This window comes from Magnolia sinica, chromosome 2 (genome assembly GCF_029962835.1).
Source record: "Magnolia sinica isolate HGM2019 chromosome 2, MsV1, whole genome shotgun sequence".
Taxonomy (NCBI): domain Eukaryota; kingdom Viridiplantae; phylum Streptophyta; class Magnoliopsida; order Magnoliales; family Magnoliaceae; genus Magnolia; species Magnolia sinica.
The window spans coordinates 135,300,007-135,444,185 of NC_080574.1; the positions used below are offsets into that span (position 1 = coordinate 135,300,007).

The following is a 144,179-nucleotide window of genomic DNA, read 5'->3' on the forward strand; positions in this document are numbered from 1 at the left end:
CCGTCAATGTATTTTATTAGAACCTTTTGGGGCATCAACCAAAAAATGAGGTAAATCCAACGCTCAAATGGCCCACACGAAAGGAAACAGTCACCTTAATTCATCCACCGTTGAAAGTTATTTCCTTCACTAGCCCCACATTGAGGTTTTTTCCATCATCTAACCCATTCATAGGGTCACACGGACATGGTTAAGGGGAAAACACAAATATCAGCTTGATCCAAAACTTTCAAGGGCCCTAAGAAGTTTTTAATGGTAGGTGTTCGATTCCTGCTGTTTCCTATGGTGTGGTCCACTTGAGCTTTGGATCTGCTTCATTTTTTATCTCATGCCCTAAATTCAGTTGACCTAACAAATGAGCTGTGTGGATAAGTCACATACATCAAGATGGGCCCCACATAGTATTAAAAAAGTAAGTTGTCACATCTGCATTGGGAAAGATGTGGTAATTACCTAAGTAAATAATTATTGCCCATTTACACGGTAATTACAGTTGAGCCAGAAAACCAAACGGGCCCTAAGCGTAGTGAATAAATTGTGGGGCCCACTGTGATGTATGTATTTTATCCACTGTCCACTCATTTTAACAGATAATTTTAAAGCTTGATACCAAAAATGGAGCATATTCAAAGCTCAAGTAGACCACACCATATGAAATAGTATGAAATGAATGTCTATCATTGAAAATTTCTTAGGGCTACAAAAGTTTTAAATCAAGCTAATATTTGGTTTTTCACTTCATCCATGTCTTTGTTATCTTATGAACATGTTGAATGACAAATAAACATAACTATGGGCCTTAGGAAGGTTTTAAGGATGATATCATTATCCCATTACGACAAAAGGCAGGCTGCCATATCACCCTCCTCCCTCCATGCTAAGGGGGCCTGTTTGGGAGCATGGATTTGGAACCCCCTGGACTGGGAACCCCCAGGATTTGAAACCCCTTGAATTTGCAATCCTCCCGGTGTGTTTGGCACCCTAGAGTGTAAATCAACTTTAATCCACAAGTACATATGCATGGTATATTTATAGACGTTTGAATTTAATTACTAAATCAACTTTAATATCTCTAATTAGTTAGATATGTAATTTTTGACACAATGGTTGTGATAAGCCCACTGAAATATATGCTTTGCCCGAAAATGATGAAATTCCAAGTCTCGGATGGGCCACAAGCACAAGATCACATCTGAGTGACTAACCAACAATTTTTAATCGTTGATTTACATGGACAATGTTTGGACGGTGCTGGACAATGTTTGGACAGTGCTGATTTACATGGACAATGTTTAGACGTTACTGATCATCATTAGTGGGCCATGTGCCCAATAGAGTGATAGTGTATAGTGACACATATGTTACACCTGCAACTATTGAAATGATTTTAGGTGTAATCCAAGCTCTTCATATGAATTTGAAACCCCAAGTTACTTTATGCTGCCAAACAATGGGGAGATTTGAAACTCCCTCCAATCCACGGTGCCAAACGACCTCTAAAGCATTGCGAGACCGATGCTCCCTTATGTGAAGCTTTAGAATGGATTAGCAAAAAACCATGTTCAAGCCTTCAGGGATTGGTGGCCATAGGGCTTACTGTGGTGTGTATGGCATCCAACCTGTCAACAAGGTCACGCTGCGATGAAAGTTGGATGCAACAAAAGTCAGGCCTTTCCAACCATCATATTAGCTATTACAAGAATTTGAAGGTTTTTGGATGATTGCTCATCATTTCTATGGTGTTGTCCACATAATTATTATATATGCCTTATTTTTTAGCATCTCATTATCTTGTTAGGCTCGCTTAATGACCGTTTGGATGGCATACACACAACAAGTAAGCCCCAAACAGAAAACGATGTATCAGCAAATGAATAAGTTTTGGACATAGGTGAATGACTTGAATAATAAGCTTAGTAGAGAACCTACACAAGAACAGGCCTCCTTTGATTATAGCAATTACAAGGACATTTTTGACATGCACGCCTTAGTGAGTCCACCAATCTGGGTTTTGGCCTGTTGTCATCCTGACGTCTAGTCTCCGATCACAGGCTAATAGAACTGCCACGGCCTAGAACAGCTACGAAGCTGATAAAGGGCACCGCAATATGTCTTTAAATGCGCTATTGAGTCTCTTGTGCCATCATATTTTGAAAGATCTGGCATCTTTTATTTATCTGGCAACCGAGCATCAGGAAAAGGACAAAGGTCCTCGAACCTAATAGGGAATACTTTAACACCATGTATCTTCTTTAACTAATCCTCTAATTGGTTGATTTTTTTGTTTCAAGGGTCCGACACCCAAATCTAGCACGTATGGATGATCTCCATGTCCTTGACGCAGCAGAAAACAAAGTACTGTAATTTCTTCAGATCGGTATCCATGTCATATGATATGTACATCACTCCGGCTGTTCATCCAGTGAAGGACCAAACCCAAATGTCAAGGCTCACGGGTGGAAATGGGTAGGACTGGGTCTAGTTGGGTCAACCTTTACTATATGGACCAAAAATTATAATTGTAATCCCAACCCAACTGAACTCAGATTCAGACCTTGGGTTGGGTTAGGTTAGATTGGGCTTGGGTTGGGCTCAAGTTCAAACCTCGTATAACCTAACCTAACCCAACCCAAACCAAACCCAACTCTCTATTACATTTAGATATGGACTGGGTAAGTGGCAAGTGGAAAAGGAAGGGGGAGATTTAAGAAAAGAAATTAAAGAGAGGATGCTAGATGTAGACGGGAGCTTGCCATCCACACAAAAAAAAAGCAGTTGAGAAGTGGGTAAAATTCAAGTCATTTATTTTGGGTGGATTAATAATCCAATCTGTCCTTCTATGAGCATGCATGTTTTAAAATTCCATAAATACGTTCATGTATCTTGAAAATCTTCTTCTTCTCCTTCTTTCTTTTTTTTTTTTTTTGGTGTGTTAGCTAGTTAGTACACCCCACTATCAGTTCACACTTCACTGTTAGCCACCCCTGCTACAGAATCGATACCAAGAACTAAGTGTTGAAACGAGGTATCCTCACTCCATCCGCCACTTGAGCTGGGTGTTCTTGAAAATCTTACTCGATGATACATGAGATCTTAAAAGACACCGTTCTTTAAAAACTAATTGCATGGGCAAATTTGTCAATTTGCTTATGTGTAAATGTATAGCAAGGATATGGCAAAGATACTTAAATCAATACTCGTAATTAATAGAATGCATGAGCACTCTTAATAGGTTAGGGTTAAGGACAAGGAACATCAGGTTGAGAAGCTGGGTCCCGGCGAGCTACCATATGACTTAGCGTAAGGTCAGATTGACCCACTTGTCTTTTATGAATTGTTTGAGACTTGGTGAGGTTGGGTCAAATCTTCGAACCTGCTCATTTGACAATTTTACAAGATGGGTCAAGCTAAGTTTAACTAGAGCTCAACTCATTTACTTAAATAAGCTAAATTATTTTAGCCTGATTTACATATTGTGTATTTAGTTGGTCTAAGGATGCAAGTCAAGCTTTGATTAGCTAATGATGCATGTGTATTTGCTGATGTAGAGCAGGTCGCGAATAGTGTCAAGGCCAAGATGGATTAGAAAAGGCTTGATCGAAAGCAGAAGTGATCCAGACCGTCAGAACTTAAAATGGACATATCTCGCAAATTTGAGCTATTGGACATACCATATATGATTTTGGGGTAGGACGAGCTACTTTAACCACCCAACCCTACTAGGCTAAGTTGCTTATGTTGAATTTGCGAAATACCATTAGATCAACGGTTGAAATCCCGTTTATTTTTGTTTTTACTATTTATAATAAGTTTTAATTCGAGTATAACTCTTCATCCGTTAGGCTTTAAGAGTTGTGCCCATCATGAAAAGTGCTTAGAATGATTAGGAGAACATCATGGTTGGGCAAAATAAGTCACTTACTATTTTTCACTGAAAACCATGTGGATTAATAGACATCATGACCGTCTATAAATAATAAGTTTACTATTTATAGGAAGTCCCAATTTTTAGGAGTTTTAGTTGTAGTCTGATTCCAAAACTTCTCCCATGGCTTAATATCCCTATTTAAAGGGTTATTGCATCTATCAACTGTGGATTCAAGAAATCTCTATGGGGAGCCCATAGAAGCACCGTGTATTCAGTACTTATCCTTGAGAAACATGGTAATCGATCTCATCACGTTCATCCCTGCGTCATATCAGTGAGTGACCCACGGGATGAGGCCTGTTAAATACAAAATGGCCACGGAATGGGTGCTAATGGTGCTCATGTGGGACATGTGGGATGCGGGATAGCATACGGGGAGATCTTGTTCAGCTTTAACGGGCGGGACATTAATAAAAAAATATTTCCATGCTTCCCTGTCAATTCAAGAGTTTTTTAAACATTGACTGGCGGTACCCTTGCATCAGCCAACTAATCCCAACCCCTTGCTTCCCTGCATTCAATGAATGGTCCCGATATCCTCCAATTTCTAGTCGACGGTAGTCCAGCCCTTCAATCACTCTCCTTTTACCAAAAGATATTCCAATCACAGTACACGAACGTATACATTCGATGCGTGTAAAACATGTAATTCACATGTCAATCTACGTCGCATTTTCTCACTTCCCATCAATCCAAAATCCCTTAAAAATGTCTAATATAAAAACACTGCACATACAACCATTTGATTTGAAAATAAGGTCCGGAGGCTCTATATATAGACGTGACGTTTGTTGACTGTTTACATTTCCCTTATGTGACCAACTACTTACACCCACATATTTTGATAGACACAACCTTCCTTTCTACTTTTGGTAATGCAATAGTACAAGATGTAGTATTATCTCACCATGAGTAGAAAAGAAGGGGTTTAATATCTTACTATCATAATACCAAATGGTGTATCCATCAAACTGGGTGGGCGTTAGTATCGATCGCTGTGCTTCTCTTGTGATGCTAGCACGCGGCCGAAGGTTGCCGTTGCCGAGCATGCATGGCCGTTGATTTGGTGAGGGCCTTGTTGGGGACCCTGTGGAGGGCGCTGCTGGTCACACGCTCGCAGCGAGGGCACATGGTCAGAGTGGACGCTGGGAGTGCCTCACACGTGTGAGGGGAGAAGACGGTGGGTGGGGCCACCTTCATGGCCCTTAGCTCTTCCACTTCTCTTTGGAGCCTCCTATTCTCTTCGGTGAGTGAGCCAAAGCACCTCTTCAGATACTCGCACTCCATCTCCGTTTGTTTCAGCTTCGTCCTGTTTTTGAAAAAAAATCATTTTTCGTTATAAAAAAAAAAAAAAAAAGAAAAAAAAAAAGAGAAGAAAAGAAAGTGATTGGAGTGTGTGCATGCACGTGGGGCCCATGTTTTGGTGAATGGAGCCGTTGATCAGATGATCCCCATCGTTATTGAGATGTCTTCATGACTAACAGTTTCTCAGACCATAAACCTTTAATCAGTGGCCTAAAAATGGATTTGGCTGAAAATGCGGCAATAGACGGACGGTCCTAGAGGGCCAAAGATTGGATGGCTAAGATCTTTAGGGGCATCTTCCATCCTATCTGCGTATCAGGTGGGACCCACAACTTTAAGACATTTTCAAGCTTTTTATAGGCCACCCAATGTTTTCGCGACGAGCATGTCCTACCTTCTTGCTAAAGGGTCTGAATCATTGGCCAGAACATCTAAACGGCTGGTACCAAGTGATACACGGTTCTAATGTTTTGTGTAGCCAAGATGATTCTTGACGGGCCTGAGTTTTTGACGGATGGTCTAAACCTCAGGTCCCAGCAGACAAACGGTTCTGATTTCACGTGTAGGGGAGGTAGCAAGCTTCTCAGGTACATTGTCGACAGTGACTTTGGGGAGCTTTTTTCCTCTTTCTCTGAGACGGGTTCCTATACAATCATTGCAGAACTTTATTCTGCAGTGTTGTGTGTGGGCCCCACCGGAGTTTGTGCATGACATCCCCTATGTCCATCACGTGACCCCCTCATGTTAAATCCAGGCCATCCAAAACTCAGGTGGGCCGCACCATGTAAAATCATGCCTAAAACCACGCCGTGTGGTCTACCTGAGTGGGGCAATGGCCTGATCTTTTGGCGTATCCATTCACCGTTGGGTTGCATCTTATGAATGGATTGGATGGCATATACAAAACAAGGTGGGCCCCACACAGAGTCCGGAATGGTTTAATCGTGGGGATCTCCAACCCAACTGTTCCCTTTGGTGTGACCCACCAGTGTTTTGTATCGGCCTCATCTTGAAGGGGCGCACCTAATGGATGGAGTGGATGTGACCACACATCACGGTGGGGCCCACAAACAAAGTTGAATTAGTCAGCCAGAACAAAAGTTTGGAAGAGGATGTCAGGGGTTGTACACAGATTTATCCTCCGTACACGTGGGGTTTTTTAACCGTACATATTGTCATACCACGATCGGTCCGATCCGGTCCAACCAGTGTCCCTCCACGTTGGAGTGTCCACGGCCCAGGACTAGCACCAACGGACGGCCCTGACCATTCCATCAATTTCATTGGAAAGGTCTGAGCAATTTCTGTTTTTCCGTACTCGGGAGATGATACAGTAGAGCCCCGAGAACAGCCGCAGATTGCCGAGTGACCCGACTGTGGGCCCCACCGTGGTGCATGTGTTTTATCCACGCCGTCCATTCATTTTGCAGCCAGGAGATGATACAGTAGAGCCCCAAGAACAGCAGCAGATTGCCTAGTGACCCGACTGTGGGCCCCACCGTGGTGTATGTGTTTTATCCATGCCGTCCATCCAATTTTAGGGCGCAGATCCACAACTCAAGTGGACATCACAACAAGAAACGGGAGGATATGACGCCCACCGTTGAAACCTTTGTATGGCCCACTATGATATTTATTTGCCATCCAACCTGTTGATGGGAACGGATTGGCTACTCCCCCTGCCACCAGCCCCGTGGCTGATGGTCGGTGCTCTGTGGGCCCCACCATGGTGTATGTGCTTCATGCATCCCGTTCATCCATTTTTAAAGATCATTTTATGGCTTGGTACCAAAAATTATTAGAATATAAATCTCAGGTATACCACACCACATGAAAACAATAGTGATTGGATATCCACCATTAAAATCCTCCTAAGGCCCACTGTACTGTTTATTTGACATCCAATCTGTTGATTAGGTCATACAGACCCAGATCAAGAAAAAAAACAAAGATTAACTTCATCCAAAACTTTTATGGTCCCCAAAATGTTTTTAATGGTCGAAGTTCATTCAACACTGTTTTCTGTAATGTGGTCAACTTGAGATTGGAATATCTCAGTTTTGGTCTCATAACATAAAATGATCTATAAAAATAGATGGACGGCATGGATGAAACATATACATCATGGTGGGGCCCACAGAGCACCGACCATCCGCCATTGGCTGGTGGCAGTGGGAGTAGCCAACCCGTTTCCCCTGTTATAAGGTCACACATACCTTGATGAAGGGAGAACACAAATATCAGCTTGGTTCCCCGGCCTCCCCTCCCCCCAATGGTAGGCATTCCATCCCCACTATTTCCACACACACCCCACAGGGAAGAAGTTTTCAATGGTAGGCATTCCATCCCCACCATTTCCACTGGCGTGGTCCACTTGAGCTTTGGATTTGCTTTAGGGCTCATGCCCTACAATGATATGTCAAAATGGATGGACGGCATGGATAAAACACATGCATCAAGGTGGGCCCCACGGACTCGGGTCACTAAGCTATCCGCGTTCCCCCAAACCGTAATACGGTTTGGCAATCTTTCCACAGGACACACGGCAGGCTCATGTACGATCTGGTCCACACTATCGTGGACCCAGACGGGTTGCTTACGTTCTAAAAATAAAACCCACGAGTCGATCCTCTCCATCGTTTTTTCCATGGTTTATGGCACTGCTACTTTGACCGTTGACTATTTTTGTTTCCACCGTCACTTTAATGGCCATAGATCAGATGGATGAGATCGACTAATAGCTATGATTTTTGAGTCATAAACCATCCACACTAGGGCCCTGCATATGAACGGACCGACTTGCACATCATTCTCTGATGGCTCTACCATATCCCATTTCTTCCAGCTCCACCACAGCATTTCCCTTTCTACTCATGCTCTAACGTAGAGCCTTCGAGAGTAATGCGGTGTTCATAGATTAGTGATCCAGACCATTGATCTAATGGGCTCGTCCGTGGATGGACCAAAATCCAAAAAAAAAATCTCCAACGTTGTGAGGCCCTGACCATTCCCAGACGATACAAAGAAAAAAAAATAAAAAAAATCAAAGGTCAAAAGGGCAAAAGATTGAATGACCAAAATCTTCCCGTGTGGGAGATTTTTGGGCCGTCCAAATTCAAAGCCAACTTAGTAAGACTGGAAGGCGACTTATAGACCCACAAAATAAACGGCCACAATTCACAGGCCATGTGAACACGCGTGTAAGAAAACGGTTAGACTAATTCAGGAAAAAAATACTAATAATAATAATAGATGGAAAATAGAAAGAAAAAAAAAACGAAAGTAAAAAAGAAAAAAAAAAAAAAGGGGCATACCTTGCTCTACGGTTTTGGAACCAAACTTCAACTTGCCGTGGCTTCAGCTTCAACTCAAATGCCAAAGCTTCTTTTTCCTTCTGCGAAAAAATCCAAATAATTTTTTTTTAAAATGAAGATTAAATTTTATTTTTTTTTAAAAAAAGATAAGGAAAAAAAGTATTTACTGGGTTCAAGGTCTGATTTTCTCTGAAAGTTTCTTCCAGCAATCGCGACTGCTCCTTTGTAAGTCGAAGCTTCTTCCTCGGCGGGCCGTTCTCTTCGTCGTCGTCGATGACTCCAATAGGCCATGCTTCTGATCCTGATGGGAGCTGGTTTATATCCAAATCCCTCATGCAACAACCACCATCTTCAACAAAAAAAATAAAAAATAAAAAAATAATAAAATCAGAAAAACCCATAAAAGAACATCTGGAAAATAGAGATTTCCAGATATAAAAGAAAAATGGGCAAGCAAAAACCAGTACTTAAAATGGTAAAATAATCCACATGCAGAAAACCCATCAAAGAAAAATGACAAAAAAGGATCAAAATAAAGAAAACCCATCAAAGAAAAATAAAAATCTACATACAAAACTCACAAGTAGAAAATACCGATATATTAAAAGAGAGATTAAAAAAAATAAAATCTCTAACTTACCAGATGAAGGAGGAGCCATGGTAAGTTCCAAGGAAGAAGAGCTCGAGGGCAAAATCGCCATTAAGAAAAAAGAGCAGAGAAAGCGAGGGAGGGAGGGAGGGAGGGAGGGTGAAAGGGTAAGAAAAATACAGAAAGGGTGGAGGAGATGACGGGGTAATGCAGTGCTGCGTCTCCCTAGGGTTTCGACTGTCAAAAAAGTCTCCAACCGTTGGATATCTGACACGTGTCGTGGGGCATGGATTGCTGTAGGAGAAATGCCGGCAGGTTTCCCGTTTAGAGGATGCTGAGTCGGCTTGTCGGGTTGCAGTTCCGCTGGCAAAATGATTGGGAACAGAAGAATAGAGGCTTAAAAGGGTAGAACCAGTAATTCTATATTGACATTATTGCCCCTGCCCCTCACACATGCGAGAGATTTGGACCGTCTGCAAGCGGGTGGGCCTCCCATCAGGTGGTCTGCATTTGAGTGTTGTATACAGGCCGTTGGTTCTTTTCTTTCTGACAGTGCGTTTTCCTGCCCTCCCAACAGCGTGGCCCACATGATGAATGGTCTGGGACATGGAATTTTCATGGTCGGCTTCTTCTAATGATTGGATCACATCTCGCACATGCGTGGCATATTAATAAACGTGCCGATGCACCTCTTCAACATGTGCTAGCACGAGTCATAGAAGTTGTATGTATAAGTCCCTCTTCATGGCATGTGTGGCCCAACTATGCTGTGATTGTGACCGTTGATCTAGTGGACCGCTGTAATGTGGAAGATTTTTGGTGCGTTGCATATCAATGGCGTGGGCCATCATATCACATTACTCTAATTCCATGTCAAGCTTCACATGTATAAAATCCTAAAAGCTTGTTTGGTACGAACTAAAAATGCTTTGATCTCATTTATTTATTATAAATTTATAATAAAGTCATAATTGTTGGTTGCTAATGTTACCATTAACCTTTACTTTGAAAGAAATATAATATTTAATATATGATTCGCACTTAGATTATAGACAATTTTACCCATGCAATTAGCTTTTTAAAAAAAAAAAAAAAAAAAAAAAACTAAAGCTTTAAAAAAAATAAATAGAAAGAGAGTGGATATTTATGAAAAAATAGAAAGATATAGTCTAATCATTTGGCTTTGTATTTTGGTAGGGTAAGATTGTTGATTCACAAGGTTTGAAGCTAATTTAGTAAAATTAAACAATAAAAGTTATGGGGCTCGGTAAACAATCATATCTATCAAAGTATGCTCTACTCATTCTGCTGGTAACAATACAATTGGTTGTCTAGGTGAAAAATTATTAAACATTTCATCTTCTGAAACCAACACTTTAAATGTTACTTGACAAAGTATCAGAATATTAATCTCATAGGTATCATATCAAATCCTAGCAATCCAATCGCTTCACTTCCTCAGGTACTTCCAATAAAACAATAAAGATTGATGTTCATTTACTTAGCCTACACCTTTAACCCCTCGTCATTTATATTCTATGTATAATCTAAAATACATTGATTTGAATTTCTAATTAGTTGATTAATGAAAATATAATGGATGGTTGAATAAAATTATTTAATAATTAAAATTTCATAAATAAATAATTATTCATTTTCGTAGGGGTCATTTAAAATTACACATTTGCAAGAATTTGAGGGGATTCCAAATCCATTGTTTGTTTGACAAGGTAAATTAGAGGGTATTCCAAATTTAGAAGATTTCAAATCCTCACTTTTGATGAGTTTTGTAATCCTTTTCTTTTACTTGAATTTTCAATTATATTATTATTTTATTCATTTTTTAAAGGTGAGAAAGTCGCATGTATAACATGTGTTACTAAGCTACTAATTGATTGTACATGTGGCCCACTAATTATATCTCAAAACAATTAGATTATTAATTGCATCACTAAAATTACTTTAATAGAATGATTTAAGTAGTCTAAACTTGTTTGTACTGTAAACCGACGGTTAAAAATTATTGGTTAGTCACTCGGTTCTAATCCTATGCTTGTGGCTCATCTGATGGCTGAAATTTTATCATTTTCGAACAAAGTATATATCTCAATGAGATTATTATAATCATTTTGTCAAACATCTTATACATACATTAGTTAGGAATATTAAAGTTGATTTAGCAATTAAATTCAAACTCCCGTAAATATACTAAATAATTTAGGTGAATGACTATTTTTTGTTTATAGGGAATTCCAACCTTAAGGTGTCAAATAGAGCTGGAGAATCTGGATTCTAGGGTATTCCAACTTCAAAGATTTTCCATTCAAGTTTCTTGAATTCATGTTGCCAAGCAGGGCCTCAATCATTTTAAATATTGAAAAGAAAACTATTTAATGTGATTGGCACAACTTGAACAATTTTATTGAAATAATGCACACCATGTGTATAATTTTAAAGTAAATGAGTATTATCAATCATGATAGGCCAAGTATCGAATGACTCCCTCTAATTCTCTCTCCACGTGCATTTCATATCCACTGGTTATGATTGACTAAAATGAGATTATCTTATTTTTAGGCATTTACCAAATACGCCTTAAGCCGCATTTACCAAATTATATGCCTAAAGCCTCAACACAGGACTTTAAATGGGTATCTAGACCCCCGACACCGGATGGATCCAACCAATTTTTAGTAGGTCCAAGTCCTGTTTATTGGATCTATTAAGAAATTAGGTTAGGTTTGGGTCTTACCTTTTAGACCTAGTTAAAAATTGAGTTTAGTTAGGTTCTAGTTGACTCTTTGTGACGGACCTAGTTAAAGTCGGTTTCAATCGTGTCCAGCCAGGTCCAACTCATGTTTAATGAATTTTTATATATCTAATACATATTGATTATTCTTGTAAAACAAACGAGTATTCATCGGCTATGCAAATATAAAAGAACCCGTTTCCACACTATGCACATGTTATGCGATCTAATCCATCAATTGGATGGGCCCAGCCATGTAAATGTTCTTAATTGTTCTAGACCCAATGGGTATCCAAGCCCTATCAATCCTGTCTTGAAGAACTTAACCATATTTGAAAGGACTTAGACCTGGCAATACCCGGTTAGGTCGGTCCTCGGAACAATAGGACCCGATCCATTGACTTCTCTACCTTAATTAGATTCTTCCACATGATTTCACAATTAAATTAATCAATTGGCTTTAATTTCACAAAACATATTTTAAAAAATAATTTTTAATGATGATATTTAACATATAAATGACAATTTATGATTGAAATTTCCCCAAAAAAATAAAATAATAATGCCACTAAAGATCATGCAAGGAGAATTCTTACCATGCGACTTTTTTTGTTCCTATTTAGTCCGAAATGCGGACAAAGAAAACAAAATAGAATCCGTCTGAAATCCGAAACAGTTGATCACATAATCAAAATCCTTGTTTGACATTCATTACATTTTTCCACGAATTCATGTTGAAATGCCAAAAAATTCTATGGCCAAACAGCATCCCACCTCCTTCAATACCTCGGAAAATCAATTTAATGCCCTTTTCAAACTGATACTATTATCTTCTTCTTCTTCTTTTCAAATGAAGGAATACCATCCAGCCATTCATTTACAATGGAATATCAGAAATTTTGACCATTGGGGAACATCATGGATTGCTTATGGATGGTTGTAAAAACAGGCCAACCTATGGGTGGACCAGATCATGTAATTAATGGGTCATTTCTCATTTAATAAAACAAATTATAAATAGATTGAGGACATTGAAATTGGTCTTCATGAACTAAGATTAAATGTATGAACTTAAAAAAAATACTAACTATAGCAACAATATCACAGCTCTTTATTTTGGTAAGATCTACTACCAGCTAGTCAATTTATGGTTATATGCATGTATGAGAGGTTTGTTCAAATACAGACTAATGTATATATAACAATAGGTATCATTAGGACTATAGCCTATAAATCTGGAGTCATATTGGTTGATCCGAACAGTTTATAAGATGGGCCTCACATTAGATGTAGGATTCCTAATAATGAGATTTCCTATTGGAAGGCTTAAGCACCATGGCTACTTGACTTCTTCTTCTTCCTTTTTTTTTTTTCCTGTTGAATATGGATTGTTGCCTTGACCGTTGCTTTCTGGGCCACTTATTTTAAAGTCAAGGATTTTTCAATTATGAAGATTTTGAGGCAGCTATCTTCATCATTTTAGTTCATTGAATGGGACCACCGAACATGACCCAAGATCCAGCTATAGTCCCAGCACATACTCTAGGTGTAGGTGGGGATATATTGTAGCAAACCTCACACCATACATGTGGGCTTGCTTGGATTCATTAAAATATAAATTGAGTTATTTTAATGAAAATGATATTTTTATTATTTATTTTTATATATTTTTAAAAATTATTATTTGTATTTTCCTTTAATTTCTTGAAAATTTGTCAAGAAATTATTTATTTTTTTTAAAAAGAAAATGGTAGGTGTACCACCTAACCATCCATCTTCAAGCCTCCCACATCCTTAGGATGGTTATAATTGTCTAATTTTTTAGAATCATAAGAAATTAGTGACAGGCCTAACAACTTGATGGATCAAATTGTTGATTGGACCCATCTTTTCTAAATCATCTTGACCGTCCATATTAAAGACCATTGATTGGATGGTTGGCATTTGTCAGATTGGTATGATGCCATACACTGTCGCGCTACATGAAATAAGCAATGTGCCTAATGAACAGTCTAAATCAATGGACTGGAATAAGTGTCTCAATGCAACTAGGATTATTATAAATTAGAGTGCTCTGAGACCACTCGACCATCTCTCTTTGATAATTATCATCAAATCTATTTTATATTAGAGAAAAGACTTTGATAATTTGATAATCTGGCAAACTCTGATAATCCATAGTCATGCACATAGCAGTTGTACACGTGCCATGTACAAATATTTAAAAAATCAAACCATTCAAAACAGTGGGTCCCACCAAAAAATCTCAGTTGACATTTAATGAACGGTGAAGAATATCCAACGTTCCAAATTCAACAACAAAAAAAAAGGTCCATCAGTTGGAGTTCAGGATAGTTTAATCAATGTGATTTTAAAGCTTATGAGCTATCTCACGAAGGCCCCGCTACTTGGACGGTTTGGATTTAGTTAGCACCGTAGATTTTGCTTGTTGGTCTAATACTATGTGGACCGCACAAGATATGTTCCTAATGTTTTCATGCACCGTACGCACCACCCGTAAATGCTCCACCGTTGGTTCAAGTCAGCTCTTTCTAGCCCTACATTTGTTCCGAAAATGTGGTCCACCTGATTAGTGGCCCGATCTGATTATTGGCTTATGGCATCTCTATAGATGGCGCCGATGGATGGATCGGATCTGATCTCTACGTGCCATGGTAGAACATAAGGTACACGTGATACAAACGTTCAATTATCCAGGTAGTCCACATGGTGGGCCCGTAGTGCATGGGCCATGCTACAAAAAACCATATTAATGAGACGATCTCAGCCATCTGATGCCCTGCGAATGAACGGTCAAAAACTTTCATTTTATTGACTTCATCGAAAGTTTTAGGATTACCAAATCAATCCAAAACACGCAAGCAACTGTCCACACTAGGGCCCACCAGCTAGACAATCCAGTTCATTAGTGGTTTTTTAATAGTGGAATCCAGCCATCCAATTTGCTGCACTCAAATGAACGGTTAAAAGCACGATGATTATGGGTCCAAATTCAATCTGCGGTGAGATCTAATGATCCGATGGTCAAGATCATTAGATCATGCGAATTTCGGGCCATCAAAGATGGGTGGGTCCCATCATTTCTTGGACGATCTAGATTTCAGTGCATGTATGCCACGTGTATGGTAATCTACACGCCCCACTATCTTTACTATTAATATCACGTGCCTCATCTGTACGTACGGAGGAAAAGCCCATGAAACGGGATACGGAGGGGCGATTTCGATGATTAGGTGGGGAACAAGGTGGGGCCCATATGTTTATAGCAATCCCAGTAATAGCGACAAGGTAATCCCAGCTCCGATGACGTGGCACAATCGTGTTCCATTGGTGGGGGACACGTGGCCCCACATGCTTGCGCGTGGCTACCCTGCCTTGAAAAAGACGAGAAACGGCTGACCTGAATGTCTTCTTCGTGGCCGAAGCACACGTGTCATGCACGCTTCTGGACAAACATAAGTGGTGGGTTGACATGCCTATGACAAACGGATCACTTGCTTTCGGGTGTATAGTAATTACCATACGATCGAGCTGTGTTTGGCCCACCTGTAATGTATATGTGAAATCTAAACCGTTCATCTGGTGAGAAATTTATATCCACTTTGCAAACAATAATTTTCTTGATAGAAAATTTAGATTGGTTACAACACTGGATAAATGTATAATTACCCCTAATACGTATATATTCACTTTTTATGGCCCACCTGAATTTTCGAACGGTTTGATTTTCATCTTTCCTTTATCCTTGTTGGGTTCACCAGATGAATGGATAAGATTACATATAAACAACACTTCGGACCGCATATTCCATCTTGAAGTTTCTATGGTGGCCGTCCACCTATGCAATGTCCCCCATTGTTCCCTTTGGTGTGGTCCACCTGAGATATGGATTAGGTTTCTATTTGGGATCTACCACTAAAATTGAGGGACGTATCTAACAGATATGTTGGATGGCACTCACACATCACAGTGGGACCCACACAGCTCGAAAGTAAACGCAAGTGATCATTCCCCGACAAACCGGAGATGATAGGGTAGAGCGAGTCGAACGGGAAAACTGAGGAGCCACTCAGCAAAGTACACGTGACAGGTGGGTATTCATTTTGAACCGTCCATCAAGTAAAGCTAAGTGTCTTGAAGTAAACAGAGATCTGATGATCTTAGCCATCTGATCTAGTGCCTTTAAAGCGATGGTAGAAAGCAAAGGTGGTGATCGATTCAGATTTATTGTTAGGTGGGACCTCCTGATGGATACCATTTTTTTAGATAGCTGTCTCAAATGATAGGGCCACTGGATGGACGGTCCCGATTGAAAGTTAACTGGGCCACGTATACTATGGAGATATGGCTCTATCACATTTGGCGGTTCTGCCGCTCTTCCTCGTATCTATCCAAGCAAAGATGAAGGCTTTCCTTCTTGAGCTGGGCCCACCCACATGCAGACAAAATAGCTTATGGTAGGGTGTGATGGATGACACGCTGGCACTCGGCACTTGCACACGTGGCCTAATTGTAATAAACGGTCCAGATAGCGGATCCATTTCAGATTGTTTTGTAGGAAAAGAAATCGTACGGAAGTAAAGCCTTATCTGATCGATTAGTTTGTATTAATTGACGGTTAATATGAAAAACGATCGATGAACAGAATTCAAGAAATAGATTTTCAAAAATGGGGTATTACAATCCATCAATTAATATTATGAGCTGTCTACATTGTGTTTCCAAGATTTGAACGGTCTGATTTGAGTTATATGTGCCACGTGTACAAATAAAAGTGCAAGAGTACCATCCATCTTTCTCTGCCAGAGTATTAAATAACGGCTCAGCAGCTAATGGCTTGTGGCTGGTGGCCCCCAAAAGCCGAAGAATGTAAAAGCATCTGTTCTTGTCGGGCACTTTTCGGGTGGGCCTACCGTCAACATGTCGGGTCCATAATTGGGTAGGAATGAAAGGATCCTCGATCGAGCCGAGGCATTGGACGGTATGCTCGGGTTTCTTTTCTGACAAGTGGGCCATGGTTTAAAAATCCGGACCATTGATTTGTGGGGGACAATTCGGATAGGCTGAGAAGTAAAGCCACTTTGATGGAAAGTCAGTGGAGTGCTCACCTGAAGAGTCATGATTCATGATTGGATATTGACCGTTGATCGGTCCAGAACTGGATTTGGTTAGACGGGGAAGGACGTGGATTAGGTGGTGGAGACCTCACTACCTTCGGGGATGGTGTGGTGACGTGGTAAGATTTGGTTGGTGGGGCTGTATGCTGTGATGGGCATGGACAGCGGGGGAGAGTCTTGATTCTGGGCCATTCATCAGGTGCTCCGATTGCAAATGGATGGACCACCACCCCGACTGTCCCTAGCTAGGAACGAACAGGGGATCTGAGGAGCCATCGTGATGTATGAGTTATATCCACACCGTCCATCCATTTTACCATATCATTTAGGGTTAAAAGCCCGAAATTTGGGTACTTCCGAGGCTTAATTGGACCACACCACAGGAAGAAGCAGGGATAATGAAACACCGTTGAAACGTTCCTACGGCCCACCGTGATAATTAATTTCCATCCAACCTGTTCATAAGATCGAATAGACCTGGATGAAGGGAAAGCAAAAATATCAGCTTGATCCAAAACTTGTGGCCTCCAAAAAGTTTTCAATCGGCAGGTGTTTAATCATCATTATGTGGTCCACTTGAACCTTGGATCTGCTTCATTTTTATGCTTGTCTCCTAAAACTATGTGGTAAAATGGATGGAAGGTGTGGATGAAACCCATACATCATCGTGGCCCCACAGAGCTCCTGTCCGTTCCTAGCTAGGGACTCGCGAAGGTAGTACACCATCTGCGTCCCCAAAATCTCCCAAAGTTGGAAGATTATACCCTTAGGGCAGAAAATTAGGACACAGATTGAAAGGATAGAATCTTCTAATCTGGAAGATTTTAATGGTACCTGCATTACATGTTAGGGACCATGAGATCAACGGTCTAGATCATCTAACCATGCTAGTTGGGCACACATCAGATGCATTAGGACCGCGTAATCATGAAATCGTCTAAACTCAATAGTATTTAAATACAAGTCACTGCATCTTTAATGCTCTAGCAGTGCGTGATTGATGATACGCAGGCACTCAGAAATTGCATATGTAGCATGCAGGTCGAATTAAAATTTCGAAATTATGGGACGTTTGATTATCTATCGGATTGGTGGACATTTGTTTGGACGGTTGACAATAAAACAAATAATAATAATAATAATAATAATCCAATGGTTCTATTCAACAAGCAAGTGTCCACATTTCAGAGGTTAGGATTGTTCGATCAATCTACTTTTGGGGCTGTGACTTAACGACAGTTGGTCCATCTATTTATTCCACGTGTACAATATCTAATTGCCTGCGTATCAAGCGTCATACTGTGTAACAAATAAATTCCCATTACAAACGCACTGTAGGTCCATTTATCTGGTGGGCCAAATGCACAAGGAAATGGACGGGTGAAAAAACGATAACCAATGGTCTATTTTCAAGGTGCATTTGTCATTAACGGCTGAAATGATTTTTAGGATCGCGCCAATCCACCTAGGTGAGCATATGATGAATGTCCCAGATCCTATACATGCCACGTCATCACCTGCAGGTCGGTTCAACTTCTAATATAAAAAAAATCATGCGAATTAGAACTCACATGCTTTCACTCTTTCGCAGGTGTTGGGATAGAATGATATTGGGCCCACTTCCCATCGTTCCCAATCAAGATCCAACGGTTATAAAAGGCATAAATGATGTGGGACACATGGCAATTTGGATCAAGTACATGAAAGTCCAACCATTCAGATTTTAGTACGAGGTGTAGTTCGTCTAGGCTGCGAATACAAGAGAATAGAAGAGAGACTAACAACACACCTGCCATGATCTAAAATACCAGCAGCACCAATACATTCCAGTGACTCTTGTTCCTTTGGTGAGTCATTTGATACTCTGACAGTATGATGCTTGATACACTGGCCAAATGATCAAATAAGCATAATTTCTGGTTCATGATGTCTAAATTGAAATCCACAACTTGGAAAATTTTAATTCGAATTACTCAATGTGCACACAGGGTTAAAAGACACACGACTCAAATCTACTCAACTCGTTTAGCCCTGAGTCGGGCCAACTCACCCGAGTCGGGGGTGACTCATGGCATTGAACCACATCAGGAACACTACCAACTCTTGAGTTGACTCAAATGAGTTGTCATTTGACCCTGAATTGAGTCAGGAATCACCCAAATTGGCCCAACTCGCTTGAACCAGATCCGAGTTGACTCAAGCGAGTTATCATTCAGCCCTGATTGAGTCAGGAATCGTGTATCTCAGGGCTGAACTGGCCCATCTCGCCTGAGTCAGGGTAGGTATCAAACCAGATCAGATACACTAACAAATCCAAGTCGACTCAAAACGAGTTGCACCCGAGCTGTCCAAGTCTTAAAACCATGATGCCACAGTATCACAATCTAAGTAAAATTCTAAATGCCGGCATATCATCCATCACAATGCCCATGGCACAAGCTATTACATGTCCAAGGTATTTCAGATTTTAGAAAAAGGAAAAAGGATCTAAATACCTAAGGATTACATAACATCATACATAGGATAATGCTACAATCAGCCTGATTTTTGGAGATGGGTCATCCGTGATAGAGCCCATTGCAAAGGCTGTCCAAAAATCTTTTACATGTCTAATGTGTTTCACATTTCAGCTAAATAGGATCCAACTCTCCCAGCAGCATATAACATATACATTGTACATGTTACAACCAACAGCATTTACAAAGGAATTAGTTTGTGAAAGAGTAGTTTGATACTCTGGCAGAGTCATGGTTGAAAGCAGTCACTCAAAAGTTGCACACTAGCATAAACATAATTCAAATTAAACAGCCCAAATTGCAGGACCCACTGTAGATATCATCATCCAAAAGTCATATTGATCGAATGATCCTAACCTCTGATCAGTGCGCAGTTGTTCTTGAAGTCGGAGTTTTGACCTCCCATTGTCCATCAAAAGTTCACCAATCACGCAGAGTTAGGAAATTGAAGCAGTGAACTTTTAGTTTGAGAGCCGTCTGAATCGGGGCCCACAATTGGGATGCTTTAATTTAAGTAACCTGTATGGCATGTGTGCAATTTCTGAGCACCTACAAATCAAACATCACTCTTTGCCAGGCATCAAAGATCTTCCCTTTGTGAAATGTTCCATGAAAGTCCCAAAATACCTTTATCACTGCCGTCTTCCTCTTCTTTGAAATCAAAAATTTGAACTTCCAATCACAACCTTCAGCTCTGGCAAATATCTCAATCACCCAGTAGACAGAGTGGCTGACGCATGCTAAGCTCGGCTTTGAGCTTCGGGAAGCTCTCTAGATCATGGGAAGCACTCAAAATTTTCTGCATTTCAAGAAACCATTTCTTAAGTCCAGATCTTTATTAACACCAACCAATGCGATGGTGCTAACTCTTATGCATGCTTCAGGGCCATTTAGGCTCAAGTTCAAGTTATCTGGATAGCAAGTTGGACCCAAATCCGTTCTTCCAATATGCAGTTCCAGAGAGAGCGAAAGTGATCAGCTTAACGGATGCCGACTCATTTCACCATGGATATCCAATTCAATGGTGATTTGAGGTGTGCATCCAAAAGAGCCCTTGCAGATGAATCTCATTCGATTTACACCACTTGATTCTTAAAGAAAATATGGCACAAGAAGAATCTCCACTGAGAAAGAATGCCATTTTAATAAGAGATGCATGAATTCATAAGCATTAGAATCATGGTGTGCCGTAATGGCCATTATGGGACCGTAACGGCCGTTATGTAAAGGTAATGGTGGCAACCGTTACACATTATGGGGTCGTACAAGTCGTTATGGCCGTTGTGGAAAAAATGAACCGTAAAGGCTGTTACAGCCACATTAATGGCCCGTCATGCCACCCATAAAAGCCGTAATGGCCCCATAACAGTCCATGATAGGGCCGATACAGGTTTTTCAGGTTTTGTTTTTTAATAATAATTTTAAAAAAGAAAAAGAAAAAGAAAAAGAGGAGACTGTTACAGCTGTTACAGGGACCGTTAACTGCCGTTTCCGTTACGGAATACCTTGATTAGAATGCATTAAAATGAAATGGAAATAGATAAAGACTTATCAAAGAAGTTGTAGAAAAGAAACCCATTTGAAGCAAATAATAAGCAAAATGTGTTTCAGTTGTAATTTCATCATTGTTCATGAATCATCATGTTGTAATTGTCAACAAGCTGGATTTTGAAATTAAAATATGTCAGACAACAGTCTAATTGACAATTACGTCACATAATCAGAGTAACAGTTCCACAATAATACATAAATTTGATCGGGCAATGCTGAGGTTAGAGACAACTTGCCATGTCTGAAATTGAGTAGTTGACTCAGATGGCGAACATCGCAAATCCAATTCCATAACAACAACTTTCCCTATTAGCATTCTTACACCATTAACAGTAATGCAGTTGAACAAAGAAAATCTAAGGCGATTATGCTGCTGATACTTTCAGATTTTATAGGTTGATATAAACCAGAGGGTTTAACATAGTTTTGGACCCTATGGAAAATGAAGTCGGAACTGAAAGAGCTAGGACGCAGACAATGTAGGGCCAAAAGGAGAGGAAGGAACAGTTTGAGGAAATCCGGCAAACAGGGATTGGAGAATCAGGTATGTGGAGGTTATGTGATTGTGGTTATATTGACAAGGGGGAAAGAAAAAAATTAGGTACACAAGCAGACGCTGGAGGAGCATGCCCAAGGATTCAAGGATAAATCCTCACTCTATTAAAGGTGGTAGGAAGGATGAAGCAGGCCACCACTGTCTGAGCCCAGTCCCCGTAACCAACTTGCCTGCTGAAATCCATAGCCTGGAGAACTAGGAAGGGGCAAGAAGACACAGCTGGGCTATTCAGGTAGAAGCAGAGGAGTTTCCACTCAAGAATGGTGGCAGAAAGTCCAATCAGAACAACCGAAGAATGAAAAGGAGACGAAAGGCTAAATAGAAATTGGATCAGTGACACAATTGAGAAGCTGGTTGGGATTTACCCTTGGAGATTATGACGACATTCAGGAGCTCTTCAGATTCCTCCAAGAAAAAGAAAGTCAAAGCAAAAGCGAGGTGAATCAGTTTCTTTTAGTGTAAGCTAAGTAGCATGTAGCATAAGTTATGTAGCGTGTAGTGCATAGCGGAGGCTACATGCGACTTAAGCTATTTTCATGAGCTTCATTGGGTCAAGGCAAAGTTACACTACAAAGTGTAAGCTAAACACTACACAAAATAAACTATTTAAAACACTGATTGTGACTTCCCTTGGTATTTGGAAGTCCTTTGCTTATCTACATGGGTGATCATATTCATAAGGATGAGTTGGCAATCCTCACACATGGTAACTCGCGCAAGGTGGAGAACTACTACTAGTAGTATGTGATAGCTGATACCCCTTCACTTGAAAAGTATAACATCAAGCTTCCATCCTTTTCAATTGCTATCCTATCTTCCACATAATCTGATTGGTTTCATCCACACTGCTTAGCCTAACAATCAACACCATTCTTCGAATGTCCACTCTCAGACCAAGATAGTATCGTGAAATTTGCAGTTGAGCTATCTCAAACAACCTAAAGTGAACAGCAAGTCATAGAACTTTTGTGTACTCTTTGATGGTTAAATGCTCCTCGTGCAATTTGAGGTCTTGATTTTCTTTCGAAGGGTATTGATAAAATTTTATTAAAAGGCCTGCAGCCAAGGAAAAATGGGGAAAGAATACAACAGGGAAAAAACCTCAAATTACAGCCCAAAAAAAGATGGGAGATCAGAATCAGCTAGATAATTCAAATACAAGCCCATTCTATCACTAACAGCTTGACCTTACTAATCACCATCTCCATTGTCCTTGAAATGTGTTTTGAAAGTACCGATTATTTATCTCCCACCAGATGGCCCACCACACAGCCAGTGTAAGGATCCATGGAGCTTGATCATCGGAGGTGTACTGCTCATCCAACCATCACTTTCATGAGTCCAGGGGCGTAGCCCCCACCCCGGAGGGCAATTTCATAATTTCACATGAAATTTTATGTAGACCCTAGTTCATATGGGGTAATAGACATCTTGTCGTGAGAGAGAGAGAGAGAGAGAGAGAGAGAGAGAGAGAGAGAGAGAGTTGTCATTGTATTGAGAGCTGCTTCTTCATTTTTTGTCTTTTGAGGATAGTGGATTGGTGAAAATACACGGACGTACCAAAAGGGAACCATGTAAATCTCTGTGTTGTGGTTTGCCTTTTTTCTGCTTTCTTTTGATTCCGATATTGTTGTGTGTGGTCGAGAAGGGATTTTTCTCCCAACAGGCAAGAGGGCAAGGTGCCATATAATCCTGCCTTTCTTCCCTATACCACCATGCCAATCCTTTACAATGTAAGGCATAACCCACGGCAAATTGAAATGGCAAAGAAGTGCACCCAGACTTTGTTACAGAAAGGGCAGCAAATAAATAGGTGATCGGCGAACTCCGTTGCTGGCATGCACACATGGCCAACATTGGGAATGACATAGACCTCTTTTAAAGGTTGTCGATTGTCAGAACCTTGTTTCTTCCCACTAACCATGTGAGGGGCAACAACCTTGGGAGGGGCGTTGTAGAACCAAAAGTGAAAAGTGTGACCTCGATCAACTGGTGGCCCCACCATCCGAAGTAAGCTATAAAAAGACCTAATCAAAAACTGGCCTAAATTATGAGCACTCATTATCAAGTCATCCCTTGGATGAATGATTGGCATTCTATAACCGACCCAACAAGTTGATGATTCTTCCAATTTGTTTTCCGACAGATCCCTCCTGCAAGGAGGCAACCATACAAATGTGGCCCCACAAGAGGAAAAACACTCCACTACTTAGACGTTTCTAGAAGGCGCCAATAGAGCCAAACTCGGAAACACATGCTACGAAGGGGTATCACCACACCATATATCCTCCTAGAATCTAACTCTAGTGTTGTCTCCAATTGAGAAAGAAATGCCTTTTCTGAACTTCAACTTTAACGACACCATCGTCTTCTAGATGTGAGAAGCCTTATAAGGAGAAGACTCTTTGACGTCCCATCCTCCATCTTGTACATCATATTTGCTTATAATGATCTCCCTCCAAAAACTCCCTTCTTTTATTCCAAAATGCCATAGCCACTTGCTAAGAAGGGTAAGTTCATACTGCGCAACTCTCTTAATCCTGCACCACACTAACGAAGCGGCAAACCCACCTCATCCCATTTCATTAACATGGAATTTGTGACTACCTTCCAGCCCCTTCCAAAGAAAATCCCTCAACTTTTTCTACCGTCTCAAATACTAAATTCTGGCATTTGAATAAGAACATAAAATAGATCGGAATGTTGGAAAAAAACAGCTTTGATAAGTATTAGGCGGCCTCCCGAGGTAGCAACTTTTCCTATTTCATAACCTCATCCCATTTCATTAACATGGAATTTGTGACTACCTTCTAACCCCTCCCAAAGAATATCCCTCAATTTTATTTTATTTTCTAGCGTCTCCAATACTAAATTCCAGCATTTGAATAGGACATGAAATAGAATGGCAAGTTGGAAAAAGCAACTTTGATAAGAGTTAGGTAGCCTCCCAAGATAGCAACTTTTCCAATTTCACAATTTCCCCTATCCTCTCAATCACCTTGTCTCATCATAGGTGCTCGGCAGGCTTCCCTATGCACAAAGGAAGCCCTAAGTGTGTAGAGGGAAATGATCAAGCATTGCAGCAAAACACCAAAGCTAGCCTAGTAGTCTCCTCTTTGCTCAAGTGAATGCCCAATATTTCTCTATTCTTGAAGTTAACACTCAACCCAGATACCACCTCAAAGCAAATGATAATTTTACATAAATTGTTCACTTCCACCAAATATGCATCACAAAATATAATGGTGTTGTCTATAAACTAAAGGTGAGAGATCCGAGCTCTCAATCTTGCCACCTTGAACCTACTAATGAGATTAGCCTCTTGGCCTTTCAATATCGATGGCTAAAGGCCTCTACTATGATCAAGAAGAGGGATGGAGATAGAGGGACCCCCTACTGTAATCACGGTGAGCCATAAAGGCCGTTACGAGGTCGTAAAGGCTGTTACGTAAAGGTAACGGTGACAACTGTTACAGGTTACGGGGTCGTAACGGCCATAACAGCCATTATGGAAAAAAACAACTCGTAATTGCCGTTAACGACACATTACATCCCCCTATAAAGGCCATAATAGCCCCGTAATGGTCTATTATGGGACATATATAGGTTTTTCATACTTTTTAATCAACATTACGGGGCAGATACAGGTTTTTCGGGTATTTTTTCAATAAATAAAATATATATATAAAAAAGAGAGACCGTAACAGCCGTTATGCCCCGTATCGTACAGGTAACGGTGGTGGCCGTTACGGCCACCGTTTCCATTACGGAATTCCTTCACTGTAATCCCTTTGACGCCTTGAAGTAGCCATTTGGAGAACCGTTCACTAAGATTGAGAAAACCAGAGATTTAACACATGCCTAAATCCATTTCCCCCATTTGATCTCACAACTCATTATGTCCAAAAGATAATCAAGAAATCCCCATTCAATGTGGTCGTAGGCCTTTTCTATGTCAAGTTTGCATATAACTCTGGCCTTCTCTTCTCTAAATCTGGAATCTGTACGTTCATGGACAATGAGAGCACTATCCAGAATTTGTCTACAAATCACAAAGGTATCTTGATTTGTTGATATTATGCTTCTGATAATCGTCCAAAATTTCGAGGTGAGGATCTTGGCGATTATCTTATATAGGCTACCACTGAGGCTTATGGGCCAAAAATATTTTAAGCAAGCAGCCCCATCAACTTTGGGGATAATGGCAAGAAATGATGCCCCTAACTCTAGAGAAATACTACCCTTCCAAAAGAATATGTTGACAAAGTCTATCACATTTGACTTGAGCACATTCCAAAACACTAGAAAGAAGGCTGAAGGAAAACCGTCTGGCCCCGTTGCTTTGTCTTTTCCCAAGTTGGTGACAACCTCTTTGATTTATGATTCAGAGGTCGACTTTTCCAATAAGGCTGCATTTTTAGATGATAGTGAGTGAAAATGAAGGTTATCTAGCTGCAGCCGATTCCATTGCTCTTTTGAGAGTAACTATTTCCAGAATTGCACTATCGCCTCACAAACTTCCGACTTCCCCTCTACACTTGCACCATTCACAATTAGGGAATTGATTTTGTTGTTCATTGCTTTGGATGAAATTATACTATGGAAAAACCAAATGTTCTTGCCCTCTTCTTTTAACCAAAGTGCCCTTAATTGTTGTCTTCATTTAATTTCCTCCTTCAGACATTGTGAATGCTTGGTGGATTGCTTTAACCGCCTACCTTTTTCTTCTTCAAATAATTCGACCCCCTCTTTAGTATCAAGAGCGTGGATCTCATCAGGGATAGCAAATACCTCTGCCTCTCTAGCCCCATAAACCTCTCTCTTCCATACTTTTAACTTTTGTTTCAAGTATTTGAGTTTTTGGTGTAATCTAAAACTAGGCAAGCCTTCAACTTGACATAATTGCCACCATTCTTCCATGAGCCCCGTAGAACCTCCAGCCACGAGAGCTCGAATCTAAAAGGTTTAGGGCCCCAACTGCCATTGTCCACTTCTTGCACTATTAGATAGTGATCTAAGATTGGTTCTAGTAGACCATTTAGCTTGACAAAAGGGAATAGTTTCACCTAGTCTGAAGACACTAGAAATCGGCCCAACCAAGACATAATTGGATCGCTCTTAACCATTATATCGTGTGAACTTAGCCTGGACCAAAGGAATATCCATAAAAATCATACCTTTGGATCCAACAGGAAAATTCTTTCATGCTTGCAGTTAACCAAGATACATTTGACTTCTCACGGTTGAAGTGAATCACATTGAAGTCCCCACCTATACACCAAGGAAGCGAACACCTTTCTGAAATTGCATGCAATTCCTCTTAGAATGAAGCCCTCTGGCCAACCTTACAGGGCCCATAAACAATAGAAAACAGCCATATGAAACAAGAAGAGATGTCAAAAAAAAATCACATATACCAAGAATTGCCCACACCAACCATCTTCTTTCCTCCAAACTGCAGCGTCCCAAGCCACCCCAAGTGAACCATGTGTGTCCAGAGAAACCTAATCCTTGTTCCTCACACCCCAAACTAAATTCAGAGTGTTCCTAACAAAAGAATAAAGCTTCATTTCTTAAAATGAAATTATCAAAGCTTTTGACTTCCGACACATTCCTATAATTTGAAATCTTCTTATAACCCAAACCCCTAATATTCCAACTTAAGATAATCAATGGGAAACTGACATCGCCCTTCTAACCCTCTGAGAACCATTCAACTCATTGCCAACTGTATGATTAATAGTGCTCTCCAGCCGCAACAACTCTCTAACCCTTAGGAGTACACTTCAAAGATCTCCTAGGGCTTGTTTGATTTTCCAAGTTCCATTATAATTAAAAATAAATGAGCCATCATTTTCTTTTCAGGGTGTTTAGTTAAGAGATAATTACGGCACAACAAATTAAAGTCAAATGCACATTTAAAGTAAACAGGTAAAGAAAATTGTAATCATTACATTTTGGGTTTTTTTCCGAAGTAATTGTATGTCTGGTTGATGTACCTTTCCAGCCTCCCTTTTCAAATCTTTATTTCTTTGGCCCTATAACACTTTTTTTTTGCATTTTTCAGGGATGAAATTGCCCCTGGCATCAAGCCCGATGGGCAGTTGCGTGCCGGAGAAAACAAAGGGCCCCATACTAATATATGACATGAGCTCCTATAACCATGATTGAGCCCACACTATAGGAGATTTAATCCATTCATAATGACATACGGGCATGGATGAAGGGCAAACAATAATTTCAGCCTGATCCAAACCCTTTGTGCCTTGCAACAAGTGATAATGGTGGGCGTTCAGTCCCAACTATTTCATATGATGTAGTCTACCTTTGTTGTGGATATGCCTCATTCTTGGACCCAAGCCCTTAAATTAAAAAGCAAAACCACTAGACGACATGGCTTTGATAGATGGTACCCGAAAACCATTTACTAGGGCCCAACTTCGTGTAAAGGATCCCATTTGGAAATTTTCGATTTTTCAGAGAGGAAAACAAGAACCCTTCTTCCAAGCTTCCTTCATGGGACCTACCACCATTCTCCGGCTGACTCTTCTCCGATGTAGGCCCCTTCAACACTCTTCAGTCGGAAAAACTATCGTTTTTTACTCACCAACGATGGCCACGAGTAAGGAGATAGTTTTATGGTTTGTTTGTGTTTTTTTCGGAGTACCATCCGGTTTGCTTATGGTGAGAAAGGATCGTTGTAAGGAGACATATGTTTTTTTTTTTTTTTAATGGGGAGAAGTGATCATTGTTAGGGTTCGACGTTATAAAGGGCTAGGGTTATCATGTTGAACACAAGTAAGAAGATAGATGTTTTTTTTTTTTCTTTTCAATTGAACACTAGTTGAACAACCACAACCCATTCTACATGACAACCACAACCCGTTTTACATGCCAACCATGACTCGTTTCACATAACAACCACGACATGTTTCACATGACAACCACAATCAAGATCCACTTGACAATTGTGATCCATTCCACATTACAACTACAACTTGACCACATGATAACCAAGGTTTCCCATAACGGTAACGGTGGACGTAACGGCCATCACTGTTATCGTTATGATACGGGCCGTTATGGTCCTTTAAAAAAACTGTTACAGGACCGTTACGGGGCCATTACCTACCGTTAATGTTTTGACCCCATAACGTGTAACGGTTATGATAATTACTGGTACGTTTAGGACACGTTGAAGATAACCATGATCCCTACTATTTTAATTGCTTTTATTTTTTGGTGCTATTACTTTTTTTAATCTTAGATGTTAATGCCTTCTTTGTCATGCATTGAAGAATCAGAAACATAAAAAAAAAAAAAGACGAGTCCCTACTTGGATTACGAGAATGTGATAGTATCGGCAAAGTGCTCCATTCAATTTTTAAAGCACCTAAAAGACGATTTGGCAAGTGCAATATTTGGAGAGTTGTTCAGGAAATCATGCTTTGGGTTTTTGTTGGATTTCGATGAAGAGTAATGGTGATTTCACAATAAAGTGATCAATTGTCTTATACATAGGCACCTTGGTGACCTAAGATTTGAAATATAGGGCACCATAATGACGTTCACAAAGATGGACTTCAATTCGACTATGGGCCCGAGGTCTGGGCTCGCTGGAGGCTAATGAGGGTAGGAAAGAAAAGGGGATAAGTGAGAAATCTTTGTGCCAAGCTGCTGCTTTAAAGAAGGATTTGTTAGTAGCATTTCGATCACTTCGTGGGTCAAACAAACATTAGGATGTAGTTAAGCCAGTACTACTCATGTGTGTCGAAATGCTACTCGTAGGATCTCCTTGTAAGAATGGTTTATAGATCAACATATAAAGTTAGTAAAAAATAAAATAAAAAATTGAAGAGTTTAATAGGTACGCTTGGGGCTTTGTGGGGTACTGATATTTGAAAGCGGTTAATTTTACAATAAAGGATCAACATCCTGAAAATACAACACACGTAGATGCTCATTTGCCCTACAAGTATTTATTGTTGTCTTATTTCACATTCATTTTGTTTCCGTTATAATACTCTTTATTTGTGTTGACTAATGTCTAATACATCTTTCCTTTTGTGCAATAGATATAGGCATATGAGCAATTCTCTGAGCGATCTAGTAGTGGTGGTTGAGCCATGAGAAAGGTTTCCCCCAAATTCCAAGATTCCTCAATTGGACTCCATTCAAAGTTGCGCAGTATAAGATGCTACCGAAGGTCTTTAATGAAGTGTTAGCAAGTTGGAATCCATTTAATTGCTTGTTTGAGGTGCATTACAATGATAGTTCTACATGACATAACATACGTGCTTTTACAAATCAAGATGTCCAAGGAGCTCATTTCCACTAACGGGTTGTGGTTGTCATGTAGAACAGGTCACGGTTGTCATGTAGAATGGGGCGTGGTTGTCATGTAGAATGAGTCGTGGTTGTCATGTAGAACGGGTCGTGGTTGTTCAACGTGTGTTCGACAAAAGCAAATATCTATCTCCTTGTGTTCAAAATGACAACCACAACCCTTATAACATCAAGCCCTTACAACAATCCCTTCTCCCCATGACAAAAACAAAGATCTATCTCCTTACAACAATTCCTTCCCCCCATAAGCAAACTAGATGATACCCCGAAAAAACACAAAAAAAAAAAAAAAAAAAAAACCTCATAAAACTATCTCCTTACCTGTGGCTGCCATCTTTCCGAAGAGTAGTCCCCGAAGAGTAAAAAACAGCGGTTTTTTTTTTCCAACCGAATGTCGGAGGGCATTATTCCAGAGAAGAATTGGTCAGAGAGTGGTGGTGGGTTCCATGAATGAAGCTTGGAAAGAAGGGTTCCAGTCTTCCCCTCTGAAAAATAAAAAATTTCCAAATTGGGTCCTCTCCATGGAGTTGGGGCCTACTAAACGGCCTTCGGACACTGTTTATAGGGCCCATCGTCGAGTAGTTTTGGTTTTTAATTTAAGGGCAAGGGCAAGGGCCTAAGATTGAGGCATATCCACAGCAAAGGTGGACCACGCCACAAGAAATAGTTGGAATTGAAAGCCCACCATTATCACTAGTTGTCGGCCACAAAGGGCTTGGATCAAGTTAAAACTATTGTTTTCCCTTCGTCCATGCCTATATAACATTATGAGCGGATTGGATCTCCTATAGAGTGGGCTCAATCATAGTTATAGGGGCTTACATCATACATTAGTGTAGGATCCTTTGACTTCTCTCGCAAGCAACTGCCTATTGGGTGTAAGGCTCAATGCTAGGGGCATTTTCTTCCTCGAAAAATGCAAAAAGGTGTCGAAGGGCCAAACAAATAAAGATTTGAAAAGGGAGGCTTAAAAGGTGCACTGACCAAACCATTGGGCTATTTTGGTAAAAATCCCATACATTTTTACATACCAAAAGGCCCATTTCTACAATCATCCCCCTATAAAACAAACAATAGTATAATATAATATTGTAATCAAATGTAATTGATGTCACCACACAATTACAGGGTAACTAGCCATTACCCATTTCCAACCAATCACCGTTGTAATTGGAAAACCAAACAGGCCCTTAATCATCGACTCTTGCCATTGACTACCCCTTGTTGGTAAAAAATGTCTTAAATCTAGAAAAGTTCGACTAGCCCAAGAAAGTTCGGCTCGAAGTCCAGCAATAAGGTATATTGGAATTTCCATGATCCTCGACTCATCGAAGATCTGCTTCAACTCGTCGAAGCTTACACAGACAGCACACGGACTGTGTAAATTTAAGGCGGTTTCCGGACTATTTCAAGTCGGTGCGAAAGTGGAGTTTCCTAAACTATAAATACGAGTTCCTAAGGCCTTTCTAAATCATGCTAAGGCTTTCTAAAGATATTCTAAGGGTTTCCAGAAGGGGTTCTAGGGTTTCAAAAGGTGTAGCAAGGGTGAGATTCGAGGTTGTTCGAATCGAGTAAGTCCTTTCTCTTTGTAATTTATGCTTTCATAGTGGATTTCTGTCGCTTTGTGCCGTAGTTTTTTCTCGCAAGGGTTTTCCATGTTTTGTGTTCTCTTGTGTTTGCTTGGCACTCTTGGATTGCTATCCTAGATCCATCTGTGTGATTCCGCAGCCCAATCCCCAACAAGTGGTATTAGAGATATCGTTGGGGCACAGATCAGGATTTACAGGATTAACATTAATGGGAAGCACTATATATGATATTGAGAAGTACTCGAGGAAAAATAACTTTTGAGTTATGGAAGATAAAGAAGATCAGTTCCGTAACCAAGCAAGGTGAAGATGGTGCTCTTGATGAGCGAAAGTCTACTATGACTGATGATGATTGGAATACCTTTGATAAGAAGGCATTATCCTCGATCCTTTTGTCTCACGGATGAAGTTCTCTACAATGTTTTGAGGAAGAAACTTGCGGCTAGTTTATGGGAAAATCCTTTGAAAAGCGCCTACACTTGAAGCTACAGTAGTATAACTTCAAGATGGCAGAGGGTGGAGATCTGGAGGCCCACATCAGCAACTATAATAAATTGGTTTGCAAACTGCTGGATATGGAGGAAGTAATCAAAGATGAAGAACAAGCATATATGTTGTTGAATTCTCTTCCGGCATTGTATGAGTCATTCAAGGACACAATGTGCACTGCAAACAAAACCCTGAATGTCGACACCATTATCTTTGCCCTTCAAGGGAATGCCATGAGAAAGCTAAACGGCGACATGGGGATATCTTCCGATGCACTGATTACGAGGAGCAGGAATATTGATCGAGGTACAAGATCCTCAAGACTTAGATCCAAATCCAAGGGTAAGGGCAAAGGAAAATTGAAGTGCTAGAACTGTGGGATGACTGGACACAAAAAAGGATTGTACCAGTCCTAAAGCGAAGAAAGAAAATTCAAAAGCTTCTTCTAAGGAGGCCAATTTGTCACATCTGATGAAGAGACAAGTGGTGGTGATGTTCTGTCAGTGTCTATGGTCGGACACTTGCATGACAATCTTAGACATGAGTGGATCCTGGACACAGGAGCATCATATCACATGACTCCTCATCGGAGTTGGTTCGCCAGTTATAAGGAATGCGATGGTGGACAGGTTTTTATGGACAATGACAATGTCTGTAATGTTGTGGCTATTGGTATTGTGAGCATCAAGATGTTTGATGGGATGGAGCATGCCTTGATTGATGCCAGGCACATTCCTGATATGAAGAAAAGTCTGATTTCTCTCGGTGCACTCGAGGCTATAGGGTGCAAGTTCACTGATATTGATGGTGTCCTTAAAGTTACAAAAGGGGCACTCGTGGTTATGAGAGTGCAAAGGCACAGAACCTTTACAGGTTGATCGAGAGCACTTCAGCAGGTGGAGCGGTAGCAACTGTTGCAGATTCCACGTCTATACGCATGTAACATGCTCGTCTGGGCCACATGAGCGAGCAGGGCATGAAGGTACTATCTAATCGTTGTTTGATTCTAGCTTTTAAGAATTCTGATTTAGATATATGTGAGCATTGCATATATGGTAAACAATCCAGATTATCTTTTAAAACTGGAAAACATGTATGAGGGAGTGCTTGATTATGTGCACTCTGACGTATGGGGGCCATCACCAGAAGTTTCCATTGGGGGTCGTCATGGTTTGTTTCATTCATTGACGACTACTCCAAAAAAGTTTGGGTTTACTTCATGAAACGTAAATTCGAAGTTTTCACCATATTCAAACAATGGAAGGCAATGGTGGAAAATCAGTTAGGGCGAAAAATAAAGGTTCTAAAGACGGACAATGGTGGAGAATTTACTTCCATTGGGCTATTTTGGTAAAAATCCCATACATTTTTACATACCAAAAGGCCCATTTCTACAATCATCCCCCTATAAAACAAACAATAGTATAATATAATATTGTAATCAAATGTAATTGATGTCACCACACAATTACAGGGTAACTAGCCATTACCCATTTCCAACCAATCACCGTTGTAATTGGAAAACCAAACAGGCCCTTAATCATCGACTCTTGCCATTGACTACCCCTTGTTGGTAAAAAATGTCTTAAATCTAGAAAAGTTCGACTAGCCCAAGAAAGTTCGGCTCGAAGTCCAGCAATAAGGTATATTGGAATTTCCATGATCCTCGACTCATCGAAGATCTACTTCAACTCGTCGAAGCTTACACAGACAGCACACGGACTGTGTAAATTTAAGGCGGTTTCCGGACTATTTCAAGTCGGTGCAAAAGTGGAGTTTCCTAAACTATAAATATGAGTTCCTAAGGCCTTTCTAAATCATGTTAAGGCTTTCTAAAGGTATTCTAAGGGTTTCTAGAAGGGGTTATAGGGTTTCAAAGGGTGTAGCAAGGGTGAGATTTGAGGTTGTTTGAATCGGGTAAGTCCTTTCTCTCTGTAATTTATGCTTTCATAGTGAATTTCTATCGCTTTGTGCCGTGGTTTTTTCTCACAAGGGTTTTCCATGTTAAATCTCTGTGTTCTCTTGTGTTTGCTTGGCGCTCTTGGATTGTTATCCTAGATTTCCATCTCTGTGTGATTCCACAGCCTAATCCTCAACACCCCTCTGTTCAATAAAGTGGAATAACGCTACCACATCCTCATTTAGAGCTATAAAGGATAGTCCAAGCAATCTTCCTTCTCTATCTAGAACATCCTTTGTCTAGTCGAGGTCTTCTTCCGGGAACGACCTTTCGGACGCCTTCAAATCAGGAAACCTAGATGCAACTATTAATAGAGCATTGATTCTATCGGGGTTCCCATTTCTCACATTTGTTATTTGTAGCAGAGTGACGTCCAAGGTCTCCAAAAGATCTTCCTCTAAGAAGCCAGAGACCTTCGGTTGTTCTTCGCTACTAACATCCAACTGGGATTCAATATCTATTAGCATCATCACTCTGCCCTCTTCCTCAGCCTCAATGCAATCTTTGTCGCTTTCCTTATCTTGTCCATGCTCCTCCTGATCTGAGGTGACTCCATCTAGGTGAATGAGTTGGCCTATCAAAGCATCATCGAAAGGCGATGAGTCTTCACAATCTTCTATCACCACGGGCATTGACTATGACGGACCACATGGAGTTGGTAAGATATAGCTCATAGACCACCTCTAGTTTAGGAAATGAGAGATTTTTGCTTTAAGGATATAAAACCTAAACCCGCCTAGGTCCCACATGTCGAGGTTGACAAGAGTGTCTTATGAGAGGCTTCCATCTCACAAGCATCAACCTCAACCTTGTGAGAGAGGACATGTTCGTCATCAACTGACGTATTGCAATACATGTCATCCGTCGACGACTACCTAGCATGAGGGGGTTTCTTGATGACGCCACACGTAGGCATCTCAGTAAAGGGGGGCAGAGATCGTATCTTGGAAGCGCCACATAGCTCTGACGCCACCCTCGTCAGAGTACTGCATGGCTTAAGGAAGCTTCATGGCACCTTCTCGCATCCCAAAGAAGGTTTGGACTCCCTAACCTCTATCACAATCGCAGACGGAGCCTTCACATCCTCTCGAACTGCTTGTACCTCCCGAGCCTTCCATCGAGCCTTGACCACTGTACCGGGTTTTAATGGAGATAACTTCTTTTTTTTTTTAGAATAGTCCACAGGAAAGAATCTCCTCTTCATCTTGGATTTCATGTCTTCCCAATTCAATATCAAAGGAAGACCACATAGTTGCAACTCCATCTCAACTGAATTCCACAAAATTTGAGCAGATCCTCTCAACTTCAAAGCTATGAACTTTTTGACTGACTTGAGCCAGTCTAGGAAAATACCAAGGTCAAGGTTCCCATCATAGCCAGGGATCTCAACCTTCATGTGCTTTGAAGGATCATCAGGGGATGGCGGTTGTCCCAATTCTTTCTTTCTTTTTTTGAAAGGTGAGAACACACACTCTTATACCCCCACACACACATGGGTTCTCGAACCCATAACCTCAGAGTTGAAAGACATGGTGTCTACCACTGAGCCATGAGTAGAGACCCCAATTTTTTTATTTTTTTTTAATGGATATTCATGAAAGGGACCACAAGAGAACATGATCCTTCCCAAGGGTACAAGGGTTGATGATACCTAGAGTAACTATCATCCTCATATCCAAATGTATCATTACCACTGCTTGTCATAACTAATAGGACCTCAAGATGCATAGAAGTGGGCATTGCTTGCTTCCATGTATGCTTTCAGATCGGGCTTTTCAAAAACTTCATTGACATGTGCATCGGAGTTATCTCCCCCATGGCTTTGTGCGCTCAGCCCATATGATACTCATTTGTAATGGTTTGAAATTTCTACAAAATCCAATTTCAAGACATCATCTTGGTTGCTACTCGCCATCTTAGGACCATCTTGATTCCACCACCTTGGGTACCTTTTAATTGAGCTTCGTCACACATGAACAAATATATTACATGGTTGGTATTGCATCACAAATGTGTGTGTATCCCTTGCCATCAAGACATGGAGACAACTGATCATTTGTTGATGCATGGAAACTTTACGATGAACATTTGGTGGACGTTTTTTGAACAATTCAGGTTGTGATGGGTTGGGTGATGCCTAGGACGATTGAGACTTTCTTTAAGGTGTGGGACGAGGGTTTTCTTGTATGAGAATGAAGATCTTGTTGAGTCTACTAGTGGGGCTTTGGACAGTCCAGAAGGAGCACAAAAACATGACGTTTCACAACGAAGCAACGGAACCAGAAAGAGTCATCCGAAAAGCTCACGGAAAGTAGGCACTTGGGCTGTTTCCTTAAGGGCCTTTAGAAGGTGTTGTAAAGAACATTTGAGGAAAGTATTCTATTTAGAGACAGATAACCTCTCATCACCCATCTCATCAAGTTGTTATGGCATTTGCTCTCTGAGCCTTTAGGGTTGTTCCCTATTGTTTTTTGTTTTCAGCTAATGAAGTTTTGTTGTCAAAAAAAAAAAAACTGTTCACAGAGCATTATTTTTAGGAATTTCAAAGACATTATTTTTGTCCATTAAGATTATTACGATTTTCAAGCATTGTTTTGAAGCCCATTAAGTTGCTCCCTTACATATGCAAAACACTAATGAAGAAATTACATACAGGTATCAAGATAGGAAGCATAATAGCATCACAAGCCTCAGCAAAGGTATGGTATGTTGTGGTGCATGACTACATACATGAGGGATCCAAAAAACAATTTGAATGCTGAGGCTCAGAAACCTACAACTACTCTCTATATAGAAGTTACTTGTAGACTAGTGCATAAAATGCACTCATACTACATCCAAACTAAAGATCAGAATCAAAGTGATGATATTACCAATGCAGCAAGATGAGCTTCTTGTAAAATGTTTCCATCGATCTCCAATCTGGCTATCGGAAAGTCTGGAAGGTGTCCTGACTGCTTTTTACCAAGCAAGTTGCCAGGCCCACGAAGCATAAGGTCCATGTTCGCCAGGTAAAATCCATCGCATGACTTTTCAAGTACTTTCAATCGATTAAGAGCCCCAGAAGAAGATGCTAAGAAAACACATTTCGACTTTTTGGTTCCCCGTCCGACTCGTCCTCTCAGCTGGTGCAACTGGGCTATTCCAAACCTCTCAGCATTCATAACAACCATCATTGATGCATCGGGAACATCAACCCCGATCTCAATCACTTGAGTTGAAAGCAGTATGTGTGTTTCTCCAGATCTAAACCGCCGTAATGCTTCATCTTTCTCATCACTCTTCATGCGCCCATGTAATAACCCACATTGGTAATCCTCAAACTTGGCAGATATGGACTCAAGATCTGCAGCAGCAGCATGGAGCTGGGGCAGTTGCTCAGATTCTTCTATCACTGGATACACAAGATATACTTTTCCTTCTCGAAGTAACTCTTCCCGCATCATCTGTATACATACTTACAAGAAACCTTAAAAGTGGCACGCCTATATGAGGAAAAAGGATATCCTTGAAGACTGGTCAGTTCTGCCAGAGCCCATACCAGGGAATCAAAAGTCGGTTTCAGAATGTCACTCTCCTGGGGAGGCAGGGAACCAAAATTGCTATAACTCATTCCAACTGGTCCAAAAATATCCCTGTATCAGGAGGTTGACTCTGAATGGTGTGCTGAAACCAAGTTAAATCAGGTGCTTCAACTCATTTCCAGCTGAGTTTTGATTCCATGGACAATATAGATCTACTATCATGAAAAAATCTATTCATGATGTTGCTACCTTAATAGCAGTACTGCATAAAAAGACCAACCAATATTCTCTCTTTGGTAGCAATTTTCACTTTGATGATTTAGGAATATACTCAGAATTTCAGTTTGTACAACTGGGGCCCATGGTCTAGTGATACAAACAATTGGCCTGTTCTGACCCATAGATGGACCCTGCTCAAAAAGTCTCCTTTGGTATGGGAATCTTAAATTCTCATTTTGTGTCCTGTGTATAGACAGTTAAGATGAGAAGTAGAGCGGTGGTCCACATCTTATTGCAAATAGGCCTATGAGTGGTAGCTAGGACCTTATAATCTGGGAGATTTTTTGCATGTGATCCATCTATCGTGGGTCTCAACAGACCAAGGATCGAGGATCATATGATTGCTCTTATTCAATATTACATTATCATTCCCTATGTTCCAACGGAAAGCTTGAAAAGAGCTTAAAAAACTCACATATACTTAAAACATATTTACACATAACAAATTCTCCAAATATTTACAATGATTTATGGAGATAAATGGATTACTTGTTTTTTTTTCGTTTCTTTCTTTTTCTTTTTTCCAAGTTTGGGTAAGCTGAGATAGCCCGTTATACTCTTCAGAGCTTATCAGAACATAGTTGCTTAAGTAGAAAGAAACAAGCACTATTACCTGGTAAACATCTTCAAAGCCACTCTCATTTCCTTCAAGAACAAATGTCTCCACAGGTTTTCTTCCAGGAGGTAAATCTGTTATCTGTCAAATAAGAAAAATCCAGCAATGATGGTCAGAAGATCAAGACCAAACTGAGAGAGGAACCAAACTGCTATGGACCATAAGAAAATTTGATGCTAATGGCAGGAAAAAAATTATCACAATGAAGATTTTGCTACTTGTTGGGCGTTTAAACAAGCACAAATTATGGATGACTGAACCGCGAAGGAAAAGCAGTTGTAGTTAGAAGAACAATACAGATATACTTAGTTATAAGAAATGATTTACCTACCGTTTCTTAATACATACATCCTTTTTGGTATTAGAAAAATAGAAACATGTATTATGTTAATACCAGTAGAAAGAAAGGGTGCATGTACCAAAAAGAGGGTGTAGATATCACTTGATCCAGTTCCCTTTAACCATCAAATGTATATTTTCAAGGGCTGTCATTGCATATTGGAAAGGAGGACATCAGTTACTAGTAAACAGTAACGCTTACTGTGACCCACTGGGTTAAAAACAATGACAGCCAGTTTTGGTCAGAAATTTATAGGACAGTTGCCAGTTAACAACCATGTAAATCAAGAGCAGGAATCGCCAATAGGAGCACACGTGAAGAACAATGGAACCAAAAAAGTGCAAGATTTTTTATTTTATTTTTAATCCTTTGTAGTAACCTGTAAAATCCCAAGAATAGCAAGTGAAGTCGACATACCAAAACAAGGCACCCATCAAGCCTTGAATTGTTCCTGGCATATTAACATATACCCTTTTGTACTATCCTCACAAAAAACTTTCATTTTATTGTGATTACTGGAGGTAATTATTTGCATTTAATGACATGGTGGTGATTTACAGTCAATTTATTTTCTATCTTCTCCATTCAAAAATGGCCATTACGTAACAGTAATGGTGGGAACCATTAACGCGTTACAGGGTTGTAACAGCCATTACAGAAAAAATGGCCCGTGACGGAGTGTAACAGCCTGTAATGGCCATTATGGGGCTGATACATTTTTTTTTAATGCCTGTAACAGCCATTGTGGCCCATATTATAACAGTAACAGCGGTGGCCATTATGGCCATCACTACTGCTATTGAAAACCTTGTTTAGCATTATGTGCTCTATCGTATCACAATTTAAAGCAATTCAATTTAACCTATGCTGCCCCATTACAATCTAATAAAAATCTGGTCACCCAAGTAGTCTGAGGAAAGTCCATATCTTTTCATATTCTATCAATGGAGAGAAATAGCAGTACACTGATTTCAAAAATTACCACTTGTCACCCAATTACAATACTGGACATTTATCTACCATTCAAGTATTCATAGATAAGATTAATCAAATTTAGCTGTTTGCATAAATTTAGAAGCAAATAATTGTGTTCAACAAGATAAAAAAAACCTAAAGAAACAAAATAAATCAGTTCAGCAGGATTTTAAAAAAAAAAAAATGTCATCTCCAAATCCTATAGGAGCAAAAATTACTACTATAAGGAACTAAAGTTGAATCAAAGATGTTCACTAGAAGCTTAAATGCTTCACAATATCTTATAACCAAAGAAATCCAGTTTTCTTAAGGTTACCACTGGCTCATTTAGATGGACCATCAAATTAACTAGCAATAATTGTTTGGATAGAGTGTAAATAACTAAAATGAAGTTTCCTTAGGATTCATATTGAGGTGCAGAGCTCCAAATTGCAATTAGATTTGCCCTCAAGCCAGACTGGAAGAAATGCCCTGCATGTGAAGGGCCACTTCCTTGTTGTGAATAATATGGAACGCCATTTATATTCTTAATATCTCCTCTTGATTGAGCTGGATGTTCATGACTCAACACGTCCATCCAACACAGCCCAAAGAAAAGTAGTGCAGTCACTAACAAGTGATACTGAGCAACCATATTTCATTTTAAAGATTGAAGATATGAGATGGAAGCTCCACATACTTGGGTTAGAGACATATCTCCATATAAAGCCAGAGCAAGTGTCCTTGGAATAGGAGTGGCTGACATAGAAAGAATATGAGGCGCCATGTAAGCTTTCTCTGTTGATGACTCATTCCAACTCGTAGCACTTGTTCTGAAGTTTGACGAAACAGAGTATAACTGCACCATGAGAGTTCTATTCACCTCTAGAGAAATAAAATAATAAAAGTAAAAACTATAATGGCATCATGAGAGTTTCATTCAACTGCAGTGGTATGAAATAGTAGCAAGTTTATATATATATATATATATAACACTGTTGAAAACTGTAATGCTTATTTTCAGTAATGGAACTAGGGTAAAATTGAAATGGCCTGTTGCAGTAAGGAAACACAATTAAATATGGAGCAAGTGATCAACTTTTGAAATCTTCGATCGATGATTCATGAGTAGAAAGACTGGATGTTGCCCATAGAATTCGAGCTAGGTGGAAGAAATCGAGATGTGCCTCTGGAGTATTTTGTGATCATTGTATACCAATCAAACTAAGGGGAAATTTTATCAGATAACTATAAGATTAGTCGTGCTTTATAGGACAAAATGCTAGGTAGTTAAGTAAAAACATGTTCATAGGATGGACGTAGCTGAAATGATGACGTTAAGATGGATGACTAGTAAGATGAGGAAGGATAGAATGAGAAACGAATACATTCAAGGAAACTTTGGAGTAGCACAAATACATAATAAGATGGGGGAAAAGTACACTTAGATGGTTGGGTCATGTAAAATGGAGACCACGAACAACACCAGTTAGGAGTGCATTGGTGCAAGTTGAAGGCTCTTAAAGGGCAAGGGGAAGGCCTAAAATGACGTGGGTGGAGGTAATAAGAAAAGACTTGATGACGTATGGTCTACTTGAAGTTATGGCCCTTAATAGAGTGGAATGGTGGAATGGGATTCGTGTAGTTGACCCAAATTAGTCGGGGTATGGCTTGGATGATGACGACGTCTCCTTTCCACCATGCTATATACATTCATTTTATCTAAGTTGCTCAAATAGAAATAGTTGAATCGGCATTATAGTCCATCACTATTATCAATTTCCCTGACACCTTGACTTTTGGATATTGATGTTGAAGTTAGGTAGCTAGATGGTCAGAGAACTATTGCCAAACCGTCATTAGAATAGGTGATTCCAAAAAGCTAGGAGAAGGTTTTTTATGATGACAATGATAATGTGGTGCACCTTATTGGACCGCTTGGGTTCTCATGTCATTTGCTTTTTTGGGGGCTTAAACATGTGTTGGGTTAAGGTCATAGGCTAATGTAATACAATAACTTAAGGGTGAAAAGCATACTCGTATCCTCTCTCTCTGCAACATGGTATCAAAGCACCATTGATCTAGTACATTGTTTCATATTTCCTTTTCAAGTTTCCTTTTCTTTGATTCTGCTTCCATCTCCTAGAGGTGGAAACCTAAATTCATTTTTATCATTATCCCACCATTTGGTAAGTGGTGTTATCATATTTTGTGAAAGTGTATAATGCGGAAACCAGACCATTCAAAGTATATCGACGCAGGAGGCGTGCGTTACCCATGTCAATGTGGTTAGATGACGGGTACGGGTTGGGTCTCTAAAGGTTGAAGAACTTACACATGTATTCGTGACATGTGTAAGTTACTTGAAGGATATATTTGGACCATTGGATCATCGCGGCCCACTTTCATTGCGCTATCATTGAGGCAATTAGATTTTAGTTTATCTTATGAATATTTTATTTATTTGAGTTTTCAGACAACATGCGCACACATTTTTGTGCAAATTTCTCTTTTTTAAAAAACTTTTTTTACTGGGGTATTTTGGTCATTTAGTGTAATTACGAATTTATAAGGGTCTTTTACTCTAAACCTAAGGAGGCTATGTTATGTTTATGAAAAGAAAGAGAGCTTTTGCTTCTTCAAGACCAGATGATCACATCTTCGACTTCCAGTAATTGGAAGAGGGTGTGAGGCCCAGGGAAGTGATTTATCATCTTCTTCTTCTTTCTCCTTCTTTCTCTTCTCAAGGTACTTTCTTCTTTAAGCCTTTTTTCTTCATTTTCTTCTAAATTCTCTAGATTTAGAAGCCAATTCCTTTTCTTTTCAACTCAAATGTTTAGATCTTGGAAGATTTTCATCCCCACATTTACATATTTTGACCTTCTTCAAATCTCAAAACCCGAGGCCCTAGATTTGAAGAACCATCAATTTTATTTTTATTTTTTCTAAATTTTTCAAATTTTCCAATCCAGAAAATTCCTATTTCCTGGATTAGAAAATCCACTTGGATCGTTAGACGGACCTATTGTAAGACGAAAGTCCTATCTTTCGTCGGATCCGATTAAATTCAAAATTTAAACTTCAATACAACGTGTTTGTGATGGATGGCCATGATCATTGCTACATTCTCCTTATTTCCTTCTTATATTTATGATGTATAAAGCTGATTTTTATTATTTGTTGTTAAAAATTAAATCTGCCACTTTCAAATACCACATTCACTTATGGTTGGATTAGGTCGTCCTACATCAGTGTGTGAGGCCCGCTTTCATACACTACCACCATCAAGGGTCAAAGTAGACCATCATGCGTCGATGGTCAGATCTACAGTCAAATTTGAAGATAAAAGTTTGTGGAAGTTGTTTATGATCAAGATTGAAAAAAAATAATAATAATAATAAATAATTAATAATAAAAATAAAAATCTTCTTCAACAAAAAAATATAAATAAATAAATAAATACAAGCCCCAACCAAGGCAACACAAATATCAACAAGTCCTTCAGAAAAAATATTCAAAAAAGAATTGAAGAATAATAAGAAGAAAAGAAAAGATGAAGGGAAAAGAAAGAAAAAAAAAGGTGAGAAGAAGAAACCCTAGAAGAAGAAGAAGAAAAAGAAAAAAAGAAACCCTAAAATAACAAACCCTAGGAGCACTTAGGCTCTGATATCATATTAAATGGCCACATCTTAAGGGCCTATGAGAAGCTACAATGAGGAGGAGAACAAAGATGGAAGAGAGAAACAATGAGAGAGTGAGACAAACCCTAGCATAAGAATTTCCAGCAACAACTTCAATTGAACAACAAAAAAATCAATAAGGGCTTCAACTACATATCAAAGAGGCTTCAAATCCAACAACAAATGATGCAAAATCCTTTAAAAAATCAAACCGCAAGCCACCCTCTTCTCATGAATCACAACAAGTTATAGAGGAAAAAAAAAAAATGAAAAAGGAGAATGAAGGAGGAAGGGGAAAGGGTTAATAAGAAATTGTTGTTGTGTCGGGAAGGAAGGGAACTGCCACTTGCAAAAGAATGAGGGGCGAAGGGAAAAAGATTAATAAGAAGTTGTAGTGTAAGGAAAGAGCGAAAGAGGAAAGAATGAAGGAGTAAGGGAAAAGGGTTAACAAGAAGCTGCTGTTGTGTAACATCCCAAAATTTTCGTGACCCAAGTAAATTCTCGTGCCCAAGAATTCCGAGTGTTAATAATGTACAAATTGGATGCTTTAAAAATCACACCATTTTTATTTATTTTTAGATCACATCTAGTTACATTCATGAAGGATTATTCACGATAATAAAACCGACTGTATTTATTATTTCATTCAACAAAGTATCAAATGCCCTCTCAATGGGAGTTTATTACATTATCGAGTTTGCAACGGAAATATAAAACTAAATTATAAAACTATCTTCTTATTCATTAAGTAAAATCTTCCACAAGGAGATGGTCCTCTGGGTCTTCAATCTATACATCTCCTATATCATTTGTACGGTTGGAGAGAATCAATGCCCTACTCATAGTGATGGTCATCCTTTAAGATTATGGATAATTCAAGAGATTCATAAGAGTAATGTAAGGGTTCTGATACGTCTCGTACTCTACTACTACCAGAGGTATCGGTATGCGCAAACAACCCATATGAGATGCATGCCTAGCAAAGTATGTGTGGTGCATCACACTTAGCGATCATCACAATGTGAAAAATAATTTAGAGCTATCCGACTCACCCGGCATCCCATACTACAAAGATTTGTCGGTGTTTCCAACGTTAATGTGGATTTACGCGAACATCCCAAAGGGGCACAACACATGGATCAGATCAATTATGTGACACGATTTGTTCATGGAAAGACTATTTGCGACATCCAAATCCCGGAAGTAATGTTACACGCGTTGCGAATTACTTACATCGATTTGTGCACCACTACTCAAAATCAATGGAATTACTTGTCGATCAAAGGGGCCGCTACCCGAACCGCATTACGTCCACGATATTTATTTGATCGCAAGAAGTGGGATTTCTAACATAGTACTTGCACCAAAGAGGAAATAAATTAAATCATGGGAGTTTTGAAATTCCAAGACACATGCCCAACCTATAAAGGTAGATAGCACAAGGCTAACAAAATAAGGAAGAGAGTAGCAATGGCTAACTCAACAAAGAGGAGAGTAGCAAGGGCTAACTTAACAAAAGAGGGGAGCAGCAAGGGCTAACTCAACAAAATTGGTAAAGACAAGGGCGAGGCTTGTATCCATCGCCCCACATAAATTAATAAAGATCACGTATAATTAAAATCATACCTTATCCATAATTCCCAAAGGATAAATAATTGTTGGTGGTAAATCAAACAATTGCAGTGAGAATTATAGTAACATGAAAGCTAAGCATGTAAAAGGCAAGATAAATCGTATCAACTTAAATCAAGGTAAGCTTAAAGGAATCCTTCACCTTCGTCTTAGATCTAAACCTTAAGTAAATACCCATGTAGGAAAGCTTCTACATGAAAAGCTTCCACATGAATCATGGCATCGCTTGAGCAAGAGGGAGACATCATACATATGGAGAAGGAAGAGGGCGTCTAGGCTTCTCTCTCTCTCTCTCTCTCTCTCTCTCTCTCTCTCATACATATGGAGAAGGAAGAGGGCGTCTAGGCCTCTCTCTCTCTCTCTCTCTCTCTCTCTCTCTCTCCTTGGGAATGTGAGTGAGAGAGGAGAATGGGCATGTGAGAGGGGTGTGTTTTACATCCCACTTGGATTGGGTTTCTCCAATTTTCCTTTTTTGACGATCTTTCTTTAAATCTAATTCGTTCACTGTGTCAGGGTCGTCGAATAGAGCCAGGTATGTGATTTTCTTGGTGATCCGAAATTTAGATTGACCTACCTTGAAAATTCTCTTAACAGGTGCCAAAACGAACTTGATCTCAATTAACGGTCCACATTTAATGATCAGGGCCCAATTTTAGGAAAAATGTGTAGTCAGGATAGATAAACGGTTGGACAAATTTTGGTGGTTGATCGATGGTGGAAAAAACCTAAATCTAAAATTTCACATTTTGTACCAAAAGGAAGGAACTAGCTTCAACTTTCAACAGTGTACGATCATAAATCGAGGCCTAAATTTTATATAACCCCATAGTCATATGAGATCAAAGTGTGATCTAAATTTGAGTTACAACGGACAGAAGTGGTTAAATCAGAAGATCCAGATTTACAAGAAGTTGGTAGGCCTTGACAGGATAACTTCGCGTCTAAGGAAAAGCACACCAAAGTAGGGTCTTTATATTTCACACTTGGTCCATCTTATGGGCAATTCAAGTCGTTCATATGAAGTAAAATATCCTATTACGACTACGCACGAGGTTTCTTCACTCGATGGACACCAAAATCAACAGTTACAAGGCTAATTTGTCAATTGGGCCACTTTTACAATGATCTAAGGGCTAAAATTTGACATGTATAGTTAATTTATGATACATAGGCATGGTATAAAATTTCACATCAAACGGATGGTGGGAACCATGTGATCTAGAATTCAGGGGTCTAGGTTAATGGCATTTTCGTAATTATTACTGATATGAGAGTTTTGGAAAATCTAATGGTTCTACATGGTTATAGACACATTTCTAAGTAATTCTTACAAAAGAACTTATATCTAAATTATTATAAATAAGAAATTATTCACCAAACTAATTAAGGGAATGTACATATATCAATCGACATAATGGATGGTCAGATGACATGTTAAATATAGAAAAACTTGATGGTTATTACTCTGATCATGTATTTAAGTGCGTGTACAGTCAGTTTTGTAAACGGAAGATCAGAAGTGAATTTTTAGAGTGATCAAGAGGTAAAACATGTATACTATTAGATTCAAGTGACTTATTCACATGTGTAAGTTTCTCAGATTGTAGTTTTGATGGTGGGTTAAACATATTCATAGGTGGTGAATAAGATGAACAGATCATAATCTCAATTTGATATGTGCACAAGTGGATGCTAAGATCAAGTAGCTAGTTTATTATGATCAGGTGATCCAAACTTAGAATGAACGGTCAGATATCTTTACCTAGCGGTGAATAGTTGACTGAACAGTTGGTTATGATGGACAAGTGAGAATACTTGGGTATATGATGATCCTATCTCAAAATCAACGGTCAGATGGCTTGATATATGAATGGAGATTATTACCAACGGTCAGATTCGTGTTGGAGAATGGATGTAAGGTAAGGATAGCTAGACTGGTATCGTACACATGTACATAATAAGTTAAATTTCATGGTAACACTCGAGAACTTTCAATACTCGGGTATTGAAAAGTTCAGGGTGTTACATGTTGTGTCGAGAAGAAAGGGAACCGCCACTTGCTAAAGATTGAAGGGCGAAAGGAAAAAGATTAATAAGAAATTGTAGTGTAAGGAAGGAAAGAGGGAAAGAGGAAAGAAAAAAAGATTAAGGCAACGAGCCGTCAAAGATTAGGAAGGGAAGGAAGGGAAACACCACCTGTTGAGAAAGATCAGAAGAAGAAAACTCATGGAGTTAAGAGGAAGCAGAATGAAAGAAAGAAGGGGAAAAAAAAAAGGAAGAAAAAGAAGGGAACCACCGAGGATTTGGAAGGGAAACAAAAAAAAAACCCAAAAATATGGCCTAATAGAAAAAAATCAGCAAATCTTATCCAAAGAAACACAAAATCTGCTTTAATAATTATATATATATATATATATATATATATATATATATAAACCAGTGTTTTCAGTAGCGTGCGTAGCGTAGCGGTAGTGTACACTACGTAGCGTAGCGTAGCAAAATCGCTACGTAGCGTAACAGGTAGCGTATATCCCCTGTAGCGTGCGCTACAGGGGTTGTAGCGTACACTATGGCTTCATAGCGTGTAGCGCAGGTAGCGTGCGCTACCTGTAATCAGTGTTCATAATATCGATATTATCGGCCGATAATATCGGTATCGGCAGTCAGCGATACGAAACCCCCAAAAAATACTGAAAAATACTGAAAAAATGCCAAACTTCCATTTATCATGCGATATATCACAAAATATCATGAGATATCGCCGATATATCACACGATAAGGCCTGATATTGCAAATTTTTGCGTAGGACTGTAGCCGTGTGACATCTGGCGACATCTCATCCACATCCAATCCAGAAATTCCGAAAAAAAAAAAAACACTTACCTGTTCAATCCGCCTAAGAGAGTAGCTTTCAACTGGATTTGGGCGAAATCCACAGAAATCCTCTTTGAAATCCGGAGAAATCATTGCCGATATCTGAGAAATCATCAATTTGGGAGAGATTTTAGGGTTTCGGAATGTCGGAACCCTATCTGTGTCGAAAAAAAGGGCGTGCGAGCCTTTTTTAAAGGTATTTGCATTGGTTGGTGTACCGCACACCACGAGCTTACTGGCGCGTTGACGTCACCAAGTTTTGTGGGTCCCATCATAAGGTATGCATTATATCCAAACCGTTCATCCATTTGTTGGGCTCGTCGTAAGGCTTGACCCGAAAAATAAGACAGATACAAAGATCATGTGGACCACACTGCAAAGAGCGGTTAGAGATTGAACGTCTACCATTGAAACCATTTTAAGGTCACAAAATTTTTGGATCAATATGATATTTGTTTTTCCTCTTCATCCAGGTCTGTGTGACCTAATGAACAGATTGGATGGAAAATAAAAGTTATGGTGGGCCCTACGAATGTTTTAATGGTGAGAATCACTGTCCCACTGTTATCTGTGATGTGGTCCACTTGAGCTTTGGATATGACTCATTTTTGGGATCATCAACTAAAATGATCTCTCCAAATGGTTGAACGGTGTGGATATAATAAATACATTATTGTGGGGCCTATATAACTTTGAACCGTCAATGCAACTCGAGCTCGGGAGTGACAGTGCTCACCTTCGGACGTGAATTTCCTGCGAAACCGTTTTGCAGGCACTTCCTGCGCAAGGATGCTGGGTGGGGCCCAATGAGATGTTTATGAGAAATCCACCCCATTCATAAGTTTTTCCAGCTCATTTTAGAACATGTGACCAAAAATGAGGCTTATCCAACATTCAAGTGGGCCACACGAGTGGAAAAAGTGGGCATTTAGTGAGCACCGTTGAAGCATTCTTATGGCCAAAAAAGTTTTGTATCAGGCTATCTTTTGGGTGTTTTCACTTTATCACATTTGTAAAGACCATATGAACAGTTTGGATAGCATATAAATAGTAAAGACCGTATGAACGGTTTAGATAGCATACAAAATAACTTGGTCTTTTCAGTTTTTTCCCGATTTTTTCCCTTTTAAAATGCCGGTTACTGTCGGTTTTATGTTCTTTATACTTGTATTGTACTTAATGCTCTTAACTTAGGGATTTTTATTTTGAAGAATGTGACATTTATATATTTTACTTTTTTTCTTACTATTTAATATTTATCATATATATATATATATATATATATATATATATATATATATATATATATATATATATATATATATAAAATTAAAAAAATAGAAGTATTGTGTAGCTTACGCTACACGCTACGGAGGGTTGAACGCTACGCAACACGCTACCGCTATTGAAAACACTGATATAAACTAGCAAACCTTGGCCAAGGCAACACAAAAATCGATTTCAACAAAAAAAAAAAAAAAAAAAAATCCAGCAAAACCTGGCCAAGGCAACACAAAAATCTGCTTCAACAAAAAAATATATACATAACAAAACCTAGCCAAGGCAACACAAAAATCTGCTTCAACAAAAAAGAAAAAAAAAAAAAAAAAATTCTAACAAAACCTAGCTAAGGCAACACAAAAATCTGCTTCAACGGAAAAAATCTAGTAAACCTTGGCCAAGGCAACACAAAAATCTACTTCAACAACAACAACAACAAAAATCAGCAAACCCCAACCAAGGCAACACAAAAATCAGCAAGTCCTTCAGAAAAAATCTTCAAAAAAGAATTGAAGAATAATACGAAGAAAAAAAAAGTGAAGGGAAGGGAAAAGAAAAAATTAAAAAAAAAACCATAAAGTAACAATCCCTAGGAGCACTTAGGCTCTAATACCATATTAAACGGCTACATCTTAAGGGCCTATGAGAAGCCACAATAAGGAGGAGAAGAAAGATGGAAGAGAAAAACAATGAGAGTGAGAGGATGGAGAGGTAACAAGAACATGAGATCTTAAGGTGTATTGAAACCCTTACTCTCTACCTTTATTTATAATAGTAAAACGTGAATGGGCTCTATTACATGGACTTGTGAATGGGCTATGGGCTATGGGCCTTATTATGTGGACTTGGGTCCTATGGACCTTATTCAACTATCAACGCTCCCCCTCGAGTTAGAGCATCCTAATGAGGCCCAACTTGGAACAAGGGCCAATATAAGCAAACCTAAGAAAGAAAGAAATTTTTCTCTAACATACTGCAAACACTTTCAAGACTATTTTGTAACTACACACATACCACTTCCCCTCTTTGTAACTACAGGCCCATCTAAAGTATTCCAATATCAGAAACTACTAAGACATCACTTAACCCACACTTTTAAGCACATTCTAAAACTATAATTGCCAATCATTAATTTAGTCTAGAGAATTTATGCCAAAATATATACACATGGTTAATGAAAACTACAGCAGTGGACCACCTTACTGCTAAACATTCCCCTCTGGATCACGCCGAAGCGATGTTGCTCATCCACCACAGCAATCCGTAATGCTGCAAATTCCACACTATCAGTTATTAGGCTGTGCGTCCCAATAACCAGTGCTATATCTCCACTATGAAGACCCTGTCAACCAACAAGCATCAACGTCAAAATCTAACAAGATTTGTGCACATTAAATACAAGAATATTACAGATTAATGCGTGCCTTGCGGATTACTCGTGATTGCTTCGTAGGAGTTGACCCTGTTAGTAGAGCAATGGAAGGCTTACACTCTTCCATATCTAAATTCTCTATCAAACCAAGGAAGTGCTCATAGTGTTGAATAGCAAGTAGCTCTGTCGGAACCATGAAAGCTGCCTACAGTTGAGACCCAGTAAATTTGACAATCAGCAAGAAGTAGCTAATCAGCACAATAACTATATTTCCAACAACTGCCCATCTTAGTGTGCCAAGTCCAATTAAACTACGAAACTATTTTAAAAGTGGATTGGGTTATGCCAAAGTCAGTTGAAGATGTTTTTGGGCTTGGAATGGCTCACCTCTTCCTAAGAAAAAATTAGTCATTTGGCACCTTTTGATGCTAGTTATTTTGTGGAATATTTGGGGAACGCAATAAGCAGTGTTTTATGAACAAACATGATTCTTGGGAAGAAGTTCCTCCAAGAGAGGTGTTAGAATGGGCAGCTGGGATTAAAAATCTACTTTTGTTGTGCCCATTCTTGGGATGTAATTTTGGCCTGTATTCTTCGCTGCTTTGAATTTCTTAACAAACCTATTATCCTTCAAAAACAAAAATAAGGAAGAGGGTACCAATAAACATTTTTTTAAAAATGCATCTAGGTAGAGAAAAATAATTACTTGTTGTAAAAGATGTCCGACTGAGACCAACTTAGCTAAACACATTGGCCAACTGGTCCAGCTGTCTACACACATGAACAAAGAAATACTTGTCCTATAGGTAAGGGCTTGGCTCACATACAAAAGAACGTCTCTCAAGGTTCCAAGTTCCAACTGGTTGGAACTTGGAACTAGCCCAGGAAACTCCACTCACAAAATCCTTCCCTACAATCAAGGATCCAAAGAACACATTCACAAAAATACTTGATCCTCAATGAAAAGCTATAGCCTTTGCCACCATCACCATCCCCTAGCACCAGACCCAAATAGGATTTATGAGTGAGACCTTTTTCATCTCCAATCATTCCTGCAATGTTGCTAGGGCCCGTATTACCAAGAGAACCATCATCATTCAATTTCCAAACCCCAGGAAGAGGATTTCCAAGAGCTCATTTGTTTAAAATTTGCCACTTTACCATTGGCCATCAATTCCAACCATGAAGGAGATCCACAGCCATGATCCCATGAAATGCCAGTCACTCTAAACTCTAAAGCGTGTCAACATAATATTCCTTTTTTCTTTTTTTTTTTCTTTTTTTCTTTCTTTTTTTTCCTTTTTTGAGAATTAACAGAATAGTTGATTTCTTCAGTAATTTTATCAACCAAAAGCCGATATAGTCTCAACAATTGCCTATTCTCTTCTCACACTTCCTAACAAAAAGGTGAAAGTAAGCATCCGCCATAAGATCCTCCCTCTTCTTGATTGGAAGCCCTCCCTAACTCTGAAAAGGATCCAGGAGTACCTTAGAAGACCCAATGGATGACAAAAATACTAAAACCAAATGGATCTACAATGGGCAATGAAGGGACAAATGATGCACCACTTCTACCTTCTCACACATAAACCGTATAGTAGCAACATGATGCTCCCTATCATTTGAAGTGGCCACTCTGAGGAATTTAAACCGATCAAAAAGAAGGGGCTGAGGACCTTACAATTCATCTCAAATCCATGACAAGTAGTCACATTCTGCATAGTTACAACAAAAGCACAAATATTTAAACTAATTCTCCACTGACCTGAAAACCAGAGCCAATCACCTCCATACAAGCCAAGAAAGCAACCACCGTTTTACCACATCCAACATCCCCCTGAAATGAAATGAAACACAATGGTGATAAATACTCACAAGAGATTATTTACACAGCATTGGCATGTGTGCATTACCTGCAAAAGTCGGTTCATAGGGATTGGCCTCTTCAGATCCCAAATAATTTCAGAAACTGCATTTAACTGGCTTGGAGTAAGTGAATATGGAAGAGCCTTTAACAATTTTTTAGTAAGACTTGACCAACCATCCATAGAAATGGCAGTCGGTTCATGATTTCGGTACTTATCCAACAATCCATCTTTTTCTATTCGTGTACCAAGCACCTCAAGCATTTGAAATAGTCGTCCCAGCTGAAGAAAAGAAACACTCAGAAAAATCAAAACATTATGAGTGCAGAAACATGGAAAAAGCAGTTTAGACAATTTTGTTATCAGTAACTCTGTATTTTGTATTTATTACACTATTTCCCTTTTGGGAATTTTGGTAAATTGTACATAGGTCAGCAGTGTTCTCATTACATTAAGATTATCTGATTAGAACAGTTATGCAACCCAAATCTGAAGGTGGACAAACTTCTCATGGTAGGGGCACTGTTAAAGGTAGGAGTGGTGAAGAGTCTGCAGATGGGCCGAGTGGACTCCGTTTGGATGGGGAGGAAACTTGGCTCTCCACGAATGGCATGTCAATGGAAGTCTGGTTCATGGAAGCTTTCGCCATGGTGGGGTCCTGTGTGGGAGAGTAATGGCAATCAACCTTGAGCCGTCATGGTGGATGGTGAGGTGTGCCCGACGAGCGTGTGCTACGAAAAAGAAGGTTGTGCCAATTCCGGATTTGATTGTTATTGCAGTTGGTGAGGTTAGGGACCTAGGGTTTTTGTGAAGTTGGCTAAAATCAACATGGGGGTTAATTATAGAAGAAAGGATTGAGGTCCTACTGGTGTCTAGGGGTGAAGCGGTGTCTCTGAAGGATGGCAGAACACGGTACCTATGCTCTAGCAGAGTACAGGATGGGACAGAGGCTACGTGTCTTGTGGAGAAAGGTCGGGTGTCATCAAGGGGTAGGGATTTCTCTATCCGGTCGATGCATGGCAAGACTAGCGATGTTTCCTGCTTGATGATTGTTTCAAACAAGAAACAAATGTATTCGATTTGGGATATTATCTTATCTAAACATAACAAAGAGAGAGTATGAAAGACAATCATCATATTTTATTAATACTGAGTTCATTTGCATACTCAAACATTCCTTGATTCTAAGATAGATCATTTAGAATGTACAAATCGACAAAGTTCAAATATTCAAGTCAGAATATCAAATCTAACAGCATTTCGACTCTTGATTTGATCATCTCTTTAAGAGGAATATGACTCGAATATCTCTTCTACTGGTTTCTTGCTCTCGGAGCTTTTGAACAGAAGAAATCTGGAGATTTAGCCATTTCGGTTGCATATCGGCTCTTTGGCTTCACAGACTGCGGGGCAGTTTGGTTGCACGGACCCGCGCAAACCACCGGAACTTCCTCTCCTACCTTCAGTCTTCCTCCTCGCTCTGCTTCCTCTCCAAAATCTTCAATATATCCATCCAAATGAAGGAGGGGAAGGGGTATTTATAGGCACTCGCACGTGTGGAACCTCAATTTTGGTGCCATGGGACCCACCTTTCGATGCTTTAGATCTTTTTACAAAGAACCACTTCTATATTTCGTTGTGCGAACCCGCGCAACAGATATTTTGGTTGCGCGGTCCCGCGCAACGGACATCAGTTGTGCGGACGAGCACAAACCACCCTTAAACTATTTCATTCTCCTTCTCTTCCAATTTTCTTTCTATTTCTCAATCTCCTTTTGCTTCAATCCTTCATCATTTTTTATGCCTCAACAATGATGTCACCTGCATCGTCAGTGAGGGAGATCTCGAGGGTTGGGACATGTGTAGGCTCAAAGTGTAGGCTCGGTGATGATGTGGTCCTTGCTAGCGAGGCTCGAGTGTCCAAAGTTGGGATTGAGTTGATGCATGGCTCCAAAGCGGCCAATCTCGAATTGGATTCTTCAAGCGATGTTGATGGTCTCAATACACATGACGAGGAAGAGGAAATGCAGCCACATAGCCCGAAGTATGGGATTTCTTGTCTCGTGTGGAGTTCTACTTTCGAGACACGTGTGGACCCAACTTCTTTAAGTCACACGTGTGAGGTTCCTTTATCTCTTTCTAATGATGTCTTGATCCTATTTCCTGAGTCGACCGAAGGATTCTAGTCACTAGCCCCTAATTTTCTTGAGATTGAAATGGCATCATCGGAGCACTTGTCAGTTGGTGAAATTATGGATCAAGGGTGATTATCTCCTATCTCTCTCTGATTTTCTAATGGGGTGAAGCAAGCATTGGTGGGTTCAGTTCAGAGTGGAGGTACAAAGACTGATGACCTCCTTCTGGAGTTGAGTCTGTGGAGCTCTAGGGATGTCGCTTCGGCCTTCAAGGAAGCTCTTGAGGTGGCCCCTCTATGCATGACAGTTGTTTCAGAGGATGTGCTCAAAGATTGTTAGGATCCTGTTGAGAGCTCCAGGCTTCTAGAAGGTAGCAAGGTAGCCAAGTAAATTGAGCTTCAGGCTTATGTCATGTGGGAAGGCAGATCGGAATATCATTTGGGATAAGGAATGAGGATTATTATGCTTTCTTCTAGTTCATCGAGGATCAGGGTAGGCAATTGCAGCATTCAACGTCTCCAACGAAACTTCAGTAATCTCAGAAGGGTAGAAGAGAACTTGTAAGTTTTGATCTTAACATTATGGCAAAGAGTGGGGATTTATCCGAGGGTAAGAGAAAGGGTCGTCTTGGGGAGATCGGTTCCCCAATGACGATTCTTTCTTGGAACGTTGGGGGATCAGGGTGTAGTCGGAAGAGGGGTCAAATTAGGGTTTAGGGTTCCACGACTCCAACATGTAAGAGAGGTAAACATGTTTATGAACACACACCCTATTTGGGAACACCCTTTGATGATTAACTTCAAGAAACTCTACTTCCAAAGATGGAGAGTTAATAAATCTATCTGCTCTACACATCATTGGATTCTCTTGCTTGTTTGACCAGGTGAATCCGGCCCCTAAGCAATAGATGAATCAACCACAAGAATCAAGAAAGTCACTGAAGTCACACAACTCAATGTAATCCTCGATGTAATCTTAGGTTAATTTAGTTCTTTTGAATTCTGTCAAACTTCATAAACCAGACCTAATGGGCATTCAAATTATGGAATTTATTGGATGAAACTAGGGATGTCAACATGTCGGATTTGGGTCAGGTCCAGAGGTGCATATACCTAGCCAGTTTGGACCTCGAGCCTGGTCCCAAAGAGTCATTCTATTTGAGGTTCCGGACCTGGAATCAGCCTAGTTTCGGGTGCCTATCAAGTTTGTGGAACTCAGGTATGAGGCGGGTCTGGGTAGGATCCAAATCAATTTGACTTCGGATCATTCTTTAAGGCAGGTCCACCCATCCAAGTAGCACGGTGAGAGAAAAACCAATTCGTCAAATACTCAAGATCATTTTTCAGCTCCATACTCCCTCCATAGAGATGGTTTGGACTCAAATACATGTATGTTACATGTACAAAATATGAGTTAGCCCGGTACCCGACAGGTGCCAAAGGCCTGACCAGGCCCGATTTCTAAGACCGATTCTAAAAATAAATTAGGACCCATTTTTGACACGGGTCGAGTTTGCCAAGTACCCCCAAATTGGGGTACCCATTGACAGCCCTAAATGGGATGAGACATCTTGGGTTACATAGATTTCCCTTGATGAGAAACGTATTTTGACTTGGATGAACATATGGTTAACTTCCTTGTTGTTGCATGACAACAAGAAAAAGAACTCTCCTCTGCCATGCTCAACCCAAGTTGTGCTAAAGAGTCATAATGTCAAAATTTAGAACTACCGATACAATCAAAAGGGTCTCACTTAAAACGCATCTATAAATTGCATGGTGAAAAATACCTGAAGGTAAAAGAACTCATCAAACACTAGCCGTCTACGAGCTAAATCAGCTTCTTCTAAATCCCTTGGACGGTGGATTCCCATGTAGGCCTGCATCAAACAATAAAGGGACCTTAGCATTCCATCACAATTATGTTATGTCGAATTGATCCATGCTACTAAAGAATCTTTTCAAGCATGCCACAAAATACAGAATCAAGGAAATATCTGCCCATAAAAACCTCTGAACCATAGAGCAACAACTAACTTACATCATAAAGTCTTAATAAACCAAACTCCTCACAAATATTGTCAGGTATAGGGTCAATATTCATGGACAAGGCTTGTAAGGCTCTGTAACAACCAGAAAACACAATGCATTAAGGAGCTGATTACAGCTCTACTTATTATATGCATAATCAAGGGAAAGGAATAATCAAGGAATGTTAAGATTTATTCAATCAGTAAAAACATTGCCTCTAGGAAGTAAGAATGTGATAACTTACTAAAACACATGAACTGAAACACATCTTAGATGAAATAGCAGCACAAAAAGCCAAGGGGGTTTTCTCTCAGTTTAAGGGCATGTCTCAAAGAGCCATAGAGATCTAAAATAAAGTTAACAAGGAAACATGAAAATTCACGAGGCATGTGCATAACATGATGGGTAATCAACTTCAAGGATCACAAGCACAATCCTATGTATAAAAACTGTAGTGACTCTGTTATCATTTTGTATAGATCAGAAGCATAGATTTGGGAACTTTCTTTCTAGTTTAGCATGCACAGACAATAACTAGCCAACCACATGCAATTGTAAAGAGCTAGTTTATTTCACTAGGCAATGTTGTAATTGTTATTAGAATTTTGCTTCAGAGGGTAGGAACATAATGTATCCGAGTCATTAATACTGTTAAGTAGGAAGAATAGTTTAGGCAGTTCACAATTTATTGAGTCACATGCACAAGCACATGTGCATTATATGCATGCATGTTATTACATGTGCTTTCAAAATTGCTATGAATTGCTAGAGAAATGGATACACCACTTCCATTTCTAAGTATATTCTTTCTAATGGGAAGATAAGAACATTTGTTAGATATCCATAGAATAATATATATAGAGAACAAAATGAAAGAATCAAAAGAAACCCATATATTAGAAGCATGTGAGAGGTAGTTTCATAAGTATAAAAGAAATCTAGACTAGAAATGGGACAAACAAAAGGATGGAGATTCCAGTCAAAGCACTCTCCAGGTTCAGGGTGCGAACCTTGATATGATGTCCCTAAGAAAACTTGGAAGCAAGCCCCCTTTAGAAGGGTATACAGGATATGGCCTCCCCTCTCCATGTGCACTTGACTCTTCCTCCTCTTCAAGCTTGTCAACAGTGTACTCTCTCATTTCATAATGGTCTTTCTTCTTCATTTCTCTAACCTTGATAACCATGAAATCAAACCACTTAGGAAAAAAAATCTAATCAGAAATTAATAAAAATCAGCATCATCATCATCATCAATGTTCGAAATATCAGTATCCAGTTCGTATCGCACCCTTGGGATCGGTTATCGCATTGGATATATTGGTTGTATCGCGTAATGTATCGTTGTTGTTAGAAACATTGGGAAATTGGTCGAATTTTTTAATAAAACTTCAGTGATTGTTAAAAAAGACATCAATACACTTATAAATCACATAATAGGTTTTCTTTGTATGGGGTCCTAATCTATGCGCTAACTGAATTGATGCAAGCATATTCAAAGTCTATTCATATAATTTATAAATGTAAGAAGACGTGTGGAAAAATAAGCAAAACATTCAAAAGAAAAGGAAGGATCACGAGATAAGGTTACATACATGTTTGATTTTACATTTGGACACAGATTGCAACTGATTTGCAAGAAGTTGGAAATTTTTATTTTTTTCCAATTTTCTACAACTTGGGCAATCTCCAAATCTCAAAAGCGAAGCTCGCAATTGATGATTTTTCATGCAAAACATGAAAAATCGGCATGAAAAATTGTGGATTTGTAACAATTTGACACTAATTTAACAAAATTTACGGAAGAAGAAAAAAATGATCGAAAATCGAAAATGCTCACCGGGTAAAACATGTGGGATATATCCTACTACTTTGCATTTTGTATCGCACAAGTGGTATACAAGATATATCGTGGGATATATCGGCCGATATCGTCGATACTTAAAACACTTATCGTCATCATCAAAGCCATTTCCCAGCTATTTGGGGTCAGTTTTATGAATCATGTTTTGCCAAATTCGGAAACATTATTTCTAATTATTGCGTGATAGAAGATGGTACTAAAAACATCCTGAAAAACTAAAGAAAAAAAAAAATCCTCATGCTAAACAACATCATTCTTCCAAGCTCGAACTGATGAAAACTCCAAGAAAAAAAAAAAAAAAAAAAACGTTTACAACAAAATCTCTCTTTGGCTCAACACACTTGCTACCACATTCCAGCTCCTTGCCTTATGCTTAAAGGTCAAACTCTATAGGTAAAGCTACCTAGCTAGTGTGCCTCAACCAGTGTTCGAGTTGTCGGTATTGCTACAAGTTTCGCTAGCAAAAGTAAAGATATAATATCGTTATCGCCGATAACCGGAAATGCGGAGAAAAAGAGGGAAACATGGGGAAAACAATGGAATTTTTCAGTGAAACTTCAGGACATGCCTAAATACACATATTTGCATATTTAAGAATAATAAAATTGTGAAAAGAATACATTACATAATAAGTTTTCATTTAATGAGGCCCAAAAAAGCATGCAATGCCATAAAAAATCACTTCAATAGCAACCAAAATGAGTTTATATATTACAAATGCAGCTAGCATATAATAATTAAGACACGTAAAAGTAAATTAACTCAAATAGGCCAAATCAAGGATGGATTGAATTATCCGATCAATGTGGTTTTTGCATGATAGATATGTACGTCACAAATCCACTCCTACCATCTGTTTTGAAAGACCACAATAGGACACTGTTCTAAAAGTCGGGCAGATCCATAACTCAGGTGGTGTGCCATACCAACAAAACAATGGGAACAACAACGTGTTGAAACCTTCTTGTAGGCCGAAGCTGACCATATGATGTTTATATGCCATCCAAACCGTTAGTACAATTATTACCATTCACATAAATTGTAGGAACAAATACCATCCTGATACAAAACTTTTGTCACTACCAGGTGTTCAATCCCCACTATTTTGTGTGGTATGGCCCCCCTGAGCTTTGGATCTTCTTGATTTTTAGAATCATGTCTTATTGTGGTCTTTTTAAACAGATGAACGGAGTGGATTTGTGGCGTACATCTCTATGGCCCCATGTAGGGGTCACACACAATCCGCTCCCAATTTCATAAGGGTGCAGATTAGGTGTCACACAGGCAACAACTTAGTGGGTGTTACCCTTGATGTAGGGCCCACCTTGATGATAAATTGGATATCCACTCCATCCTTCGGTTTTTATAGCCCATTTTAGGACATGGTTCCAAAAATTAAGTATATACAAATCTCATGCGAACCACACCACAAGAAAGAGTGATGATTGAAGGGTAATCATTAAAAACTTCCTGAGGCCCAATGCAAAGTAGATCCGTAATTCTTTTTTGCCATCCAACCCGTTGATAGGGTCAACTAGAACTGGATGAAATGAATATACAAATATTAGCTTGATCCAAAACTTTTGTGGCCTACAAAAAGCTTTTAATATTCATTCGCTACTTTTTCCAATGGTGTGGTCCACCATAGATTTGGATCTACTTAAGTTTTTGGATAAGGTCCTTGAATGAGCTGGAAAAAAAAATGGATGGGCAGCATGGATGTGGAAAACATTCATCAAGGTGGGCCCCACACGGTAAGGTTAACATCCACTAAGTTGTTACCTGGGTAACATCTAATCAACTTCCGTTTCATAAAGGGAAGGTATTTGATACTCTGGTTGCGCATGACACTTGATACCTAGCGTTTGAAAATGGTACATGTGGCAAATTCTAACATAATCTAAATCGTGTTTTCGCTTCATCAAGGTCTGTGTGACTGAATCAAGAGGCTGGATGGCAAAACAAAAAACAAAAAAAAAACATTATAATGGCCCTAGGAAGTTTTTAATGGTGAGCATTTAACCACCACTGTTTCCTTTGGTGTGGTCCACCTGAGATGTGGATTTGCCTCATTTTGGGTTCATTGCCCTAAAATTATCGGTCAAAATAATCGGACAGCATTAATAAAAATGTTTATCATTATGATGGCCCCACAGAGCATGGACCCACCAACCCACGAATCCAAATAAGTCGCATGCACAACAACTTTGTACGAAGTGAATTGCCCATCGCATAAATCAATACGCTAAGCATACTGAGTCAACTTTGTGGGGCCCATTGTGATTTAAGTATTTTATCCACCCCGTCCATCCATTGTACCAAATAATTTTAAGGCTTGATCCCAAAGATGAAGCATATCCAGTGCTTAAATGGACCACACCACAGGAAACAGTGTAAATTGAATGCCTACTGTTGAAAAATCATTAGGGGCCAAGGAAGGTCCGTGTCATTTTTGTATTTTACCTTCATCCATTTTTGTGATTTTATGAACAGCTTGGATGACAAATAAACATCACTGTGGGCCCTAGGAAGGTTTCAACGGTAGGAATCATTGTCCCCACTGCCTTGGTGGTGTGGTCCACTAGAGCTTTGGATTTGCCTCATGTTTGGGGTCATGACCTAAAATGATCTCGCTAAATGGATGAACTGTGTGGATATAACACATACATCATGGTGGAGTCCACGGATCTTGGTGACGTCCACACGCACCCTCACACCATGCAAATCCACTCCCGTAAAACCCCTTCAAGAGGTTATTTTCAAAATGGAAGAGAGTTCCGAAAGGGGACCCTCAAAACCCTAAATTCCGAAAAGAAAATCTCTCCAAATCCCTAATTTTAGCAGATTCTTCGCCAAAACCATCTTTTGGGTTGAAATTTTTTATGTATTCAAAGAAAAAAAAATGGAAAGTAGAGATTGGATGGCACCTACAGCACATTGATTGATCGATTGGCCCACTGCAATTTCCAATCACCAATCCTCTTCTACGATTGGCCCACTACCATTTCCTATTAGCGATCCTCTTCTACAAGTACAAAAATCCACAAGTCTCCCCATTTTTTCCCCTTTTTTTCGATATTTTGTGTATTTACGCAGCGCCACGATGTTATCGGTCCTTACGTCGTCAAAAGGGGGTTGTTGGCTAGTATTATCTCATGACAGGGTAAGTAGATACAATGATTTCTCGATGACAACTGAAATTTTCACTAAAAATAGATAAAATTGCTGAAAAATCGGCAATATTAGGAAGAGAAACGAAATAAGGGAGTTTTGGTGTCGCAACTCCAACAATACCGAAATTATCAGCAATAATTCAATAATATTGCCAATAATTTAAACACTGGCCTCAACCGAGCTTATCCTGCATATGAAAACCTTCAAGCAATGACTTTACTTTAGACATTCCTTTTAACTATGTGCAACTTCCGTTGTTCTCTACATTTTTTTTTTGAAAGATAACAAAAATTTTATAAACAAGCTCCAAAAGGCAAAAGAGCTTTACAAAGAAGGGGGCAAGCAGCCACCCAAACTAATTAAGACAACCCACCCAAGGGATTGGCTCAAATTCCTAAAGCATCTTTCGTTCCTTTCTTCCCAAATTCCCCAAAGCCCTGCTAAGAGGCAAAGACGCCAAATTTCTTTTGACTCCTTTTTGAGATTCACCCCGTGCCATGACAAAAGCAATAAATCAATGGAGCTCGGGCAAACCCAACTAATCCAAAACATGGATAGGATGCTATTCCACAAGAAGGTAGTCGTCGGACAATGCAAGAAAAGATGGCCAATGAACTCTAAAATAGCGATACACATGAAACATACATTTAGGAGAATCAATCCCCACTTCTGGATGTTATCCACAGTCAAGACTATACCCCGACTAACCGACCAAGCAAACACTGCAACTTTTAGAGGGGCACCCCGTAGGGCCAAACAAATTTGGTAGCATTATAGTCATTAGTAGACCCCCTGCTACCTTGAGAGTGAAGCATCTTGTAAAAGGATCGGACCGAGAAACACCCAGATTTGTCCTTGTGCCAACACATCTTATCCTTCTAACCAACAAACAAGTGGCAAACTTTGATACGATTCAACAAAGAAGCCAACTCCGACACCTCTTCATCAAACGTGAAAAGACAACGAGGGGCCCACATGACATTAGCACCGTTTCTTAACTAGAAACACCCCACAAGCACATTATGGTCCGCAGATAAGCTGGCAATCTTCGGGAAACGTGATTGCAAAGGTTCCTCCCTAATCCAAATGTCTTTCCAAAAGTGGATGTTTTCGCCATCCCCGAGTACAAACCACACCCCTTAAACAAAACTCGGCGTAACTAAAACAATCCCTTTCCAAATTGAAGAAGCCTTATACAAAGAAGAACCTTTCGTGAACCAAACACCTTCGCTGCACCATATTTACTAACAATGATATCCTTCCAAAACGCATCTTCCTCCATCCCAAACCTACACATCCACTTCCCTGAAAGAGCCCTATTCATTGTTCTCAAATTTTTAATGCCCACCCCACCCCCTTCATAAGTCTTGCAAACTTCATCCCACTTGAGCAAATGGAACTTCCTTTTTTCCACCGCCCCTTGCCACAAAAAATAATCTCTCCTTAGCCTATCAATTTTGTCCAAAACTGACTGCAAGCACCGAAATAGGGACATGAAATATACGGGGAGATTAGACAAGGCTGCTTTGATCAGAGTAATGTGACCCCCCAAAGATAGGCACCTACTCTTCCACCCTGTAAGCATTCTTTCCACTCTTTCAACAACCACGTCCCATAAGTGCTTAGCCGTTTTGCCAACACAAAGAGGCAATCCAAGATCCATCGATGGGAAGTCACCCGCCTAGAGCACCCAAACTCCCAACCGAGGCAAGCATCGCTAGCTCCTCCTTGGGCATCAAAACTCCCAACATAACACTATTCTCAAATTCCCCACCATCCCAACATTAGCATCGCAAACAATAGCGTGCCATTGGCAAACTGGAGATGCGATCCCGGGGGGGGGGGGTTGATTTGATGATAGAAAAGCCACTAAAGAGGCCGATTTGTTGACCGCAATCCAACATTTTACTCAAAGCCTCAGCCGCCACTACAAAGTGGAGAGGAGATGTGGGGTCTCCTTGTCTCAAACCACGCGAACTTTGAAAGAAACCTTTTAGAGATCCATTAACAAAAACCCAGAACATAGAAAACCCGACACATTCCTTAACCCACCCCCAACACTTGCCCCCATCCAATCCTCCCGAGCATGTAGTCTAAAAAGCCCCATTCCACATGGTCATAAGCTTTCTCTATATCCAACCTGCACACCACTCCTCCCAATCTTTGCTTGAACCTCGCATCAATGCACTCGTGGGCGCACCATCAATGATTTGTCTTCCCTCAATAAAAGCCCTTTGATTCTTGGAAATGACCCCCTGAAGCGCCCTTTTGATTATTGTGGCTAGAACCTTAGCAAGAATTTTATAAATGCTCCTAATCAAACTAATGGGTTGATAGTCTTTTAGATTTTCTCTCCAAAGATTTTTGGAATAAGTGTTATGTATGAAGCCCCTGTTTCCTTAGATCGCCTTCCCTAGGAATAAAATTCCCCCATGAATTCCAAAACATCCACTTTAATTATCTCCCAAAAAGTTTGGAAGAAAGCAAACGAGAACCCATCCAACCCAGATGTTGTCTCTCCCTAAAGCATCCACAACTTTCTTGACTTCATCTTCAAAGAAGGCCTTCCCAAGCGATTGCGCGACCTCCAAAGACATAACATTGAAGTGTGATTTGTCCAAAGAAGGCCTCTTCCAACCTTCATCAGTTAGCAAATCTTCGAAAAAGCTAACAATCGCATTGCTCGCCTTCTCTCATCAAACCTTTCCCCCTCTACCACCACACTAGACACTTTATTGCATCTAGCACATCCACTAGCTATGTTGTGGAAAAATTTTGTTCTCTACATTTTTCAAATCAATAAAAGAAAACTATAAGTTATTCAATAATGTAAGGGCCTATTTCAAATGTACCTAAGAACGAGGGTTTCCAAATCTCGCATTTTGAAGATGCGGGACTTGTTTGTTTAATCAACTAGAAATTTAAAAAAAAAAAAAAAAAACAGAGAGAGAGAGAGAGAGAGAGAGAGAGAGAGAGATGACAAAGTGCCTCCTGCTTCTCTATATATGTTTCAGGTGCCAATTCCCACGTTTATCCAATATCAGAATTGGGCAGTGAAGAGGCTATCCTACCCTCATTAGGCAAACATGCCGAACAAGCCCTAAAACTACTATCAATGAACCCTCGATTTTACTCATCTTTCACCATTTCATTTATTTTATCTAATTTTTCCATAAAATCAGGAAAAAAAAAAAAAAAAAACTTAATATGTACGATATGGTTGAGAATTAGATTCGATGCTCATTGCAATTTACAATATAATTTTGACTTTTTCCCATTCACTAAACATCCAAAAACTATTAAAAGTAATTGTGTATCGCAGGGCAAACGAAACACACCTTACCACTAACATATACAAGATCACCCTCTTTATGCTTTGACTCGATGCTTGTAAGAAAAGGCTGACTCGTAAAACGAGTACCACGGAAAAATTTCTTCAAATGCAAGTAAATCATCTTACTTTCCCCAATGACACAATCATCACTCTCAACTTCAGAAGTTCCTTCATCACTTGCGAACTCACAGCCCACGACAACTTCTAGGAATGAAAACGAAAAACCAGCCTTGATACCCCTGCATGAACATCAAAAATGTCATATCAAATTCAACACATTATTATGCAGGACAACCTCCAACCTGTAAAGCAAACAACTGTAGCGACAAAGGTGGCAACGCAACGCATCAGATCGAGCAACAGGGCTTTCCAGTCCATTCCTGTGCACCTTAATGGTTATATGACTTCGTCTGGTTGGCCCTTCAGGTCATAGGCTGGGATTGTGGGCCGCATGGGACCACATGGTTGGACTTTTGACAACCGTGGGGCCCATATGTCCCATAAAAACAGTGAGTTCACAGTTGGATTTTTGACAACCCATAGGTCCCATATGTCCCCTAAAAACCATAGTAAAGTTCTATAGAAGGGAACGCAGTTATCTTTCATTTCCTTTCAAGTAAGAGAGAAACTTTATTCTCCAACCAAAGTCTAGATGCAATTCTATTCAGTTTATTATTTCAATAAGGATCAACATATTTTCAATGAATGAAAACCCTATGATTCCATAGACTAGAATAAGATTGAATGCAGCCTTTTTTTAGTTCCTGTGACTGAAATTTTCCCTAGAAGCGAGACTCTTTAAAACCTGGGGCTCAGACCTCTAGTTTGGGAGGTGATAATCCACTATTTCTCTATTTTGCTTTATTTCATGTACTCTTTTCTTCTTCCTGCTTGTGGCATTGGATCAGCTGAATTCATTATTTAAGAGTGGAATCTATTGAAATCTGTCTAGTTTTGTGGAAACTTTCTTCAAACCTTATTAATATATAATGAACTTATAGGCACATGGATTAGAACTCGGTCTTGCTCAATTCAACCACTCAAAAAAAAAAAAAAAACAAACTGTATCAGTTCATATTAGACAATACTGCATGAAATTTCATCTTCGATTGACAAGAAATTAGAAACCAGTGATAAATCTAAATAACCTTGTTTTTCACAAAAGAATGAAATATAAATACATGCATCTGCGTCTGTGTGTGTAGAGAGAGAGAGAGAGAGATTATTATGGGTAATCCATCTTTACCACACCTGGAAGATAAAACTTTCCCAGCAAAAATCAAATAGTCTCCATCATCAATTGCACCCCGTGCATTTTTTAGATCACAATACGTCCGAGGAAAATGGTGTAGCAGTTTCCGCATCTATTGCAAAACAGAAGGAAATGAGATAATGTGTTTGTCCAGTGATAATTAAAATTGCATATAACTTAGTTGTTTTTTCCACATGATTTTTAATCACCGTATGAAAACCACTCTTTTCAAGCTGACGACAGTGGCGAGTACTTATGCCAGGAGTACAACTGATAGGTCTGTCGAAAATCAACTCAGAAGATGTTTCAATTTGCTGTGCTGTGCCACCAGCATTGATAGAAGAATCTTTCATATTGGCTTCTACATTAACCACATCTGATTTTCCTTCAGCTTCTTCCACATGAATTGCATCTGATTTTCCTTTAGCTTCCAAAGCTGTTGATTGAGAAAGAAATGGCAAAATGTAGTAACTTCCTGTATCCAATGAGGATGATTTTAAATTTGACTGGGGAGCATCTAACAAGGACCATGCTTCACTAAGCTTATCTGGTTCAACCCAATTCTCACCAATAGAACTGAGGAGAAATCCTCCACAGTTTTCAGCTAGTAAAAGGCCCATTTGATCTGGTTGACATGCATTATCATCGTACAGTTGAACAAGTGACGAGCTACCCAAAATGATAGATGGGAATCTTCGACGAGCCAATGAGATATCAACATCGTCTACGTCGCCTTCAAGATCATCAGATACTCTACCAGCCTTTACATGCTCAATTAAGTCTTGTACATTGCAATAACCCATCAGAACAGAAACCTGCAAGGCAGGCAAAATCAGATTCTTTTTCTTTTTCTTTTTCCTTTTTTTTTTTTTTTTTTTGAGAGGCAGGCAAAATCAATCATGTACAGCATCTTTAAAATGATTGCACAAATATTAGATGCTTGGATGTACAAATTAAACAAACAAACAAAAATACTCAATAGAAACAAATAGAAATCAGAATCCATTAACGAGACTATAACCATACATGTAAGAGATTTAGAAAATATTGGATAGTCACCCATGCAAACGTAAGTGCAAAAAAGGATTATTGGATGCACAAAGGAATAGAATTGCAAACTTTCAGTTTAATAAACAAGAACCGCAAAAGCTTATACGTTTCCTAGCATTCAAAGTAGCCCTCAAATTGCGGTGATCTTTCTTTAAACTCCGACTTGAATGGACTGCAACTGGGAGCCCAGAATATGAATGTGATGAGAGGAAATTACAATAGTTTACACCCACTTTATTGGACTAACAATTGCATACCAATTCTCTAGTGCATCCAATTAATTCATAGTCAACGGATTCCTGATATGGAGAAAATTACCACTGTAGACGCCACCTTTTATCCAGCGTATTTTATGAAGAGTCCAAAACTTACCTTCCCAACTTAGACCTTGCATGTACAGACAGAGCATTTGAGGACAAAAATACCCCTGCTTTTCACTGCCATTCCTTTCACTCCCTTTAACGGAAAACCCACACGCACATTTTTAAAACACATGCCTTTCACTCCATTGCAACGAAAAACCCACACACGCATGTCTTTCTTTTCATTTTCCTAACTAAAATCTCACGTTTATCATCTACATATTATCATTCTACATTTGCCATTTTCCATCTTGGTTAGGTTTACGTGAAATCCTCCAAACTGGTTGCATCTGCAATCATTGAAAAGTTTCAAAATATTCCCTCACTCCAAAGCACCCTTCCTCAACTTGCATTTGACCGGTACTACGGTTGTTGAAGGTACAGATCTCTAAAAAAAACCTTAGTGGGGTTTATAGTTACTTCCCTCTGTGATCTTGAACGATAATTAAATGACAATTCACTGACTACTTGTGGAAATTCAGCTAGTAATTCACCAAGGGTGCTTGGTCAAACTTAGCCATTGCACGCTTGAATTTGAAGAACTCACGGAAATTGAGACAAGCCCAAGTCGATGACAATTGATCAACTACTCCTTCAATTACATGTGAAGTTCGGTCAATTCCATGTTAGGATCGATGAATTTCAAGTCAACCTCATACAATTTCATTTGTTAAACTTAGTCAATTTTATGCGTTGATCGTTCAAATTCATGTGAAACTCGCTCAATTCCATTTGAAGCTCACTCAATTTCATGTTAGGGCTCACTCAATTTCATGCTAGGCACTCTCAATTTAATGTTTGCCTCAATAAATTCCATGCTAGGCTCGCTCAATTTAATGTTTACCCAGCTCATTTTCATGCTAGGCTCGCTCAATTTAATGTATGCCTAGCTCAATTTCATGCTAGGCTTGCTCAATTTAATGTTTGCCCAGCTCAATTTCATGATAGGCTCATTCAATTTAATGTTTGTCTCGATAAATTTCATGCAAGGCTCGCTCAATTTAATGTTTGCCTCGATAATTTTCATGCAAGGCTCGCTCAATTTAATGTTTGCCTCGATAATTTTCATGTTAAGCTTGCTCTATTTAATGTTTGCCCAGCTAAATTTCATGCTAGGCTCGCTCAATTTATTGTTCGCCCAGCTCAATTTCATGCTAGGCTCACTCAATTTAATGTTTACCCAGCTCGATCTCATGCTAGGCTCGCTCAATTTAATGTTTGCCCAACTCAATTCCATGCTATGCTCGCTCAATTTTCAGTTTGCCTCGCTCAATTTCATGTTTGTCGCGCTCAATTTCCTGATTGCTTGCATAACTGAATTTCATATTTGCCTCGCCAAATTTCCAGTTTGCCTCGCCGAATTTCTGGTTACCCTTGCTCAATTTCTAGTTTGCCTCACTCATTTTCCAATTTGCCCTGCTGAATTTCAAGTTTCCCTTGCTCAATTTGCAGTTTGCCCCACTCATTTTCCAATTTGCCCCGCTCATTTTTCAGTTTGCCCCACTCAATTTCTAGTTCGCCCTGTTCAATTTCTAGTTTGCCCCGCTCAATTTCTAGTTTTCCCCACTCAATTTTCTAGTTTGCCCCACTCAATTTTCAGTTTGCCCTGCTCAAATTCTAGTTTGCCCTGCTAAATTTTTAGCTTGCCCCGCTGAATTTAATGTTTGCCTCGCTGAATTTTCATGCTTCCCTCGCTCAATTTCTAGTTTGCCCTGCTGAATTTTCATGCTTCCCTCGATCAATTTTTAGTTTGCCTCACTCAATTTTCATGCTTGCCTCGCTCAATGTCATGATAGATAGCGTCGCTGGATTCAATAAAACACCACATGAAATCATTTGTTTCTTTGTAGGCCTAATCCATATAAGCTCTTTTTGTTTATTTGAAAATTTAACGTGTTGCTTACTCTTTATTTCCTTAAGCTTTGTATCATCCTCATCTATAATGAAAAGTGAGTTATCGGTCCTCTATTATTTAATTGAGTTTTGTCTTACGGCAAGCTTCCATTGTTTAACGATTCATTGATAATATGTCATTGTATTGGTTTTCAGATAATGGCTACGAGAATTATCTACTGTTATGGCGGGGAGTTAGAATGTGAAAATAAGCGATACTCGTACATGGGTAGAAGTTCGAAAACTATTACGCTACGTGTCGAGACTACGTACGAGGAGCTTCTATCTAGAATTTACATGATTATTAAGAGTAGACCAACAGATTGTGATATTAGGATGAAAGTATTGTATCCTTGCTCAAATGAATCAATCCCTCCAACCGAAATCGAAGACGATAATGACGTGAGAGAGTTTCTGGGAACACAGTTGGAGTATTCAGAAAAATTCATCCCTTTAGTCATCGAGACAATGCAACACATTAATGGGACAACACACGTGGACAGTGTGGCTAAGGAGCATGGCATGGAATTTGAATATAATCCATATCCATTACAAGTGGGAGTAAACAACGATCAACTGCCTAAGCCGCCTCAAACATCAAACTTTGTGACTAGCCAAGTCAGCGGTGCACGTGACCTTGACCTCATTTATGAATACATAGCACTGCCTTTAACAACAACAGTAGCTCAGCCATGATCATCCACCACCCGATCTGTACGTGTAAGTGACATTCCGCTTCCAGACCTTCCCGAAACATCAAACTTCATTAGTCGTCAAGTTCCCGTGCCGTTCGAAGATGCTGCATTCACCAATGCAGAAATGCTGGAATATATGGATTCGTTGGGTGAACAAATCGATATAACCATTGAGCAAACATTTAAGGACAAGAGTCGGTGCCAGTATGTTTTGGAGCCACTTTGCAATTCGCAATAACTTCCAGTATAGGGTATTGTACTCAAATTATACGAGATTCACCGTGGTGCTCTTCGAAGATACATGCGAATGGAGGGTTCATGCATCTCAGGTGAATGATGTGGGGATATTCAAGATATAGAATTATATGTCAAAACACACGTGCGGCATGTCATGGACGAAGAGCGATCACCAGCAAGCAACCAGTAAGTTAGCGTGTGATCTGGTTGTTAGCCGCATTGAGCAACGCCTAGGGTTGAGGCCAAGTGATATCATCTTCGCTATGCAAGAAAAATATAATATTTTTATCAGTTATAAGAAGGCATGGAAAGCTAAGGAGCTTGCAATAAATCACGTTATAGAGTCTTATGAAGACTCCTACAATAAACTCTCCTTGTATTTGCATGAGTTGAGGATGGCCAACCCGGGGACGGTGACTGCCGCGGTTGTTAACTAAGAGACTTTCAGATTCGAGAGACGTTTTGTAGTGCTCGAACAATGCGTTCAAAGTTTTCAAAATTCTATGCAGAGAGTATTGGCCATTAACGGGACACACTTAAAGGGCAAATACAAGGGTGTTCTATTCATTGCCACGGCCTTTGATGGGGACAATCATATTTTTCCAGTTGTGTTTGGCATCAATGAATCAGAGAACAGCAGCAGTTGGAATTGGTTCATTAACTACCTTAACTATGCGTTAAGGTCTCTTCCGGGTTTTGTGATTATATCCGACCGACATAAAGGTTTAATGAAAGAGGTTCCCCAAGTCTTCCCACATGCAATCCATGGCTACTGCACGTACCATATCTATAGAAACTTGGTGGACACTTTTAAAGACAAGTCGCTGGAGATGTACTACTGGCGGGCTGTGAGGACATGCAGGAGGGCTGAATTCGAAAAGTTAATGCATGATATCGAAATGGCCAACCCCCCAGTACATTTATGGCTAAGAGAAATCAGGTACGAGAGATGGGCATCTTCGTACTTTCCAGGAAAAAGATTCAACTTGGTCACTACAAACATATCTGAGTGTGTTAATGTCATCTTCAAAGAAGCACGTGAATACCCATTACTAAATTGATAGAGGCAGTAAGATTTAAGATACAGGAATTGTTTTACAAGAGGAGAATTTGCAGCACCATTTGTAGGCCTGTTGACACCATGGGCGGAGGAATAGTTAAAGGATCTTGTGCAGAAGACACAAGATGTTCGCTGTCATGCAATTTCTCGAGACAAGTACTATGTTGTGGGAGATTATAATGATACAATCAAGCTCAGTGAGTTATCGTGTACATGTCGCGAGTTTAACATGAAGGGGTACCCTTGTATGCATGTCCTGTCAGCATGTATAAACTATAATCTTCCTCATTACTCAAACTGCTCCCCGTTCTACATGGCGTAAAATTACTTGACCACGTATAGCGAATCGGTGTACCCAGTACGTGACAAGAGCGAATGAGAAATTTCAGCGGGCTTCAAGGAGTATTGTGCGCAAGTTAAACCCCCAGGACAGAGGAGGTCATCTGGAAGACCAAAAAAGCTAATAATTTTCTCACGTGGAGAGGAAAAGAAAACAGTAAAATGCGGGCGAAGTAAACAAACGGGGAATAATCGCCGGAAGTGCAAGTTTCCTATACCCGATGAATAACATACTTTGTAATTTATATAGTGTTTCATATGATACATGCTTTGTAATTAATTTTGATGGATAATGAAATCAACTTTCTGAATTACAAGAAACTTAGCGTTACACTAAACCATTCCGTGCTTGCATCGCTCAATTTCCAGTTTGCCCCGCTCAATTTCTAGTTTGTCCCGCTCAATTCTCAGTTTGCCCTGCTCAATTTCTAGTTTGCCCCGCTCAATTTCCAGTTTATCCCGCTCAATTTTCAGTTTGCCCCGCTCAATTTTCAGTTTGCCCCACTCAATTTCTAGTTTGCCCCGCTCAATTTCTATTTTGCCCCGCTCAATTTCTAGTTTAGCCCGCCGAATTTCTCACTTGCCCAGCTGAATTTCTAGTTTGTCCTGCTCAATTTTTAGTTTACCCCGCTCAATTTTCTATTTGCGCCTCGCTCAATTTCTAGTTTGCCCTGCTGAATTTCCAGTTTGTCCCGCTGAATTTTCAGTTTGCCCTGCTCAATTTCTAGTTTGGCCCGCTGAATGTTCAGTTTGCCCCGCTGAATTTCTAGAATGCCCCGCTCAATTTCTAGTTTGGCCCGCTGAATGTTCAGTTTGCCCCGATAAAGTCTAAGATGTTTTAAGCTTTGTTTTACTTTAATGAGATTATTGACTCGGTTTCCTATACATGAACATGTACCATAGTAGTTGAGATGAAAGACAAAAGCAGATGTCATGTATGTAAAGTCCTAACGAAACAGCTAGCAACATGTTAGTTATATAAGTATACTATCTCGTGCTTGTTGCTTAAACGTATAGCAAGCCTGGTTTATTAATACAAAATTCAGAACAGTTAGAAATAGATAAAGTGTAGGGTGCTAACTTGATATTACCAACATAATCTTCTCACAACAAATTAATAAAATAGAGAGGGGTTTCCAAACTCAGTAGTGGAATAAATGAGAACATGCAAATTTTTAGACTATGACAAGAATGATGTGGCCCACTGAATTTTAAGTTTGCTCTGGTTGAATGTGAACTGTTGCTATGTTTGTTTCTCAACTGCTTCATTTCTTGGTCGTACATAAGGCTACCCATTCTACACAAGGACTACTTATTCTCCAGGGCGGAATAAATAACATGAACTTCATCATAAAACCATAAACGGTAACCAAAAAAACTACCCTAAGTTTGGGTAGTAAAATCATCATTCAAAAAAATACCAGGCCCTTATCTAAGGAAACATTTCCAAAATAGCAAAACACATTAGCCCAAGCTTGGCACTCAAAACAAAGTACAAATACAAACTATCAGCATGTCCAAGACGGATCATAAGATTGGAGTGGAATAAGATCAGTCTGGCTTGGCATCCCAAAAAGATATCCAATGCGCAAGCGAACATTCATGACCAAGCACAAGTTGAATTGGCTAGCTAGATGGACCCCCCTCTAGCGGAGCGACATCATCACGCTGGCAGGTGATTGTGGCGATAAGGGTCTGAATCTTCTGCTCCACACGCTCCAAACTCTTCTGGATAGCTTCAGAAAACTGCTCCAGTCGTGTAAGTCGTTTGCCCTACTCATCCATTCGCAGAAGAATAGATTCTCTGCGGTCACGGTATGACATCCGTCGTCTGGTATGACTATATGAGGTTCGTGGCACCTCACATTGTTCTCCATCCGTAGGATAGTCGGTGTCAGCTGCATCTGTCTTCGCTGCATCTGCTTCTGTTTTTCCTTCAAAATCTTCACTGCGCGCTCTTAATGTTGATGCCCTTTTCGTCCCCAGTTTCATGCGCTTAATATTGTTTTTTGAAAACATGCGAGCTGGTCTAGGTCGGTCAGCGGTGGGCATTAGGCCAACATGGCGAGAGAGTAAACATAAGAGATATGGGAATGGAATGGATGTGTCTCTCGTGCTCTGAATGCAGTCGGCAATGAGGTGAACCATGATGCTGGGAAGACAAAGGAATACCCTCATTAGATGCTGCAGAGAATATCTAACATGTACGAGGTAATGTCAGACTTATTTGTTCCCCTCAAATAAACATTGAGGCAGAAGATATTGTGAAGCACCCTGTACTTGTCTGCCATATTTGATACTCTCAGGGCATTACCTTAATGCCACGGCACATTCTGTCCGTTACAGAAATACTTGGTGATTTGTACCCGTACATCTACAGAATCAATGTCATGATCAGTTAACCCTCGAAATGAGGCTGGAATCCCTATAAGCGAGGCAAATACAGCAGGAGTAATGGTAATGGAGGTCTGTCCAATGGTGACTACAAAAGAAGCAGGGTACAACAACGGTGAGTGACAGTAAGACAGAAATCTGATCACTTGTTCATTCTTGTCCCTCCAAAATCTAGGACGTTACTCCAATCAACTTTTTCCAGAATTTCTAGTATCCCAAATGGTCAGATGCATTCTCGATCGATCTTTTTCTGATACACCATTTTCCGAACACAAAATTTGTTATACAGGTTCTCAAGAGGAGGAGGAACATATGGGATCAAGACTTCTGGTTGAACAGGAGGAGGAGGAGGAACCTGTGGGATCAAGACTTCTTGTTGTTCCTTCCTGATATCGGTATATGGTCAATATCCTTCGATACGAGCTCCGATATCATCGAACGTCAATAACTCGATAATATCGATCCATTATCGATAATATTGAAATACTATGCCAAAATGTCCAACAACGAAATCATAAAATAGCATGAATTGTCGATATTATCAAATACTGTTCGATAATATCGAGATTCAAATCTCGATATATCGAGACATACTCGATAAAATGAACTCGGTCACTTCCTCTTAAAGGGAATAGTTCTAAAAAATGTTTGTCGATATTATCGAGTATTGTTCAATAATATCGAACGTTTCTTTGATAATATCGAATATTGTTCGATAATATTGAAATGCCTGCATTTTTATTAAAACCCTTCGAATTCTGCGTTCTCTAGTTCAGTCTCCACTGCGTCTGTTCTTCTATCAAAACCATTTGGAGTTTCGGAGGCCATCTTCCAAGCCCTTCTTCACATTCTTCGTATTCTTTGGGTAAGATTCTCACTCTAGATTCGTGATTCCCTCATACATTTCAATAGTGTGCTACAACCGATTTGGGGTTTTGCAGTTCTTTCTTACTTTATCTCTCTTGAACCCCATCCAAACAGTCGTAATGCCAAAGGAGAAAAGGAAAAAGACTACGGTTGGAAAGTACTCTAGGGGAGATCGAACTAAACTCCGATCAAGACCAAGATCGGAACGGGCAGACAAACAACTTCCTCAGACTGAATCACCTGCTAGACAATCTCGAACTCAACGAAGTGCTCCCACTCAAGCTCCTCCTCCACCTGTTCAATCAAAAGTCTTGATCCAACAGGTTCCTCCTCCTCCTAATAACCTGCATAACAAATTTCATGTCTGGAAAATGGTGTATCAGAAAAAGATTGATCGAGAATGCATCCGACCATTTGGGATATTAGAAATTCTGGAGAAAGTTGGTTGAAGTAACGTCCCAGATTTTGGAGGGATGGGAATGAACAAGTGATCAGATTCTATCCTACTGTCACTCACCGGTATTACACCCTGCTTCTTTTGTAGTCACCATTAGACAGACCTCTACTATCATTACTCCTACTGTATTTGCCTCGGTTATAGGGATTCCAGCCTCATTTCGAAGGTTAACTAATCATGACATTGATTCGTAGATGCACGGGTACAAATCACCAAGTATTTCTATAACGGACAGAATGTGCCATGGCATCAAGGTAATGCCCTAAGAGCATCAAATATGGCAGACAAGTAAAGGGTGCTTCACAATATCTTCTGCCTCAATGTTTATCTGAGAGGAACAAATAAGTCTGACATTACCCCATACATGTTAGATATTCTCTACAACATCTGTGAGGGTATTCCTTTGTCTTCCCAGCATCATGGTTCACCTCATTGCCGACTGCATTCAGAGCACGAGAGACACATCCATTTCATTCCCATACCTCTTATGTTTACTCTCTCGCCATGTTGGCCTGATGCCCACCGCTGACCGACCTAGACCAGCTCGCATGTTTTCAAAAAACAATATTAAGCGCATGAAACTGGGGACGAAAAGGGCATCAACATTAAGAGCGCGCAGTGAAGATTTTGAAGGAAAAACAGAAGCAGATGCAGCGGAGATAGAGGCAACAGAGACAGATGCAGCTGAGACAAAAGCAGCCGACACCGACTATCCTACAGAAGGAGAACAATGTGAGGTGCCACGAACCTCATATAGTCATACCAAACGACGGATGTCATACCGTGACCGCAGAGAATCTATTCTTCTGCGAATGGATGAGCAGGGCAGACGACTTACACGACTGGAGCAGCTTTCTGAAGCTATCCAGAAGAGTTTGGAGCTGGTGGAGCAGAAGATTCAGACCCGTGTCACCACAATCAGTTGCCAGCGTGATGATGTCGCTCCGCCAGAGGGGCGTCCATCCAGCTAGCCAATTCAACTTGTACTTGGTCATGAATGTTCGCTTGCACATCAGATATCTTTTTGGGATGCCAAGCCAGACTGATCTTATTCCACTCCAATCCTATGATTGGGTCTTGGACATGCTAATAGTTTGTATTTGTATTTTGTTTTGGGTGCCAAGCTTGGGCTAATGTGTTTTGCTATTTTGGAAATGTTTCCTTAGATAAGGGCCTGGTATGTTTTTGAATGATGATTTTACTACCCAAACTTGGGGTAGTTATTTTGATTACCATCTGTGGTTTTATGATGATCTTTTTTGATGAAGTTCATGTTATTTATTCCGACCCGGAGCATAAGTAGTCCTTGTGTAGGACGGTTAGCCTTGTGTATGACCAAGAAATTAGGCAGTTGAGAAACAAACATAGCAACAGTTCACATTCAACCAGAGCAAACTTAAAATTCAGCGGGCCACGTCATTCTTGTCATAGTCCAAAATTTTGCATGTTCTCAATTATCCCACTACTGAGTTTGGAAACCCCTCTCTATTTTATTAATTTGTTGTGAAAAGATTATGTTGGTAATAGCAAGTTAGTACCCTACACTTTATCTGTTTCTAACTGTTCTGAATTTTGTTTTAACAAGCCAAGCTTGCTATACGTTTAAGCAACAAGCACGAGATAACATACTCAGTGTTCGAAATATCGATACTATCAGCCGATATTATCGTTATCGCACCCCTGCGAGACAATACACTCGCGATAACCCACAGAAGATACCAAAAAACCCAAAATCCAGATATCGGCCGATATATCGTCGATCTCACACGATATTTCGACGATATCACACGATTTCCTCGAAAAAATCGAAACTATCATTATCCGAAAAAATCGAAAAAAAAAAAAAACAAGAAACTGGATTTCGATACCTATACAAGATATCGTCATCATCGAAAACTTCCATTTGGTGGGCCATTCCAATCGAAGCTTCTTTCGTAGGTTAGTGCAAGCAAAACCTTCGATTTGGGAGAGAAATCCGTCAAAATCCGAAGAAATCCGAGTATTTGAGCGACATCGGGGGAAATCCTCGTCGAAATCTGGAGAATCTTCGCCGAAATCCGAAGATTTGGGAGATATTTGGGGCTGGAACCCTGGCTGCTTAAAAAAAAAGGGCGTCCGGCCCTTTTTTTGGAATAGAGTGGTGTACCGCACACCACCGACTGGTGTGTTGACGTCATCACCGAGTTCTGTGGGTCCCATCATGAGGTATGTGTTATATCCAAACCGTTCGTCCATTTGGCGAGCTCGTCGTAAGGATTGAGCCAAAAAATAAGACGGATCCAAAGATCAAGTGGACCACACTGAAAACAGCAGTGGAAGGTTAAAGGTCCACCATTAAAACCCTTTTGGGGTCACAAAAGTTTTGGATCGATATGATGTTTGTTTTTCCTCCTCATCCAGATTTGTGTGACCTAATGAATGGATTGGATGAAAAATAAACGTTATGGTGGGCGTTATGGTGGGCCCTACAAATGTTTTAATGGTGAGAATCAGTCCCCACTGCTATTTGTGGTGTGGTCCACTTGAGCTTTGGATATTACTCATTTGATCTAAAATGATCTCTCCAGATGCATGAACGGTATAGATATAATAAATACATTACTGTGGGGCCCATTTAGCTTTGAACCGTTCAGACAACTTGAGCGGGAGGAGCGTCTGCGACAGACGCGGATTTCTTGCGAAAGACTTTCGCATTAAGTTCCTACGCTGGGAACCCAGGTGGGGCCCATTATGATGTTTGTGAGAAATCCTATCCGTCCATCCGTTTTGTGAGTTTATTTTAGGACACGATGCCAAAAATGAACCATTTCCAAAGCTCAAGTGGGCCGAAAACGTGATAATTGAATGTCCACAGTTGAAATATTCATGGGCCATGAAAGTTTTGAATCATGCTAATATGTGTGATTTCAATTCATCCCTGTAGGAATGAAGTTATTAACGGTATGGATGGCATGTAAACATCACTGTCGAACCCAAGTAGGTTTCAACGGTAGGAACTTCCCTAACCACATTTTCCTTTAGCACAACCCACTTGAGCTTTATATACGGTTCATTTTTAGCATATTGTCCTGAAATGAACTCACAAAACTAATGGAAGGGGAGGATTTCTCACAAACATCACAATGGGCCCCATCTGGGTTCCCAGCGCAGGAACTCCCTACGAAAGGCTTTCGCAAGAAATCCGCGTTCGTCTTGGGGGGGGGGGGGGACGACGTAGTGAGTAAATTCTGTGGGGCCACTATAATTCATGTATTTTATCCGCTCCGTCCATCCATTTTACCATATAATTTTATGATTTTAGCCCAAAAAGTGAAGCATATCCAAAGTTCAAGTGGCCCACTAATGGTCAATCACCATTGTTTTCTATGATATGGTCTACCTGATTATTGGATCTGCTTAATTTTTTGCATAATGTCCTAAAATGATATAGAAAAACAAATAGACGGGGTTGATAATGGATATAATTGTCTTAGTTCAATCGAACAACACAGAGCTTAGGACCCTCTACAAAGGAAACCTAATATGTGCCATTCTTTTTTGAAATTTTATGATTTAAAAGTATATATGGAGGTCTTTTTTAATAATCCCTGAAGTTTCATTGAAAAATTCAACTATTTTCTCAATGTTTCCCCATGTTTCCCAAAAAGTGCGATAAATTATGCAATACAAACGATATATCCCATGCGATAACCGATACATATCTGTATCCCAAGGGTGCGATACATTGCGCGATACCGATATTTCAAACACTGAATATTCTATAAAACTAACATGTTGCTAGCTGTTTCGTCAGGACTTTACATACATAACATTTGCTTTTGTCTTTCATCTCAACTACTATGGTACATGTTCATGTATAGGAAATCGAGTCAATAATCTCATTTAAAAAAAAAAAAAATTTAAAAAAAAACAAAGCTTAAAACATCTTAGACTTTATCGGGGCAAACTAAACATTCAACGGGCCAAACTGAACATTTAGCGGGCCAAACTGGAAATTGAGCGGGGCAATCTGGAAATTCAGCGAGGCAAATTGAACATTCAGCAGGCCAAACTAGAAATTGAGCGGGACAAATTGAAAATTCAGCGGGGCAAACTATAAATTTAGCAAGGAGCAAACAAAAAATTGAGCGGGACAAACTAGAAATTGAGCGGGGCGCAAAAAGAAAATTGAGCGGGACAAACTAGAAATTGAGCGGGGCAAACTGAAAATTGAGCGGGACAAACTGAAAATTCAGCAGGGCAAACTAGAAATTCAACAGGCTAAACTAGAAATTGAGCGGGGCAAAATAAAAATTGAGCGGGACAAACTGAAAATTGAGCGGGACAAACTAGAAATTGAGTGGGGCAAACTGAGAATTGAGCGAGACAAACTGGAAATTCAGCGGGGCAAACTGGAAATTGAGCGATGCAAGCATGAAATGGTTCAGTGTAACGCTAAGTTTCTTGTAATTCAGAAAGTTGATTTCATCATCCACCAAAATTAATTACAAAACATATATCATACAAAATACTATATAAATTACAAAGTATGTTATCCATCAGGTATAGGAAACTTGCACTTCCGACGATTATGCCCTGTTTGTTTACATCGCCCACATTTTACTGTTTTCTTTTCCTCTCCACGCGAGAAAATTCTTAGCTTTTTTGCTCTTCCAGATGACCTCTTCTGTCCTAGGGGTTTAATCTGCGCACAATACTCCTTGAAGCCCGCTGAAATTTCTCATTCGCTCTTGTCACATACTGGGTACACCGATTCGCTATACGTGGTCAGGAAATTTTGCGACATGTAGAATGGGAAGCACTATGAGTAATGAGGAAGATTATAGTTTATATATGCTGACAGGACATGCATACAAGGGTACCCCTTCACGTCAAACTAGCGACATATATACGAAAACTCACTGAGCTTGATTGTATCATTATAATCTCCCACAACATAGTACTCATCTCGAGAAATTGCATAACAACGAACACCTCGCGCCTTTTGCACAAGATCCTTTAACTGTTCCTCCGCCCATGGTATCAACGAACTTACAAATGATGCAGCACATTCTCCTCTTGTAAAACAATTCTTGTATCTTAAATCTTACCGCCTCTATCAATTTAGTAATGGGGTATTTGCGTGCTTCTTTGAAGACGGCATTAACATACTCGGATCTGTTTGTAGTAACCAAGTTGAATCTGTCCTGGAAAGTGCGAAGATGCCCATCTCTTGTACCCAATTTCTCTCAACCATACATGTACTAGGGGGTTGGCCATATCGATATCATGCATTAACTTTTTGAATTCAGCCCTCCTGTATGTCTTCACGGCCCGCCAATAGTACATCTCCAACGACTTGTCTTTAAAAGTGTCCACCAAGTTTCTATAGATATAGTACGCGCAGTAGCCATGGATTGCATGTGGAAAGACTTGGGGAACCTCTTTCATTAAACCTTTACGTCGGTCGGATATAATCACAAGACCTGGAAGAGACCCTAACGCATAGTTAAGGTAGTTAAGGAACCAATTCCAACTGTTGTTGTTCTCTGATTCACCGATACCAAATGCAACTGGAAAAATATGATTGTCCCCATCTAAGGTCGTGGCATTGAATAGAACACCCTTGTATTTGCCCTTTAAGTGTGTCCCGTCAATGGCCAATACCCTGCACATAGAATTTTGAAAACTTCGAACGCATTGTCCGAGCGCTACAAAACATCTCTTGAATATGAAAGTCTCTTAGTTAACAACCGCAACAGTCATCGTCCCCGGGTTGGCCATCCTCAACTCATACAAATACAAAGGGAGTTGATTGTAGGAGTCTTCATAAGACCTCATAACGCAATTTATTACAAGCTCCTTAGCTTTCCATGCCTTCTTATAACTGATAAGAATATTATATTTCTCTTGCATAGCGAAGATAATATCACTTGGCCTAAGCATTGCTCAATGCGGTTAACAACCAGATCACACGCTAACTTACTACTTGCTTGTCGGTGATTGCTCTTCATCTATGACATGCCGCACGTGTGTTTTGACGTATAATTCCGTATCTTGAATATCCACGCATCATTCACCTGAGATGCATGAACCCTCCATTTGCATGTATTTTCGAAGCACACCACGGTAATCTCGTAGAATTTGAGTATAATACCATATACTGGAAGTTATTGCGAATTGCAAATGGACTCAAAACATACTGGCATCGACTCTTGTCCTTAAACGTTTGCCCAACGGCTATATCGATTGGTTCACCCAACGAATCGGTATATTCCAGCATTTCTGCATTGGTGAATGTAGCATCTTCGACCGGCACAGGAACTTGACTAATGAAGTTTGATGTTTCGAGAAGGTTTGGAAGTAGAATGTCACTTACACATACAGATCGGGTGGTGGATGATGATGGCAGATCTGTTGTTGTTACTAAAGGCAATGTTATGTATTCATAAATGAGGTCAAGGTCACGTACACTATTGACTTGGCTAGTCACAAAGTGTGATGTTTGAGGCGGATCGGGCAGTTGATCGTTGTTTACTCCCATTTGTAATGGACATTGATTATATTCAAATTCCACGCCATGCTCCTCAGCCACACTGTCCACGTGTGTTGTCCTATTAATGTGTTGCATTGTCTTGATGACTAAATGGATGAATTTATTCGAATGCTCCAACTATGTTCTCAGGAACTCTCTCACATCATCATAGTCTTCGATTTCGGTTGGAGGGATTGATTCATTTGAGCAAGGATACAATACTTTCATCCTAATATCACAATCTGTTAGTCTACTCTTAATAATCATGTAAATTCTGAATAGAAGCTCCTTGTACGTAGTCTCGACACGTAGCATAATAGTTTTCAAACTTCCACCCATGTACGAGTATCGCTTGTTTTCACATTCTAACTCCCCGCCATAACAGTAGATGATTCTCATAGCCATTATCTGAAAACCAATACAATGACATATTATCAATGAATCGTTAAACAATAGAAGCTTGCCATAAGACAAAACTCAATTAAATAATAGAGGACCGAGAACTCACTTTCCATTATAGATGAGGATGATACAAAGCTTAAGGAAATAAAAAGTAAGAAACGCGTTAAATTTTCAAATAAACAACCAAAGCTTATATGGATTAGGCCTACAAAGAAACGAATGATTTCATGTGATTTTTTATTAACTTCGACGACGCTATCTATCATGACATTGAGCAAGGCAAGCATGAAAATTGAGCGAGGCAAACTAGAAATTGATCAAGGGAAGCATGAAAATTCAGCAGGGCAAACTAGAAATTGAGCGAGGGAAGCATGAAAATTCAGCGAGGCAAACATTAAATTGAGCAGGGCAAACTGAAAATTCAGCGGAGCAAACTAGAATTTGAGCGGGGCAAACTGAAAATTCAGCGAAACAAACTAGAAAATTCAGCGGGGCAAACCGAAAATTCAGCGGGGCAAACTAGAAATTCAGCGGGTCAAACTAGAAATTGAGCGAGGCAAATTATAAATTCAGCAGGGCAAACTAGAAAATGAGCGGGGCAAACTAGAAATTGAGTCGGGCAAACTTGAAATTGAGTGAGGCAAACTTGAAATTGAGCGAGGAAAACTAGAAATTGAGTGAGGATAACCAGAAATTCAGCGAGGCAAACTGGAAATTCGGCGAGGCAAACTGGAAATTCTACTGTGCAAGCAAATAGGAAATTGAGCGAGGCAAACATGAAATTGAGCTAGGCAAACTGAAAATTGAGGGAGCATAGCATGAAATTGAGCTAGGCAAACATTAAATTGAGCGAGCCTTGCATGAAATTGAGCTAAGTAAACATTAAATTGAGCGTACCTAGCATGAAATTAAGCTGGGCGAACATTAAATTTAGCAAGCCTAGCATGAAATTTAGCTGGACAAACATTAAATAGAGCGAGCCTAAATTGAAAATGATCGAGGCAAACATTAAATTGAGCGAGCCTTGCATGAAATTTATTGAGGCAAACACTAAATTGAGCGAGCCTAGCATGAAATTGAGTTGGGCAAACATTAAATTGAGCGAGCCTAGCATGAAATTGAGCTGAGCAAACATTAAATTAAGCGAGCCTAGCATGAAATTGAGCTGGGCAAACATTAAATTGAGCGAGCCTAGCATGAAATTTATCGAGGCAAACATTAAATTGAGCGAGCCTATCATGAAATTGAGTGAGCTTCAAATGGAATTGAGCGAGTTTCACATGAATTTGAACGATCAACGCATAAAATTGACTAAGCCTAACAAATGAAATTGTACGAGCCTGACATGAAATTCACCCGATCCTAACATGGAATTGACCGAACTTCACATGAAATTGAACGAGTAGTCGATCAATTGCCATCGACTTGGGCTCGTCTCAATTTCCGTGAGTTCTTCAAATTCGAACGTGCAATGGCTAAGTTTAATCAAGCACCCTCGGTGAATTACTAGCTGAATTTCCACAAGTAGTCAGTGAATTGTCGTTGAATTGTCATTCAATACTACAAAGGGAAGTAACTATAAACCCCACTGGGGTTTTTTTTAAGTTCTGTACCTCCAACAACCGTAGTACCGGTCAAATGCAAGTTGAGAAAGGGTGCTTTGGAGTGAGGGAATATTTTGAACCTTTTCAAAGATTGCAGATGCAACCAGTTTGGAGGATTTCACGTAACCCTAACCAAGATGGAAAATGGCAAACGTAGAATGATAAACAGAGATTTTAGTAAGGAAAATGAAAAGAAAAACGTGCATGCATGGGTTTTTCGTTGCAATGGAGTGAAAGGCATATGTTTTGAAAATGCACGCGTGGGTTTTCCATTAAAGGGAGTGAAAGGAATGGCAGTGAAAAGCAGGGGTATTTTCGTCCTCAAATGCTTTGTCCATACATGTAAGGTCTAAGTTGGGATGGTAAGTTTTGGACTCTTCATAAAAGACACTGGATAAAAGGTGGCGTCTACAGTGGTAATTTTCTCCCTGAAATGAGCATATATCGATTGTTAGGGGATACACGCAGACTCATAGCGTGGATTACTTCGAGACATTCTCTTAATGCAGGAGTATTTTCACACCGGGCTCGAGCGGGGTAGCCCGTGGCATGCAGGGGCACACTCGGCGTGGGAGGGGCCCACGGGGGAGGTCTCATGTTCGAGACTGCTCACTAGGGATGATTAATGTGCATTTCACACCGGGCTCGAGTAGCCTATGAGATGTAGGAACACAGTCGGGGTGGGCGACCCGTGTGAGGCGGTACCCATGTGATTTAGGGCCCACAAGAGGGGTTCGGCCGAGGTCCTAACCCATTAGATGTGGGGCCTGGGCTATGAGATAAAGGGATTAATTCACAGTTGGAGCTTTTAGAGCAAGTGGTTAATTGTCCTGCATCAAATTGCTATCAAAGCAAGAGGTCTCGTGTTCAAGACTCCTCTCACACCGGGCTCGAGTGAGGTCACCTGTGGGATGTAGGGGCACACTCGGGATGGGCGAGGCCCACGAGGGAAGTCTCGTGTTTGAGACTCCTAACCAGGGGTGATTGATGCACATTTCACACCGGGCTCGAGTGGGGTAACCTGTGGTATGCGGGGACACACTCGGAGTGGGCAGCCAGTGTGAGGCAGTACCCATGTGATTTGGGGCCCACGAGGAGGGTTCAGCCCAGGTCCTCACCCATGAGATGTGGGGCCTGGGCTATGAGATAAAGGAATTAATTCGTCATGCTCTAACAGTTCAAGCTTTTAGAGCAAGTGGTTAATTGTCCTGCATCATCTCTCCGGTGGCTAAGCTTAATTCTATTCGTGTGGTGATCTCCTTGACCATCAATATATCATGGCCCTTGTTTCAACTCAATGTTAAGAATGCATTTCTTCATGGGGATCTTGCAGAGAAAGTTTACAGGCATCAACCTCATAGCTTTATTGCTTCCCACAATCTTATACTTGTATGTCGGCTGAAGAAGGCTCTTTATGGACTAAAACAATCCCCACGTGCATGGTTCGAATAATTTAGTCAGGCTCTCATAGAGTTCGGCTTTGTTCGCAATCATGCCGACCATTCCCTCTTTATATGTGTTGATCGACGGGCATCATGGTTCTCATTGTGTATGTAAATGATATTGTATTGTCCGGTAGTGATACTGTTGGAATGGGGGAAGTCAAAGAATTTCTAAAGACCAAGTATGAAATCAAGGATCTTGGTCCTCTTCGCTACTTCCTAGGAATTGAGGTTGGTCAATCCCCATCTGGGTTAGTCTTGTCATAACGAAAATATGCTCTTGATTTTCTCATGGAGACTAGGATGTTAGGATACAAACCTGCTACTACCCCTATGGATACATCGCTAAAGCTTCTGCCAGATGATGGTACTCTTCTTTCTGATCCTGGGATGTATCGACGTCGTGTAGGCCGGCTCATCTACCTGACTATTACTCACCCAAATCTCTCCTTCGCAATGGGCATTGTTAGCCAATTCATGCAAGCTCCTAGTTCTTCACATTTCACGGCTGTATACCGCATTCGGTATCTTAAATCAATCTCGACCCTTGGCCTCCACTTTCAGTCTCATGGTCATCTTCATCTTTCTGGCTATTCCAATGCCGATTGTGCGAGCATTACCTATGATCGCCGCTCTACGTACGACTTCTGTACCTTCCAAGGTGGCAATCTTGTCACGTGGAAGAATAAGAAGCAACTGGTTGTTGTTCGGTCCTCGGCTGAAGCTGAATATCGTGTTATGGCCCATGCGACGTGTGAGCTCGTGTGGCTACGCACCCTTCTTAAAGAACTTGGCTATTCTCCTTCGGCTCCTATTCCTCTTCATTGTGACAACTAGGCAACCATACATATTGCTCGTAACTCGGTTTTCAATGAGCGCACCAAGCATATTAAGGTTGACTGTCACTTTATTCAGGAAAAAGTTGCCTCTAAGGAAATCTTCACCCGTTTTGTTCGATCCGGGAATCAACTTGCTAATATTCTTACAAAGTCTTTAAGTCAAGATGATCTTCATCATGTTCGTGACAAGTTGGGCATGAAAAACATCTATGCTCCAAATTGAGGGGGAGTCTAGAGAGTGTTAGTGTAAAAAGTGTGTGTGTGTGTGTGTGTATTAAGTGGCTCTTTTAATGTAAGTGCATTGCACACTTTCTTCTTCTCTTACAGTGTATTATATGCAAGGTATCCCGCATCGGTATTAGTTGGCGTAACGGTGCCCTCCGATACTGATACGGATACGGGGGTGTAACGGCGACACGGGGGCGTAATGGCTCGTAACGGTGCAATTTTATTTTTTTTGCCAAAAAAATATGGAAAAATATAGATTAAATCTGAAATATTCTAAGCATTCCAAATATGCATTCATTTATAAATTGGAACATGTTTATGGTGGTATAACGGTCCACTCTTTAGTGAGAAGTTGTATCAGACTGTCTGATGAATTTATGAACCAGATAACTTGAATTTGACTACAAAATTCATATATTTAATTTTATAAATATCTAATTTATATACTTAACAATTTGATATCATTTCTCCCAATAGTTCTTTAAAAAAATGAAATTAAATTCAGGTAGATGGCATTGCCAATTTGTGGCTGACTTGGAGGACCAATCCATGCCCCAAATCAGTCTCAAATTCATGCAATTTATTGGCATTATCCCACTTATGAATTGGTGGACATTTATTGGATAGTGAATCATGAAAAAAAAAAAAATCAAAAGGCCCTATTTAAAAAAATAAGCGTCTACAAATTAACAATTAAAACTATTCAAACAATTTGATTTTGGCATGGTGAATTAGCAATTACAGTCCATAATTTAATTGGTAAATTTTAAGTTAATACATGTCTTGTGTACAATTTTTTTTAAGTTAATACATGTCTCGAGTAGCACACGGGTCCGTAACAGGCGTTATGGCCCGTAACGGGCATAACGGCCATTACGGTCACAGAATCGGAGGGGTGCCCGTTTCGACCCCGTATCGCGTAACGGACCCCATCGTTACCATTACGTATCGGCCGATACGTAACCGATATGGGACACCTTGACTATATGTTCTATTCTAATAAAACATTGTGTGTGTGTGGGCATGTTACATACAACATTTTTCCCAAACGCTCTTCCTCTCTCTCTTCTCCTCTCTTCTCCACACCCTAGTCATCAAATCATCTTCTACTTGGTATCAGAGCGGAAGGTGTTGTGTTCAAATCCCAAGAGCAGCAAATATGCCTCCCTAATATATTCTCCCACGGGGGGCCGTTTATGGTGTGAGTTGAGAGTGTCCTTCCACCTAGGTGTGAGTTGTAAGTATCCCTCCACCCTTGCCCAGTATGTTCCTGTGCGAAGTTCCACCCCACACGTGCGGGGGAGTGTTGGAGTGTTAAAGTCCCTTGATTTACATTAATATACCATCCTCTAACAACTTGAGCTTTTAGATCAAGTGGTTGTTTGACACATGCACGCATAATACAAGCATACAACGACACATGCATATACACACACGTGTGATCCATCCATCCATCCATGCATGCATGCATATATACATTCATCCATCCAACCAACCATCCAACCAACCATCCATCCAACCAACCAACCATCCAGCCATGCGTGTGTGCATGCATACATGATCCATCCATCCATCCATGCATGCATGCATATACACACATACAAACATGTATTTCACTATACAACCATGCACCCATTAAAAAATTTGAATTGGAAAAAAAAAATTTAATAAACAGAATTTTGGCAATAACAATACATTGGCAAAGCATTGACAATATTGTTGAAATATCATTGATACATTGGCGATACAAGCGAAACCTGGAATTTACACGGTCGAAAACATTGGTGATATGTCAGCAACAAGGTGTTTCGTATCCGTTACAATACGACCATAAAGGCTGATACGTATAACGGTGGCCATGACCATTACACGATACAGGGATGAAACAGTTTTGGACCATATTCATCGTAATGTTCATTAACAGTCAAGGTGTCCCGTATCGGTATCGGTTGGCGTAACGGTGCCCTCCGAAACCGATACGGATACGGGGGCGTAACGGCGATACGGAGGCGTAACGGCCCGTAACGGCGCATTTTTTTTTTTTTTTGCCAAAAAAATATGAAAAAATATTGATTAAATCTAGAATATTCTAAGCATTCCAAATATACATTCATTTATAAATTGGAACATGTTTATGGTGGTGTAACGGTCCACTCTTTGGTGAGAAGTTGTATCAGACTGTCTGATTAATTTTTTAACTAGGTAACTTGAATTTGACTACAAAATTCATATATTTAATTTTTTTAAATATGTAATTTATATACTTAACAACTTGATATCATTTCTCCCAATAGTTCTTTAAAAAAAATGAAATTAAATTCAGGTAGATGGCATTACCAATTTGGGGCTGACTTGGAGGACCAATCTATTCTCCAAATCAGCCTCAAATTCATGTTATTTATTGTCATTATCCCACTTATAAATTGGTGGACATTTATTGGATAGTGAATCATAAAAAAAAAAAAAAAAAAAAATCAAAAGGCCCTATTTTAAAAAATAAAAGCTCACAAATTAACAATTAAAACTATTCAAATAATTTGATTTTGGCATTGTGAGTTAGCAATTGCAGTCCATAATTTAATTGTCAAATTTTTAGTTAATATATGTCTCGTGTACAATTTTTTAAGACTTGAATTAGGAGGGACTCAGATGTAAAGTGCAGCACACGAGTCAAAGTTTTTTGGGCCCCACCTGTGATGAATGTGTTATATCCACAACGTCCATTCATTTTGCTAAATAATTTTAGGGCATGAGCCCAAAAATGAGGCACATCTAAAGCTAAGGTGGATTGCACCATAAAAAACAATAATAATTAAATGTTCACCGTTAAAAATTTATTGGGGGCTAAAAAAGTTTTAGATCAAGTTGACATATGTGTTTTCCCTTCATCCACATCAATGTGACCCAATTAATCGGTTAGATTGAAAATAAACATTACAGTGGACTTTAAGAAAACTTTAATGGTGAGCATTCTATAACCACTTTTTCCTATGGTGTGGTCCACCTAAGATTTGGATATTACTAATTTTTTGAATCCTGACTTAAAATGGCGTGGCAAAATGGATGGACGATATGGATAAAAAATATACATCATAGTGGGGCCCACTTGGGTCTGATCAGATTGGATGGAGAACAAACGTTACCGTGCGCCTACGAATAACCGTGAAAATCATTATCTCTGTTGCTATTTTTGGTGTGGTCCAGATGATCTCTGGATATAATTCATTTTTTGGGTGGTGCTCTAAAATGATCTCTGAAAATAGATGAACGGTGTAGATGTAATAAATACATCACTGTGGAGCCCATATAACTTTGATCTCCTTTGAACCGTTCGTACAACTCGGAGCTCGAGGAGTGTCAGCGCTCGTCTTTGGGTGACACGTACCTACAGCAGCAGTAAGCAGCTAGCTACTACAAATTTAAAAACAAAAAAATGGGGAGAGAGGGAAACGAAAAGAAAAAAAGAGGGAAAGAAGAGAAAAGAAAAAAAGAGGGAAAGGGGGAAAGAAGAGATTGAGAGAGAGAGAGAGTGAGAGAGAGAGAGAGAGAGGAAGAAGAAGAAGAAGAACAGGAAGACGCAGCCGCAGCCGCAGCTGCTCGAGAAGAAGAAGAAAGAGAAGAAGAAGAAAAGAAAGGAAAAAAAGGTACGTTTTTTTTTTTTTTTTTTTTTTAAGGGCCCGTCACATACGTATCGGCCGTTACGGCCAATACGTAACCGATTTGGGATACCCTGTTAATAGTCGTTACCCCCATAATGGTCAAAAAATGACCACTTTTTTTTATTTAAATCTATTTTCTCCTCATTTTTCCACTTTTTTCATTCCAAAAATTGTCCTAGATCATTCAACAACAAATTTCTAGCACTCCTATAGTTTTTAGGATCAAAACTTTCGATTAAAGCGATTTGGGCGAATAGAAGCTCCGAGGCCCATTTTTTGAAACAATCAAAAAAGGTAGTATTTATGCCTTTTTTAATTCTAGTTCTAATGCTTGATTGTGATGTGTAAACATTACAAATACATAATTATATTCATAAATTCACCAGACAGCCAGATACAACATAATCATTAAAGAGTGGATTGTTACGCTACCATAAACATGTTCAAAACAAAAAATTAATACATATTTGGAATATTTACATCATTCTGGATCTTCTAAATATTTTTCAAGTATCTCTTTAGGCAAAAAAAAAAAAAAAACTATTGCAAGGGTTGTAACGATCGTTAAGTCCCTATATCGACCATTACAGTTGATTCCCATATCGATAATGGTGATGGCCATTGCGGCCACCATAACCGATACGAAATACCTTGGTCAGCAATATATTGCCAATATCTAGAATTTCTTATACTAGTGTTGTCTATATCGTCAAGATGGCGATACCAATAATATTGGCAATATTATCAATAATATCGCCAATACTCAAAGCAGTAAATGCAGGGGCATTTTCGCACCGGGCTCGAGTGGGGTAACCTGTGTGATGCAGGGGCACACGGGGTGGGCGGCCCATGTGAGGCAGGTAGCTCGTGTGAGGCGGGCCCCACCCATGTGAAGTGAGGCCCGCGAGGGGAGTTCGGCTGAGGTCCTAACCTATGAGATGTAGGGCATGGGCTATGAGATAAAGGGATTAATTCGTCATGCTCTATCAGTTCAAGCTTTTAGAGCAAGTGGTTAATTGTCCTGCATCAAAGTGGTATCAAAGCGGGAAGTCTCGTGTCCGAGACTCCTCGCCGAGGGTGATCAATGCAGGGGCATTTTCACACACACTCGAGGTAGGTGGCCCGTGTGAGGTGGGTGGCTCGTGTGAGGTGGGCCCCACTAGTATGAAGTGGGTGGCTCATGTGAAGCGGAACCCATGTGAAGTGGGGCACACAAGAGGGGTTCGGCCAAGGTCCTAACCCATGAGATGTGGGGCTTGGGCTATGAGATGAAGGGATTAATTCGCCATGCTCTATCAGTTCAAGCTTTTAGAGCAAGTGGTAAATTGTCCTGCATCAACAATGCTCCCGTCCCAATTAAGGTCAACATGGTACTATCCTAGCTATATATTGCTAGTGAGAAGTTGCCCATGTATTAATCAAGTTTGAAATGTAAGATAGGAACTTCCCACATCCAATCATCGGACACTAGTAAAGATGACTGACAAATTATCATCTTCATGCTCATGCACAAAACACTTGTTTGGGAACAAGGAAAATACAAGCAAAGAAAGTGACATTTTCATGGAAAGGCACTTTCCAAAAGAAAAGGTTTTAAGTAAACATCTTTCTTTTGTATTTGAATGCATGGTAACATTCCACCACCCTCTTGCAAAGTGGGTCCCACTACATGCATTGGTACCGATGGGCCAATAGGTAACATTTTGACCATCCAATATTGATTATACCACAAAAGGTTCGATCACCAATTTGGACAACACATCATGTGTGTCCCACATCCGATGGCCCATCTCTCTCAAAATCACTTCGATCAAATGATCCCAAGTACTAACCATCTAAAAAAAGGTTAGAACAATTGATAGTCCATGTTGATTATATTGGAAAAGGTCCAATCAATTGATTTAAATTGTTCATCATGTGCAGCCGAGCTTGAATGATCCATCTCTCAAAAATCACTTTGATACGATGGATCCTAAACATTTGATCAATGGTTGGGTAAATGAATGGTCCATATTGATCATTCTAGAAATGTCCAATCATTGATTTTGACCATCCATCGTGTGGGTCCCACCTCTGATGGGCCATTTTCCACTTAAATCATATGAGCCTAACCATATGATCAATGGTTATAAGAATCAATGTTCATCGTGTGGGTCCCACCTCTAATGGCCCATTTTCCACTTAAATCATATGAGCCTGACCATATGATCAATGGTTATAAGAATCGATGGTCCATATTTCGTTTGAAAGAAAAAAACAAAGGTAGGCACAAACTTTTACAATTGAATTCCTGAGTTAATTACAATGAAGGAAACGGAGAACTATGCTCTTAGAGAATCCTACTAGGAATGGATCCATACTCAAGAGGTGGGGAACCATTAAGGAACTATCATCAAGATATTATTCAGGAATTATAATGAAGATCTTAGCATGGAATGCCTATATAAAAAGGCACATATATGTGTTGCACGGAAGGTGCAAGTGGTTGCATTTTTGGAAACCAAGGTGCAAGTGGCTGCATTTCAAGGAACCAAGATGCAACAATCCCATAACTATATACATAAATCAGTATGGGTGTTAATTAGGAAGAATGGACAAATAATAAACTCCGTTGGAGTGTCAAGAGTTGTTGTTATCGTGGGGGATCAAATCCAAGGTGTGCCAAAACGTTTACATAATGGCAACAACAGCCGTTACGTAACTCTATCAATTTCTAATCCCTTTTTTGTTGAAATTATGTCAAATCAGTGTCAAATGGTTATAAATCCATTGGTTCTTCATGTTTTGCATGAGAAATCAAAGAGTTGTAGCTTTGATTTTGATATCCATTGGTTCTTCATGTTCTCTATGTTTTTTTTGAATTTTTCCTTCAACTAGCTATCAATTGAGACTAATTTCGAAGTATTTAGGAGTATTTAAAGAAATGATCATCACATACACTCTAATTTTGAAATTTGAGTGTAGGTGGTCCGATTTGGGGAAAATTGGAGAAAATTCAAATTTTTCCTAATTTGCCCCAAATTGCTTACAACGTTGCGCTCTAAACATGAAATTAAGCATGTATGAGGATTGATCTATTGATTTGTTAAGTCCTTGTCAATTTTTGAAAAATAAAAATCATTTTTAATTAAAAATAATTTTTTTAAAAAAATTATTTTTTTTTTGAACTTTTCCTTCAACCAGTTGGCAATTAAGACTAATTTCGAAGTATTTAGAAGTGTCTGATGAAATGATCATCACGTACACTCTAAATGTTATGCATTCAATTTGAATATAATTGCATTAGTTCAGTCAAACAACGCATAGCTTAGGACCCTATACAAAGGAAACCTATTATGTGCACTTATTTTTTGAGATGTTATGATTTATAAGTGTGTATTAAGGTCTTTTTTTAACCATCCCTGGAGTTTCATTGAAAAATTCAACCATTTGCCCAATGTTTCCCCATGTTTCCCAAAAAGTGCAATAACTTACCTGATACAAACGATAAATCCCGTGTAATAACCGATACATATCTGTATCCCAAGGATGCGATACATTACACGATACCGATATTTCGAACACTACCGTGAGCAATTTTGGAGGAATTCAAAAAAAAAAAAAAAGGTTGCTAGAAATAGTTTAAAGGAAGATTAGAAGACCAAATCAACCACATCTTGCTAGATTGGTGGTCGATTTGGTACTTTCATCATTTTTTAATTTCTTATATTATTGTTGGTTTTACATGAAAAACAGCAAAAATCGTTTTTTAATGGTGAGTTTTTTTTACCTATGTGCACCCAAGGTACCATGTGTCCTCCCCCCCCCCCCCCCGGGCGCCAAATACACCCCCTTTTTAAGAAGTTACTTTTGTATGGCTTGTGGCATGGAGGACCATATTTTTTCAAGATGAAAATGCCCCTCCCATCAAGAATAGAAAATGTTTGGGAGGTCGATCATCATTTCACATGTTCAATGTTTTTATCCCATCTTTTGTGCTCTCCAATGATCTTTCGTGCTTACCAACTACTCTCCGACAATCTTTCACGCTTTCTAACTACTCTCTCTAGCAATCTTCCATGCTTTCACCTGTGAAGGAGCCTCTCTCCGAAGAGCTTCATTCAGTGGTTGATGCTATGGAATGTACACTTTGAGTGAGAAGATAACAGACCAAAGAATTCCCAATTGAGGAGATTTATGACTCATTGGAAAGCTTATCGAATTACCATGTGATGAGAAATGATTTGTTATCAAAAGAATAAACGGAAGAAAAAAGCTTATCGAATTACCTTCCTAACGAGCACAAGATCACTCAGATCAGAGATGCAACGAGGGAGATCTGGACCATTTATCGAAGTGTAGCGAGGTGTTAACTGTGCAAGCAACCTAAGTTATGCCATCCAGAAATTTAGGCCCACTTTAAAAGGTCAGACAATCTCCAAATGAGATGATTTTAGTCCTATTTGAAAGCTAATTGAATTCTCTCCGATGAGCCCAAGATCGGCCTAATCCGACCTGTAACAAAGGAGTTATGATCGTTTTTGTGGGATTGCACGATGCTGGAAAAATTCACGATCACGAACTTGTTTACAACATCACGTGATCCATAAAAGCAAGACTAGCATAGCCATAAAAGCCTGAAGAGAAGATGGATGAATACGTTGGTGAGAATCTCGACCAAGTGAGTCCTCAAACGACATCTTTTCATGAACAAAGTGGCAATCAGCTTCGACATGCTTCAACCATTCATGAAATATTGGATTGGACACAATCCAAATGGCAACTCAATCATCACAATACAATGGAACGGGAGTAGGAACCAAGGTGCAGCGTAATGGCCAACAATCTGGTCGTCACGATACAGCCCTATATGGCTCTTAATGGCCATTTCAATCACAGGTGGACCCTACATGTCACGCATGTGGTCGAGTAGACCATATTTTGTCTCACATTCGATTGGGTTTTATTTCTAGGCCTGGACATGTGTGTTGAGTTGAGTTTGGGCCCATGAGGTATGATATCATAACAACTTTTAATGTGAGGGGTATTCTTGTAATTTCTCCTTCCTAAGTGAAGCCCTATCTTAAGGAAATAAAGGGAAAGGGGGGGCCGGGCATGAGCAGCTTGCTGCCCTATTCTCATTCTCGTTTGGTTTTCTCTCAACTCTTCTCCTTTTTCCTCCTTTTTTCACATGACTCACAACATGTTATCAGAGTGTCTTTGATCCGGTACCTAGTTGATCCCTTTCTTTACACTCCTTTTTTCTTTTGTTCTTCCTCCTCTTGGCGAAACCGAATGTACTTGGGGTTGATCTAAGTTAAAGCTATTGTACCACCATTTGGTGGGGTGTGTAATCATGTTCTATGAAGATGTGTATGGTCCCACTTTATATTCTACCATTGTGACAAGTCAAGGTGGACCGGCAATCATCTACTATGTGGTTTACAGTCAGATTTGAGGGCTACAGTTATGTGTGAAGGATGTTGATGGTCACAATTGAAAGACGAGCAGTGAAGCGAGTAGTGTCCAAATTGATCATGCATGTGGGCACGAATTGTTCTCACGGTTGTGCGTGGTAAGATTACATTGAGAGTTCTTCCCATTGTGTGTTCAAATTCCTTTTTGTGTTGAATATGGATACTAAGGGGTCGTTTGGCACCATGGATTTGGGGGGATTTGAGGGGATTTCAATCCCCTAGTTGTTTGGCACCATAAAGAAACTAGGGGTTTCAAATCCAGAGGGGTTCAAATCCATGGTGAAAGCTTGGATTACATCTAAAATTCTTCCAAGAGTTGCATGTGTAACATGTGTGTCACTAGGAAGGTGTTCCATATCCATTACGATACGCACGTAAAGGCCGATACGTATAGGTAACGGCCATGACCGTTACGCGATACGGGGGTGAAACGGGGCAATTGGCTTTTTGGGACCGTATCAGCCGTTATGGTGGTTGTAAAGGCCGTTACTGGGCAAAGCAAATGTTACCCTTGCAATGGTTGAAAAACAACAACTTTTTTCCTTATTTAAATTCATTTTTCTTCTCTCTTTTTTCACTTTCTCATTTCAAAATCTCTTCTAAATCATTTTACAACAGATTTCGACCACTCTTACTATAATTTTTAAGATTAAAACCATAGATTGAAGTGATTTAAGAGAATAGAAACTCTGAGGGCCTTCTTTTTAAAAGATTGAAAAAATAATATTTATACCTTTTTTCTAGTTCTAATACTTGTGATGTGTAAGCATTAGCTACATATCAATCATGTTCACAAATTCACTAGACAACCCGATACAACACTCTCACTAAATAGTGGAACGTTACACCATCATAAACATGTTCAAAACATTTTATTTTTTTTTAAATGAATACATATTTGAAATATTTACATTATTATGGAATTTCTGGATATTTTTTCAGAATTTTTCAGGCAAAAGAAAATTTTCAACCATTACAGGGGTCATAACGGTTGTTACACCCCCGTATCGGCCGTTATGGCCGATACCCATATCGGTAATGGTGGTGACCGTTACGGCCACCGCTATCAATACAGAATACCTTGGTCACTAGGCTATTACTCTATTGAGCACATGGCCCACTACTGATATCCCATAACAATTAGATTATCAATTGCATCACTATAATTACCTTAATATGATAATCAGCGCCGTCCAAACATTTTCCATGTAAATCAACAGTTAAAATTCGTTGTTTAGTCACTCAGACATGATCGTGGCTTGTGGCCCATCCAAGACTTGGAATTTCATCATTTTCTGGCAACGCATATATTTTAGCGGGCTTATTACAACCATTGTGTCAAATATTACATACGATCACTAATTAGAGATATTAAAGTTGATTTAGTAATTAAATTCAAACCCCTGTAAATATACCATACATAGCTACTTTTGGATTAAAGTTGATTCCCAATCCAGGGTGCCAAACGCAATAGGAGGATTTCAAATCCAAGGGGTTTCAAATCCAGTGGGTTCCGAATCCAAGGGGTTCCAAATCCACACTCCCAAAGAGTAACTAAGAGTGAGATGAAAATTAATATTATGTCTCCATCTGAGTCAATGGCTTTACAAATCACATCGACAAAACTTAATGGAGCAATTTACCTACAACAAGCCACATCGGTGGAAGTTTTCCTTGCAAGGAAGAGAAAGTCAAAATATCTGACATCTCCCAAACCTGCATAAACCTCACCAAAGTATGAAGATTGGGTAAGAGAAGATGCCCAAATTAGAGCATTGATGTGGAACTTGAGTGTTGGTCTTTTGTCAAAATGGAATGGCATTACTTTTCTTTTTATTTATAGTGAAGTAAATTATATCAGAATATATAGCTTGTGTTTTACTCCTTGTAATTCTTCCTCATTAATATGTTTGCTCACAATAATTATTGTGGTCCTAGCACACCATTTGCAAACTATTAATTAGCTACTTGTAAATGGCCCCAGGGCTGTGGGACAAAGAATTATCCCAGACCTACACTGAAGTATTGTCAGTGACTATCAAATATCACAGTAGTGGTAGGAGCCATATTGATGTTTTCCATCAATGTCAAATGTCAATGTGATGCTCTTCGATGGGCAAAGATTCTCCAAAAGTCCATGGGCAACACGCAGGTACGTAAAGGATAATAAAGTAATTAAATTGATAACACAAGAATACCATTTTATAAAGAATGCAAGGGCAAAGTGCAAGAGCTATGAAATAATCACAAAACAAATCTCTTGTAATTCGAACTCCATCAAAATAAGTTGAAGCAATATCAACTCCGCTGGATACAGGAACTTACCTTATTAAGGAGTTTTGAACGATCTGACATGCTTGCGGTGCCATAGCCATTCACTTCCTCCAACAGCCTTTGGGCAGACTTGTGATAGGATCGGGAACACAACTTCAAAAGATTCGACTGAAGAAAATTGCTAAACCTGAGAGAAAGGAAATGATTTAACAATATCATACATGCTCTCACCTCGCATGTTGACTTGCAAAGATGGATAATGATAACATATGCATCAAGCATTTTACCTCATGTTTCGGCCAAAAGCATTTCGATATCCTCTCTCAGCTTCAAAACATATTGCACTCGTCAAATACTTCTCATTAAAATTCTGAAGAGGAACAACTTGACTTACGTTGGTATGCTAGCAGAAATATGCATACTACACAATGCGCATAACATTTATAAAAAGAAAAAGAAAAAAAAAAAAACTTGCTACGGTTATTTGTGCTTTGCAGTCCACTTGTCAGCATGGCACATGTAGCTTTCATAAGGAGGGGCCCACCATGAACCAGCATTCACCAAGAATCAGGCAAATCCACCATGTGGCCACTCGTGTGCAATAAAATGGATGGCTAGAATAAATTGACAGCCAGTCTCCATTCAACGTACATATGTAGCCCACCTGATGAGCAGTTTCTGGGCCAGGTTATGCTCAAAGCGGGGCCCACCTTATGAACAACATAGATGTTACACACATATGTCATACTCAGAAATGCACTGCAAAGAGGATTTGCAATCCTGGCTATGCAAATATCCTTCACATGGTATTAGTAACAAAATGAAATCCATTACCAATAAGCCGATTTCTGGTGAACAACCAAAATATCTGATAAAACAATTCTATGGGAAGATTATCTATACCATACAGCATGCTTTTGCCATTGAGGCCACTTGCGCCATGTGTTATGATATTTAGTAAGCTCATTGCATGGACAGGATATCCTGACACAAAGGATACATCAAACCTGCAAAAATCCCATTGCATAAATACCTGCTGTGAGCTGTCACAAAACGAAATTAAAGCTTGTGTGTGTTTGATGACCTGAGAAAGACTGAAAGTTTACCATTTTATTACATCTCTTTTGTGCAACAGAATAAGAGGTTGAATTACGACAAATGGTGACAACTATTGAATCTTTCACCATTTCTTACAGGGGCATTGTACGGTACTCAGGCCAAGAGTATGTAAAGTCAGCACTTGTTTTTGGAATTAAATTTTAAAAAATTAATCAAAAGACCACCAAGATACAACAAAGAAGGGGAATATCCTTGCAGAGACCATTGATATTATGGAACCCATAATTAGAACTTAGAAGATCAAGCAGACCCCATGGTTAGGTGATCAACCCCATGGGAATTATGGACCTTAATGTTAACTGCCAGTCCCACAGAAGTCATTTAGCTGGGGAGGGGGGGGGGCACCTACTCGTTCATGGCAATCAAACAAATACAACAACGGTCCCAACTAACTAAAAAGGCCAAATATTTGATGGATAGGATCTTCCAATATAGGACTTTTGGCTCACATGCCATCTACAATCAGGCCAATCATATCAAAAAAAAAAAAAAAAATGATCAGTGAACCGCGGGCCCCACTTGTACAAACTGGATAACCTGCAGTATTCTACAAACACTTGGCCCAACAAATGTATGACACCTCTCTCTTAAATGGCTGTGAGTACCTCAATCCAAGCTATGCCCGAAACACGATATTTATAACCATCCAATACTAACCACCAATAGGATGGTTGAAAACAAAATGGGTCAACATCCTTATTTCATCAGGCCAAGATTAGATGGTTAAGGTCATCTGATCAACTTGGCTGTGGGGCTGTGCTCCCATCCACAATGCACCATGCCATTTGGACGGTCTGGATAAACGGAAGACACAAACCACCTGTACACGGGCCACCATCATCTAAAAAATGGTGGAAATGCGCAAAGTAGCCTAGCCCATGTTTTTTTGAAGTAACCAACTGAACTACGAATATCTGAATTAATCAACGGAAAATGAAAGAAACTACGGGTGCTCCCTAATCATTGTAACAAGAATTTAGAACTAAAATTGCAGTTAGTTCCCTTTCAGTCCAACTTGAAAGAAAAGCAATCGCAATTTCGAGCCCAAACCCTCAATATGAATCCTAACCAAATCACAGTCCGTTTATCTCCACTTAATTGGAACTAGTTATTGCAATCCAATTCCATACTTCATTAAAACGTAGCTTGCATGTAGAATCAATGACGATATGGCAATCGGAAGAAAGGAAGGCTCTGCCTCACCACGTGATGATCCAGGCCGTCCATCCAGAAGGCTCAAACGGTAGGTGGCCCACACGGTAAGGATCTCTGACATCAGAGATTCTCGCACGTGATGAGAATCTGGACCGTTGTTCTACCACGCCTTTGTACGGAGGAGAGCCTTCTGTATGAAGGGCCCAGATCATCACTTGGTGGGCCAGAAGGAGGGAGGTAGAAGATACCTGGAAATGATGAAACCCTAGCGAGTATATTGCCGGGAAAATGGAGAGCGCGTTTTGGTTGGCTTTGAGGAGATTTTTGGGAGGGAAACGATGATCGTCGCGCGAAGTGGCCTTTGTAGCGAGATTTATTAATTGATACGATGGAGGAGCATGGAAATCTGTACACACCCACTCAAACTCTACTCGCTGTAGGTGTTAGGATCCAAGTGGTGCCCACTTGATGGGCTGTGCACGAACCGAGTTAGCTCGGTTAGCTCGCTCAACTCGACTCGAAAAAGCTCAATTCAACTCCATTCAAACTGAGTTCAAGCCGAGTCAAGCGACTTTTTTTAACTCGAAAAAATTTCAAATCAAATTCGAGTTTCCCCGAGCTCGACTTAACTCAGATCAAACCCAACTCGAATCGAACTCAGATTGAACTAGTTCGGTGACTCGGTTACTTTGATATTGATGTTGCCCACCAAGTGTTCAATGAAATGACTCAAAGAAGTGTAGTTGGTGCCAAATAAAGTATATATATGAAACAAATATTTTTTTTTTCCTTTTTTTATTATTTTTATGTTGCTTATGAGGTGTTTGATGAAGTATTTGTAAAACTACTATTGCTATTTTACATAAGTGAGATTTTGAACGTGCAGTCCATGTATTTGTGAAAAAATTGCACAGGCAAACTCAAATTAAACTGACTCGAGCTACTGACCGAAATGAGCCGAGTTATCTAGTCAGGCTCAAGGACTAAGCTGAGCCGAGTTCAAGCTAGGGTCAGCAAGTGGCCGGGCTGAATCGAGCTGGTTCAACTTGTGTACACCTCTGAACAATTTCCTATAACTGCCATTAACGAAGCTCTACTAGGCCGCCACATGTGTTTGTGTGACATCCGTTCTGTCCATCGATTTCACCCCCTCAGTGTAGGAGGAGAGCCTAAAAATGAAGAATGACCAATGTTCAAGTAGCTGAAACCACAGAAACAATAGTGTTAAAGGTGTAATTGTGCCTAAAACTAGTAAATGTCATGTAGTGTGTGGCCCACCTAAGTTTCCAATGGCCTAACTTATAGGATGTCCATCCATCCTAAGGAGTGAATCTTATGAATGGATTGGATGGCATCTTCTAAAACACACTGGGCTCCACATACGATCTAGACGGTTTTAATGATGGGTAACTATTTCAAGTGGTGTGGCCCACCCAATGTTTTAGATCAGCCTATTTTTGAGATGTGGAGTAAATCTTGGTGGGTGCACCTTACGGAGGAGCAGATGCAAGCCCTGTCACAGTGGGCTTGACCGACACAATTGTTTAACAAATTTACTAATTCACTGCCCGGTTTATTGTAGATATAGCTGTTCACAAACTGACTTAGCTCGGTTAACTTGCTTGACTCACTTGAAGAGCCCTATTCGACTGAAATCAAACCTCAACTCGTATCGAACTCAAGATCAAACTAGTTCAATGACTCAGTTATTTTGACATTTATGTTGCTCACCGAGTGTTGGAGGAAATGACTAAATGAAGTGTTTGGTTGTTAGGAAGACATTGATATGAAACAAATACCCTTTTATCTTGATTTTGATATCATCCATGGAGTATTAGATAAAATACATGTAGAATGTTGCTTTTGTCTTACACGAGGGAAGAAATTGGAAGTGAACTCTATATGTTTGTTAAAATATGGTAGAGGCTTGATCTTGGCTTGAATTGGCTCGAGCTGTAGATTGAATTGAGCTGAGTCGGCCAGTGAAGCTCGAGGACTGAGCCAAGCCGAGTTGGAGGTAGGGTCCAAGCTGAGTTGAGTTGTGCCTAGAGTTGGGCATATCTGACCCGATCCGATGGATCCGACCCGTTCCGAACCGAACTGACGGCCTGGATCGGTGCAGATCGGGTAGGACCATTCAGATCCGACATTTTTTCAGATCGAAATCAGGTTCTGGTCAAATCCGAACCGGCCCAATCCGAATGGATCTGAACTGACCCAACCCGACCCGATCCGGGGTGGTTCTTATCAGTAATTCTGCTTTTTCCAATAGTATGGTCCACTTAGAGCTTTGGATATGCATCAATTTTGGGTTCAACTAATAAAATGATATGAAAAAACGAATGGACGGACTGGATAAAACACATGCATTCACGGTGGGCTCCAACAGAGTTTACTTAGTATAATAATAAGAGGTTTGCTGGAATACCATACACAACTATATAGCTGTTGTAGGATAGGATAGCTGATGCAAGCTATTGGCTATAACTGGAGGTGCGTGTCATGCGAAGACGAGCATTGATGCTCCCTTAAGCTCCGAGTTGTACAAACGGTTCAAAGGAGATCAAAGTTATATGGCCCCATAGTGATGTATTTATTGTATATACACCGTTCATCTATTTTAGAGATCATTTTAGAACATTATCCAAAAAATGAATTATATCCAAAGATCATGTGGACCACACCACAAATAGCAGCGGAGATAATGGTTTTCACCACTAAACAATTCGTAGGGCCCACCATAACGTTTATTTTCCATCCAATCTGTTCATAAGGTCACAAAGACCTTAATTAAAAGGCAAAACAAATTTCAAATTGATCCAAAACTTCAGTGAGGCTGTGACCCCGAAAAGGCTTTTAATGGTAGGCGTTCATTCCCCATTGCTTTTTCCAATGTGGTCCACCTGATAGTTAGATGTACCTTATTTTTCGTCTCAAGCCTTAAAACGAGCTCGCCAAATGGATGGACGGTTTGGATATAACACATGTCCCATGATGTGTGTACGAACGGCATGCTGCACGCAACAATGCAGGCACTTGCACGGCACGCTACACGTCGTGTACAGACGCAGCTGCTTGTAGCGCCTCGAGCTCCGAGTTGTACGAACGCCTCAAATGGGAAGGTCGGTGGACTATAGGCCCCAAAATGATGTATGTGTTTCATCTATGTCGTCCCATCTATTTTTCCAGGTCATTTCATGGTGTAAGACAAAAATTGAGGTTTATCCAAATCTCAAGTCGAACACATTAAAGGAACAGTGTTGAATGAGTGTTGACCATTAAAAAAGTTTTGGGTGCCATAAAAGTTCTGGATCCATCTATTCTTTATTTTTTCCATTCATCTGGACCTTTATGACCTAATCAACAGATTGAATTTCAAATAAACAGTACATTGGGCCTCAGGAGGATTTTAATTGTGGATATCCAATCACTATTGTTTTCCTGAGATTTATATCCCTCTCATATATTTGGGTCAAGTGATAAAATAATCTTTTAAAATGGATGAATGGAATGGATTAAAAACACACATCATGGTGAGTCTCATGGAGCACAGACCATCAGCCACCGTGCGGGTGGCAGGGAAGTAGCCAATCCGTTTCCGCTCGAATGCGATAAACATCACACGGGCCCACAATGAAGTATTTATTATATCCATACCGTTTATCATTTTTTATAATCATTTTAAAGCATTTAGAAAAAAAACAAACAAATCATATCTAAAGCTCAAACAAACCACACTGAAAATAGCAGCGAGGATAATGATTTTCACCGTTAAAAAAGTCGATTCGAATCGTACCCAACCCAATCCGACTCGGTTTCCCTGACTGAGCCAGACTCGGTTCATGTTAGGAGAACCGTGTGTCGGATCGGTTCGATTTCTGTGTCTCAGACTCGGTCCGAGATTGAATCAGGTTCGGATCAACACAACTACGTTTTGAGCCGAATCGAGTTGGACCGAATCCAATTCAACTCGGTCCGATGCCCAGCTCTAGTTGTGCCAAGCTCGACTCGGTTCAACTCGTGTACAGCTCTAATTTTGTAGATGAGGGAGAAGTACGTCTAAAATCACATGGATTGGAATGGAAGAGTTCCATCTGTCTATTGGATTTTCAACTGTACATTAGATGTCCACCAACGAGACGACTAGGATTGCCGTTCCGTGAGATTTATGGGTAGTGAACCATCTGCGGTGGACCACACTTTTTAGATGTTTTGAATCGAGGTTATGTATTGGCACGTGTACCATACAGGTGTGCACGTGCAAAACTTGCCACGTACTGCCAGAGTATGAATACTTCACCGTGGATAAAGAGGAGTTTTATGATGCATTACACGTAGCTTTGCACAGTATACACTGGTTTTAATTAGTGACAAGTAAGGAAGAGATTTCGGTAATCCAGACCATTGGTTTGTTGAGTCCCACAAATTTTTAGAGATCTACTCCGTTGAAAACTCTTAGCGACAGATATTACAGCCTTTTACAGTTGAATGTGGACAAATTCTAATCTCTTATTAACCGTCTATTTCATGGCCACAAATCAAGAGGTTAATATTTCCTTAAAGAGAATTTTATTTTACAAACAATCCATCTACGATGGGATACGTTAGATCGGTAGTATTTAAAACTCAAACATGTGGACCACTTGTAATATTTAAAAAGCCGTGTATGGCAGACAGAGAAGCAGGCATGTGCAGTATAGTCTCTGTGGAGGGTAGAGAGGCTTTGGTGAACTGGGTGGCCGTTAGCCGCTTTTCGTGTCCGATGGATATTGGGAGTTGATGCGGTTATAAGCTGATGGTAACGCCAAGTTCCGTCAGGCGGTGACCGTACGGCCCACTTAGATATTTGTGTATATCCAGGCCGTCCATCCACTGAAATCGGATTGCGTAGTGAGTTACTCACTAGGCTTTTATCGTACTGAGTAAAATCAGTTAGCCCACCTTGAATGTATGTAGTCTATCCAAGCCGTCCATCCATGTTTTCATCTAATTTAAGCAGTTGATTCCAAAATTGAAGCATATCCAAAGATCAAGTGGATTATGCCACAGGAAATGGTGGGGATAATGATTTCCACATCTGAAACCTTTATAAGCCCCACATGATGTTTAGTTGTCATCCAACTTGTTCATGAGATCATAAAAACATTGATGGAGCATAAAAACAAATATAATCTTGATCTAAAACTTTTGTGGCCTTGCTAATTTTTCAATAATAGACATTCAATTCAACTATTTCCTATGGTGTGGTCCATTTGAACATTGTATATGTTTCATTTTTTGTCTCAAGATCTAAAATTATCTGTTAAAATATGGATGGACAGAGCAGCTAAAATACATAAATCATGGTGGACCTCATAAAGTTTACTTAGTACGCTAAGCATAGTGAGTTACTCACTAAGCAAATCCGCCTCCCCATCCGCTAGCTCATTTCAGGAAAGGGGCTAAAAATGAAGCACATCTAAATATAAGTGGACGACTAATGCAGGGGAGGATGTGAGGTCGAGCACTGTCTTCTTTAAGATGATAACTATTCTAAATTCACAGAACTTCTCTGGACTCCACACAGAGACTTCTCAAATCCACAAGGAAAGAAAGTAGGAAAATATAAATAAATTCTAATAAATTTGAAATTGATTGATGAATGAATAAAAACGAGTCCACAACCCTTTAAATAGGAGTCCCAAGCAATGGGAGAGAAATCAGAATCGAACTACGACTAAAACTCTAAAAATTCACAACTTACTATAAATGGTAAACTTACTATTTATAAACGATCATGATGTCTACTAGTGCGCAAGGTTTTCGGCCAAAAATAGTAAGTGTCCTATTTGGCTTCACCCAGCTATTCTTCTAAGCCCAACGGATGAAGAGTTATAATTAAACTAAAACTTACTATTTATAGTAAAAATAGAATTAAAATAGGGAAACGACCGTCGATTTGACGGTATTTTACAAATCCGGCTTGTGCAACCTAGCATGGCTGGATCGGTTGGCTAAAGTAGCTCGTTCTACCTCAAAATCATATATTTTACGTCTAATAACTCATCCTGGATTGCGAGATACGTTTGATTTAAGGTTCGATTGTCCGGATCACTTTTATCGTCGACCGGTCCTTTTCTGATCCATCTTAGCCATGTAACTGTCCGGGACCCTCTCTACATCAACGATGCCACATGAAGCATTGGTGATTGAATGCCCATTGTTTAAAAGCTTTCTAGGGCCTACCACAATGCTTATTTTCCATCAAACCTGTTAATAAGGTCATACAGACCTGGATTAGATGAAAACACAAATAACAGCTTGATCTAAAATATTTGCAGCCCACGGTGACTTTTAAATGGTCATTCATCATTGTTTGGTGGAGCATGGTCAACCTTTTATTGGGATCTGCTTCATTTTTTTACCAACATGTGGAGGTAAAATTTGTAGAAGACATAGATATACAACACATGCATACATCAAGTTAAGTCTCATGGTCATTTTATAATATAATGTAATGTTTGGAATTTCATCACTTAGTACAGTGCTCTTGCTACGAAAACCCAAGTGTCAAATTTCGGCAAACAGTCTACATTGATATGTTTATAACGTTGTGTGTTTAGTGAGATTCTCATTCAATCGACATCACACGCGGGCATGTTTTCAAAAGCACTCCATTAATAGTTTACCATCTGCTTATATTTAAATCATCGAACACTTTTAATCATACTAGCATTCAATTAGTAGCATCAAAAGATAATTATAAATAACCATATTAGGAATATCAAGGCGAATATAGTCAACATGCAATTCCAGAAAGGAAAGCCCATTGGAAATATACACAACCCACATACGTAACCAAAATGTTCAAGAACGTAAACTAATGAAAGCAAGATTTAAGAATCCATAGGTTGAGCTCGTAGAGCTTAGTCACCATTGCTACAGGCTTCGCTTCACCCTGCTCTTCTCTGGTCTCCACAAATGGGTCCTGAGTACGCCTTCGATCCGCACTTACGTACCCTTGCATCAATTAGTTGATGCAATGCAGGCAATAACAAAATGAGTGGCCAACTCATTGAGAAATCTCATCAAGATTATGTACACAACATGTTACGTCCATTTTGGGCAACATGCAGAATATATATATATATATATATATATATATATAGATATATATATATATATATATATATATATATATATATATATATATATATATATATATATATATATTGTATGATATTGTTTAAATTCATTAATGACCTATGGATGTACATTTAATTGACAAAGAAATAGCTAGTTATCAACGAAAATAAAACAATCATATACTTACAATGACTAGCAAGATCCAAAAAGGAGTTGTTTATACAATGATCTAATCACCAATAAAAATACAACACTTGCATGCTCGCAATGACTAGCTACCAGATTACTCTTACATCAAAAGGGGACATGTAGGAAGTGCGGAAGTGTAAGCCTTCAAGATCAGACGGTCTACACAATATGAAACCTTCACGAAGCTGAAGATTAACGCTCTAGATCCAACGGCTCGCCTATTTACTATTGGAGTAGATGAGTCTATTCACCCATCTGATTCAACGGTGTAGATAGCCCCGGATCACGATCTATGAATTAGATCGTCCCATGAACAAGCCAAATGGATAAATTTCTGCGCATACTATTCATCTCTTTTTGCTCTCGGTATTCTTAATGGATTTATAAAAAAGTTTGAATGAGACTAGATTATCCAGTTATATTCCTATCTCCCATTTAAAATCAAATTCAAAGTTAAATTTGAAATCTAACCGAAATAAAGAGGTCGGAAGAAACCTAAAAACATGGGACCCACCCACTAGTGATTGCTCACCAATGGGCCCCACTGGCCTACATCCAACAAAACGACCATATAGTAACTAATCATCGGTGAAAATATAACAAATACGTGCCTACAATGATTAGTCAACCGGTAAAATCCCACACAAAAGTGTGTTTTAATAATATGTACTGTCCATTAACAAAAATACAACAAGTACGTGCTCATAATAGATATACACATAATAACACCCACTTGCTTTGTATATATAATTAGCTTAGTCATTATTAGTCAAATTTACAAACAATTTAATCACATATACAATCCTAATCACATAAAGACAGCAACAAGGACTCATAACAAGACAATCCTAATCACATATACAATTTACAATAGCCCACAAGTTTTACAATTGGCATATTATCCACTCCATCCATCAGCTCATGTAAGGATGCAAACCTAAAAATCAGACCAGTACATAAGTGGGCCATAGAATTGAAAATGGAGGAGACGGGACACCCGCCATTGAAACCTTTACGAGGCTCATTTAGATGTTTATATGCCATCCAACCCGTCCATAAGACAAGTCCCACAATTCGACACATAAAACACAAAATATCAAACTAATCAAATACTTTGGTGGGCCAAAATGTTTCAACGGTGGGCACCCATTTCCACTGTTTCATGTGGTGTGGCCCACTTGAGTTTCAAAATCCACCTAATCCATGACTTCACATCCTTGCATGACCTAGTGCAATTGATTGACGGACTAGATGTCACACGGACATCAAGGTGGGCCCCATATTTTTTGTTCGTTGCATGGGCTCCCTATCATTTATCATCTGGTAGCATTTGTTAGCTACAAAGAGGTCCCAAATACAGCCGGTTGGCCCGTAGGCTACTGTTACCCGCCAGATAAATTCCAACCATCCATGTGCGTGTGACATCCAACCCGTTAAATACGTTATCGACAACATGAAGATCATATAAAACAAAAATCAGTCACATACACTCATTGAGTGGACCACAGTTGTATTTTGTTATTTATTAATTAATGGATAGAAATTGTTTTCTATGCTGTGGCCCACCTAATAAGTGGATCACGTGTTGTATGAACATACTGTACCACTCATTTTCTTCGTACACGTGGGGCCCATGCAACGACTTGGCAACTTGATTTTAGGTAGAAGGCAAACTCCGGGGGCCCACCTGATTAATGGCCTATAAGTCCCATGTGCGCATGTTCTGCAATCTTTCCTCTCATTCACAAAATGAGGCGTGAGAGAGTATTTGTGGCACACATGCCAAGCTAGTGTAAATGTGCGGGGATCTCAGCCACTCATCTGGTGGGACCACAGCTTATGATGTTCTGGCCCATTAATCACTCATTAGGTTGGACACACGTGGACATCAGTAGAGAGCTTTCTAACCGTCCACTTTTAGCGAACACATGCAGGCTACCTGATGAATGAACCGGCGTGATTTTCGGGAGAAGAGATGATTATGGTGGCCTGAGTCTCAGGCACAACTGGGCACTGATCATCCACAACCATCAAAATTGGGAAATTTGAAAACCGACGGATGAGATTCAATGCCCCCACAAAAGGGAAATTTCAGAGCCGTTCGTTCATCAGGGACAACCATAAATGGACCAGGAACCCAAAAGTCACAATGATCAGACAATCTCGTCCGTCTAAGAGATACCAGGCAAAAATTACTTGGATTTGTTTGTGTACACCCATCTCAAAACGGATAGGATCGTCCAATCATTGTGATTTTTGGCCTATGGCCCATTGGTAGCCGTAATGGATGAACGAATGGCTCAGATGATCACACAAATTTCCGACGTACAAGGCATAGAAACAGGAGGCACGAGAATTTCGTGTTTGTGAAGGGCACTGGATCCTTTTCCTACCCGCGAAGGAAACATCAATAATTCCACACATTGCTACCGACAGTATCCATCTTGCTTTTTAGCGACAAAAAGCCGGAGGCTCCCACGGCGCATGTTAGTGGAGCCCTTGAGTGAAAAAATGGGCAGAGAGCACCCGATGCTAAAAGGATATCGGTTTTGCCTCCGTCGCAGCAAAGGTTCCAGCGTGTGTCGCAGCCCTTTAGGCGGCTTCGCAAATGAGTTCTATTGATTATGCTGAGGTTGGTACAAGGCAAGATGTGGTGGGATTTATACGGATATAGAGCTTCACGTGCGCTTTCTTGCAAAAGGCTTTGGTAGTAAGTTCATGGGCTGGAATGCTAGGCGGGGCCCACTGTACTGTTTACAAGAAATTCATCGATTTTACAAGCCCATTTTAGGAGATGCACGGATAATGAGGTGAAGTTAAAACTCCAGTGAGCAACGCGATAGTACACAGTGGAAACAAAGGGCATTTGGTCTAGTGGTATGATTCTAGCTTAGGGTGCAAGAGGTCCGAGTTCAATTCTCGGAATGCCCCATGTGTAGATATTATATCTTTGGATCCTACTCTTGCTCCGGTGGTAGACTCTCAGCCTCAGGAGTTTCAGCCCCGTGTGTATATAATTCCTTGCTCTTGGTAGACTCTCAGGAGTTTCAACACCCATGACCCATATGTATATAATTTCTTACTCTTGCTCCGGTGATAGACTCTCAGGAGTTTCAACACCCGGTCAAGGGTTCAAACATCTGTAGGTGGTGAAATCCCACTACGGCATGAGTGTGTCAGTGTGTGTGCGTGTGAAAAAGAAAAGAAAAAGGAAACAGTGGAGATTCAATGACCATGTTGAAACATTGGTATGACCACAAAAGTTTTGCATAAGTTAATGTTTTTGTGTTTTTACTTCATCCCAGTGGAAATGCCGGCTAATGTTTTTGTATTTTCACTTCATCCAAGTGAGAATGCCCCCGTAAGAAGTTTAGATGGTATGGAGCCCATGAACATTTCAACTATGGGCATTTTCTTTTCGAATTTTTCCTTTCATGTGGAGGCTTTTGGACCCGACTCATCTTTAGTCGCATGTCATAAAATGCTAAAAAAACGAATGAATTTCTCACAAACATCATAGCAGCCTCACCTAACATCCTGGTATAGGAACCTCCACAAAGGGCTTTCGCAGGGAATCCATGTCCTAGAAATTCCAGTAGCATAGCATCAAACCAACAACTATCATACATGTTTTATCTCTACAGCAGAATGCCTTCTAATTACATCACATTACATCATGCCTATGCTGAGCTCGGTCCAGATGGGCCAGGGTCAATGATGAAGCAGTGAGGAAAAGAAATTTTGAATGGGTAGTTTTCAACCCTAAAAATCAAAGGATAACATCATCACCCATGCATGATTACAGAGCCGTAGCAGCGTATTTTATTGTCGTAGCGAGAAAATGGAGAGTTCAAATCATTGAGCAGTCTCACCATGTCCCCACACCGTGAGTGGCAACTGTAGTAAAACAAACTTGTGCTAAAAGATGGAAGCATCGATTAGTGGGAGATTATATGGTAGAACCCTCTCTACACAGCTAACTTGGTTGGGTGATGTTTTAATCGGGTCCATCGATATACTGGTATCAGGACACAGGTCATACCTTTTAAGGAAGCAGAGTAGGTCTGGACAGAGTCTGTAGAGTCCACTGTGATGTATGGGTTTAATCCATGCCGTTCATTCATTTTTTTCGGATCATTTTAGGATATGAGCACAAAAGTGATGTAGATCTAAGGCTCAAGTAGACTTGAATACCTGTCTCAATTTTTTGATCCCATCCTCAGATTTTGATCTGAAAAAAATGGATGACTCACACATAATCGTGGGTCCCACAGAGTCCCCTGCCTCGACCGATTTCCATCCAGGCGAGGGGAGGACGCAATCCAGGCATTTGCATATAGGTGGACCTCACGTCTCATAGAGATGCCGTGAAAAATCTACTCGATCCGTCCGTTTCTCAAGCTCGCAATAGGATGGAAGTCCAAAACTCAGTCGGGCCACACAATGTAAAACCGTGAGAATGAAAATCTGCATAGCCAAAACCTTTTTGGAGCTTACCTGATGTTTGTATATCATCCAAACCGTCCATAAGGTCATTACCACTTGTATAATATGTAGGCACAAATATCATCCTGATCAGAAACTTTTGTGGGCCCCACAAAGTTCAACCCTTGCTGTTTCGCCTGGTGTGTCCACTTGAGTTCGATCTGCCTGGTTTTTGGAGTCCTATCCTATTGTAAGATTGAGAAATTGATGAACGGAGTGGATTTCTTGCGGGCATCTCTTTGGGCCCCACATAACTTCTGGCCATAGGAACTTCCCTGGCAGGGGCACAGCCAATTAGCGTCTCTCAATTCATGCACACGTGGAAACACGTACAAGATCCGGGCTGTTCATCTCCAACTAGCTCACACCATTCAGATGATCCTCACCATTGGTTGGGCCATTGCTAAATATTTAGTCTCAACGGTTGGTTGTACATTTTACCAACCATCCATCCGTAATCATCAGCAGACCCACAATCCGTGGCTGAGATCACCCAGTTCGTGTAACTCTTGGGGTAGGCCCCATCGGCTTAGGTCCGATTTGATAGAAGGTCCGGATCTCGCAGGCGTGTACCGCGTGTAAGGAATTGACTGCTTGAAACAACTAACTTGGATATTTATATGTACACAAAAGAACAAAAGAACAAAAAAACACATGAAATTACGTTGGAAAGGATTAGAAACGAAACGAGAAGAAGATGCAAATCCAGTAAAGAGAGGCGAGAAATATGACGAGATGGGAAGGAGATCGGACGGCAATGGAGGCAGACAGACCGTCCAGCTCAGCAGAATCAACGGCCAAAGGCATCCCGTCCCTGTCGAGGCTGCAAGATCGAGGTTCGGGAGAGCCATCATTGCCGCCCATCATGATAGCCCGCAGGACCGCTGAAACCGTGGGAATGTAGACGCTTCTGTTCTTGGCCAGGAGCCACGTCATCCCCATAAGCTCGCAATCCCTGTTGTGCATCTTGTTCTTTCTGTCCGTCTCGCTTCCGTTCGTCGCTCTCTTCCCCCCATTCAGCTGCCAAAAAAAATAAAAATAAATCAATGCACAATCCAAAGTAGGATATTACAATGAAAAGAGGGTCCACCATTGGTCTGCTACATATCAATCGATAATCTACTCGAGGCTGAAAATATCGACCTTTCGATTAAGGGTGGATTGGCGATGTGCACGTCGGGTGAGATGATGTGTACTCCCGTTTTTATTTTGCACCTAGTGGGTCCACGGTTCAGTGATCCAGACCATTGGTATGTTGGACACCACTGAGGATGGTCCAAAGCACAAGAACCATCCCAGAAAGAATGCTGGGGGTAATTTTTTTTATTATAGACCTGACATACCACCCACCTGTGCCAATTTTTTCGTAAAACGGGGGACCACGATAGAGAAGGACGGACTCAGAGGGGCAAAAATCTTCGTGCATTTGTTGCTGTACTACGTATATGCCACTTGGACAAGTCCTAAAATGTACGGGTATCAAGTCACATGCTTCATCAGAGTATCAAAACACGTGGCATACCCACTGATTAAATAACAGTTTATGCACGGGCGCTACGCTGCTCTACTGGACTTAGATTACCATTTCCTTGAAAAAGACAGCACATGCCTTCTTCCCAAACAAGGAAACGAAGGGGCATTTTGGTCATTCCGTGCAAAAAAATCATCACCAGCGGAGAGCAATCACAGCCTAAGGCGTGAATACCACTACCGGTTGGGTTCCATGGACCACTAGACTAGCCCGTACCTCGTTCACCGTCACATCTTGCTGATAGCTTACTGTGTGAGTTTCTTTTAAACTATTTCTTAAACGGTCGTGACTCCGTGGCCGTCCAAGTGCCATTCATGTGCATCAACCCACGGTTTGGACGCCATGGGTTTGATAACTTGGATAGCCAGCACTACCAAATAAATGGTAGCAAACACACATTGTAACCTTGCCAAGGAAAAGTAATAAACAATAAAAAAAAACAAGTGCATGGAGCCTTCACATACACGTAGTTGCATTTGGACTTGTGGCGTCCCCATCATTAATCAGTACCATCCATTAGGTCTAGTCCACTTTCATAGGCTGTCTTGAAAAAAAAATCATACTAATGGGATTACGAAGACGTCACTTGATCGGCATGCAAAAATGGATGGACAAGATCGTAACTAAAAGATACAACGAATGACCATCTGATTGCTGTGATGAAAGCCAAGTAGTAGAAGAAGAGTGTACTGAACCTAATGGACGGTCTAGATAGATGATTTAGATGCCAATGAGTCCAATGCAGGTGAAGGTTTCATACACTTTAACCTACCTGATCATTTCTCTTCATTTTCCAGAAAAAAAAAAAACAATTAAACAAAGCTTCGGTAGTCTGCGAAACTACCAGTTAAGATAGTCCGCAGAGTAACTGGACGGGGATTGCCTGCGACCTCGACTGCTGAAGATGGTGTTTGTGAGAAATCTACCCCGTTCTTTCCAGGGCTACACTGTAATGTTTATATGCCATCCAAACCGTTCATACGGGCATTACACTGGGATTAACTGAAAATACAAAATATTAGCTGATCCAAAACTTCTGTGGCCCCACGAAAGTTTCAACGGTGGGCGTTCAATCCCCACTGTTTCCTAACCTGCGGCCCATTTGAGTTTTCGAACTGCCTCATTTTCGGGCTCATGACGTAACATGAGCTGGCAAAACGGGTGGATGGGGTGGATTTCTCACAAACATCTCGATGGGCCCCACCTATCATCAAACTGCATGTCGCATGCAACGGGACGCGGATTGGGTGGGTGAGCAGCTCACCACCCACCACGGCCCCATCTCCATCTCTGACAGCGCACAGCCCCACCAATAAAATTCCACCACGTCATTTTACTATGGAGGTGGGTGGTGAGCTACTCGCCGCCCAATCCAGGCAATCCGCTTCCAACCAAAACAAGGCCGTCTACTCCGGCGGTCCGTGATTAGCAGCAACATACGCGGCTGAGACAAGAAGCAAAACTGCGGAGAGGTGGGCCCGGTTCACGAGGTATGACATGATGCTCTGGCCTAGAGGAGCATACAGCACCGTTAGGGTTTTGTGGGCCCATCTTACAGCGATGGAAACCATTGTTATTGTGGGCCCCATCCATAAATGGCCCATGCACCAAAAATCTCCAAGATGAAAAACCGATTAACCTGTAAAAAGGCAAATATTCTATTGCTAAGATCTCTCTATCCGAGGATTTTCGGTGCATATCCCATTTATGGTGGGTCCCACCGTATCAACGCTCTGGATTATTGGACCATGGGCTCCACATTGTACAAACTGAAAAGGTACGATACAACCTGTCAGCCCGAGCATTGCATATCCCTCCCTCTCAATCCATATTCAATAGACCGCGAACCACCAAATTCCCAAACAAAGCAACAGGCTAAGCAAAAAAAACCAGTATTCCGCGGGAGTACCGAAAGGGGTCATTCTCTCACCTGGTAGAGGCCCCTTAAGCACTTGTTACACCCTGCGAGACTCGGTGGTCCGCGGCATTCGCGCTCGAGCCTCCGCACCCTCGCATCCCCCACCACCTTCCCTTCCTCAGACACCCCAAACGCCTCTGTACAGCTCGGCACGTGCAGCCGAATCCCGCAGTGGCAGTACACCACGTCGCACGTGGCATTGGGGCGTGGCAGTTCGATCCCGCGCCGCCGCATCGCCTTCTCCAGGTTCTCCACGCACGTCTCCGAGTCATCGGGCAGGACGGGCATGTCGTATGTCGCGGTTGGCAGCCTGCCCGCCCTGCTCAGCGCCGTGCCAGAGAAGGCCGCATAAAGCCACGTGGCGAGGACTGGGCAGCAGCGGTCCTTGCTGGGGGCCTTTTTGTCCTTCCCAACGCAGGCGTGGGCGATAGCCGGGAAGAGATCTTCGGGCAGGTCGAGCGGGCAGCCCGCCACGTCGGATTGCTCGGGGAAGGCCGGGATTGTGGCCGGCGGAGAGCTTGGGAAGAATGGCTGGATGGTGGCGGGATCGGGGTTGGGCAAGGCGGTCAGGGCGGGCAGGTGGTGGAAGAAGAAGAAGAAGAGAGGAAAGAAGAGAAGAGGGAGGAGGGGCATTTTGGTCCTTCTCTTTTTACTGCTTTCGGTTTGGAGGGGGGATTGAAGGAGGTATGGTTTGCTTTTTGTTGCAAGAAAGGAAAGAGAGGAAAGAGAAAGGAGAGATGCAGGTGGGGTTGCTCGACTGGCGCTTTTTATTTTTTTCTTGGCGGTTTCCGCCAGATATACCGGGAGTTAAAAGCATAAGTCGAGCTATAATACTCTCACGGTATGACGCTTGATACGCAGGCTTTCAGTAATAGTACACGTGGCATTCTTGTTCAAACCAATGTATAGAGTTACAGTACGAAAATCAGATGGGTGAAGCAATCCTGACCTTTGATTCGTAGATACTTGTTTGTTGTAATCGGAACGTTGGATACTTTATTCTTAACCGTCCAATAGATGTTCAGCAATCCTCTAGTCAGATAATAAAAAATAGTAATTTTTGGTTCATGGAAAATCTAAAACCGGTCCTGTACTTTGGACGGTTTAGTTTTAATTATGCATATCCTACGTATGGAATTTTGAGAGTGCTTGCGTATCATCAGTCACGGTCTGCCAGAGTATCAAGGTTTTTCTTCTAAAGTTAAGGACGTGAGATGATGGGTAAATGATTTTAAATGCAGAACCACCGTACGAGCTTTTTGGCACGCGCATCGGCACGTGGCAACTTAGCGTACGTGTGCGAAATCCACGCAGTTCATCAGCGGGTCCTTCTATGCATATCTCGTCTCAAAATGAGGACGATCTGATTATCATGTGGACCACACATGCGTATTGCCCGCTTATTAGTTTACCTTAGCTGGGCAAATTTTCGATACACGTGTGGCTCGTTGATAATTTGTTCGGTTATTTCGTGGGGCCAGTTAGATGAACCACTATGATCTTCCCACGTGTGCCGCGTACAAGAGAGGAAGGACACGTGCGGGAGCGCACTTCCATTATCTATCCGAGATGGAAGGACGTTTACTCTCACGAGGCAACTCAATGCGAGTAGCTTCCGAATCCTATTCTCACAAAACGTGTTAATGTAGATATTTTATAAAAGATCCGGACCGTTCATCGTTCCTTGGACCAAAAATTATGCTGACTAAAGGTGTACATTGAAATGTGCAAATTTGTCTCTTTTTTTATTTTTTTATTTTTATTTTTTTAAATGCCCAAATTTCCATATACACGTTGGACTGAGTACCGTATGAACTATTTTTGGATAAGGGATGCATATCATGAGGCCCACAAGATGAACGATCCAGATGCTACAGATCCAATGCCACGCATTGGCACACTGGCACACTAGGGGAGATCAGGATTTGGTCCGTTACTCCCGCGAGTACCGTTCTTATTATTATAGGCGACTGCGACGCCACACTGGGATACAGTATGGTGGGAGGAGATTGGGTATAGGTTAGCCCTGGCCTCGCCCAAGACGGTGCGGTGCGGCCCTTAATGTGGGGCCCACCTTAATGTATGTATTATATATCCACGCCGTCCATCCATTTCGACAGATCATTTTAGGGAAAAATGAATCAGATCCAAATCACGGGTGGACTATACTACAGGAAGCAGAGGTGATTGAAATCCCACCGTTAAAAATTCCTGTGGCCTACCGTAACGTTTTCAAAATGTTTGTTTTCCATCCAACCTGTTGATAATGTCACAAAAACATGGATGAATTAAAAAAGAAATCTGTGGCCTACCGCTAACGTTTTCAAAATCTAAGAAAAACCTTCTCGATTTTTGGGTTTCCAAGAAATAGATCTCAACCTGTTGATAATGTCACAAAAATATATATATATATATATATATATATATATATATATATATATATATATATATATATATATATATAATATTTAATATTTATATTAATCTAGCCGAGTCAAGTCGATCGACTCGAACTCAACTCAACTCGATTCGAAAAAATTAGATCCAAAACTTTTGAGCTAGCACTTGTGAAGAATTTTATTAAGGTGGTTGGGTATATTAGCCTTGGCCTCGCCCGAGATGGCCGGTGCGGCCCTGTGGGGCCCAAATGAATCAGATCCAAATCACGGGTGGACTATACTACAGGAAGCAGAGGTGATTGAAATCCCACCGTTAAAAATTCCTGTGGCCTACCGTAACGTTTTCAAAATGTTTGTTTTCCATCCAACCTGTTGATAATGTCACAAAAACATGGATGAATTAAAAAAACAAATATCAGATTGATCCAAAACTTTTGCAGCCCACAAGAATTTTTTAATGGTTAATCACCGTTGTTTTCAGCTGTATCCATCCATTTGAGATTTTGAATTTTTAATTTTTTTGGCTCATTCCGTGAAATGATCTGAAAAAATGAAATGGATACAAAATACATATATCAAGGTGGGCCCACGGCAAGGGCGGGATCGTCTTGGGTGAGGCCTGCGCCGCACCCAAGATAAGGATGGATACGTGCCTGCTAGTCTACTGGCCTATGAGGATGTTTACCAAAAAAACAATGAGGGGAATTATATGATATTCCGATAACGTGTGACGCTTGATACACAGGCACTGAGAAATTCTATATGTGATGTACGTTGATTCAAGTTAAACCGGCTGAATTGGGTAACCAACTGTAGCTAGTCATGGTCCAAAAATCCATTCTAACTCTGATTAGTGGACGTTTGTTGAAATAGTGCCGGATATTTTCATTTCTAACCGTCCAGTAAATTTCCACCTAACTGATCTGACAATCAAATAAATATAATTGAAGTATGATACGTCTAATTAAGTTGCCTACCTGTCTGCTATGGATACAACTTATAAGATATTTCTGATGCCTGCGTATCATCATCGCACACTGCCAGACTACCAAAGTTTTTCTCATGAAAAACAGTGACAAAACGAACCTTATCATCTACTCGAATGATTTGGAAATTGGCCATTCTACGGTGTATATATCCCACAAGTTATCAGATTGTGTATATTCAGCAGCAACGGCGATTCCAGCGATCCAAATCTCATCTACCAGACAAATGGAACACAGATCAACCGTTGAATATCCAACTGATGGCCATCAAATGTACACCTGTCTAATGGTTGATCTATCTGACGTGGCGTTACAAGTTCAGGCCTTGTATAACCCGTGCATTACTCATGGGGTCATTTTTGTCTGAATTGGAGGCATCATCGCGTGATCAGGACCGTCCAACTGACTAGTTCAGATCTTATTTCCTCAATTCACTAGCGTTCTTTTAGACGGCTATGGGAAACAACGGACATACTACATACAAGCACATCCAGTAGATGATTACGAGTATTTGTACAGTGAGGATTTTAGGACATGTCACATCCTAAAAGTGGTCCATCAATCGTACGGTTATGATCAGCCGGATGAACATCGATGAGAGAGAGAGAGAGAGAGAGAGAGAGTCCAATGGTTTCAGTTTCTGGGCTTTGACATTTGGATCGGACGGTCTAGATCAATGGATATGCGCACCGGTGGGCAATTAAACGTGCCTTGTGCAACAAGTAGAGGTGCTTTTACTTTAAAGATGCAAAACCATACTCTACTCGAGAAGTTAGTGGAGAAATAGAGAGACGACCTAAAGGTTATAATTATTTCTTACTTACCGGGGAATGCCTTTCACACCCTGGAGGGTAATTTGGTCACATGAAAAAATTATACCCTTGCACGTGTGTATTCTATCTTTATTTGGTGAAAAACAGAGAAGGGCTGTGATTCGATGAGCGCCCTCATCTAAGGGGGCGGAACACGTGTCCAAGATCCAAGCAGATGGCACATCTATGTAGTCGAAACCAGGGCCGACATAAAGATATCATGTACAAATACAAAGGTTAAAAAACTTTAATTTATTAATATAGCCACACATGTAAGTTGAACTTTCTGTTATTGTAAAGGGCTGTTCTTTTATTTATTTTTTGTCTTGATTCCTTGATTAATTTTACTCTTTGTTTATGACATTTTTATTATATATTTGTGAACACTTGGAATGAGCAGCGCCTTACCTTTTGAGTTTTGTTATTTGTTGGTGATGCAGTAGATGCGTGGCATCGATTGAAATAAATCGAAGTATACAGTTTTCAAGTTAGAAATTTTATAATTACTTAAGAGTTTAAGGATTATAAGATTTTCTAACGTTGCGAGTACTCCTTTAGTTGGTTTGCAACTATAGATTTCAAGGAAGGGAATCAACGGGTTTTTTATTTCACTGAATTTTAATTTTAATTTTAATTTTTTATTCCAACTATATGCTAGAACTTTGGCGTTGATAAATTTGGCCTTGTTTTGTAAAACCTATGAGCTTAGGACAGGTTACAAAGAAAAAGTAAACCACTCATTTTGGAGAGTCTGCATTTGGGGACAAATAAATAAACTCGTAATCCATCCTTGCTTCATAGAGTTATTAGCTCGGGGCTTGCAAATAAAAATATGATTTAACTTTGCTTAATAGAGCCAATGGCTCAGAAAAGAAAATATTGTATAATAAAGACATAAGAAAAGAGAGCATTGTACGTGCAGGTAATATATGTGGAGTAGAATGTAATTTGAATTGAGAAGTGAAAAATAAAATGAGTGATTATAAACTTTTTTCCTACAAAATAAATTGTCAAATATCATTGATTTTAACCCTACTTTGAGCTTTAGTGACTTGTTTTGTTAGCTGGCTCTTCTTTGTTTTATCTCTTAAATTGAACAACCTATCAATGATGTTGGGGATTTTTTGAATTCTACTGAATCTTATACTGTCTACCTCTTTTGAAACTCATTTACTCCTCATGAACACTCAAGCTTTCTATTAGGACCGTACATGAATTGAGTTAGCTCGATTAGCTTATTTGTCTTGACTCAAAAAAACCCAATTTGACTCGGTTCGAAACTGAGTTGGAGCCGAGTCAGGCTGATTTTTTGAGCTCGAAAAAATTTTGAATCGAGTTTGACTCGACTTGGATCGAACCAGTTCGGTAACTCGGTTACTTTGATATTGATGTTGCTCACCAAGTGTTTGATGAAATGACTCAATGAAGTGTGTTTGGTGGGAAGGAAGGTATGTATATGAAATAAATATCATTTTTTTCTTGATTTTCATGTTGCTTAGAAGGTGTTTGATGAAATAACTATAAAACCATTGCTGTTATTTTACATATAGTGAGATTTTGAATGTGTAATCCATGTGTTTGTGAAAATACCGCACAAGCAAACTTAACTCAATTTTGGCTTGAACTCTGCTCAAACTGGCCTGAGCCACTGACTGAATTGAGTTGAGTTGGCCTATCGGGCTCGAGGACCGAGCCGCGATCAAGCTAGGGTCAGCAAGTGGCCGAGCCGAGTCAAGTTGTGCCCAGCTCGACTCAGTTCAACTCGCGCACACTTCTACTTTCTATTATTCATTTGCTCTTCCACTCCGCCCCTTAAAATGTGTCATTTTATGACCGTTGGTGGAGTGATGAGTCTACTATTGTGTTTTTGCACTTACTAGTGATAAATAATAGCAATGCAAATCGTAATTGCTTTTTGAGTTGATGATTATTTTATGGTCATCGGTTTGCTTTGACCAATTCTTTGCTCAATTTGCCATTATTCAGAGAGTATTCATGGTTTGGAGGGCCCAAATGATTGCTGGAGATCTAATCTATTAGCTTTTGGAATTGTGGATCGGATTTGTTTGTCAATTTCAAGAGGTGCTGGGTTCATTTTCATTCTACCCATTTGGATTTTTAATGTTTTTTTTTTTGTTGGATTGATTGGAGGCTGTCTTTAGTAGTGGGGAGTGATTAGGTTTAAGAAGGTTTGGATGATTGATTGAGATATTGATATGTCGGGGCCTTAATCCACCATTCAGTTCTATCGGTTAATTCCATGAGATTATGAGGATTCTTTCTATCCAATTCATTTAGATTTTTGAAGCTTTGTTGAATCAATTTAGAAATCAATTTTGATGTCTAGCTGTAAGTCCATGGAATAGTTATTCTCATTTGGGCAAGGTGTTCGCATTATCATATTTGATGAATGGCTAAAAAAACTTGTTTGCATAAAACATATTCTACACATGAGTGGTATCTCATTGAGGATCAACATGACAAGATTTGATTGGGCCACTTACTACTGTTAAAGATGAATATATATGGAGCTTGTTTGAAAGTTGTTCGATTTTAAGTACATACTGAACTTATACTTAACTGACATAACACTCAGTTGGACCACTCAAAGCTCGCTCCCGGACACATGGTCTGTGCCCTCCCTTGAGTTGCTCCCATTCAAGACTCAATAAAAGAAACATACATTTGGGGGAAGGTAGACGTCTGTGATGGTTTACTGCTATTACTTTGAGAGTGGTGGTGTCTCATCATCCTCACTCACACGGGCGTCCATTTCAGCTAATCCAGTGGATGTACCGTACTTATAAAATCAAATGCTATTAAAAAAACTAACAATCTAAATGTCCCAAATTTCAAGGACAAAATCAGATAGTTACTATCATCATGATCTTTTCAATGTACCATTGTTAGTTACAATCCATCTATCGTTTGGATAACCCACAAAACTATGCCACGTGTATGATGGAGTCACCTGCATTTTTAAAATGGTGGTAAACTATCACAAGTCGAAAATGTGACTTTGGGAGCACATCACATGGGCTACGTGAGCTGCATTGAAGGCGACTTTTCTCCAAATCAAAGTGCCTTTGGCTCCACTTCCTTTGGATTGCTACACTGAAAAGTTTTAAAATTTGCATTTTGGCCCTACAACGGCTAATCTTGTGTTGCTTTCTAACAGCCTCTGGCCCAGAGTTTGGTAATTCAGACAGTAGTATCATTTGTCCGTTGAGTCCTACCATGGATGGTAGATCCTCCCAAAATTGCCTTACAAGCAACCATATTCCGGACCTTTTTTACATTTTAATCTGGACCGTTGATGTATTTGTCTTATTATGTAGACCATAGGATTCGTTGTAGGGACAATCTTGACCTTTTGATTTGTCGCCTGTAGATTAAGGAGGTTGGCTCCTTTGCATCGTTGGTAGAAAAGGACGGCTTGTAAGGTCTTCTGTAGCTTTTGGACGGAATCCAATCTGTCCGAAGCGTTGCCTGTTTCAATTTTGGCACGGTATCTGCTCCGTCCAAAAGGACCATCAGATGGATTCCCAAGTGAATTTGGAAGTTTTTGGTTGGATGTCCATGGAAGTGGACAGTGGACTGCGTCCTGGCCCATGCAGGGCCCTATGGGCCCCACCGTGATGTATGGGTATTATCCAAGCCGTTCATACATTTTTCCATGTCATTTCAAAATATGAGCCAAAAAATGAGGCAGATCTAAGGTTCAAGTGGACCATACAGTGGGAATTGAATGCCCACCATGAAAAAACTCTTGGGGGCCACAGAAGTTTTAGATTAATCTTACATTTGTGTTTTACCTTCATCCATGTTTTTGTGACCTTATGAACAGGTTGGATGGCAAATAAACATCACAGTGGGCCACAGGAAGGTTTCATTGGTGGGGATCGTGATCATAGCTGCTTCCTCAGGTGTGGTCCACTTGACCGTTGGATCTGCCTCATTTTTGGGCTCAAATCTAAAAATGGTCTGGAAAAATGGATGAACAGCATGGATAAAACTCACATATCATGATGGCCCCATAGAGCTCCTGCTTGGACTGAGTCCGTCGAGTTAGGTGAACATGTTCCAGCATCTTAAAATAACTGTTACACGCATGTAAATAACCTAAAAAGCCCTCTTGAATAAGAGCAGTAGAAAATATTTTTTCACATATGTTCCATGTTCAGTTGATACCTAAGATTAGTGGCTAGGATCTTCCGTGCTTAGGAGGATTTCCATGCATCGTCCATCCATGCTGGGACACGGGCTTCAGTCGTCCAACTAAAAACCTGATTATACCATGCGTTTATTGGGCCAGAGATCCTTTATTCCTTTGGAAATTAATATCCTACCTTGTCTAAGTATGGTGCAAGTGTCCCTTGAAAAAAATAAATGTGGCAGTCCCGAAGGCTAGCTTGCAAGAGAAATGCCACACATATGCCAAAAATAAAGCTGGTGCTATGACGTGTTTCGGATTTATTCACAACTGTTAGCTGTGGACAGTTCGAGTGTACCGTGACCATGATCTTGACACATGGTATGCTGTGCACCACTCTCCGTTGTAAGATAAGACATATATCACGTAACGGAAGTGGATTCCCGGTGACCCCGGGCACAGTAATATTCTTGTGCCGGGGCTGTGTGAGGGCATACAGAGATATATTTGACAAATCCACTCTGTTCATCTGTTTTGAAAGATCATAATAAGATTATATTCTAAAAATCAGGCAGATCCAATACTCGTGTGGACCATATCACACGAAACAGTGAGAATAAATGCCTGGGTGTGACAGAAGTTTTGTATCAGAATTATATTTGTTGCTACAGTTTATCTGAGTGGTAATAAACCTATGAACGGTTTGGATGGAAGATAAACATCATGGTCAGATCCAGAAATGTTTCAACGGTGGAATTTTTTGTTCCCACTGTTTCATTGGTGTGGCTCATCTGATTTTTGAATCTGCCTAATTTTTTTGATTGTGTCCTATTATGTTCTTTCAAAACATATGGACGGAGTGGATTTGTTAAGTACATCTCTGTGGACTCCATTTAGACCTGGGCACAGAGAAATGCACATGTATATCTAATATCACTGTGCCCGGGGTCACAAGCAATCTTGTATTTATTTTTTCCTTTCATTCATGTCTCTGTGACCTTACCGTCAGGTTATATGAAAAACAAATATCATTGCAGGCCCGGGAGAGATTTGAACAGTAGACATCATTATCCCAATTGTATCCCGTGGTGTGTTCCACTTGAGCGATCACACCACACGTGTCAGACTATTATGTCATTTATAGAAATGCAGGCTGCCAAGCCCTTCATCTGGGTTAGATGAAGGGCTGGGATAAAAATCTAGCCGTTATGCAACTTAGGTGGGCCCCACTCAAAGCAAGGGTGAGAACCTTCTCCCACATTCCCTATGTTATAGTCCACCAGAGTTTTGGATTGAGCTGATTTGATCTTCATTCGATATATAACAAGTTAGATACTACACATACACCACATGGGCCCACATCTATTTGGAACCACCCAAGGGCTCCTCATTGGATCATTTTACATTTTGGTTATTGTTACGTTTTCCTTTGAATATAGACCGTCATCTTTACCATTCTTTTGTGGACCGTTGATTTGGAAGTCTATGCTCTTCCAATATTGAAGTGTTTTTATTTATTTATTTATTTATTTTATTTTTACGTCAGTCACTTTCACATGCTCATCACATACAATCAACGGTTCGGACCACTTAATATAACTCCGACCCAACGGCTATAATCCCGAATGAAACAGATGATTTGCACCGTGATAGACCGTCCATTCTTTAATCCTGTCCCACTGGGTGAAAATGGGATATTCTTTTCCCAGTGCCTCTCACACGATAGCTTGGTAGGTGGGTGTGATCCATCCATCTCGTGGGTCCTCTATGGAACTGGCCGTTGATTCAAAACACAAGGAATGTAAGATCTCAGCCATCTATTTCTCTTGTTGCGTCGATTTTCTATCGACTGTCTATTTGAATGACACCTTCCATGTGGATAGGATCGTCAATTTGATTTTATTTTCAACTGTACGGTTTTCATTGAAAGAATCTACGATATTGATGGTTCCGATTCACCGATTGTTTCCATATCATGTGTTTATGCGAGAAATGCTAAGTGTAAATTCTTCAGTACTCATGCCACGCGAGGGGAAGCAAAGCAGATTTGTGTGAAATGCCAACCGTTAAAAAGGTGATCCCCACTTTGCAGATGCCACCTGTCGAAAATCAGGCGAATCTAATAACCAGTTGGACCCAAATTTGGAATGTTGATCAATTTCTCTTAACCGTTAATTTGTTTGATGGTTAAATGGCCCAGATGATGATCTTCTGGAATTGTTTCTGAGGCATGTCATTTATAGTGTGGACAACTTGACGAGCGGATCGAATGCCACAAATGTTACCTTGTTTCATGTGTGAGCGAGTGCAATTAGAAAGTTTACTCCGGCGAGTACTGTAGCATTCCTTGGCTTTCTGTACTCGACATTCGAGTACCTTTTTTTTTTTTTTTTTAAAAGCCAGCACTTGGAACCAGTTACCACGAAGACACTTTGATGCACTGGCAGAGATTTATAGTTCATACACTTCCAATCATAAATTATTGATGTAACCTACGGTACAAATTATTACAAACACCTTCCATGGATCATAAAGCACCAAAATACACACTTGTTTGCGCGATTCTATCAAACATTGGCACGTGTTAGTGAAGGTTTTTATTCAAATTTGGTATGCTATTAGAAAGTGAGACATAACAGAGTTGTACTTAAGTCAATGTTAGATTGAATGCTAATAACTTTATGCTGAAACAGTTATGTAAGACTGGATTCGAAAGCCTAACTATGGTTCCAGTCACTGGTTGTTATCAACGATCAAATAATTTGTAAAAGAGTAAAGGTGAGTTCTCCGTGGATTTTTTTTTTTTTTTTTTTTAACACACACATACACCCCGCACACTCAAGCTGTAGTGGGATTTCACCACCTATGGGTACTCAGAACCCTCAAACCGGTGTTGAAAAGAATAAAAATAAACAAAAAAAGAATAAGACAATGCCGATTTTAATAATATATTGGTGAAATTTATTCCAATCGACAAAGTATCAAATAATATAGAGAAAAAAAAAGAGAAGATAAATACCTAATTGATTTGTATGAACAAATGATGGATGTGGATGGTTAATATAATGTAACCAAAGATTTTGATATTTTAAGTAAGGACTTAGTTGATTAAGATCCAACAAAGTACGGTTACAGACATTTAATCTATTTTTATGGTACTATAGCGATGACACTAAATAATAAAAATTTGTACTAAGACCAAGATAAACTAAGCTATATTATAATAAAAGCAAAGAAATGATATATTGTATTTCATGTGGGCTTCAAGTTTTTTATTGTGTGCTTCTTTTATAGGTTGTTGAAGTGTTAAAACCTTTAATAGGTTCCTTAATGGTCTAAGATCATTTCTAGCTATGGCTTGTACTTCAAATAGAGAGATTTTCTTAAATTTGATATCGTTGATTTTTAGATAATAACTTTTACATAGATGCTCATCTATTGGAGATCTTTAGTATACTGTTGCATCTAGATTTAGGCTCAATTAAAGCCTAGCTTCTCTATTATCCATTGGTCTTGGTATCCCATTCTCTTTGGTTTTGATTGATGTATGAATATAATCTCAATCTATTGGTGTCAATCCTTTTCCAATTTGGATCCGTATCGTAACCAATCTACTCAGATACTAGTCCCATCTTCGAATATTCAAATCCTTCGTAATCATGCAATGACTTCAAACATCCATAAGATCTCACATTTTGTAAGTATTGTGACACATTGTTGAACTGAATATATTATAGATAGATTCATGATAGGATTATGGCTGCTAATGGGCTGGAGTTGGCCTTGGCTTGAATTTTGAATTGTTTCATATTGGATCAATTCAAAACTTCAAATTTGACAGGCTCAAGTCCAGCTTATTGACAAGCCTAGCTAAGAACTTTTCCTCAGTGGATCTTTCTTAGAGTTATTATGTACGCTCCCTTGATAACATGTCATTTGGATTTGGGCTCTGTTATTCGTCAATTCATTTTCCTAAAAGTATGCATGCATTTTGTGTTGCCGCATTAATAATGAAATTTGTATAAGGAAAGTAATACCAGCAAAAAATATATTTGTATGCCATTTACTCAGTATTATTGAACCTCCAATAATGACACGTGACAACTTTTCATTAATCCACGCATGGGAGCCGAAAATAGGTGTAATGAGAACTACTTTGCCTGGGTATCAAATAACCCACTTTTGCACTTACATCCAGTGGACAGTTAAGTTGAAATTAAGTGGACCGTCCTAAGTTCTACCAACAAACGTCAATTAAACAGAAGTCAGTATCATTCAATCAATCATCTGGACGTTTTGTTATTTGAGTAATAGGTATGACTGGCATACCATTTTTGAGTGTGTATGGACCACCGCACTCTGCCCGAGTATCAAATAGCCCACTTTTGCACGTAGCCCGCACCTTTACATCAGTCACCATTTTTGAGTGTGTATGGACCACCGCACTCTGGCAAGTGGTACGTCGGGTTCCACCGTGGAAAGACCCTAACCATTGAATTTGTGGCCTAATGGTGGACGGCTAAAAAGAGAAAGACAATAAAGGGTCCTAATATTCGTAAACTGGAATCTTCAAAGCTGGGACACTCTGGGAAATGCTCCTTTCAAGGTGGAAATCAATAACCAATGGTCTCGATTACTGGATGATGGGTCCCACTTGTTAGAATTGAAACGCGTGTATACTGGAAACCGAAAAGATAACTTCTCAATGCAAGCAAGGTACGACAATCTGTGGTGCCGTGTCATCTTTTCCACTAACTTGCCTCTTTTTCAGAAAATTAGTACCATGAAAAAGATACATACCACCATGTAGATCTTCTAGGAAAAAATTCAGATCTTTCCACTGAGCATTTGGGCCACGTTATTTCAATCAATGTACTATCAATAGTACGACTCATAGTACAACTGTAGCCCATTTAACAAATTCATCATGCTGATTTTAAATAATGGATATATTCATATTGGGGCCTACCGTTTTCATGGTACTGATTTCCTACAGAATTATCAAATTAGCGGGAAAGATGGTATGGTACCATTAGTTGCGGTACAGCAGCCTGCATTTGGTCGGTTCTAAATTCGAAACTGGCCAGACGAGACAAAAAATTCATCAATTTAGATGGCACGGTAATTCCTCTGTATTTACTGACAGAGACTTGGAAAATGCCGATTTTTATGCGTTTGGATGTCAAAGGAATGGAAGTTCGAACCATTTGACTGGGGTTTTGCTAATTCTACACTCGTGCGGGAGGCCTGCCATCCACTTGCAGGCACACGTGCCAATGTGAAACACTTGTGCGAGATCAGATCTTTCCAACAGGTAGCTACAGTGCTTTGTTCTCTTGGGTTAAAATCAGTTGGGCCCACAAAACAGGCCATTTCAAAAATTCAGGTGGGCTGCCACACTTGCTTTCAAAGGTATTAGTCCTTATTTTGAATAACTGAGCTTTGGATTTCCCTATTTATTTTGACGAGGAGATCATAAAGTCTTCCTAGGACACGTACCCGCACTAGCCATGTCGGTGGTGTGTGGTACACTCGCCAATCCGCTTCCTGTAAAGCATCTGAAACAGGGACGCGGATTGCGTCCTACCCCGCAAGTATTTTACCTGTGGGGCACACCGTGATGTAAGTATTTTATCCACTCTGTTAATAGTTTTTATATGACTATTTTAAGGTTTTGAGCCAAAAATGGAGGTAGTTAGGAATTAAGTGGACCACAAAGTGGGGATTGAACGTCCACCATTAAAAACTTCTTGGGAGCTGGAGAAGTGTCGGATCAAGATGAAATTTGTGTTTTCACTTCATCCAAGTCTGCATGACCTTATTAATAGGTTGGGTGGTAAAAAAAACATCACGGTGGCCCTTATAAAGGTTTCAACGGTGGGTGTTATTATCATTGCAGCTTCCTTTGATGTGGTCCACAGGAGCTGTGTATCTGCTTCCTTTTGTGTATACTACCTTAAAATGATCTGAGAAAAGCGATGAACAGTCTGGATAAAATACACATCACAGTGGGGACAAAAAAGTTTGTTGCAGGTTACGCTTACCGTACAAAGCATTGTAGTGGATCTGGCCTCGTTGTACGAACTGAAGGCTGTGGGCTCGAGGTTTCTATAATTTTACACCGTTCATCCATCCGACAGGTCACATTGTGAATGGCCCATGTTCTCCTATGGAAAATCCTAGCCATGCAATAGCTGTATTTTCCAAGGGAGATTCTACGGCAGAACGGTCCACTCATAATGTGGCTCATTAATGAACAGTTAGTATCACTTAAACGTAGGAAAACACGTACAACGTCTCCGTGTAGGCACACGTGCACACACGTGTGAATACTTTATGGTGAGAAAAAGGGTCCCCACACCACTCCCACTATCAATTGCATGTGTTTAAAAAGCTTTGAAAAAGTGAAATTTCTTTGACTACAGTTGTAACCTTAGACCATCTGAAATTGTCGTTTTGTGGTAGAGTGCTTCGTTTTTTGGGCAGGAGAATGGGGCCCTTCTTTTTGGAGAATAACTTCGGTACTCTGCCAGACTCTGACAGTTGGTACACATGCGCTAAGAAATTATCTAATTAGCATACAAGCAACTCAAATCAGACCGATCAAATGGTAGGAACTAAATTAGAGGAATCATTAACCAAAAGTTATGATGCATGTTTATTTTTGTAACTAGATGATTGGTAGACATCCGATAGACGGTTGGAATGAAAACAAAAAAATTGCCATTAATTATTGAAGGCGGTAAAGGGCAAGAGAGATGCCTTAAAAGAATGTGAATGGAGGGAATAAGAGATGATACTGATTGTTTGGTGATCTTTCCACCACCCATCTTCGTAGTGGCAGTGAGGCGCAACGTGATGTATTTATTTTATTCCTACTTTTCGGTCATTGTAACTAGGGGTGCACACGGTTCGGATCCGGTTTCAAAAGGGATGAGAATTAAAGGTGGCCCCCTTCACATGAATGGTCCATATCAACAACGGGCAGTGACTAATTCATCTATCTCGTTAACTATTCGGTTCCAGTTTTGAAACCGGAGCCGAACCGTGTGCACCCTAATTGTAACTTCCTATGGCCCATTGATGTTTATTTGTCATTCAAACTGTTCGTGAGGTTATGCAGACATGGACTAAGGAAAACATAAATATTAACTTAATCCAAAACTTCTATGGCCTGCAACATTGTGGTCCCACTTAAGCTTTTAATATGCTTTAATTTTAGGACTCTTTACTTAAAATGATCTAACAAAATGGATGGATGACATGGATGAAAAGCACACATCACGGTGGGCCCCACTGAGTCCTACCACAAGGGAGGCCAGCCGTGACATGATCATCATGCAATCCTCATTAAATAAGAGGAGGCTCGATGACCTATGGTATAACTAGAGCTAGAACCCTTGATATAATGAAATCGCAAAATTAATTCCGGTGGCCGACTCAACAAGCTGGGATAAGGTTTAGATATTGATGATGATGATGATAATGATGAATGAGAGATTAAGATTTCTTCACCAAATTTATTCATGGGTCCCGCAAGTTGGGCAGTCTAGTTCAAGCTAATGTAACTTTTGAGCGCCTGCATATCATCCGTCACATTTTTTTAAAGGACCTAATGACTCCCTCTTATTTTAATGTAAGAATACCAATGAGATTTTTATTTCATCAAACGATTCTTTCGCACTCATATCGACAATGAACTTTAAATGGGGCTAAAGCCTTAAAAGATGGTACTTTAAGCTTTATACGATTTCAATGTGTTGTAAAAGCCTTTTCAATGCTTTTTCGTTTATTGCTTCATTCCATGCGCGTGGATGAATTGTCATCTCTCGCTCTACATACGTTTTTTAAAAAGTAGGCTGTAGTTTCCAATGCTCTTCTTTCATTACCTCACTTCATAGGCGTGACTCTTTCTATCTCTCTCTCTCTAAAAAATTCAGAGAATGCTCACTACACACGTGTGTTAAATATGGGCCTTTCATCAGTACGTCCCCACTATCAAGATGAAATGTCCCAAAAACTAACCAACCTTAGAGAGCTTGAATAGCTAGTCAATCTCTATTCATTTTCCATTTCTTATGTACACACAAGGCTAACCCATAGTCTAAAAACTTGTCTCGAATGGATATAGCTGATGAATGGCTCTGATCTCACAGGCCTTTGTTTTCACACGTAAGGTGAATTCTTTCTCATACACACGTGTTTGCACTTATCCATCTTGCATCATGCATGACACTTGAGGATCACGAGGGTGTCATTATATGAGTATTATTAAGTGTTTGACATATCATTATAAGATAATCAGTCTTCTGATTGAAGAGCTCTGGATCGATCGATATCATCCTCACATATAATAAGTCGAACCACAGCCCCGAGTTTCTTTATGACCATCTTTTACATGCCTGCGTGTACCACCAATGGCCGTTCGATTCAGTGGGCCACTGGGACAACTACAGATGTCGTGTGATCATTGGTCAATGGCCCATCTGCAGGGGCACTTTGGAAAATAACCCCACTTGCGTACTTGACCGAGCATTCTAGGATTGAATGAGGTTTTCTGGTAATGAAGATGCACCACAACAAGTTCCATCAGACACATACCGGTTAGGTTTGTAAATGGGTCGGGCACGGGTTGTATGTTGTAATAGCCGTATTCAATATCTGACTTGGATAAATATTGGATAGGAATGTAGAAATTTTTTTATTTATTTAATAGTTGGATATAACTAGAATAGGAATATTATTCAGAAAGTCATATATAAGTTGGAAAATTAGATGATCAAATGTTCAATTAATGTTTAATTAAAAACTTCAAAAAGCAAAATAATTAATAAAATTGATAAAAAAATATTTAAAAATTAAAGTAGTATTTTTACCATAGATAAATACCTAATGAACTAGTATAAAATAGTAGTTAATTTTCATACTATAATTAGCAAATAAAAGTGCAACAAGTTCCTAATGGGCGCAGAGGCTTTGCTTTTCACTCTCTTGAAGATTTATTTATCCTTTTGATGATATATAAGGAGATATGTGTTGTAGCAGGGGCATAGGTATCTTGTTGATGATAAAAACAACAATACTAAATGCTGGATGGCCAATTCGTCAGATTCTGATATTATTAATTGATTTTCAAAGCCAGCTAGTTCTCTCTGAAATGCATTGAGGCGCAGTAATTGATTGGATATCTAGGGATATCATTTTTTTTTCTTCTTTGAATTAGAATTTGCTATAACTTACTAAAAGACCATTGGTTCCTAATGAAATGGATGTAGTAGTGGCCTCACGAACTCCAACTATAAAATTGCTAGAATCGTTCTACTTCACTTCATTTTCCTCACCTACAAGTATTCCGAAGGTCAATCAGAGCAGCCCGCGAGGCAGCTGTCTTCCTTACACTGACTTGGTAATGGGTTTGAAATCTTCCACCAATCGGCATCCCGATCTCCCTCCAGTCATATTACAAATCCTATAGCATAAATAATATATAGCTTAATAACTTCAATAAAAGATAGAATCATTTATCAATAATGGTCACCATATCAACCTCATCATACATGCCAATGTCAGTGAACATCTTAGAAATTAGTATATCATACGTTAGTAATTTTTTTAAAAATCTAAAATATCACTAATTTGGTAAATTATGATTTACCTTAAGCAAGCAGAATATTAATATCCAACTTACTTAGAAGTCAGATAATCTGATAATTGGCAACCATATATAATAGTTGGCTACATATCCAAATCCAATTTTCTTTATTCAAATAGTTCAAGTAAATAGATATCCATTGCCAGCCCTAATGCTAATAAGGATATTCATCTTAGTAAAGGAAAATCATTGCTAGTTGAGTATCTCACTGATCATCCTTTATAAATATTCAACCGTGTTGAAAGTTAGCATGATCTGAAGCTTCGTTGGGCTAAGGGGTGGACATCGAGTCGAGTCGAGTCGGGCCGGATTGGGTCCAACTCGACTCGATTCAATTTTTCCAACAACTTGATTCGAACTTGATCCGATCTGGGACCGAATTCAACATGGCCGACTCAATCCGATCCGGGACTGAGTCCAGCAAGGTTGACCCGATCCAATTCGAATCCCTGATGGCCCGACCCGAACCGAGTTCGACTCAGTCAGGGAAACCGAACCGAGTCGGATCGAGTTGAGTCTGTCCAATCGATTCATACTGGGCTGAACCAAGATCATAAGAGAGAGTGAGACAAATGAGGAGAGAAAGAAGGAGAGGTGGGAAAGAAGGAGAGAAAGGATGAGAGAAAGAAGGAGATGAGGGGAATCCATAGAGAAAGAGGGAGAGAAAGGATGAGAGAAAGAAGGAGAAGAGGGAAATCCGAAGAGAAAGAGGGAGAGAAAGGAGGAGATAAAGAAGGAGAGGAGGGAAATCGGGAGAGAAAGGAGGAGAGATGGGTGAGTGCGGGGGCCACCACTCCAAAATACTCCACAATAAAAGATAAAATAAAATAAAAAAATAAAAATTTAAATCAGGGTACCTGATCAATGGAGATGATGAATGATGATGATGAATGGGCAGGGTTGCTCAATGGCCGGATCAAGATGGTGTGCCGCTCGTTCGAGTGGAGAAAGAGAAATGAGGTTTTTAGGGTTTGAGAGGGTTGTTGGGTGTGGGTAGCCGGGTAGGTAAAAAGTGAAAAGTTAAAAAAATTACTTATATCCACTCGTTTCGGATCGGATCGGTTTGGATTGACCATTGATCCGAACTCGATCCGATCAATGGTCGGATCTGATCAGTTTGATTCGGATCGGGTTGGATCCGTCAGATCGTCGAATTGGTCCGGTTTCTGCCCAGCTCTAATTGGGCTATACCACATGGAGCATGTTGAAAGAGATGCCCAACTAATAAAACCTTTTATGTATTTTTATGGGGCCCAACATGTATAGTAAATGCTATCCAAAAGGTATTTTTGTGGGGCCCACCATGTATCGTAAAAGGACACCCCAGAAAATCAGGGCATTCAAAAAATCAGGTGGACCACACCAAGTGAATTTAGAGGTTTTAGGTGTGATTTTCACTGCTCCTTGACGTGCAGCCACCTGAGTGTCTGATCAGGCTGTTCTAAATGTGCCACCTAGGTGGGGTCCATGTGATGTTTTTGAGAAATCTACTCTGTTCATCTGTTTTGTGAGCTCATTTTAGTACTCGATGCCAAGAAGGATCCAAGAGTCGAGTGGGCCGCACTAAAGGAAAAGATGGGTAGGGAAATCCCTACCGTTGAAACTTCCCTGGGTCAACAGTGATGTTTACATGCCATCCATACCGTCTGTAACGTCATTCCTACTGAGATGAACTGAAAATACAAATGTTAGCCTGATTCAAAACTTCTTCTGCTCCACAAATATTTCAACTGTGTACGTTGAATCCTCACGTTTTCGGCCAACTTGAGTATTTGATCCGGCTCATTTCTGGATCCATGTCCTAAAACATCTCGAAAAAAGAATGAACGTGGTGGATTTCTCACAAACATCACGGTGGGCCCCACCTAGGTTTCCAGCGCACGAACTTCCTGCCAAAGCCTCCGCGTCCACATGGACCCATTAATCAAGTGGGGTACACATGCATGCTTGGATGTGGACGGTTGCTTTTCCTTCTTCTGACCGTCCATTTTTTTTTGTGCTGAGGAACATTGGCCATAGGACCAGCCTAATGAAGAGCCTTAATCTCAAACACGTGTGGCATCTTTTGGGCCGTTGCAGATCCCTGGTAGCAAATCAACAGTACTCTTCTCTTTATGGGTCAAGATAATCAAACGGCTCACCTTTATCTTGGCTGGAAAAATCACCACAGAATCATTTGAAGTACATCCTCTTTAGATTTGAGAAGACACCACTCAGGCACTCATCATCAACCTAACAGAAAAATAAAATAAAATACAAATAAAAAAGAACCCTAGTGTCCCACAATTTATTTATTTTTGTTTAAATCAATGGCTTCAAATGCACCATGGCCCACCTAGCATGTGAACGCATGACCGTGGACCTAAGTTCCATGTGCAAGAACAAAGGGGACGCGTAAAATGATAATGATAATTATGCCCTCAGGAAGACTCGTGCACCTCGCATAGAGACCTAATCGGGTAACTTTCTCGAACGTGGGGGGAAATGTCTTAACATGCATTAAATCCAACCCGTCCATCAGGTATATCACCCCCATGTTTTGTTTTGATTCAAAAATTCAGGATGATTTAACTCTCAGGTGGGCCACACTATATAAAATTATAACTAAAAACCTCTAAATTCATGCAGTATGGCCATCTTGATGAAGCACATGAGATTGGATTACATATACGAAGGTGGATCCAACACAAAACGAATGGCGTGCGTCTCATGCCGAATTTTCCTAGGGTGTGGCCCACCTGATTTGTGGATAGTCATGACTTTAGGGGTCTTAAGTGAAAATGATGATGGACGGGTTGGATCTCATGAAAGTAGACCCGAGCTAGCTTGGATACATTTCAAATGCAATGATTGATTAGGATTTAAATGATTTAAAAAAAAAATAATAACTTTCAGCCAGAAAAATGATCACGTATATGTGGGGCCCACCCATGATGTACATGTGGCTATAGAGCGTCCCCTAATTTTCACCATACGTTCGAAGAATGGTCTTGATCTAAAACTCAAGTGGAACACATCCAGGGAGAGCAACGTACATTCATGCAGTGCCCTACATAAGTTTTGAAATTGCTTTTGAGTCTGGGTGTGTCCCTTCATCCTAGCAGGACAGTGGGTAGGATGAGATATACACAACACGTTAGATCTCATAATGGGCATCCTCCTTTCAGAGGACAACCTCATTACCTAATTACTATATGTTAAATGAGTGTAAATTAAGCTTATTCTACTAACAGTTTTATATTATTGTTTAAATGTCTTTCATGATATCTAATCCTTTCATCATAAGCGTCCAAACAAGCGTTCCTCTATCATACGTACCTTTTGTTCATTAGCTAAGATATATGACTATTCTAATTAGTATTTTGATCATTGGAAGTATGAACATTTGATTGTGTGTGGACCATTAAAAATAATCTAACTGGCACCTGATTATTATATTTGCCTCGTATTTTTTAAATTCTTAAAAATATAGCCTTTACATTTTAATGGTGACAATGGATCTTGAAAAATAAGATATTGTGACTTGTGAGACTAATGCGGCTGCTCTAGATAAAATGAGTTTGGTTTGACATTGGCTCCACGTATGTGCGGCCCTAACTGTGGGGTTCACCTTGATGTGCGTATTCTATATCTTCCTTGTCCTTATGTTTCTACATGTTATTATAGTACATGAAATGAAAAATTAAGAAAATCCAAATCTTAAATGGACCATATTATATGAAACAGTGAAAATTGAGTGCTTTATCATTAAAATTTTAAAAAGGGATGGACTAATATTTATGGAGGTTTTACTTGTAATCTAATTCGTGGATAAGATAATATAAGGCGGAAGAAGGGCAAAAGCGATTATCAAAATATTCATAGACCTTTGTGGCCTTAGAATGGTTAATCATCATTGTTTTCCATAATATGGTCCAACTCATAATTGGATCTTCTTAACTTTCTAGGAAATGGTATAAAATGAGGTAGAAAAATGAATCAACGGTGTAGATACAAAATATATACATCAAGCTAGTCACCAAGGTAAGGGCCACACTAGTTTTGAAACGTCACTGCCTCTTCTAATTTGTTGGACATAAGGAGTAAGGATTGTGTACACAATAACTCAATACTATATGGGTACAATCGTAAACTTTTATGGGCAGACTGTGATCTATGTATTTCATCTACCCCGTCCATCCATTTTAACAGAAATTATTATATATTGAATAAAAAATGAAACAAATCGGAACGTTAAGTGCACCACACCCATTGAAAAAGTGTGCATCGAATGTCTAGTGTCTACCAGTAGAGGTAAATGGTATGGGGCTTCGGTGAGGTGAGTGGGGTGAAGTGATATGATATGACCTTATTTTTGTCCAATTCGACTTGAAATTGGTGTCCATCTTCATTAGACCATGACATACTTGGTAGAGAGATATGGGGGCAAATGGAGCCAATTCGAGGGACTAACCTAAGTTCACATTAATTGGTGCTTGCTGGGGTGAAGTGAGGTTAAGTGGTATAATGTGACTTAACTTTCGTCCAATTCAGCTAGAATTTGGTATTTATCTAAATCGATCCATGACATGCTTGCTAGAGAAATATTGGCGATGATTGGGCCTATTTGAGGGATCGAAACCGAGTTCACATTGATCGGGCCCGCATAGGGTGAAGTTGGGTGAAGTGGTCTAATGTGATATAATATTCATCTAATTTAGCTGAAAATTGGTGTTGAACTTCATTGGACCAGTATAGGGTTGTCGGTAATTTTTTGGCCTAGATGAGTCCCTTTTGCGAGGCTAGAACCGAGTTCACGTTATTCTGAATAGGTTTGGGTGAAGTAGTGTAAAGTGGTCTGGTGCGACCTAATCTTCATATGATTCAACTAAAAATTGCCGTCGAGCTTAATTGGACTATTAAAAGCTTGCCTGTAAAATTACAGATTAGATGAGTCCCTTTTGCGACACTAGAACTGAGTTTATATTATTCAGGCTAGGTTTAGGGAAAGTGGTGTGGAGTGGTCTGACATGACATAATTTTCATCCAATTCGACTGAAAATTAGTATCAAGCTTCATTTGACCACAATAGGTTGTCAGTAAAATTCCGGCCTAGATGGGCCCCTTTCTTGATATCGAAACTGAGTTCATATTATCCAAGTTAACTTTGAATGAAGTGGTGTGATGTGGATTAACTTGACCTAATCTTCGATTCGACTAAACATTGGTGTCGATCTTCATCGGACCATTACAGGCTTGTCAGCAAAATTACGACCCAGATGAGTCGATTTTGCGAGGCCGGATCAGACCATTAGAGGCTTGCCAGAGAGATAACCAATAGGTTGGATGTCAAATATATATTAAAAAAGCCCTAAGGTGTTTTTAATGGTTGGCATTCATTTCGTATTGTTTGTACGTGGTGTGGTCCACGTGATTTTTAGATGTGCTTCATTTTTTATATCATGCCATGAAATATAGGGGGCAATTGGATGTACATTGTGGATTAAACATATACTTCATGGTGGGCGAGACAACGACGTCATCAGCCATAGTGTTATCTGCTTGAATGGATCAGGTGTTACTAGGGTATTTATTTCAATGGTCTAAGACCTAATGTAGAGCCACTCATATGATCTTCTCTTCTTCTTCTTCTTCTTTCTTTCTTTCTTTCTTTCTTTCTTCTTCTTTTTTTATATTTTTATTTTTTATTTATTTATTTTTATTTTTAATTTTTTGTATCAGTCACGTACATTGTTATGCCATACTCATTTTAGAGTATGATGCGAAGAATTAAGGAGATCCAAATCTATGGTGGATCATTTAAACTAGTATGTCCATGATTCATGATCAATTTCCCTGTAACCAATGCATTTTTGGACAAGCAATCATGAATACATGATCATTGGACCATCTATTCGAGGTGAAACTACTTACCAATGACCTGCTACGGATTTGGTGTACATGGAGATTGCACTTATCGATGCACATGACATATGTTCCAATGCATCGCATGGGTGATAATCTAAGTTCATGCATCCCAAGCACATGCTATCATTGATATTCAGGTAGTAAATTAAACTGTGGCATGTGTAAATTTCTAATCATTTAATCTTTTAAGTTCTCTACATGTGTCACAATCTATCACAAAGAAGTAAGTCAGGTGATCTCCTTAGGTCTTGAAGAGAACAACTATGGTCAGACTTCAAAACAGGGGTTATAAACTGTAAAAGTGCATACATGAGTTAGATGAAAGAAATGATATCATCCTACAAGGAAGTTCGAGGTAAGTCCATCCTCATCGTCCATAGAGAGAGACCAAGATCTAAAGACTTGGTGGGAACCTCAAGGTTCAAGAACTAGACCTGGACCAGCAAGATCCAATGGGTACTATTGGACCTGACCGGAACCCAGCCTGTTGACAGCCCTTCACAGCCCAACTTGGCCGGCCTAGCCCTAATGCTCTGCATGGAGAGTTAGCTCGGGCATGGTTTTGAGGCCCAACCGGTGAATAGGTAAGACCTGGGCCTACGTTTTGTAAAATTCATTATAATGGCCCAGCTCGAACATTAAAGACGCTAGCTATGATTTGAGGGTGCCGGCCAGGTATGAACGTGAAGGCTCGTTTATAAATGAGCTGACCAGGCCTCCTTTAAGCCAGATTTATTAACGGTCGGGATCAGCTTGTCTGGTTCAATATGGGTTACTTTAAGCCAGGTTTATTAACAGCCCGGATCAGCCTATAGTTCAATATGTGTCGGGCCTCCTTTAAGTTGGATTTATTAACGGTCCAGGTCAGCCCGCCATGTGGGTCGCACTCGGGCATGTAATATAGGCTGTTGGGTCGTGCCCAAGCATAATTTCGAGCCCCGATTCATACATGGGTCGGGTTTGGGCCGAGTATGGGGAACAGGCCTGAGTGATTTTAAAATGGGAGATCTGGGTCAGAACTTGAAGGCTCGTTAGTAAAGAGACCGGGCCTACTTCAAAAGGGCCATTAAAAGCCCGATTCCGGTAAAATCCAACGCCACGCAAAACAGTAGTAGTTGCGCACGGTATCTAGTCGCGTAAATTGCCAACCGAACGCCACGTGGATAATCGTTCATGAGATCCATCCTGTCCATCATGCACATTGCCTCGTTTTAACCATGGATCCCAAAAATAAATCCGGTAAAAAATACAGTTGGACCACACCGTACTAACAGTGTAAATCTTTACTAAAACGTACAAATTCGTTCCGTACGGAGAACCTGAGTTTTGAAATGGCCTCTTCTTTTGAGCGTTCCTTCGCCGTGGTGGTTCTCGTGAGGTGAATGGATTGGATGGCATATAAGCACCAAGGTGAGCCCCAAGTATAACGTGGAAGGTTTTAATGGTGGGCATCCCATCCAACCGTTCCTTGAAGTGTGGCCCACCTGAATTTTGGTGTAAGTATCAACGACGAGGATCCCCGCCTGATTAACGGGGTCGATCGTATGCAAAGATAGCCGTTCCCCCAGTTCACCACAAGTCGCCCCCTTCACCCACGCGAGTGTGTTTTCTTATTTTTGTTTTGCCTTGATCGCGACTCATGAACGAGCGTATATCGCCACCTAGTGGGGCCCACATAAAGAGGTGGTACAATCATTTGAACCGTCCATATTCTCTTTATTCTTATAATCAGACTTCAATAATGATCATGACCTTTGAATTTTAGTGTTGAATGCGAGCCATTAATTTTTTTTCCCTTTCTTCTAATTTCATCTACAGATAATGATGTACAAGATTGTCCTTTCATAGTAAATTTTATGGCCATTAATACTAGAACTAGCAACACGAACGGTTCAGATCATCAAACCATTCTGCATGGGGGCCAGTGACGGTGACATACACATCAGTCGTGACAAGAGGCAAATCGAATTCTTCTTATTTATATACCTTGCAAAAGATTAGGGTTCTTGTAACACTGCCTCTCTCTCTCTCTCTCTCTCTCTCAGGTTTTTGTGTTTTTCTAGGGCAGAAGGGGCTGAGATGCAATTGGGGGGAGCTGTTATACGCTGTAGCTCTGAATATGCCTGCAGGTTCTCTGCAGGTTGCCCAGCTCAATCTCAGCTCTACATCAAATGATGGTCTCATAGTACGGTTTTGTGCGGTGGGCCATTTTTTTGGTTATGGGGGGAGAAGATATTCTCTTCCTTCACCACCACTCTCACAAATCCGCCTCCAAATACCATTACATTTATCTCGACTGCCATGATGGTCAATCTTAGGGATGCATATGGGCCATCCCATGTGGGTCCCACACGTCGCACCATGCTTGTGCATGCATTTCAGTCGTTGGTGCTTTTTACCATTTGAGGGTGTTTTTTTTTTTTTTTTTTAAATTTGATGCATGGGCAAAATTTGAAAACCATTCAACAGTTATGATCTTGTTAGGGTTTTGATTCTTCTTCAGGTTAAGCTAAACCTAGCAACAACGCGTGAGATCCTACCATCTGAACTGAGTTCAGATCGATTGCTGCAGCCTGATACATTGGTCGTTGCCAATCTTTAGGGGTCGTTTTGTAAATGGGCATGTAACTCATCTAGGGGTCGTTTGGATGCCATGCCTGTAAAGTAATTAACTTGTAATCCGATTATAAGTAATTGGATTACAAGTGTAAAGTGTATACATGTGGTTTTGTTTGGTTTTAAGCATCTGATTATAGGGAAACAATTGTCTATGCATGCTTGAATAACTTGAATCTATTTACAACTTATATTTAGGTATTCACTCAAAAGCTTGGAGTGATAAATCTTTTAAAAATAATTAAATGACTTCTAAAATTTTACGTAAGATAGATGATTGGTATAAACCCAAATCAATAAATTCTGATGGCTGATTTGTACTGTAAATAAATTATTTGAAACATGACTTTCAATATGTCTATCCAAACAGCCTATGTAATCTAATTACCTATAAACAAATTCTTATTAAAGCACTTTACACGCATCCAAAAGATCCTAACACTTTGTGGGGTTAGTATGGTCTGATAGGGGTAAATTTATAGGCTATCAAAACACACAATCGTTTAGAGCTTATTTAAAGCTTAAAGTCTAACAAAACATAAATCCTGTAAATCAATTACAACTTGAAACCATTCACAGGCATCCAAACAACCCCTTAATCTCTGTTGTTGAACGGTGCTACAAAGTAACTGATGACCCAATCAGACTGGGTGCATCTAAACGCACAACACGAATTGAGGCGTGCCTAAAAGTAACGGTCACACTAGGTGTGGCCCGTATATTGAAATAATCTAAAGATTGGAACTGTTCATAATATCATTTAGGCACCGTTTGTTAAATCTGAAGTCTAAAACCTGTCTAAATCTGAAGTGGGAAATTTTGTTTGATAACTATTGCTGAAGTCTAAAAATTAAGTATTGAGTTTGAAACAAACTGTTAACAAACATATGAAATGTCTGAAATCTGTTGGTTTGATACATTTGCTTACATTATGAAGAAATTATTTTTTATTAAATAAAAATAAAATCATTCCATTTAATTCAAATAACTTAAAGTATTTAATAGAAAATTTAAATATCATTATTAGTAAAAAAAAAAAAAAAAAATCTTCTACAAAGATGCTATGATGCAACAGAGAAGTGAATGAGAGGCTTGTTGTATTTGATATGTTGGGTATGGTAGAGTCCACCATAATGTTTAGTCAATCCAAACGGTTGATCTTTTGATTGGTGATAACATAATTAAATTCGAAAACCAGTTTGACCAATATTTTTAATCTTTTCATTTGAAGCTTGATAGTTGTTTGTGTGACCAGTCCATTCATCCTTTGGCCAACTCATGCTAGAACATGAGCCATAATATGCGGATTCAAAACTCAAGTGGACTACACCAAAAATAATAATAATAATATTGAATGGAGCAGATACTTGAGTTTTCAATGGTGGGGAGTTTCTATGGGCACTGTTTGCTTTGATGTTTTCCACATTACTTTTGTTTAAGGCCTGTTTATTAACTCTGAAAAATATTACTTAATGCGGAATTGAGAAAATGCTCAATGTTAAGTGTTGTTTGTTAACGCTGAATTCAGAAAGCACCGTATGATTTTTCATTGATTTTTTTGGGTAAAATCACATCGACATTGGAAATAAAAAAATTAACCAGAAACATAGTTTGTCACGTCATCAATGCAGTGACAAATAATAATGAGGTATTGCTGATGTAACAACTTACAGGAAAATTAACCACAAAAGATCTTCTCTCATTCTTCCTGTGGGGTTGGCATTGTCTGATGGGCGTAAATTTGACTCTGTTCATACAGTATCTATCTAGAATCTGTTTTTCTTTCACATTAGCTACATGGCCGTCAATGGGCCCACCATCTAGACGGATGGATGAGGTTTGGCATATATCTGGGTTAGGTTCCTCATTTGAGATCTGGTGGGATAGGCCCATATCCAGTAACCTCAGAATGTGACTGCTAACCGTGATTCTGATTCTCTTAGACCAGAACCATTTACACATATGGAGTGTCATTAGGTGAGGATCTATGACCCAGATTTTGGGTCTGACTGGTGAGACTGGGATCTATGGCCCACCAATTTTTGGGGCTTGACTGGTTTACAGACTAATGTGTCAAGTGTGCAGTGGGGTCAGACTGGGAAGGATGTCCTCAAGGCCATAGTC

The 144,179-nt window shown here is 39.9% G+C and overlaps 3 protein-coding genes and 1 non-coding gene across 15 annotated transcripts; 1 reads left to right on the top strand and 3 right to left on the bottom strand.

Moving 5' to 3' along the window:
- Positions 1-4,723: 4,723 nt before the first annotated feature.
- On the bottom strand, positions 4,724-9,480 carry LOC131237781 (homeobox-leucine zipper protein HOX3-like). The gene is made up of 4 exons (XM_058235761.1): positions 9,188-9,480; positions 8,715-8,896; positions 8,548-8,627; positions 4,724-5,237 (listed from the first exon to the last, which is right to left on the bottom strand). Exons 1-4 carry the CDS (start codon positions 9,246-9,248, stop codon positions 4,943-4,945), a joined length of 618 nt encoding a protein of 205 aa, XP_058091744.1. The 5' UTR covers positions 9,249-9,480; the 3' UTR covers positions 4,724-4,942.
- A 9,150-nt stretch (positions 9,481-18,630) lies between these two features.
- Positions 18,631-100,645, bottom strand: LOC131237782 (ATP-dependent DNA helicase homolog RECG, chloroplastic). Of its 12 annotated transcripts, none has more exons than XR_009167418.1 (19): positions 100,531-100,645; positions 98,912-99,015; positions 98,296-98,378; positions 98,060-98,195; positions 66,446-67,051; positions 66,236-66,348; positions 64,989-65,223; positions 57,624-57,787; positions 56,624-56,705; positions 56,373-56,462; positions 52,497-52,730; positions 52,349-52,420; positions 50,636-50,788; positions 50,415-50,553; positions 40,444-40,628; positions 38,447-38,530; positions 36,904-37,476; positions 20,167-20,338; positions 18,631-18,910 (listed from the first exon to the last, which is right to left on the bottom strand). XR_009167418.1 is itself a non-coding variant. In XM_058235768.1 (19 exons), the coding sequence occupies exons 2-19, from the start codon at positions 98,948-98,950 to the stop codon at positions 20,246-20,248; spliced, it is 2,949 nt and encodes a 982-aa protein (XP_058091751.1). In that variant the 5' UTR covers positions 98,951-99,015; positions 100,531-100,645; the 3' UTR covers positions 19,471-20,245. The 12 variants fall into 12 exon arrangements, 11 of the variants coding, with proteins under 11 accessions (XP_058091748.1, XP_058091752.1, XP_058091755.1 ...); XM_058235768.1 differs by lacking the exon at positions 18,631-18,910 and having other exon boundaries at positions 19,471-20,338; positions 66,446-66,672; positions 66,805-67,051; XM_058235766.1 differs by lacking the exon at positions 18,631-18,910 and having other exon boundaries at positions 19,471-20,338; positions 66,446-66,711; positions 66,805-67,051.
- Positions 100,646-110,456: 9,811 nt separating this feature from the next.
- On the top strand, positions 110,457-110,527 carry TRNAP-AGG (transfer RNA proline (anticodon AGG)). Its single transcript has one exon. It is a non-coding gene; the product is annotated as a tRNA-Pro (tRNA).
- Positions 110,528-112,721: 2,194 nt separating this feature from the next.
- LOC131237784 (uncharacterized GPI-anchored protein At4g28100) lies at positions 112,722-116,309 on the bottom strand. Its single transcript, XM_058235774.1, has 2 exons — positions 115,543-116,309; positions 112,722-113,101 (listed from the first exon to the last, which is right to left on the bottom strand). Exons 1-2 carry the CDS (start codon positions 116,161-116,163, stop codon positions 112,757-112,759), a joined length of 966 nt encoding a protein of 321 aa, XP_058091757.1. The 5' UTR covers positions 116,164-116,309; the 3' UTR covers positions 112,722-112,756.
- Between the last annotated feature and the right edge of the window lie 27,870 nt (positions 116,310-144,179).

Excerpts from the sequence above, each read along its gene's own strand:
- LOC131237781 (XM_058235761.1), bottom strand. The coding sequence starts at position 9,248 with ATGGCGATTTTGCCCTCGAGCTCTTCTTCCTTGGAACTTACCATGGCT. Across the intron at positions 8,897-9,187 it reads CATGGCTCCTCCTTCATCTG|ATGGTGGTTGTTGCATGAGG; the intron begins GTAAGTTAGAGA and ends TTTTTGTTGAAG. Across the intron at positions 8,628-8,714 it reads AAAATCAGACCTTGAACCCA|AAGGAAAAAGAAGCTTTGGC; the intron begins GTAAATACTTTT and ends ATTTTTTCGCAG.
- LOC131237782 (XM_058235762.1), bottom strand. The coding sequence starts at position 98,950 with ATGGCGCAAGTGGCCTCAATGGCAAAAGCATGCTGTATG. Across the intron at positions 57,788-64,988 it reads TTGTATATGTTAGTGGTAAG|GTTAGAGAAATGAAGAAGAA; the intron begins GTGTGTTTCGTT and ends ATGGTTATCAAG. Across the intron at positions 52,731-56,372 it reads ATGAGTTCTTTTACCTTCAG|CTGGGACGACTATTTCAAAT; the intron begins GTATTTTTCACC and ends TCTTTTCTTCAG.
- LOC131237784 (XM_058235774.1), bottom strand. The coding sequence starts at position 116,163 with ATGCCCCTCCTCCCTCTTCTCTTCTTTCCTCTCTTCTTCTTCTTCTTC. Across the intron at positions 113,102-115,542 it reads GCTTAAGGGGCCTCTACCAG|CTGAATGGGGGGAAGAGAGC; the intron begins GTGAGAGAATGA and ends TTTTTTTGGCAG.